Source organism: Oryzias latipes, chromosome 5 (genome assembly GCF_002234675.1).
Source record: "Oryzias latipes chromosome 5, ASM223467v1".
Taxonomy (NCBI): Eukaryota; Metazoa; Chordata; class Actinopteri; order Beloniformes; family Adrianichthyidae; genus Oryzias; species Oryzias latipes.
The window spans coordinates 3,970,861-4,092,756 of NC_019863.2; the positions used below are offsets into that span (position 1 = coordinate 3,970,861).

Below are 121,896 nucleotides of genomic sequence, written 5' to 3' on the forward strand. Positions count from 1 at the left end.
GAATATGAAAGATCATAAAATACTTTTTTCTTTTTGTTTATTTGATTCTATTAAAGACATTTTAATAAGAGTGACGGTACCGCGATTTAGCTCCAACTAAAGCTGTTTGCGGAAAAGTCCCGGCCCTTTAACTGTCTCCGCCAATTATTCATGAAGGCTTAATCACATGTCATCAGTCTGACCAATCAGAAGTGGTTAAAGTCTTAACTTCCTTGTTCAGATTCTGCTCATAAAGTCTCTCAGTTCCAACAAAAATACCAGCTAAAGCTCGTCTTTAGCGGTGTAGCTTTCCACAGAATCCGGTATCAGACCATGGAACAAGTGAACAAAACCATGAAGCTCAGAGACGCTAGTCTTTCTGCCGTTTTGTTGCAGTTTTCACCCTACATCTCCCAAAATGCATTGGGTTAAAGTGACACAATGAGTCTTCTTTGTTAAACGTCTTGAAACCACAACGAACACAAATCGTTTTTTAAATTTTCTAACTTAACTTTTATTTCAACTTTTAGAAAAAACAGCTGCAACTTCCTTCTTTTTCTGCCACAATTATCACAAAAATGCCCGTAAGATTGCGGGGGGCGGGGGGGGGGGGGGGGGCTGTAGATCAATACAGACTATGAGTTTCTGCTTTTATTTTCTTTTTTTCTTTTTGGATGTTCCAAATGTATGTGGTTGTTTTCAATGTTTTTTGCTGGCTGTAGTTACACAACGAGATTTTTTTTTTACAGTTTTGTTTATTCAGTTTATTAAGAGGCATTTATTGTTGCTACAGGAATTTTCAGTATGCAATGCAAAGCTCGTTTCTGCATCATAAAATGGTTAACGAGGGGTTGAGTGATTCGGACTTAGCACGACTGAAGGCCCAGGTGAGTAATGTACGGTCCGCCACTGTTAAGTGTTAATGTGAGACTGTGCTCCTGAAAAAACAGACTGGTGATCTGTTCAGGGTGTTCTACCCATTCGCCCAACTGGGATAGGCTCCAGCAACCCCATGACCCAGAAAGGGATTCAGCGGTTCTGAAGTGGTTGGATGGCATTAATTGTTGCTTAACTCTGCCCTCTTGTGGGGAAAGCTTTAAACACATACGTTATTATAAAGAGACTAACGTCTGTGTGGCTTTAACCCTTGTTTAACCCTTTAACCCTTGTGCATTGACGTGTTCTCCCTATCATGACAAAGGTGGATAAAGGTGGAAAGATTTCATGTAATCCATGGACACCAGTGAAGATCACAAATCATTGAAAAAAAAAGGTTCAGAGCATTGTCTAGTGGGTCTAGATGACCCAACTGCCAATGTTAAAGTGCCTAGGATAGCACAAGGGTTAAAGTCAGTAAGTAGCAGGTGGAAACAGATCCTACAGAAAATGAGTTTATTTGTAATACAGAGGGATTTTCTTGTTCATCTTACATCACATACAGATGTCTACATGCATTCCTCTTTTAAACACCGTCTTTTGACTGTTTATGTATCTGTTTGTGTCACTACAATGGTACAGAATGAATAAAAGTTTTTCATCCCCGCCTAAATGATTTTTTTAAAAATATTTCACAGATACAGACTACATTGAAGTTTCTTTAAACCAAAACCACCAGATATGGATTCCGATTACCATAAAAAGTCATCCAAAAACTTAAACCAAAGGTTTTCCCTTGTAGATGTGAGGAGTGATGTAAAACTTGCCTTTTGAAGGTGGTGAGTAAAAACCTGCACATTAATCTATACAAACATTGAGAGTGAAAACTCGAACCAAGCTGAATGACAGGAAAAGAGCAATAAATATAAGGCCACCATAGACCAAATGATCATGTTTATGAAAAAGTAAAGCTGGATAGTGAAGTTTGATGTATTCAGAGTGTTATATGGCACAAGAAAATCCTTTTTAGTGACATGAGTTGGCGGATGTTGCTGGTATCAGCCGTGAGGCGTGAGTGCTAGTGGCTTCCTGCAAACTACAACACCTCCATAGTGATCTGTCAACCCTGCTTACCATGTCATTACAATGGAGACAGGAAATGACTACGCGTCGAGCCACATGAACATAATCACTGGCATTTATAGATTCATCCACAACATTCACATTCATTAACAAAGAGTGCCAAGACACGGCAGGACAAACACAAGTGAGAGCAACCTGATGCACTTTGAGTGTAGATACGCAAAAAGCCAGAAAAACAGCAGCAGCTTCAGTCGTCTACTTTGATATGGGTTGACGTATGTCATTTAATTTTACAGCTAGAATGATTTTCCTCTGTTGTTTTAATGCACGGAGTGGAGCTTTGGTTAGTGTCTGCATCCCAATGTGAAGAAGATGATAAAAAATCCACAAACAGCACTCATGCATTTCTAATGAAGGAGGACTATAATGCCTTAGCATGCCAGGCAAACCAGGAAATACTGAGCTTTTGAAATATTTAGAGGGGCCTCTTCTGCTGTTCAGGGAGTCACAACGGGAGTAGAAACAGAACACAGATATCAGAAAAGTTCCAAAAGTTGGCAGTAAAAGAAGGTTTCGTTTTGCAGTTAGCGGTACGCAGGTTTGCTCATGAACAGTAAGCAGATTTAGAGGTGGCATGATTCTGTGTGATTGTTCTCTAACAAGATTCTGTTACCATGCAGGCAAATAAAAAATAAAAAAGTATAGGTGCAACTGACAAGGCTGAAGCTAACATGGAGACGTTTAAATAAAGAGCAATCAGTGGATTCATACACGACCGGGCACAGCACCTGGAAACTGACATACATTACACGGCACCGAAACACAAGAGGGGACAGAGGAAAAGGAATCACCGACTGATACTGGATGAGTGTCTGTATGCTGTCATTATAAACATGAAAATATGCTTTAACATCCACTGTCAGAAACAGAGCAAAAATAAAGGGTTTACTTTGTCCAAGATCTTGGTTGATGATGCATCTATCACTCAAAAACCCCTGAAATCAATCCGCCCCCTCCACCCCACAAACAAAGGAAAGAAGTTGAACTAGTTTGGCTGCTGGCATTTCTTTCCCCACCCCCACATTTCTTCTTATTTTTTGTTCTTGAGTTGATTGGCGAGCCAGTCGAGCCCCTCGTAGAGGCCATCGCCGCTGGTGGCACATGTTGCCTGGATGTACCAGTTGCGGTGACGCAGGGAGTGTAAGCCCAGCTTGTCTGTGATCTCAGCAGCATTCATGGCGTTTGGTAAGTCCTTTAAAAGAAATGTGAGGTTAGAACCTGGAGTCTGGCCTTACAGGTCAAATACACATGTGCTACAACGTCTAAGGGACGACTGACATCAACTGAGTTTCTAGCAAACAAGGCAGAGCGTCAAAAACTGCAAAAATAAAGACACTGCAGCTGAACTAAACTTTCTGTCAAGTGTGTGTCATAAAAAGCTCTTTCCATTCGACTCTGACAGTTACTCCAGTTTGTTCATCCGCTCCTAATGCATAACTGGAAAATGTAGGCTCTACAGAGTAGATTTTTATCCAGTTTGTTTTATGCTCCGTCAAAGTTAAAGGATTAACAACAGATCTGAGGAGTCATAAAGATCTGAAACCCAAATAAAACAATTCAAGCTGAAATATTGGTGTTAAGCTACAAAATAAGTTAAAGTGTCTGAACTAGCTCGGTGGCTTTGTGGAGGAGTGTCCGCCCTGTGACTGGAAGGTTGGGTGTTGATTCGATTTATCTGCGCTTATCCAGACGCTCAAAGCGCTTCCAATGTGTCCATTATTCATTCACTCCTCATTCATTTTTGGTGATGACAGAGGCGTGATTGCCAGTTCGCTCTGACCGTCACTGGGACCACAGTGGAGCCAGGAAGGGTGAAGTGTCTTGCCCAAGGACAATTGGTGATTGGGGGGAGTGGGGATTGAACCACCGAAGCTATTTGAGCAAACAGAAAGCAGTTTGTAAAGGTTGAAAGTGCTTGTTCCCAATGTTTGGAGATTGTTTGTTGTGTCCCTCAGGGGTCGGTTCTGGGACCAATATTATTAATTTAATATATAAATGATTTATTTAAGGTTTCTAATAAATTACAGTTAGTTTTATTTGCTGACAACACAAATGTTTTTTGTGATGGGGATGATTTGCAGCAACTCATACAAATTGTTAAGAAGGAGATGGAAAAACAGAAGATGTGGTTTGATGTAAATAAACTTTCACTAAATTGAAGTAAAACAAAATTGATGTTATTTGGTCACTATAATGGTAAAAATATTAACATTGACATACACATAAATGGGCTGAAACTTGAAAGAATTTATGAAAATACATTTTTTGAGGTCATAGTTGATGAAAAGCTAACCTGGAAAGCACATATTAGGTACTTACAAACTAAATTATCCAGAAGTATCTCAGTGTTGAATAAAGCAAAACTGGTTCTGGACCACAAATCACTCCACATGTCCTTCTCTACATTGGTCTAACCATATTTTTCTTATTGTGTAGAGGTTGGGGGAGCAACTATCAAACAATGTTACATTCCCCCTTAATACTTCAAAAGAGAGCAATTCGAATCATACACAAAGTCAGTTACCTTGAGCACACAAACAAATTATTCATACAATCAAAACTACTAAAATGTTGTGATCTAGTAGAGTTTTGTACCGCCCAAATAATATTAAAGGCAGAAAACAATTTATTACCGACGAACATCCAAAGGTTATTTATTAAAAGAGAGGAAAAATACAATTTTAGGGAAGAAAATAAATTTCTCATACATAAAGCACGAATAAATAAAAAACGATTTTGTGTTTCAGTTTGTGGAGTGAAGTTGTGGAACAGAACCAGTAAATGCTTGAAACAATGTCCAAACATAAAAGAATTAAAGTATAAATACAGAAATATGATCATTGATAAACATTTAAAAATACAGAACAATGCAAAACATCAGCATTCGTAAATCTGCATACTTAGAAAATAAGATTGTGTTATTCATTTGGGTGTTTTTGGAAATGAGAATTACATGTGCATGTGTAACCGAATATACACTTTGGTAGGGCACTGGACTACGATGGTGGGTGTACTGGGTAGTTAGCAGAGTAAGGACTTAAGGTAAAGAGGGAGAGAGTTTATAAGTGTTTTCTTCTTCTCACTCCCTTTTAGACTTTTGATGTTTATATAATTTTGTCTTGTCTCGTTTTATATAAATTTGTCTTATTTTTGTTATTCTACACTTCTTTTCACTTGTCCAAGATAAATATTTTTGAACTTTGAACTTGAACCGACTCTTCTATCATTGGACAACCTGCTCAACCGCCTGAGCCACTGCACCCCCCCCCCCCCTTCTAATATAAACATAATTGTTTTCAACTTCAAATTATCAGTTTTTAAGTTTCAAAACTCAACATTTCAGTTACAAGACCTTGTTTTTTTGCTTCCAACTCTTTTTTTCTTTGGTTTTGATCTGAAACTTTCAGGTTTGTATCATAAAGTATCAAAACGTCCATCTAGAATTTTACAAAAAAATTCATCTTAAAGTTTAAACTCCTCCTAGAGATTTCGATCTATCACCTCTTCACTGGGAAGCCTCTTAGGAAATCATGTTGGAATCAGAAGATTTTTAACAGCATTAGTATGGCGAGCTCACAAAAGTGGTGTTTCCCTGTTGCTGCAACACTTTTTTACTGGAATGTTGTAAAAAAAAGTGATGACATGAATATTTTTTTCAATGATATAACAGACGATATAAACATGTTAGGAATGTGGGCGTGGTTAACAAAAAAACGCAGTTGCCAAGGAAATCCAAAAGCTTACTTCAGTCAATTCTTCTTAAAATTACACAGACCCGTTCATTGCTCCCATGTGACAAAAAAAAACTAAAATGGTTGCTATGGAGATGAAACCGACAGAAAAGCAGCTATTCTGGGGAAAAAATGTTTTTTTCATTCATTCCTCACGCTCAGCTCTGAGCAGGGTGGCAGTGGCAGAGGGCGAGAGTGAGGGGCGTGTAGCGGCCGCTCAACCAGTAACACTAGAGGCAGAGGCAGGTAATGCCTTCGAGTCATACAACGCCCTTCGTGGCTTCATTTGAAAATAAATTGATTTCAATTTGGTCAACCTCTTTGCGAAAGATCGCAGGTTTGGTTTCTACCATGATGGCCCATGTGTCGAAGTGTCAATGGGTTAGATACTGAATCCTACGTTGCTCCTGGTGGTTATAGGTTGGTGTCGGTGCCCTATTCACTGCTTGTGTGAGTGAATAGGGGAATGGGACCCTGACTGTACAGCACTTTGGACTTTAAGAAGGCAGTAAAGCACTCTATAGGTATCCACCATTTCATTTCATTTTCATTTGTTTCTTGTTTAAGGTGTCTTTCAAAAAGGCTTAAAGTTTGACCCTCTCGTCTGTAGCTGCAGGTCTGCCTTATGTTCCTTCACAGCACCAACTATATGAGCGTCATCTTCCACACAAGGTCAGTTATTCTGCTGCTTCGGGTGAGAAAATGCAAATAAATGAGATTCCTTTTTTCTTGCCTGTTTATTGGCAAACACAAGGAGCACCGCATCTCTCAGTTCATCCTCAGCCAGCATCCTCATCAGCTCCTCTCGAGCTTCATTCACACGTTCTCTGTCGTTACTGTCCACCACAAAGATTAGACCTGAAACGACAAGAACGTGAAAGCTGTGAGCATTTTTAAAGAAGAAAACTGCATCTACTGTGCTGTTGGAGGCTAATTAGCTCTTCTCACCCTGTGTGTTTTGAAAGTAGTGCCTCCAGAGAGGACGGATCTTGTCTTGCCCACCCACATCCCACACAGTGAAGCTGATGTTCTTGTACTCCACCGTCTCCACATTAAACCCTGAAAGAAGAGAACATATAATACAGCACGCAGAGCAGGACACTGATGCTGTCTTTATGGCAAGACATTCTAAAATAACATACCAATAGTTGGAATTGTGGTGACTATTTCCCCCAGTTTGAGCTTATAAAGAATAGTGGTTTTTCCTGCAGCATCAAGCCCCACCATCAAGATCCTCATCTCTTTTTTTCCTATGAGGCTCTTCAACAAGTTTCCAAAGATATTCCCCATGATTTAGAGGAGCTTTGGACCCTTCAGTGTTATGACTGGCGTTGTGGTCCTGGGTTGTCCTTCAAAGATCAATGAGCTAAAAGAAACCAGAGAAATAAAACTAAGTAAATAAAGAAACCAAACATTTAAAATTGGTCAAATAATGATGTTAACATCACCAACAATCCAGTAGACTAACTTCTAGGGAGTCTTTCTCACTTTTGCAAAGGAGAAATGTAAAATTGTTGCCATTGTGCATGCACACAATTATGGCAGGTGCAGAGCTGTATTACCCGCCCACAGTCATTTTCAATGAAGATGATGGAGATGAGTGCCTCTGCCATGACTCCAGGCTACTGTGCAATCTGTTCAGGCCTTTTTGTTGTTTTTTCTCTTCTTCTAGAAATCAGAGCTTGGAAAAACACAAATCCCTCACAGCTAGGCCTAAATTAACAAGATGCTTCATACATTTTGCAAAATACTGTCACCTGACATAGATCAGATTCATTTCGAACACACACTGGATGTGTATTTGTGGTCAGTGGTATTCAGCAAAATGTGTTTGGGATTCATTGAATCTAAAAATACAAAAAAAACGCAAGGAAGCAAACAAATGATTATAAGAATTTCCTGGTCTCTCCTCATTTTAAAGTAACAAATATTTATAAAATCATGCCATTTGTTATATTAACATTAATTCAATACCACTTTATATTGTAACAGCTAATTTAATATGATTATGTAATGCAATTACAAAAAACTGTTTTATTTTAAGTTGAGGAATCGAAATGATTATCAATAAAGTATTGGTAGTTTTCTATATATTGATTTAAAGAGAGTCTTCAAAAGAATCTTTCTGCATAATAATGTCTAAATGTTAAGATCACATCAGTTACTGATAAAAACAACAAAAAGGTCATTTAAAGTTTTAAATCACGATGGTAAATGCTCCTGGTGTGAATTTCACAGGTTAGTCTGTGGCGTTCGCGGTGGCTCTGTCCATGGTGCTGAAGAGGAGGATCCTCCCGCCCGGAGTCCAGAGCCTCCCGTCCCGCTGCCGTGTCTGACCACAGCACCACAGCTGACTCCCCTGGACGGAGATGCTGTGTGGGAGGAGGCCCGAAGATGTTCTCCCAGCTCCTCAGGTTAGCTCGGGATGCTACGTTAGGTAACCTCACAGCCACCCGGACGATCATTCCGGGAACCCAAATCTAGACCCTTTAACGGAATGCACACCTGAGCACGTCCGCCTGTGACGCACACATTTCTTTTTACACTTCGAGTTGTGTTACCGGGACCGTGAGACGTGACTAGTGACCGTTTATGCTGTAGGATGATCTGGACCGTTCTGGTCTGCCTCATTCATCCTCTCGTGCTCTCGGAACAACAGCGGGCATCCCAGGAACGGGCGCGTTAGCCGAAACAATCCGGGACGTACGCAATGACAACCGACTAAAAAAATCCTTCCAAGATCATTCGATCATCTGCGACAACCTCCGTGATTCGGTGCTCACCGTGTTGATGGAGCAAGCGTCCTCACCTTCTCAGCAGTCGTCTACTAAATATCACGAGATCTTCCGGAAGCTTTCATTGGATCTGTGCTGGAGAAGTCTCGCGATAGTACAGGATATTGAAAATAGCAGTTGAGACATTTTCTTCTTAAACGTTTCTTTGTGCGTTTGTGGCTTTTTTAAAATAGTTCTCTTTTCCTCTCCCTTTCTTTGTGAAACTTTGTTTGTTTAAATGCTTTAAATGTGTTGAGTTCCAAGGTATTGCTTTTTCTGTTCAGAATTTCAATTAAACTCTTGGCCATTTTTTTAAATACATAATGGACTTTACTGCTGTCACGGTGAGGTGGCTCGAGAGCCGGTAGGACCCAGAATGCAGAGGCGGAGGCACACTGTTCAAGGGCAAGTGGTTTAATTACAAACAAAGGGCGCTGCCGAGCAGGATGACAAAACCAAAAAACAAAAACTCACTGTGACGTGGCATGAGACAAGGAACAAGGAACGAGGAACATGGCATGGCATGGCATGGCATGGCATGGCATGGCATGGCATGGCATGGCATGGCATGGCATGGCATGGCATGAACACCGGAACAGGAATAATGGACCAACACAGGAGGAAGGCAGAGACAAGACTTATATACAGACAGGGCAGACAAAACACAGGTGGACACGATCAGGGCAGATGGGGACCAAAGGAAGTAAAACTCAAGAAACCAGACAAGACAGGAGACTTTCAAAATAAAACAGGAAACAGAAACAAGACAGAACAAGGACCAAAAACAAGACAACAAGTTCAAATCATGACAACTGCTTTCCGTGCTGCATGTAAACAAACGTTTATTTTCTCAACTAAGATTCAAAATATGATTCAGTATGTGTTTCTTTTTATTTAATCTCTGATACTGTCAGTATTCTGTTACAGAAACCTCTGACATTTAATTACCATTTTTTAATTATTTTAATGTTATCTAAACCTACTTTACTTTCATTAAAACTACTTTATCCTCCTTAGCTCCCGTTTTTTACTCTTCTCTCAATAATGAAGGAGTCCTACCCCTCCCAAAATAGCTGCTGGAACTGCTATACTGAAAGAAGTCCAATCTTTACAGTTTCCTTCCCATCTAATCTGTTCCTCTTCTCCAATAAAAATAAAAATAATATGAAACCTTTGTTCTCAGCTTTGTGCCAGACTATTATTCAATAATCCTAATAGGAGGATCCTGGCTGGGTTTTGGCCTTAACATTCTACTAACTGCCTTGTGAAAAATTACCAATGATCCCATTCTAGCAGGGATTCTTGTCCCCTATCAGCTCTCAATCCTTCTTTATCTTAATATAACCTTCAATGGTATTTCACACTCCCTGCTCCTGGATAGACCACTAATCACCAGGATCACTGACACAAACTCCAACTCACTAAAAACTAGACACTGCTTTTCACTAACAAGGACAGTCCCAAACTCGCCCCTCATCCCTGGCTGATCTCCTCCCACTCGTCCATCTGCCCACACACTCAGATTCTGCTCATCTGCTCAGATCACCGTCCCGTCTGTTCGCCGCACTAATAACAGAGGAGAGCGATCAGATGCACTGCCTCCCCCAGGTTAAAATTCACTCCCCTCTGATGACAGCAATATCAGTTCATTTTCAGTAATTGATACAAAACTCTAAACTTGTTTTTTTAGGCTTTCCATCTCGTCATAAGTCATACATTTGTACATTCAGCACTGACTGTGAACAATTTGTCTGATAATGCTTTCTCAAAGCCTCTTGGATAAAGGCGAGACATCTTTTGTCCAGATGATCTTTGTCTGCCATCAAAATGATTTTTATTTTGTTATTATTTTAAAATAAAAACTCATGCAATGACCAATAGAGTTCAATGCGATTTTTTTTATTGCTATCCACTAAGATGAAAAAACAAGGTTTATATTTCTCTTCTCACTCTCCACGAGTAGTTTCTCAGTCCAAGCTCGGGTCTTCTACCAGAGGGAAATTGAGGGTCCTGCCTGTATCTTTGCTTTTCAGCACGGCACATTTCTGGACTGAGATGTCTTTCCAGTGATTGGCTATAGCCACTCCTCCAGTTCAGGGGTTTTTGGCCTGAGTGCTCCAATCTCTACGGGAAACACTAGCTGCGTTTCCATTGACAATGAAATTAAGGCAAATTGGATTTGTAATAAATTCGCCTCATGGAAAAACAACCATTTCAAAAGAACTAACATTTGACAAAAACAAAGTTTTGCACTTGGAGGAGGTGGTTTTTGAGGCTATTGAAATGCCATATTTCTCAAAACTGTAATGGAAACACGTTTTCCAAATTAAATGAGTCACGTGACCAACAACTGGATGGTAATGTGCTTCTTTGTAGGAACTGGCTGCCTTGAGCACTGCATAGTGGATGCCACAAGAGGTCCGACAGCATTACACAGCTCAACAGAAGTTGAACACGCCATGTCAAATTGTTGGATCCACAGCTCCTCTGTAAAATTACCAACAACGATTTTTTTTAAATGGCATGGCTACCTGTTCAAGAGAATGCCAAGAGTATACAAAGCAGGAATCAAAGCAAAAGGTGTCCACTATGAAGAACCTGCAATATGACATATTTTCAGTTGTTTCACATGTTTTTGTTATGTATATAATTCTACATGTGTTAATTCATAGTTTTGATGCCTTCAGGGTGAATCTATAATTTTCATAGTCATGATAATAAAGAAAGCTCACACACACACACATATATATATATATATATATATATATATATATATATATATATATATATATATATATATATATATATATATATATATATATATATATATATATATATATATATATATATATATATATATGTGTGTGTGTGTGTGTGTAAGGAAGTCTTAAGATTTCTTTTTTTTTCATGTTTTCCACACTTAAATGTTTCCTATCATCAAGCACATTTAAATATCAAAGACAACATAAGTAACAATAAAATGCTGTTTTCAAATGATTTTTTTTTATTATTGAGGGAGAAAAGAATTTAAACCTTGTTGCCTTGAGTGAAGAACTGATTCCCCTTTCTTCTAAAACAAACTTATCTGTGGTTTATCAAACCCAGAGTTCAGATTTTCTGGCCACACCAAGCCTGATGCTGCCACACCTGGCTCAATCCAGTTATTAGGAGGTGTATTATGGATGAATAGCAGATACAATGGGAAAGGGAGAGGAAAGGATGATATCTATTCAGTATAGAAGATAAGGTAAGGACAGGTATGCATCTTAGATTACCAGAGATCATCCTCATAATAGCACGATTGAGGATGTAACACAGCCTTAAACAATACATTAAATTTAATAGGTAAGCATCCAACTGGTATGTGTGGTTGCGGGAAAGGGTAAGAATCAGTGGAGCACATTTTGCGTACCTGTGAACTGTACGGGGAAGAAAGAAGACACCTGGAGGATATTCGGTTGCCAGAGGGAGAGTTGCTCAGTTTGAGGAGGCTTTTGGCAGGGCAGCAAAGTTTCAATTGTTATTGGTTTTTTGAAGAGAACTGGACTGTTGAGTAGAATATAGTTTTTTTTTAATTAGTTAGGTAGTCCCCCACTCTGACTCACACTCCAACACAGTAGGTGGCGGTAATGCACATCGGTGTTGGTGCCTCCCGCCATTTAAACAAAAAGAAATAGAAGTAAAGTAGACCAAAAGATCCTCTGAACCAGGGGTGTCAAACATCAAACATCTGGGTGCCCGCCAGATGGTTTAATCCGGCCTATTCACGAAGGGTAAGAATTATAAGGATGTTTAAAAAACAAGCACGTCTCTAGTCCATTCCTGTGGTGAGTTATGATTTTTTAAAGAAATAACCGAAATGCGCAAATCCACCACTAGAGGGAGCAAAGGTAAAACAAACTAGGTGAGACAGCATATCTCTGCACATATCAAAAGGGAAACCTAACAGCTCTGCTTCTGGGTAAGATGTAGTTTGGTTCCTTGTGAGCCTCACCACTGTTACATTGCTATAAGAATGATCAGTAGTGACACCCCAATGACCAAAATGTTGGCAAAAAGTAAAAAAGGTTGAAGTGAAGTGCTGAGCTTTCCAGAAAAAATGGAAAGAGTTTTATTTGTTCATGGAGCTGAATGCAAAACCTGCATGCTTGGTATGTCATCAACAGGTCACAGTGCTCAGTGAATATGGCTTTCAGCACCACTATGAGACTCGCCATAAAGAAAAGTTTCACCATTTGCAGTTAAGAAAAGAGAAGATTTACCAACTATTAGCTGGACTGAGAAAATGACCATCTGCATTTACTGCGGCAGTGATGTCAGTGATGGAGCAGTGACAGACACCTTAAGGCAGACAAGTTGGAGCAAACATCCAAACCATTTTTGGATGGTGAACTTACTGAAAAATGCTGAAGGCTGCCGAAGTCTTGTTCCCAAAAAAGCAGTCGATCTTTGCTAACATGAGTCTGTCAAGGATTATGATTACAGATACAACATCTCTGAGGAGACTTGGACGGCCAAATGAAGGAATACAGTCATTTATTGTATTTTCGGTCACTGTTGGTGACAGCACCAACATCACAGATGTATACAGCTGTGCATATTTATTAGAAGTGTTAAAGAGACCGTCACAGCGGAGTTTCTTGAGTTGATGGACACAACAACAGCTGATGACATAGTCAGCTCTCTAGTTACTGTGCTGGACAATGTTGGAGTGAACTGGTCACGTGATGTCAGTCTGGTCACTGATGGCGCTCCATCACAGGTCAGGAAGTAGGCAGGTGATGCCACAAAATTTAGACAGCCAACCAGGAAAAGACTCTTGGACATTTAATTGTGTTTTGCACACTTGAATGACAGTAAGTCTGTACAGGATCTGAATCCTGATATTGATGGACGGGTGAATTTTCAGGAAAGAAAGGGAGGTTAACTCCAAATTCTTATGTTCACAAATGTTTGCAAGTTTGATTTAGTTTAATTTTTCATTGATTTACACATTTACATTTTAGGAAGGGTGTTTCAGTTTTTTCCGTAGCCCCTCTTGAGTTTAGTATTGGGATTGCTTCAGTGTCAGATGTAAAATATTCAGTCTGTGTAAAATTGAACAAACCAATTTTTTTTAAAGTAAAAAGCATTTTATTTGAGATCCATTGGCCTCTGTGAATGAATGTGTATGAACAAGTGATTAGGCTACTATGTTGGTTGAGGCAGTTTTTCCAACCGAGTTAAAAAAAAACAAAGCTACTTTTTGCTTTTCTGTTAGTGGTCCGGCCCATTTTAGATCAGGCGGGTTGAATGTGGCCCCCGATCCAAAATGAGTTTGACACCCCTGCTCTAAACCTAGACATTATGCCAAGATCTAGAGACATTTAGGAACAAATGAGAAACAGTTTTAAAATAAAATGGAAAAGGTTATAACTTCATTTCAAAAGCTTTGGGACTCCAAGGAACCACATTGTGAGCCATTATACACAAATGGAGGAAGCATTGATCAGTGTTGAACTTTCCCAGGAGTGGGAAAAGTACCCCAAGAGTTTCTGCGAAGACTCATCCAAGAGGTCAAAAAAGATCCCAAAACAACATCCATAGAACTACGGGCCTCACTTAACTCAATCAAGGTCAGTGTTCATGACTCCACTGTCAGAAAGGCACTGGGCAAAAATGACCTGCAAGGTTGAATTCCAAGACAAAAACCACTGCTGAGCAAGAAGAACATTAAGGCTCCTCTCAACTTTGCCAAAAGACACCTTGATGATCCCCAAGACCTTTGGAATCATATTCTGTGGTCTGATAAAAGTTGAACTTTTTGGAAGGTCTGTATCCCATTACATCTGGCGTAAAAATAACACTGAATTTCAGAAAAGGAACATCATACCAACAGTAAAATATGGAGGTGGTAGTGTGATGGTCTGGGGCTTTTTTCTGCTTCAGGGCCTGGAAGACTTGCTGTGATAAATGTAACAATGAATGCAGCCGTCTACCCAAAAATCCTGTAGAAGAATGTCCGGCCATCTGTTTGTACCTCCAGCCTGAAATGAACTTGGGCTGTGCAGCAGGACAATGACCCAACACACATACCAGCAAATCCACCTAGGAATGGCTGTTGAAAAATAAAATGAAGACTTTGGAGAGGCCTGGTCAAAGTCCTGACCTGAATTGAAATGCTGTGGCGTGACCTTAAAAAGACAGTTCATGCTCGAAAACCCTCCAAAATTGCTGAATTACAACAATGCTGCAAGGATGCGTGGGCCAAAATCCCTCCACAGTGCTGTGAGAGACTCATCAAATATTGCAATCGTTTGATTGCAATATCTGCTGGTAAAGGTGCCCCAACTTAATATTAGGTTTACAGGGCTATTCGTTTTTCATACAGGGCAATAAAGGTTTAAATTTGCTTTCTCACTTAGTATTAAAAAATGTCATCTGAAAACTGCATTTTGTTTTTACTTGTGTTGTCTTGACTCATATTTAAATGTGTTTGATGATAGGAAACATTTAATCTTGAAGACTTGCTCACCTCGCTGTAGATGGTGATGATCCCTTTGAGGGATCCTTCTGGACCCGGATTTTTTACCCTTTGGTTGCCATTTGGGGTAATTCCCATATCCCAGCAGGTGGTTTATATGTACTACCAGGTGCTCTTGGAGCGCAGTGGTTTTTTTAGCCAATAGGCGTGTATCATGTCAGGCCCGGTACTGTCCAGGTTTTTCTATCTAAAGTTTTTCTTGGATGTCTGCCCCCCTGATGGCCACTGGATTCTGATTATTGCGGCTGATGTGTTCCTCCCTCAACAAAACACACACCCTAGCAACCTTTGTTCTGCAGTTTCCAGGGTTTTAGGTATAGGCACCTGGCTAGTCCTCTTTGGCACTAGTTTCAAAGTCCAAGTAAAGTCCATCCATTTGTTAAAAGTCTTTGTTTATTATAGACGTTAAGAGTCCACAAGAAACAGTCAAGTGGTTTACTTCACTCTTGTGCAAAAGTCTTGTTACATGAAAGAAAATAAACCACAAATACGTATTACATAATACATAATGAGTTTGTATGTGAAAAGGGCTGGGTGACTAGGCAGTTTAGCCCATATAAACCAGTTGAAACATTAAAACCTAAGAACATTTTTTTTGCTTTTACTCCTAAAAAGTTTTTGGCATGAAGTGTTTTAATTCAGATTGTTGAGACCAGGCGATAGAAGCAGAGGCATAAACTGATTGTCTTGTAACACTTAAGTAAAAATAGTGCCTCAGCAGAAAGTAAACATCTTTTTTTACCAGTAACAGAACTCATGAGTGCCACTATTAGATGTTCGGTGGTTGAATTCATTGCTCGTGTTGATATTTATGTGCAAAAAGCACTAAAACTAGAATGATTAACTCCTTCTAGTCACAAAAAGTGTTTTATCCAGCAATATAGTGTGAACTGCAGAAAGCATATCAATACATGTTTATCATCAAATCAAACTTTATTTATAAAAAGCACTTCTCGTACGTAGCGCAACTCGAAGCACTTTACATTTCAAAACAAATAACATACACAGTATTACATTAAAAACCCTTCACTGCAATAGTGTAATCCACCCCTCACCCTCCCTGCTCCTGTCACAAGAACAGGCAGACGGCTGGACCTTAATGCAACTGGTTTATTAGCTCAGCTAAAAGTCCACAAAGCTAAATCAGGGTCAGGCGGCAGGCAAACAGAGTCAGAAGATAGAAGAAAGAATACCGGGTCCAGATATAACGCTCGGTAATGACGGCAGAGTGGCACAAACCATACTTGGCACTGAGCTCAGTGCAGAGCGTAAGTGTGCTGTGGTTGGTTGAGTGAAATGAGAGTCAGGCGTGCAGCATCCAGGAAGTGTGGTTGGAACTCTGGAGATGGTTCCCGATGGTGACCAAAGGGGTAAACAGACTTCTGACAGCTCCCCTCCGTTAACGCATATGACACATGACCCCCCCACCCACCCACCCCCCCACACACACACAATAAATACTTTTATAAAAGTAACCTCTGAAAGAAACTTAAGGTTTGGCTCTGCTGTGAGGAAACAATATTTGGGAATTTATTTATACCCTGAGCCAGCTCCGCCACAGAAACATCACCACAGTGCCCACCCAGACCCGCCCAGCGACGGGGTCCACTCCACAGCCGTGAGGCTGCAACATTAGACTCCAGCCGCCCCAACACCAGCGACGAATGCAACAACAACCAACCACAAAGCCAGCAAGCCATGGTAGAAAAGATCCCTACAAGAAACATGGGGGCCAAAATCATAATAATATGCTACAATTAAATACATAAGATGTATTTAAAAACGTAATATTGAGAGTTAGACTAAATGCTTAAAAAATAAATACATAAAGTAATATAAATGAAAACTAATAGAATAAATAATCAGATAAGATCAAATAAAAGCAAAATAAAAAGGTAGGTCTTGAGCCGTTTCTTAAAAACCTCTACGTTAGTTAGTTAGTTAGTTAGTTAGTTAGTTAGTTAGTTAGTTAGTTAGTTAGTTAGTTAGTTAGTTAGTTAGTTAGTTAGTTAGTTAGCAACAGAACTTAGTGCTGTGCCTTCTTCTGTGCACGACAAACTCTCTCGTGAAATAGATGTGAATGCCCCCCAAATATACAGGCTATGTCTGTGTATTTGACAAGTTATCTCCCTGGGAAACAGGGTTTTAAGCACAGGTTTGTTTACTTTGGTCGGTCACGGCGATAAGATCCTCTGGCTAAAAGGAAGAACTAGGGAGAAAAACCCCATACTGCCAGGTGAAACAAATTCACTCTTTTGTCAAACACGCCAAAGTGAATCTTTGACAACGCCGTTTTGGAATCCTTGAAAATATTATTGAGCTGCTCAGAATGAATGAAAATTTAAAAAAAGTTTTAGATCCCTCTTTGAAAGGGATTACACCTGTAAATCCATCAGACAGACTGAGGAAATCCCAGGGTGGAAAACAGGTCTGGTCCTGTTGTCGTTCATTAAAACATATGAACCTAATGAATGGATCATGTTCACATTTAGTTTTTCCACTCTGTATAAGAATATTGAAGTGAACAGACATTTCGTTTGATTTTTTTATTTGAAATGGTTTATTTCAAGCAATCAAGTAAAAGTAATACACAAAACATTACAATCATCAGTTATACATTCATACAATGACGTATCAAACTTTGGATAATTAGACATAAAATTAAATATTGCTTGAAAGGGAGTGGAAGGAATCGAACTTATATAATCCCACCCCGTTCTACCGTAACCATTTTATTGCATACATACATACAGAATTAAGAATTAATTATCAATAAAGCACATGACAAAGATGAATAACTTAATTATTATGTAAAAATAACTATTTTAGAAATCAACATGGCGAATGCAGATCACTTATCTAAAATATATGTAGATTATATTCATAAGAAAAATCATTCACATAATTAGCAGACATTTCATAACTACAGAAACGTTATACTGCAACACAGGAAGAACATATTAAGGGTTTCTGTAATTGGTTACCTAACTAGCCGTCCATTTTCAGAACCTGCTATATCCCTTTCAGGGTCACGGCTGCTGAAGCCAAACCAGCGACAATAGAGTATTGAAAATGACAAAAATTGAAAGACCCAATCATCTTTTCATCTAGTGTAAAAGTGTTCCCAGTGGTCCTTTAATGATGATTATAGATTATATTTATAGGTCACCGTTTTCGCAGAGCAGCAACATAAATTCACCACTGAGTTGTGGAGTGAACCTGCCCTCTTTTCCTATCATCCCTTTGTCTACACACTCTCCTGCTAGTTTACTGCCCTTCACAACCCCAACTTTGCTGGTGCAACAAAAATGGTGACCAATATTTGAGATCCATCCAGCCGTTTTGAGCTGGATGCCAGCTTAGACAAGGAAAACAAGTGGACGCAACGGAATCGCTGATTGTAGCAGCTGTGTCACCGCTACAAGCTTTTTCAAAAAAACTTTTTTCATCTGCCTCTGATTCAAACCTGGTTTCAATAGAGAAACACTCAAGCTTGACTTTCTTCATACATGTCCTCCATCATGAGAAAAATGCCACAAGAACATGTTAAAAACATGAGAAACACCATTTTCATTGGAGTGGGTGTTTTTTCTTTTTTTTTTTTTCATTCCAAATTCTGATGGGGACATATATTTCATTGCCAAACATCAAGGGTCAATACAAAATTAAGCACTTAAATAAAAAAATACATATCTTTTGATAGTTTGTTTGACTTGGACTTAAGTTTAGGTTTATTTTGGGTTTATTTATAAGACCTTCACAGCCCCGATTTTTCCTCATGAAATTGTGACGTCTGTATTCATGTAAAAACCAGCCTTGTGTTGCGTTGCATTTGCCTTCCCACTGGTTGTTATTAACAGTAACTTTTTGGACAATTACATTCATTTTACGCAGCATTTCGTATTGAAATGGGATTTTCGACGGTGACCTGTGAGCACCGCAAACTGTCCTGCCGTCGTGAGAGAACGAGCGGCAACGTGGCAGCTGTGGAGTGGAGCACATGAGTGGGATCTGGAGTGTATGGAGTGCTATTTGTGCAACCACGTTGCACACAAAACTTTCTAAGTTGCAAATAAAAATATTTCAATTTCAATTTTTTTGTTTCCAAATTTTTATTTTTGATTTCAAAAAATATTTTTGTGTTAGCAAAACAAATGTTTCTGCATGCATTGTGTCTCATCATTTTTTCTACCTTTGATTTTGCTCACATAAGTTTCAGTTTGACGTGACAAAGCTGCAATCAAACAGCTGCTGATTGGTCCAGATTCTAACCAATCAGGTTTCTCCGTCTCATATTGACGGTGCTTGGAGGCAGACATGGACTTTGTGTCGGTTCTGTTCGAACGGGATTCTGCCGTTTTCAACCATTTCTCTTAGAGTAAAACCCAGAAAGAGCAGCGAAGCAGCTAAACTAAAACAGGATTTTGTATTTATTTATGTCAGTGTAGCAACCGGCGGGTTTAAAATGTCTGCGGCAGAAAAAAAACATCCGTGCTCCGACTCCGTCCAGCTGGAAGATACGTTTTATTACAATTAAGATTTGTGTCTGAACTATTGTTTTATTTTCATCAATAAATATTTAAATATGAAAAGAAAATAGCATTTTGTCACAAGTTTTACACACACGCAATATATATATATATATTTCATATATATATATATATTACATATATATATATATATATTGCATATATATATATATATATATATTACATATATATATATATATATATATATATATATATATATATATATATATATATATATATATATTACATGTTTATATATTACATATATATATATATATATATATATATATATATATATATATATATATATATATATATATATATATATATATATATATATATATATGCAAAGTTTTTCAAAGCAAAAATAAAAAATTTGAAACAAAAAATTGAAAGCCAAAAAAAACTGTTTAAAGCAAATCTTTAATATTTTCATTTTAAATTCAGAAAGTTTGGTGTGCAATGTGGTGGCACTAATATCACTCCATAGAAGCGCATGACTCCGGAGCGGCACACCGCCCCCCAGCGCCTCCGCTGCGCGCCGCTTCCGCTCCCCACCCGCCTCAGCGTGATGGGATGCTGCTGGCGGAATGCTCCAGGTGTTGGGACATCGTCCGCAGACCACACGTCCTTATCGCTGCAGTTTACAACACATCAGCGTTTCCTGCTGCTGAGCCATTTTGGGTGGTCAGGGCGCAGCGCGGTCGGCTCTCGGTGCAGAGGAACTGCTCGCGCGGAACGGAAGTTGTTGACTGGCAGCTCTTTCTCCCAACTTCACCATGAAGAATTTGGTCTTTTTGCTTCTGGTTGCAGCTTTTACCGGCGCAGCCGCAGAGGAGACAGCAGAGGAGCCCATTGTGGAGACGCTGGTGAGTGAAAGATGAACATTCCTGCGTATTACCGGCACGACGCAGACAGAAAAAGACCACCAAACCGAAATCACTTCTCCTATGAACTTTAGGAGAGGCCCGAAACTTGCTCCTTACTCTCCAGGATGGGAGACACCCTGCAGATCCACTACACGGTAACGTCTCCTCTCTCTTCTACACAGCAGCCTTCTGTTCTGTTTGATGGAATCAGTGCCAACAGGGCTCGGAGCTGCCCGGCCTGTTCTTGTCTATGTGGCAGCTGCTGCTGCATGAAGCATGTGCAGCCTGGTGTCTCCACACTGCGGCTGCAGGTCAGCAGTAAAGAGCCGCAGAGCACAGAAGGCCAGACTGACCGGGCCGGGTGAGGTTCCTTCTGTGAGGAAACGGGACAATAACGCGCGTTTTCCCGGGGTTTTCTCCACGCGTTCGCTCCAGAGATGGAGCAACACGTCAGCACTCACGGTTCAGTCTGTCAGGAAACCCGGGAGTGGGATGATGGTAAACATTGTTGGGAGGGTAAAAAAAAACCTAACCAAAGGGAAACGTTAAATGTATAAACAGGTGATAAATCAAATGTAAATGGTCATTTCAGGATCATTTCGACACATGTAAAAGCTACAGGTAACTTCTACACAATTTTCACAAACAATTTTTTTTCTCCTGTTCCCAGTAGCGGTTTTAGGCACGGGCCATACGGGCGATCGCCCGGGGCGGAAAAATGACGGAGGGGCGGCGCCAGCGGCTCAGCTCTTGTAAAATACTTTATGCACCACTATTGGTTTACTTATATCACAGAGTTTGTAACAGCCTGAAACCTGGCGGCGCCCCCGCCCCGCAGCTGCGCTCCCTCCTGTCTTTGAGAAGTAGACGCAAATGTGTGTGGGAAGGAGAAGGGAGGGGGCGCGGGGTGAAGAAGGAGAAGGGAGGGGGCGCGGGGTGAAGGGTGCAGCCTGAGAGGTGAGCACGGAGCGCAAAACGCATGCGCAAACCTGGCTGGATCTTCTTCCAGGGGGGCAACGGTCGCGGGCCGCGGCTCAGTGCTGGATGTAAAAATAAAAATTGCGCCGCCATGTAGCGAATTGGCGCCCCTGTGTGCAGCTGCACGCGCTCCTGCTGGAAATGTTTGACGAACGGGGGGGGGGGGGGGGGTGCTGCTGCGGGTATAAAAAGGTATAAAAAAATCATTCTTTTTTGGTTATTTTTGTGTGAAATGCCCAAATAAAAAATGGGAAAACAAAAAAAATTCTTCACTTAGATGACAGTTGGTTTAGTCGACAGACTTGATGCCTATGTCAGGACATTTATGCTAAATGCAAAAACATCTGAAATATGGAGAAAAAAGGTCAAAGCTGGTGCCCAATTTAGAAAGAAAAGAGAAGAAGAGGAGAAAAGAGACAAAGAAAAGGGTATTATCACATAGCTAGATGCACGTTTTTCTAAATTCGAATGCTACCTGCCCTACAACAACAACAACGTTGCAGAGGAAAAATCTCTTGTTTGGTCTATCATGACCAAAACTGAAGTAGGCCCAAATATTGTAAATAACGTCATTTTTAAGATTTTCTTCTTAAATGTTTGCTCTGTCTTAACTTGTAACATTAGTTATGATTCGTGTGTCTGTCTGCTCTGCTGTAACACAAAGTTTTTGTTGTGTTTCATTGTTGTATATTAGTTCATAATGTTAAATAAGCTGTGATGGTAGCATGCTGCTGCTGCTGCTGCTGTTAGCTTTTCAAAACTCCAGTTGATCAAGTCATACCTGAGATCACCAATGTCTCAGGAGCAACTCACTAACCTGCTGTTGTTAGTATCAATCATTCAGGGGGGGAGCAGATTTCATATGATGACGTTATTGACAAGCTTGCATCAGGAAGGCCACAAAGGTTAGGTTTTAGTTAGTGTTTTCTGTTCTTAGTGCTGCAGTTACATTTATTCTAGTGTGTTATTAGTGTGATTTGTAGTTTATAATATTTATTTCAGATTATTTGTGTTTGATTAAATATTTCCTAACTGTATTTTCAGTTACAATAAATGGACAAAGTGACTCTATTGGGGGGGGGGGGGGCGCCAGAGGAGGGTCTCGCCCGGGGAGTAATTCAGGGTAGAACCGCCACTGCCTGTTCCAAACTAAAGTTGTTGTTTTTTTCTAAATTTCTTAAATATCAAACCTACAACAGTGTACTTTCATTGCCATTTACTTAAATATTTCAGCTGATTTGGTTTATTTCAAAAAGTTTCAGCAATAAAGTCAAAGTAAAAACTACTAGATCTATTTGATATATTATTTCATAAATTCATTTAAAAAAAATAAAGAAATGATGCTGTCTTCTTGACTGTCTAATTGTTCCTAATCCGTATGTATTCTTACAGTACAGCCACATCAAATTCATTAAATAAAATAATTTCCTAATAGTTTGATTCATTGCTTGAGAGACGAGTGAATTCATATCCCACAGTTGTGATTTTGCTTTATTTTGATTATCATCAGAAGATATGATTACACGACTGCAGAAAATCATTATTACAAACCACACAATGCAAATTGAAGGCTTATTGATTATTTATTATCCATTGATTATTATCAAATGTGCAATTAAAGAGTAAATTATAAGTAAATAACACATAAATGGACGTGAAAGAATATCCTTTTTTTCATGTTAATAATTAACTTTATTGGTTGTCCCCCCCCCCCCCCCCCCCATTTTTTTATACTTCTGTTTTCTTTGCCTTTTTTCCCTTTACCCACCTGGTAATGCATGTGTTTTTTAATTAAATTTATAAATCAGTATCAAACATGGGTAGATGCACTCACCGGCCACTTATAACCTTGCTAGAACCGGGTTGGACCCCCTTTTGCCCTCAGAACTGCCTTACTCCTTGGTGGCATAGATTCAACAAGGTTCTGGAAACATTCCTCAGAGAGTTTGGTCCATGTTGACATGACAGCATCAGTTGCTGCAGATTTGTTGGCTGAACATCCATGATGCCGATGTCCTGTTCCACCACATCCCAAAAGTTCTCTATTGGGTTCTGGTGAGTGTGGAGGCCGTTTGAGTCCAGAGAACTCACTATCATGTTCAAGAAACCAGTCTGATGATTCCAGCTTTATGACATGTTGCCTTATCCTGTTGGAAGTAGCATCTGAAGATGGTCCACTGTGGTCAGAAAGGGATGGACATGGTCAGCAACAATAGTCAGGTAGGCTGTGGTGTTGGAACCATAGTTGGTACTGAGGGGTCCAAAGTGGTTTGAGCTGTTTGAGCTGCAGCAGATCGTCTTGACCATGTCTACATGTCTAAAAGCATTGAGTTGCTGCCATTTGATTGGCTGATTGTGCAATAATGAGCAGTTAAACTGGTGTGCCTAATAAAGTGGCCAGTGAGCAAGAACAAAAATAATAGCTCTGAAAATATCTGTGAATTGGTTATGAATTGATCGATTATAATGAAACGTATGCATTTCATTGAAAAAGACATACATATATATATAGATATAGATATATATAGATATAGATATATCTATATATATCTATATCTATATATATACAGATATATATTGATATATATAGATATATATCTATATATATCTATATATATATATAGATATATATATATATATATATATATATATCTATCTATCTATCTATCTATCTATCTATCTATCTATCTATCTATCTATCTATCTATCTATCTATCTATATATATATATATATATATATTCATGGTTATTGTGGTAGGCTACCTGGCAACACCTGTACAGCTCATTGATATTTTATGCCTCATTTGTTCACAAAAAAACCTAAAAAGCTTGTAAACATCTGTTCGTGCTTGTTTCAAAGTTATCTCACTGCAGAGAGGAGTGTTCATTTTTCAAGTTAATTGAAAAGGAAGTACATTGTTTTAAACCATAGAAGGAGCCTCTCTTTTCGTGTTTGAAAATCTGTACATTACCTTTAACTTGCCTGTTGGTCCAACATGATTAAAAAAACTGTATTAATCCATAAAAGTGCATAGCAAATATTCACTTGTAAAGGATCTTTTTTTTAACCCCCATTTCAAATTATTTCTCTGAACAGGGTAGACTTATGGATGGAAAGGTAATTGACACGTCACTGTCGCGGGATCCTCTTGTGATCGAACTGGGAAAGAGAACTGTTATCCCTGGTAAGTAAAATAATTTATTTTACTTATTTGGAACAGGTCAAAACACAAATGAGTTTATTTTTTATAACTGGGTCGTTTGATGAAAATCATCCTTATTCTTAAGTGCTGTCGTCCGTTTTCATAGCTTTTTGTTTTTTTAGGTCTGGAGCAAAGCTTGGTTGGCGTGTGTGAAGGGTAAGTGATCTGAGGAAAAGAAAAAGATTTTAGTTTGTAGTTCCATGCATGATGACCGTCCAGTGAGTTCGTGGCTTTGCTAGAACATGTAAGAAAATATTTCAAAAACAGTTTTCTAAGAACTTAAACCTGCTCTTTCTTGTTCAGGCAAAAAATCAAAGCTACTATTCCATCTCACCTTGCATATGGAAAAAAAGGTTATCCACCTACGATTCCAGGTACCTCCCACAAACCCTTTCCTCCACGGACACAGTTTTTGACATGACATTATCTGTAATCAGCTCTACAAAAATCCTATATGAAATGAGGCTATGGGATTTATTTCAGTAGCAAAGTTGCAGTGTATTCACTGCTGACAGGTTTAGCTTGTAAATGATAACGGTCAATAGAAAAACCATCCACAAAGAATGATGACATCAACAGGGTCAAACTTAGTGCTGTCATAACAAATGTGCCTAATGTAAACTATCTGTCTACCCCTAAAAAAGGATTTGTCTTTATAATGAGAATCGTCCAATCTCATCAACGATTTGGCATCACTTTGCTCCAGATCTGGATCTTTTTCCCGCTGTTTATCCTGGTTTAACCCCAGACTGCTTAAAGCTGAAGGGTCACTGCCTGAATGCTTCTGTAGAAAACTCTGATCACACATCTCATTACAAAGACCATACTAGTCAGGGCAAATGTACATATTACTCTGACTTATTTGAATAAGGGCTCTTCTACACACTCCTCAGAAACATTATACAACCTTTAGATTCACTTCCTCCACATGTATACACTACCGCTTTCTACAGTACTATCATTTCCCTTTAAAATCTACATCCTCCCCTCTAACACCAGCTACCTTCATGTCTTCCTACTCTGCATCCATAAACCTCCTCTTTGGTCCTCCTCCAAACCTCTTGCCTGGCAGCTCTAGACTCAGCATCCTTCTACCAATTCTGTCTCTCCTCTGGTCATGTCCAAACCATCTTAGTCTGATTTTATCTCCAAAACCTCTAACCTGTGTCCTCATTCCTGATCCATCCTGGTCACTCCCAAAGAGAAGCTCAGCATCTTCATCTCTGCTACCTCCAACTCCGTTTCCTGACTTTTTCTCACTGTCTATAGACCCAACAACATGGCTGCTCTCACCACAGTTTCCCACACCATTCCTTTCATTTGAGCTGAAACTCTTCTATCTCACCTGACACTTTCAAACCCTTAACTTGTCTTTGCTGTCTCTCTCAGCATTCACCACCTGCCTGCCAATCAGACCCCCATTTAACTGCTCTTGTCATAGCTGTCTCCTTCTCCTTGGTACCTCTTATAATCCACCCTTTTCTTATCCGTGATACGGTACCCAGACTGGGAGTAGTGGTTAGCACCCTCATCTCACAGCAAAAAGGTCCTGGTTCTGTGTGGAATTTACATGTTCTCTCTGGGCAATCCAGCTTCCGCCCACAGTCTAAAAATAAACATTGTTGGTCAGTTGGTGACTTTAAATTGTCCCTAGGTGTGAATGTGATTATGTGTTGTTGTGTGATCCTGCAATGGACTGGAAACCTGTCCAGAGTGTACCCTGCTTTTGGCCAACAGTGAATGGAGACCAGCTCCAGCAACCCCATGGCCCCACAAGAAAATGGATGGATGGATGGATGGATGGTTGGATGGATGGATGGATGGATGGATGGATGGATGGATGGATGGATGGATGGATGGATGGATGGATGGATGGATGGATGGATGGGTGATGCTGTACCCTCTACTCTTCAAACGGCACTTGTTCCTATTGGGGGCTGACGCTCATGACCTTAATCATTTTTCCACATTTACAACCCAGTTTTTTTTTCTACGATTCGTGAAAAAGCCATGGCCTCAGAGCTTCATGCACCTCTTTTTTATGCAGTTTAGCATAGTTTTTGCTCTTTTCACTGACATGGCTATAAAAATGACAGATGTCCTACTTTTAGCAGCTGATGGTGGCCTTCTGTCCGTGCTCATTCTGCTTTTTTGCTCACAGCTTTTAACTCTATTTCCTACTTTATCCTTGACTGTACAAAGACTCTTACTATTTATTACTTACATCCTCCCTCTTTATCAAACCTGTTCACAATGTTCATTTCCACTACTGTACAGTTGACACCCAGCTCTATATCTAATTTAAACCAACCTGATTTGCTAACAACCCAAAATAAAAAAGAACAATCAAACTAAAAGGCTGCTCGTTGATGCCAAATCTTTTCTAAATTTCCTAATTCACAGATTAGGAGTCGTGGTGTCATCTTTGTCGCCGCACTCCCTTTAACCCCCAACATTAATGCTTTGACTGAATCAGTCTACTGTCATTTTTGAAACATCTATATATGCCCATTTCTCTCACCCCTATTTTCACTGTATTCCTTTGAAAAAGGAGTGAATTTGATGAAAATGATTTGTATTTTCAGAGGAAATTGGTTCGGGATGCTGCGATGCAGAAGCACTGTGACTTCATGTAGAAGAGGGGCGCTGCAGCTCCCTAATGTTCTCAGACAAGACTGGAGATGGCCTTATCACAATCCAGGAATAGTGTTGAGCATAGATCCTAATATTCCTGCAGGAAGGAAATGAAAGCCAAAAGATGCAGTTTTAAAGGTTCAGGCAGCACTTGGACATTGAGAAGTCCACCATGGCCACAGTTGCTCTAGTTAAAAACATAATTGTAGAGAGCATTTGATTGTGAATGACATTTAAAAAGCAAGAAGAAGTTACAAGATGTACAAAAGCAGTTTCTCAGATGACTCAAGATCACTGGATGAGATGAGAAGGTATAGAAACCGTCTTATTTATGTATGTTTACTGACTGTTAGATTTATTCAATTTCTATAAAAGCAAGAGCTGAGCAACTGGATGGCTCTGTTGGCTGCGTTTAGGACTGGTACATGGCAAACCATTGTTCCTCTTCCAGAGGGGCACGACGAGCTTCATCCAGTGTGGGTCCTTGGGCAAGCCCCTTCTCGCTACTGTCTAACTATGAAGCCACAAGGGGGCCCAAGTCCGGTCCCCACCCTGAAAAACATACAGGGTTGTGTCAGGAAGGGACATCCGGCATAGAAATCTCTGCCAAAACTCCTGTGATAATCACTGAAACCTGATTTGCTGTGGCCACCGCTGACGGGGAATGCTGAAAGGTGAATAGTATCCCCTGCGATAAACAAGAGAACTCTGGATTAGTGCCTTTATTGGACTTGGTGGTTGGGACTTGAGTGTTAGGAGGAAGGTCTGCATGGTTGTTATATTCTGTGAAAATTGTTTAGAATGACTTCTTGCTAGTTGGTGTCTTCACTGGTGTGCTAAATCTGACGTTCACCCTTTTCTTTTTCTGTTTTCTAATTGCTGCTTTGGGTCATGACCAATAGAATAAGACCCTAGACACAAGTGGCTGTAATGAGTTTCCTCTGTAGGAGGATTGGTCCCTCCCTTAGCGATAAGGGGAAGTTCTCTGTCACCGGGGAGGAGCTCTGAGTAAAGCTGCTGCTCCACATTAAAACAGGCCAGTTGAAGAGGCTTGGATAGCTCCTTTCGATGCCTCCTGGACATCTTCCTGGTAGAAATGTCCCTAGGGGAGACGTCCAGGGCAGGGCACCTCAGGTTCTTCATTCACTCTCATTCTCCATCTCTCTTTCTTTATCACAAAAATTGTTACTTGTTTGCAGAGTCATTTCATGTTGGTGGCTAATCAGTAACCGATGTTTAGAGCTGGGACACACTGTTGAGCCTTCTGAATGTTGACAAAAGACCATTTGTTGAGAGGATGACCACCTGAAGCCCTCGGTGACCTGCTTGCACCCCTCACCCATGGCAGTAATGGGTTATCTTATAGTGTTGTGCATGAATTTTAGTCAGGATGTTAGATAGCAAATGTATGACGGTCTACCGTTGGGCCGGAATGTTATTTCAAGTGTCTGCTAGCCCTCTGTTTGTTTTTCATTCTTGGTCCATTCACTAGTGTATTTTTCAGTTTGACCAGACATCCTGTGGTGCATATATCCTATAAAAATTTTATTTATGAATATAGTGGTGTTCTTTGGTTCAATTCAAAAACAAACTGATCCGAAGAGCTGGCTCTGTAATTGGTTGCAAAATGGACACATTTGAATCTGTGATGGAGAGGAGGACTTTAAATAAGCTGGTATCCATCATGGATAATCCTGAGCATCCTCTACATCGTGTATTGGATGGTCAGCGGAGCTCCTTCTCCAACAGGCTAAGGCAGCTTCGCTGTCACACCAACCGCTTCAGGAGATCTTTCATACCTCACTCCATTGGACTCTATAACTTGTCATCCATGTGCAATAGATAAAGTCATTTATGGTCCGTCTATTTTCTCTCCTGATGTGGCATGCAATACGACTGTTCTAATTCACTGATGTTTCTTTCCGACTGATTGTTCTGGTTCTCTGTTGTCGTCTATTGTGTGTATGTTTGTATCTTGAGCCTAATGCTGACGCTACAACAACTGAATTTCCCAAGCTGGGATCAATAAAGTATCTTTATCTTTATCTTTAATTCAAGAATATCAGGAAATTTTCACATTATTTTGGGAAAGTTTATGTTTATGTATAAAAAACCTGGAGGTTTTTGGCACAGAGTTTTAATTTACTTCCTACTAAATAGCTTTTCTGCCATTTTTTTGGATATTAATTATCATAAATATGTCCATAAAACTAGAAACATTATAAGCCATGTGATGATCCCTCTGTCCACAGACTGCCATGGCACGCAGAAGCCTTTCCTTTTGTTTTGGCCCTAACTCTTGTCACTTTTCTCCTTCTCTGTCAGGTGATGCTGCCCTGCAGTTTGAAGTGGAGGTGATTTCTTTGTCGCAGCAGACGCCAATGCAGAAAATGATCAATGACGTCTTTCCTCTTGTGTGTTTGGCTCTGGTGCCCACTCTCCTCGGTTTAGTGGGACTTTACCTGTACAAAAAATCTATTGCCCAGAAGCCTAACAAAAAGAAGGCAAAAGACAAGAAGAGCAAGAAGAAATAAGAAAAAAAGCAAGATGCTATTTAAATAAAGTTTTTAAAAAATGATCATGTACTTTGTCTTTTGATCAAAAAGTTTTTATATGTGTTCACTAAGATAATTATTTGAGGATAAAGAAGATCTCAACATAGTCAACCCTATGCTGTTAACATCTGAAGTCATGTCATTACATTTTAAATTGAGATTTCTTCATCATGAGTGCTTGTGAGCAACTTTTAGAGCAAATGTACTCCCTAAACGTTTAAATTAATTTGCAATCACTAGTTTACCTGTACTTGAAAAGAAGAAAAAAGACAGACGTGTACAAATATATAAGCCACTGGCTACAGACTATAATTAGTTCTGCTTAGACTTGAGCTTCTAAAACTACAGTTGCATGAGCAAACCTTTAACATAACTCATGTTCATGACACAATGGTGTTAAACTCACACAATTCTGAGACATAAGCGTCAGTTGACAGATTGATAACATTCTTACCAAGCTAATGCAACAGCTTCTTCAGTCGTCTAGGCCTATCTGTTTAATTACAGTACCAAAGGTTAGACTGAAGCAACATCTGAGAACAATAAAACAATTGGTTAAACATTTTACCCCCATGCCTCACTATTTCCATTTAGAGTTGTTAGATCTGCCCTGGGTGTGACAAACATTTCCATTTCAGCTGGTTCACTAGATGGTTATGGTAGCCCATTGATTTTTCGAAATGGTGCCAAGACAGGGACCAATACATGACACTGCTAACCGTCTCTTGTCTGTGTGACAAAAAAATGCTTTACAGGCTGTCAAAATACATTTTGCCATGTGTGTTAATGTAGTACATGAAGTTACTGCAATGGCCACATTTTCTTATAAAGATGTAAATAAATCAGGACTTGAATTTTTTCGATGAACATCCATCAGTTTACAGTCTCTTCCACCAGCTTTCAGCCCCTCACCACACCTCCAACCTGACACACTAGCAGTGAAACAAAAACGTTTGGTCTTTTTTTTCCTACTCCTGATTTACAACGATTTGAATAAAGAAATACTCAGAAATGCAATTCTGAACTTAAATTTATTTACATATGTCCTCCATCATCAGTAAAATGCTACAAAAGCATGTTAAAAACACCCAAAACACAATTTTCAATGAAGGGGGTCTTTAATTTATCAAAAATATTCTTATATGCTAAAGAGCCTAACTACGACGGAGTATTAGGGCCACCAAAAAAAAAAAAAAATTAGAGCCACCAAAAAAAATAATAGTAAAATTACGAGATTTTATCTCGTAAATTTAGGAGATAAAAACTCGTAAATTTAGGAGATAAAAACTCGTAAATTTAGGAGAAAAAAAGTCGTAATTTTAGGAGATTACAGTGGAAGTGAGCATGCAGAGCAGCAGGTGAACGCCGTGCAGCAGCAGAGCAGACTGACTAAACTTTGTTGAACAGGTGAGCTGAATGTTTATTGATAACGTTCCAAATGTCTGGAAGGTCATTTGTTTGATTTACGATTCATTAAAGTTTTATTTATTGATGGTTGGTTTGCAGGATCTCTGCAGCCCGATGAAGCCGTCGTCGGTGTCCCTGCAGCTGTTCGCTTGAATCCTTTCTTCCTCCACCAAAGACAAGACTCTACGTCTGTGTGACGCTTCCGTCACACAAAAGGAGGAGCACTTTTTTTTGGCATTTTCAACGTTCCAAAGCTAATATAAAACACTATTTTCATTCCTCTTTATTGTTTTATGCTGAAACGGGACATTTCATCTGCAGGAGGGGGCGTTTGTAACACTGTTTACTTCCGCATTGGTGTTGGGATGACAGGTTCATGACGTAATGAGACAAATGAACTTCAGAAAATGTGAATGAAAAGGAGAATAAAGGCTGCAGCGATCCTCTACACCCAAACGTGTCTCTGAGCTCCTTATTTTACATATTAAACTCCGCTTTACTGACACTGAACCCCGGAAAGACTGCTACACGGAAAATGATCTGATTTTGAGTCGCCAAAAGGTTCAGAATCTCTTTGTTTTAAACCTATAATAATCCGGAAATGAAGCTTCACAAAAGGCTCCACATACTTCATCTTCAAGCTAGGTTCCGATAAACGGACAACTATAGTGTTTTTTCCTTAATCTACGACTTTTTTCTCGTAAATTTATGAGATTTTAAGTCGTAAATTTATGAGATAAAAAGTCGTAAATTTACGAGTTTTTATCTCCTAAATTTACGAGATAAAATCTCGTAATTTCACTTTTTTTTTTTTTTGGTGGCTCTAATTTTTTTTTTTTTGGTGGCCCTAATACTCCGTCGTACCTAACTAAGTTATGTTAATAAAGTTTAAAATCGAGAAATAATACGACATTTACTGTATTTTAAACCACCCGAAATGGCCATAAATTCACTTCTTTTGATAAAAAAAAGAAAAGAGAGAAATTTTCACGCGTGTTTATGAACACCGGAGATCCTCGGTGGGCGGGGCGAAGAGCGGGCCTTTTCAGGCGGTTCGTCCTCTTCCGGTCCTCTTTCCATCTTCCCGTTCAACATGGTGAGTCTCTGTCACTTCTGGCGAATTTATTCAACGAAGTATATCGATTTACCACTTCATTCCGATACAAATGTGTATTTTACTAGATATTATAAAAACAGGCGCGGTCTATTAACACTTGACTAAGTTGTAAATGAGCGAACGATGGGTAGAAATCCGTGTCGGGCCTAATGCTAGCTGTTAGCAGGCTAACCGTTTGGTGCATGTGTTCCGGAGAGCTAGCATAGCTGTTGCTAAGGTGTGCTCATTTAGGTCAGACTGCGAGCATTCAGATGTTATAAACGGTCAGTGTAATAGTGACGCAGTCGTCCAGCTTTTTCGTGTAAATGTGGAAACACCAAAACGCTCCTAAACATCGCCATCGCGGGTCTCCGCTTTACTCCGCAGAGACCCAGCGGTCCTTTCACCAAAGGCATTTATTAAGAAATATTTCCCATTTAGGTAAAGGTACTTTTGAATTGTATAGTATATGTGCTCGAGAAATCTATATTTCCATCATCTGGGACCATTTCAGTTTCTCACGGTAATCTAAACTATCCTTGACCACCCAAAAAGAACAGGAAGCAGATTGGAGTAAAAAATAATATTTTATTGCTGTTACTATTAGATTCAGTAGGGACCACAAGGCACACATTTCTAAGGTCCAGAGATAAATGTTGGTGGTGAAACAAAGGATAATTTCCAATTCTGAACAAAGAAATACACAAACTAGCCCAATAGACCTAAAATTGAGCAAGTTATTAATATTTTATGTCTAGCTGATCGCCTTTTGTTTTGTGGCTAGTAAACAATGGGAAAACTTGGTAATCACAGCTAGACGCATCAAGACTTTTTGGTGTTTTTTAATGCTACATCTCTCCTATCTGTGCTCTAAACCCCATCAATTTCTAATATGACATGGTAAAAGGGATGCTGAAGGTTTTAATATTTTTTTTAGAAAATTGTTCATGTAACGTTATAACATGCTCCTCTGGCTGCAGCTTATTATGCCGTATTAAGGGCTTGAACCCGTGACCGCTCCTTACTGCGCTTATTTACAATGTTCGTCATGATGTTATGTGTAAGACTTGGGTCTGCAACGACGAATGACGCACATTTCCTCAGTGTTTAGTGGTGGTTTTGGGGACCTTATTTATCGTGTACCTTTCATGAAGCTGTGAAATGGAACCAAAGTTGTGAAAAATTTGCAGTTGGCTCACAAATGTCCACTAAGTCCACTTTACCTTTTTTTTAAATTTGAAATCAAAATATAAATTATCCCAGTAAGCACCGCAGCGCATATTTTAACACCGTTTATTTTCCAATGTGAAAGCCAAGTTTTTCAATGGTGACACAAACGGCGTGCGCAGTGACACCCTTTGCGGTCCCTAGATTCAGCAGGACTTCCACACAATATTAACTCTCAAACGTTCAACTATTCTTTTAAACATTTACATTTGTTGTTTTATAACTTTCTTCTGTCGTTGTTTTATTCGTATGTTAGCCACTTTCTCTACTCCAGAATTGGTTTTAAACGTAGGAAACGACGAAGCTTAGCTTTTGCAGCTGTTAATAAAAAATAAAATAAAAATAGTCGATGATGACCTCTTTCTATTTGACAGACTAAGAAGAGAAGGAATAACGGACGTGCCAAGAAGGGCCGTGGGCATGTGCAGCCCATCCGCTGCACCAACTGCGCCCGCTGTGTTCCAAAGGACAAAGCCATCAAGAAGTTTGTCATCAGGAACATAGTGGAGGCAGCAGCTGTGAGGGACATCTCAGAGGCCAGCGTCTTTGACTGTAAGGAAGTGAAAGCAGCTTTTGTTGGGTTTTTAGGAAACTGTAGTGTTTACAACTTAACAAGAACTAGTTCTGTCTGGGCATCGACCTTTCTGTTTAGTAAGTTCGGTGTTATCATGACTGCATGCCAAACATTTGGCCACTGATGGCAGCTTATAGACTGGATGTACTGAAAGGGATGCTTAAGTTTAAATGGGATCGTTTCATGTCTCAGAAGTTTCTTTCTAGTTGGTTGTCATCTGAGGAATCTTTTTTTCCTGCAGCGTATGTCCTTCCCAAGCTCTATGTGAAGCTGCACTATTGTGTCAGCTGTGCCATCCACAGTAAAGTGGTGAGAAACCGCTCTCGTGAGGCCAGAAAAGACCGCACCCCGCCGCCCAGATTCAGGCCGGCTGTAAGTACGACCGAAGCAGCTTCACTGAAATTCAGCGCTGTTGCCATACAGCAAAACATGAACGCGTGACTGACGTTAGACGTCTAAGTTCACTTTTTGTCTTTCCAACAGGCCGGCGCACCAAGAGCTCCTCCAAAGCCCATGTGAAGCAGAGTTTTGAGATGCTGTCCATCTGACAAAGAAATAAACAGATCCTGACAAACATGTGGTCGCGGTCATTGATGTGGTTGTTTTGGGGGCCTAAGCTCACAGTTTTATTTAGAATAGTCGCACTAAACAAAGCATTCCATAGAATAGTAGATCAGATTAAAGAAGTGGACATTTGAACAATGCACTGAAAAGGAGAGGATGGGAGATAACGTGTTGAACAGAAGTTATTTTTTGCTTATTAGGACATATTTGCTGTTCAACACAAAAGTAACAAGTCAAACCAAACATCTGCAGATCCGTCCTTCAGTAGACCTGTGGAGGAAGTCTTCACTGCAGCTACATGTGTTCAGAGGATTTCATCTGAGCAGTGACCCAAATCTGTTTGAGATTCTCAATGTTTTATCTAATTGAGCTTAAGTTTAGGCATTTGATGGAGAACACCACAATCTGTGGCTTTTCTAAGGGAGAACTTAAATCAGTGTAATGCCAGTGTCTGCAACCTTAGGCTCTGCAGGCATGTATTCCCCTTTTTTTTAGCTCCACGTCTTAACAAACGAAACAAGTGTCATTTGTTCACCAATTTAATTTTAGTCAGGTTTGTGACCGAGGTGTTTCTGGATCAGTGAAATAAACAGGTTTACACATCACTGCTACTGCTGGCACTACCCCAAAAGGCTTTATATAAACCAGAGTACACAGATTTCAAAGCCTGGCTAAAGCTTTGGTAAAATATTGGATTTTCTGTAAACTGTTGAGTATGATTGGGGAAAGTTTCAAGCACATGTTCATGTTAACAGTAATAGAGGACAAAGCCACCGTAACCCTTGTTCTATCCTAGGCACTTTAACATTGGGAGTGGGGTCATCTAGACCCACTAGACAGTGCTCTGAAACTTTTTTATTCAATGATTTGTGATCTTCACTGGTGTCCATGGATTACATGAAATCTTTCCACCTTTGTCATGGTAGGGAGAACATGTCAATGTAGGGGTGGGGTCATCTAAGATAGCACAGGAGTTTAGACGCAACAAGAGAAAATGATACGTTTGACTTGCATTGGATGGGGTTTTTATTGGAGAACATTTGCTGCAGTGGGAAGACCGTATGTTTCACAGGGTGTCTTATGTTAAAAAGAATTAATGACCCTTTTCAAAAGTAAATTTCAAATTTATATAACAAATTAAAACCCCCACACCCCTTATATTTCTATGTTGATTCATGACAAAACCAAATATGCAGCATGAAAGTAACACAAATAAAAAGCAGTGTCATATTTTTAAGAGTAAAATGACTTTGCACCCAGGTTGTCCATGGGACAATTGGTACAAAGCCACAGAGAAGAAAAAACATGGCCTACTTCTGCAACCTACTGCCGACCTATCCAGGATGCCCCCCTGCGTTCCCCCACGTGTGGCCAGGATAGGCTCCAGCAGCCCCGTGACCCCAAAAGGGAGGAATGAAAAAGACTGCAGCTCCACCTGGGTTTTGGTCAGGGGGGAGATGGTCCTGATGGCTCCTTTTAGTGTTGAGGGTTGCAGACCCCCACTATAATGAATCATGGCTGTTACTGTACACATGGTATAAATGCAGCTAAGCAATGTAAAGTGTAAACATTTTTCTTGAAGATACATCTGTAATTCCTAATTTTCTTTATCCTGTAACGACTCAACCCCCCCCCCCCCAATCGTAGAGACTTGCAATGAATATTAGCTTTTTGTAAAAAGTAGAAATAATTTCCTCCGGTTAGACTTTCTTTTAAACTTAATTTGGAAAAAATCTTAGAAGTTGTACTTCTTTAGAAACAAAACATTTTCTTCTCCACAAACAAACTCAGTGGCTTTGAATCAACCAGTTGTCCAAACGTCTTCTGGAAAGTTTGACCTTATCTGAATTGAAGTGTCGTTGGCTGATGTTTCAGACAAGAAGGGCTGACACATGGACGCTCATTTAACATCAAACTCAACTCTGCACAAGTTGATGCATCACAATTAGCATTTACAACATGATTACGGCGGAAGAGTTCATTAGGTGTAAATCGTTTTTAATGGAACAACAGGACACTGTAAAACACTGCACTCTTCAGTGTAGCAGCAGGATTAGGATTGGTTGCATATTCAGCATTAAACTGCATTCGAATCAAATCTAGAAGCAAATCAGCTCCACTGTTGACCAACACCAGAATAGACTCAAGATCACGACAGCTGTCTGCCTGCAGTTGGTTCCAAGAGTCACACAGAGACACGCAGACATGTGAAGGTGGATGGTTTCATGTCAGCAGAACCAGGTGAAGGAAGGCACAGTACAATGAGGTCCAGTCTGTTCAACCCTTGTGCTATCGTAGGCCCTTTACCATTGGGAGTTGGGTCATCTAGACCCACTAGACAGTGCTCTGAACCTTTTTTCTTCAATGATTTGTGATCTTCACTGGTGTCCATGGATTACATGAAATCTTTCCACCTTTATCCATCTTTGTCATGGTAGGGAGAACACGTCAATGTAAGGGGGGGGTCATCTAAGATAGCACAAGGGTTAAAGGTACCACAAACACAGGCAAGATTGTACGTTTTGGTTAGAAATTTAATATATTTTAAAAACAGAAATATAAAAACCAGAATCTACCCTTTAGATAACCTTTCATTGTGGCAGTGATATCTGAGCCCCTCCCCCCCATCCAACAGTTTTCCATGTTTTCTTTAGAGAAATGTTCAACTCTTTCATGAATTCTATAAAACAGTTTAATATCATTAATTCTGGCATGGATCAGTGCAACACAAGCAAACAAGGAACAAAATAAAAACATGAATAATTACCACATCGTCCCATATGAGACCAACGGAAAAAGCCTTCATTTAAGAAAAACAAACACATTTTCCAGAACCTTTCTCACATGCACAGACACACACACCAACACACACATCTGTTTTCTCCAAAGTGCATTTTTGCATGTGCGACCCTCTGTCACAGGCATCTTCAGTCCAACCAACTGGACCTGGCTTTGAGTTTGGTCTGCAGTTTGTGAAGAACAAGTTGCTGTACAGGTTGACTGAGAGTTTCAACAATGTTGGTGTTTAGCTTTGTTGTTTGCCTCTTTTTTTTGTGAAAAAAAGTGTTCGTAGCATGTCATAAAAATATGTACACAAATTTAAATAAGCCAAAAAAAAAAGGCATTTGGCATTTTGATATCATCTGCTAAAGTGCATGAGAATATAGAACAGAACTCTGGCTTGACCGCCAGGAGTGCCTGTAGTTTGAATCCTGAACTTTAGAGCAAGGCACTGAGGATGAAAAGAGCAGCTGCTGGCATTTCATTCTATGTGTATCATAATTGGGGACACCTAAATACCACTGTCCCAGTTTAAATTAACCTCTTCTTTTACAGATACATTTTCTGTGTGCCTGTTTGAATTATTTATTTGAATCTTTGAAGGACTCCTTCTGATCATGTGTAGACCAAACCTAGCCAGGTCCTGGTATTAGTGTTTCCAAAACAAATCCCAACGAAGTTCTTGGAGAAGCAGACGGGGGTCCGTCTGGCCGTCATTCAAAGACGTGTTCTCCACGGACAATGTGTGATGAAAATTCATAGCGGTCCTGGCTACGATAGCCGCAGATATTACACTCAAAAGGTTGACGGAAACCATGACAGCCCATGTGAATAGTAAACATGACATGGTCCAGGAAAATCACACGGCAGTGGTCGCAGCGGAAAGAACGCACCACATGGCCCTCTCCATCGACGACTCGCAGAGCCTCGGTGGAGGTGGCGGAGTGTGCTGTCAGTGACACGGGAACTGCTGCGAGGGGTGGGGGTGCGAGAGCAGAATGCCTCCCCTCTTCATTTTTAACATCCCGCTCTTTGGCATTGCTCAGGCTGTGTCTGTCCCGACCTGTATGATGCGTAGTGGGAGGAAGTCTTGGGATGTGGTTGCTGGAGTGGAGGAGGTGATGTCCATTGTTACCGAGGAAGGTAGAAACTGGAGTGTTGCTGTTGCACAGCTCATCTGGCATGCTTTCTGTGTCTGTCGACTCCTGGCAACCGTTGCTAGGCGAGGGTACATGACTTGGGCCAGCTGAAACGTCTTCATGACCTTCAGCTGCCTCCCTCCCTCCTAAACCAACGACTCCTACCCCAGCTCCGGTCCCTGTGCAATCCAGCCTCGGACCAAGACTGACGGAAGGGTGATTGGAGTTGTGTGGAAGCCGGATGTCTGAGGGACATGCGTGGTGACTGGTGGGAAGGTGCGGGGGCCTCAGAGTCTCTGATGTCCCTCCTCCTACATTACCTGCTACGCCTGGGTATTCTCCTCCAAGGCCACCAACGTACAGGCTATCAAGGTCCCCTCTGTGCATTTCCCCATCTTTATCCAATTCAGCAGACAGCTCATAAGGTGCATCTGCAGGGTTAAGGCGGATGTGCTTTTGCCCTGAAACACAGAGAAAAACAGTCATGAGACATTAAGCAAACCCCCATTCAAGGTAAAAAAAAAAAAAGCTTCACAAAACCAAAACGTCAATTCTCTATTTGTTTGAACTTATAGTAAAACATAGATTTGGGTCTTCTTAGTCTTTATTATACTGTATGTATCATCTAATGCCAAAAAGAAAAGAAAAAAAACATTTAAAGACTGTATTTCTTCCCAAAGGGGAACTATAGGCAAAAACATTCTCCTAACAGCAGCGATGACGTGTGGACTCATGAGATACAATCCAAGCAGAGACCCATTTTGGACTTTTAAGAGGCCGTCAAGATGCAGGTTTCCAAGTAATGTCCCTCTCTGAATGGAATACGAGTGTCCCAGTATGGATTTTACTCAAATTAAATGTCACTTCCTGAAGCCACTTCTCACAAATAGGTCAAATTTAACTCAAATAATTCTAATAAAATCCAACCTATTTTCTTTCTGACAGGTATATTTTAAATCACACAGCTTGCATAATATCTATAGATATAAGTGTGTGTTTAACCGCAGAGGTTGGTGATTACACCTTGACAAAAATACTGTAATGCGAGAGAAGGACATAAAATAACAAAAGAAGCAATTAACATTGCTTTGAGATTCACCTAAAAGTGTCCACACTTAGACCACGTGCTCACCTACAAATTTTTGTGGTGTGGACCTCTTGCGTTTGGTGACGGCGTTGGCAAGCCGATCAATAAAAACCATCTTGTTTGAGGAGGACTGCAGTAAGGAGTCTGGTATAAACTCTAGCTCTCTCATCTCCTCTCCTGCACAGCACAGAGTACAAACAAACTGTAATATTTTAGAGGTTTCCTATTATCTCAAGATATAGTTTGTTATTCCAAGATATAGTTTACTTTGAAGCACAATGAGAGTCAGATCTGAAGCTTGGCCTCGTTTTAAAGTTGCCCCACATTTGAAATGAAGAAGAGAAAAAACTCCCAACTCCTGCATCTGTGCATGCACTCACCTCCACATACAGTCGTACCTTAGACTGAGCTAATGTGTCACAAATGTGACGGGCCAGTGTAGTTAGCTGAAATCATTTACACTTGAAAGCACCCAAGACAGCTTTGGGGGTTACTGCCCCGAGTGCTCCAATTACCAAAGGCACCACTGTCACCTTCACTTTCCAGGCTTTCTCCAGTTCTTCTCTGAGTCCCTGGTATTTCTCCAGTTTCTCATATTCCTTCTTCCTGATGTTCCCATCACTTGGCACTGCCACATCCACCACAACGGCTTTCCTCTGTTCTTTATCCACCACTACAATGTCTGGTTGGTTCTCCAGTACCATCCTATCAGTCTGGATCTGGAAGTCCCACAGGATCTTTGCCCTCTCATTCTCTACCACCTTCGGAGGTGTTTCCCATTTTGACCTTGGGGTTTCCAGTTCATATTTTGCACACATGTTCCTGTATATTATTCCAGCCACTTGATTGTGGCGCTCCATGTATGCTTTACCTGCCAGCATCCTACATCCTGCAGTTATGTGCTGGATTGTTTCAGGGGCCTCTTTGCACAGCCTACACCTTGGGTCTTGTCTGGTGTGGTAGATCTGAGCCTCTATCGCTCTGGTGCTCAGGGCTTGTTCCTGAGCTGCCAGGATGAGCGCTTCAGTGCTGTCCTGTAGGCCAGCCCTTTCTAGCCATCGGTAGGACTTCTTGATATCAGCCACTTCAGTTATGGTCCGGTGGTACATCCCATGCAGGGGTTTGTCCTCCCATGATGATCTGTCCTCCAGCACTGTATCCTCTGTTCTCCATTGCCTGAGACATTCACTGAGCACACTGTCAGTTGGGGCCTTGATATACTCGTGCATCTTGGATGTTTCATCCTGGATAGTGGCTTCTACGCTCACTAGTCCTCGGCCTCCTTCCTTGCGGCTAGCATACAGTCTCAGGGTGCTGGATTTGGGATGGAACCCTCCATGCATGGTGAGGAGCTTTCGTGTTTTAACATCCGTGGTCTGTATCTCTTCCTTTGGCCATCTTAGTATTCCTGCAGGGTATCTGATAACTGGCAGTGCGTAGCTGTTTATTGCCCAGGTCTTATTTTTGCCTTTGAGCTGGCTTCTCAGGACTTGCCTTACTCGTTGGAGGTATTTAGCTGTTGCAGCTTTCCTTGTTGCCTGCTCCAGGTTGCGGCTGCGGAATTCCAAGGTACTTGTAACTGTCCTCGATGTCTGCTATTGTTCCTTCTGGGAGTGAGACCCCTCTTGTGTGGACTACCTTGCCACTCTTTGTATATAAGTTAAGTTATATAAGTTAAAAGTTAAAAAGGTAGAACTAGAGTGCAGGATTTGTTTTGAAAACGTTGTAATCTCAAAAATGGACTAAATATTCACTTCTGTTGTATCTAAAACAAAGCATATTTAAATAAAACATATGTTAAATTATGGATGCAGATGCGCTTTTACAGTCTGCCTGCAGCCTCCGTAAACATTAGAACCCATTTTGTTTAATGAATAAACTTATAAAGGACTTCATCTGACATAAACTGTACAGGTTTTGGCCATCTGAACATTTCAAAGAAGGATTAAATGAGTAGGATTAGATTCCTATGGAGACACATCAGAATGTCAGACGACAGGTGACGTAGCACAATATAAGGAAGAACTTGACCATACCTGGAGTATATGCATTGTTTGGTAGTTGTGACTCTAGACTTTGCAAGTAGCTTTGGCAGCGCTCACGGTGCTCCTCCAGTGTACTGTGCTGCTTGTAACTGCGGCCACAATAACTGCACTTATATGGCTTTCCGACAGTTGGAGATGACACTGAAGACACAATGTTATTATTAGCAGTAGAACTTTTATTTGAAATCTATATCACTCAGGTGTGAAGTTGGACTTTATCCTACCTGCATGGGTGCGTAGGTGTCCAGTGAGAGCATCTCTTCTTCGGCAGGCATAGCTACAGAAGGGACATTTAAAAGGCTTCTCCCCAGAATGGAGCTTGATGTGGCGAAGTAGGTTGCCCTTTTGAGTGAATGAGGCGCCACATTGATTGCACTGAAAAGGCCGCTCACCTATGAAGAGGTTAAAGCCAACATGCTAATCTAAAAAACAAAATACTTGACATATTGGTCGATTATCATCATCAAAATGTCATAAATTCCAAATATAGAAATCACCCCCACACCCAAAAAAAGGGAAGTTTTTAAAACCTAAAAATTATAAACAAGATTGCAAAGCAGCCTTACATGCGATGCAATTTAAATCATAAAAGGGCCTATATCATGCTTTTCTAAAGCCTTTCAGAGTGGACTATATCCATCCATATATGAAGATATATTACCTTTGGCACTCTAAAAAATGATTTTTACTGAAATAGGAGTTATTTATGCAGCTCAGTAAGACGACTGGATCTCTGAGGCTCCGCCTTTCACTCCTTGTGGACGCCGCCCATTTCATGACATCAACCTACAGTGGGCCTCGGCAGCGTGTCAGCGTTTCGCCCATGAAACAAACAACATCCAAACTTTTGCAAAAATGGATGTGCATAAAAAAGGAAAAGCCGATCACTTCTGGCTCCACTGAGAAAGTGGGTGTGTCTGTTAGCCTGGGGGCGGGGCTGGCACTTCCTGGAAGGGGCTGTTCTCCACTTTGTGAGGCCACAATGTGGGAACCCGTTCGTTTTCGTGGATTGGCTGGAGCTCAGACCTTCGGTCTTCAGAGGAATGCTCAAAAATGCGTGAATGGATTAAAATACCACTTTGGGGTTGTTTTTTGTGAGGAATGAACATTATAAAATACTTAAAAGCTCAATAAAGTTGATGTTGCATGACATAGGCCCTTTAAAACACACTGGCAGGGTGTAAAAGTAAAAGTAACACAATCACCTGTGTGGCTGCGTTTGTGCACCATTAGAACATTAGGCCCAATGCAGATCATTCCACAGATATCACATTTTAGCTTTCCATTCGGCAGTCTGGCGGCTCCAGCTGGCATGGTTTCAGGATTGGCAAGTTCTCTAAAATTTTCCCCAGACTCAGATCTTTGCCTTGTACCTCTGTCTTCTAACCGTTCTCCTCGTTCAACCTCAGGATCGTCATCACTGTACAGCTCTATTTTGATGGAGTTGGCTACAAAAGTGCAGGAACCACGTGCAGCAAGTCAATTCATGAGTCAAGTCACCCACAACGCTTTTGTCTTGAATGTAATTCAGTGACTGCGCTCAAAAACAGGTTTGTCAATCATGTTAAACGCATAGCATTTGATACAACGTCTGAAAATGTGTTCATAATAAAGTATACCCAGAAATTAGTCAAATGCGATTAACTTGAAACTTACCACTGAGGGAACGAGTCGGAGAGTTATCTTTGCTATTTGGGGTGCTCACTGTTGGACCTCCTAGAGCCCCAGAAAACTCATTTTCCATGGAAGATTCTCCACTAGCTGGAATCACAAAAACATTTGTTCTAATAAACAATAATGTTCCAATCAGTTCCTCCTGCTTTTCAAATACAGGTGACGTCGCATCTCCCAGTTTGGTTGCATAACCTTCAGAAAATGAATGAAGGAAGACCTCATTTGAACCATGAGTGACATTTACGGCCCACTTCCTTGTTAAAGACCCACTTCAATGAGAATGATGCTTTTGGTGTTGTTCACATGTTCTTGCCGGATTTCTCTCATGATGGAGGACGTATAGAAAGGAGATTAAGATTTAAACTGTTTCTGAGGATTTCTGTATTCAAATTGTTGTAAATCAAGAGCTGACTAAAAAAATGCAGTTAGAAAAGCTTGTAGTTGTTAAGTTCAAACTAAAATGGGCAGACCACAAGCTCTCTGCGCCGCTCCATTCCGATGCATCAACTTGCAGACAAATAGATCCATGTACGACTTTGTTTTCCCCATCTAATCTGGAATCTGGATCTAAACTGTACGGCTGGACAGCTCTGATACTGCTCGCCATTTTTGTTACACCGCTAACGTTGGTTTGGGAGTGTGAGGAACTGTAAGCTAGCGGTGGATAAGTGTAAACATAGGGATGATGGGAAGTTTGGGAGGGGGCTTACACCGCCCCAACTGTCCCACCCACAACTTGGATGCAAATTCCTAATGGACTCTGCAGAAATTAGGTCCTTGAAAACGACACAGTTTTTCTTTCTTTTTTGTCTAAAAATGGCATAATCATAATTAAAAGACCATTGGGAACACTTTTACAATAGATCCAAGAATAATTGGAGTGGGACTTTACGCTATTAGAGTGGCATCCTGTTGACAACGGTTCATTGTCATTAATCTCTATACTTTGAAGGAGGAGATTCCAGCATTCCTTTTACAATCCTTCCTTTACCTGATGTGTAGGACGGGCCATTGCAGTCATCAACATCCATGCTAGTTTGAGCTGAAACCTGAATAAAAAGGACAAGCTAGTCAGAGGAGGCGTCTTTCCCTCACCCCCGCTGCTGCTTACATACAACACCATTGCTTATCTCAAAGCTATACATCTTCAAGTGGCAATGGTTTCCTTTCATTATGCAAATGACAATCTGGGATGTTTACTAGGTGAGGCTGAAATTTAAATTACATCTACTAGTAGCAATTCCCTAGGAACTTTGTTTATAAAAGAGAGTTAGGACCTAGCATGCATAACTGCATCTCCATCTATTAGTAACTTTCTTGGCCAGCACTAAAACTGATAATTTTTTATGCACCAAAAACAAGATGTTTATATTCAAAAAGGTATTTAAATATACAATGTAAATATATTTGAAAAGAAGCCAAGTTAACACTTCCATCTTTAAACATTTTTAAGGGAAAGAAGAATATTTTTTTCATTTTAATAAACGACGTTTACAAGCACATATCATTAGAATTTGGTGATGGCATCAAATACCAAGACAGCGATGCTAGCTTCAACACAAACGTGGCAATAAAGTCTGAAAAGTTTACGGCCTCTGTGGCTAATGTTAGCTTACAGCATAAGATGGAAATCACCGTTAGCTAGACTCAACACAAGAACTTCACATCATCGACAGTTTCCCACAAAAAGGCAGAGACGTCATATCAAAAATAGACTATTTAAACAATGACGCAAGAACATACGATTGGCTTGTGTGATTAACTCACTGACAACCCCCTATGCTCGATATTCAAATTACTTCGACGTCATGTTTAAGGCTAGCATAACAAACCATCGTAAGCTTTGACTGTGCTAGCCAATGTTTCCGTAACGGTTGCTATGGCAGCCACCGCCCCCTAAATGCCGCAGAGAGGAAGCTAGTGCTTTTATGCTAGCTCTCCCGCTTCGGATTTTGCTTCCAAAACTAAACGAAGGCAGATAACTCTAGAAAAACTTCAACACACCTTGCTCCTCTGTTACTACACAGCATTACCTGTTCCCGTCAGTGCGACTTTGGTGAAAAATGTTCCGAATTTTCAATTGTCCACTTCTGACGACATGATGATCTGCCGGTAGAAATAACCCCAACTCCTAATAATTTCCAGGTCAGCGTCATCTTCTTCTCAGATTTTGTACAGTGACCAACGTCACGAGTATCACACCACTGCCGTCTTCTGGCTTTTTTAAAATCTAAACCAAAAACTAGCATTATATTATTATTATTTTTCATTTTTTTATTTTATTTTGCCGCAGAAAAGCAGAATGAACATGTTCCGTTGAGTCTTTAATTCTTTACAGAATCAACAAAAATTGTTCCATTACAATCACTGGCAAATGGGAAGTTCCCAGGTAAGTTTGATAGATCAAGTTCAATTTGACGGCGTGACTGGGTAACATAACATAAAACACATTTAAATATTTTCATCCTATGTATTTTTTTAATCAAGAGAGTGGCCACTAGCGTCCAGTAAGTGGTACTGCAGCAATGGTTGAAAACACAAGAATGCGCGCTCCCGGTCCCCTCCCGACTTTTCATTATGATTAAAAAAAAGGATTAAAAAATAGTATATATAAGTTTTTTAGATAATTCGGTTTTTTGTTTGTCAATGTTGGGTATAAGCAAATAACAGTAATTGTTTTATTTATTTTAATTAATAAATAAATTTTAAGAAATAAGGTCACATTTGACCTGGTGGGTTCTCCAGGGTTGAGATTCACATCTCTGTGGAAATTAAGTTATAAATTGAATTGAAAATAAAGAGAAGAGAGGAAAAAGATGGGATTCTCTTCACATAATATTTACTCCTAATCACAAGGAGACGTGTTTTACTTGTACATACAGTATGTACACACAGGACACATTGAATGAATTAGGTGTAATGACCATCAAATAGAGTTTGCCTGATTGCTTAATAGGAATAAGCTAATTTTGGTTAAAACCCTTCATTAATTTTACTTGATTTTTTACATACTTGCCATAATCCAGTTCTTAACACATATTTAAAGATATTAATACTATATCAGTCTAAGTGCAGATTATTTATCAAGTAAAACAAAAATATTAAATGCACAAACAGGGTCAAACTGTACACCCTAAATCTTTTTTCCAAGTTGAGACCAGTGAATAAATTCATTTTGTGCTGTACAGTTGCTGTGAAGTTGTGCATAATCTGGGCAACTTCTGAGGAGTCCTCTTGGACTCATTGCTTTTTTCTCTCTCGCATGATGCTATTTACCGGTACTTCGATTAGGTTCCTTGGTCCATTGGATTAGTTTGAGTGTACTGTCGCCAAAAGGGATCAACAGTCATGTTTGTTGGGTTCTGAAAAAACTTGGAAGGGATTCCACCCTGATCAGGTTAATGACCTGCATGAGGAGGAGGCACTAGGCTGTTATGGTTGTGTGTGGTTTTTTCTACGACACTATTGTTTCTAATACTTGTAAATTATTCAAAGTTCAATCATACGCTTAATCAAACAAAAACAACAACAACAACAAAAAAGACAAAATAGGCTAATTGATGTTGGAAGAAAAGATTTGGCCATGGTTATAACCCACATCTTAAACCCTTCTACTCATCTCTCACATGCATGTTCCCTTGTGTCCACTTCCATTTCAAAGACAAATAAACAGGATTTCTAATATTAAAAGATTTATTGCCAAAAAAGACTGTTTTCACAAAGAATACCATGTAGAAAAATGAGTCATTGAATATTTATTAAAGACTCGCTCCACGAAAATTGTGTTTTTGGTGTTATGGCACTTTTCTCATGATGGAGGACATATATATTAAGAATATTAAGCTCAAAAATGCATTTCCAAATATTTCTTTATTCAAATTGTTGTAAATCAGAAGAAAAAAAAGAAATCATTTGAAAAAGATTGTATTTGTGACAGAAAATATTATGGGCAGTTCACAAGCTCCCTGCTCAGAGCTCTTAACAACGGGGACGGGAAGTGGGGCGGGGTTGCCATCTGCAAATTTCTATTAAACTACTGCTGCTCTGCAGATGTATGGAAGCATTTCTGTAGCATAATTAAAAATAAGAGTCAATCTCAGAAATGCTTTTTCATTTTCAAAATGAAGCTGCATTTGTTGACTCAAAATTAAAAAGAAAAATTCATCCTCCAAACTGGTTCTTCTTTTTCTTCTTCAGCACCGCTTATTCTGTCAATTAATTAAAATGATAAAGATAAAGAAAATGGTATTTGACATTTAATTTTCAAAAAGTTCTCTGGTAAATGTGTAGTAAAATTCAATTAAAAGTGTCTAATTTGACAATTAACATGGATTAACAGAAATGCTTTTTCATTTTCACAATGTAACTGCATCAAATCATTCAAAATAAAAATTAAATGTCAGTCCTTTAAAATGCTTTTTCGAATTCTACTTAAAAACCACTTATTTTACTACATAATTAAAGTGAAAATGCAAAGAGGGGATTGCAGTTGCGTTTCCACATCCACCCTGCGAAAGTATGGAAGCGATTGAAAATGAAAAAGCATTTTTGGTTTTGACTTTTATTTTTAATTATGCTACAGAATCGCTTCCATACAGAACTCTTTGAAAATAAAATGTCAAATACTATTTCCCTTATCATTTTAATTAAGTGACAGAATGAGCGGTGTTGACATAGGAAAAGAAGAACCAGTTTGGAGGATGAATTTTTCTTTTTAATTTTGAGTCAACAAATGCAGCTTCATTTTGAAAATGAAAAAGCATTTCTGATATTGACTCTTATTTTTAATTATGCTACAGAATCCCTTCCATACATCTGCAGAGCAGCAGTAGTTTAATAGAAATTTGCAGATGGCAACCCCGCCCCACTTCCCATCCCCGTTGTTAAGAGCTCTGAGCAGGGAGCTTGTGAACTGCCCATTATATTTTCTGTCACAAATACAATCTTTTTCAAATGGCTTCTTTTTTTTCTTCTGAATTTCTGGTATTGACTTTTATTTTTATCAATGCTACACAAATGCTTCCATTCAGATGTCATAGAAAACAACACAGGTTTTTTTAGATTTTGGATAGAATTTTTGTCATAATCATAGTTATAAAGAATAAATCAAAAGATGATTCAAGTGGGATTTTAACTCAACTCAAATAAACTAATTAAGTAAAAAGAGTATCAGATAGGACTATTTTATCTGATTAAATGTCATGAAATCAATAAAAGCCTCAATAGAAATTGAACATTCGTTTTTTCCCCCAACATATTAAAACTAAAATTAGAATTTTGTTAATTAAAAAAACATTAAATTGTTAACAGTCTTTTTAGAAAAAAACTGACACTTAAAATATCATCATGTCTTTCTAATAATTGAGCCAATAATTTTTTTTAATGAAAATTCTTATCTTCTGCCACTTATCGATGCTGCTGTACTAATTCCTCTAACATTAACTTTGTTTTTCAATACTTTTGCAGGGGCACTAATCTGTTTATTGTGGTTGTCTAACCAAAGGTGAGCTGTATCTGAAAGATTTATCGGCAAAAATAGATTTTCTGTTACAAACATGAAGTTAATTTACGAATCCTCCTAATTGTGGCCGAGTAGAAGCGCTGATTTAAAATAAAATCTACATTTTACTGTAAATATGCAGTAGTGGGTGTAAGTAAACAGGTGTAAAGTCAGTCTAGAAAAATCTGAAGAGAAAGGTGTTCAGATGGAGGAACAAAGAGTGACCTCTGGCGCGCGTTTGGGCCAGAACAGCCGTGCGCGTCCCTCCCGACGTGCGGTGACGACGGCCCGCTTACACAATGACCGTTTCCGTCACTTTGACTCGCTCATCGAGACCGCGTTGAACTCGCTCTGCCCGTCAGATTTGCAGCCGAGCTTCAGTCGACGGTTGTGTGTTCCGTTTGACGTGACCTGCAGGTGTGGAGGACCGCGCCGTCCACACAACGACCTTTACAGACGCACGCGGCTTCTGTTTGCTCGCGCTGAACTTTGGGATTCCTGCTCGAGGCCCAGCGGAGAGAGAGCTCAGCTCCCAAAAAGTTTGTTGTTATCACGTGACTCGACACGAATGTGGCGATAAAACTTTTTTTTTGTTTTGTTTTGTTTTTTTCTTGCTGTCGTAAAACTTGGTGGCGTTCTACGGTTAAATTTTTCTTCCCCCAGCGCCGTTTTCACCACAATGCCGCAGCCAAAATACAGGAAAATCGCCGTTCTGGGTTACCGGTCCGTAGGTAAGTACCCCACCGATGTCTAGCTAGCCTTCGTCGGCTAGCAGGCTAGCACGGTGTCGAGCGGGCTTTTGTTTGTCGAACTGTCGGGCATACATGGTGGTTTCACGGGTGCTCATGCGTTACTTGTGTTTACTCCACTCTTTCTTTCCCTTTGTTTGTTATCCTCGAAGCTCGAGTCCCGCTTTAGCCGCTAAGTTGTAGCCACATCATGTTACTGCATGTGTTCGCTGTTAGCACAGCTGGGAATATCCGGTTCAAGTCTCCCACCATTTTTTATTTCCCAATTTTTTATTAAGATCCACGGAGACAACGTAGTTTTTCCTTAATATAATGTATTCTAAACGTATTGTTTACAATAGAAGTTGTACAATCACACATTAGTTTATTTTTTTACACACATACACTATTTATCCTTTATGTTAGCAAAATTTAGTTAACTTGAAGTTTATTTAATTAAATATACTCAAGAATTACAATCATTCTGTAGTATAGACCATGTCTGTGTAGGAAGTCGGGGAGTATGAATTTAGCGATCAATTTATTCCTACCATCCAACAACAAGATCAATCTGTCTGAGGGAAGTTGTTCATGAATCAGCCTGTGTCTTAAAAAAAGGTTTCAAAATAAATAAATAAAAATTATAATATTAAAAAATTCCATTAGGATTGAGATATGGTAGGTTTATTTTACTAAAACATAAAGAAGACCAAGTCCATCACAGCGGAAAACACAATAAAACTACACCTGCACTTTTCAGTACCCAGGTATTTATCTCTGAGTCACACTGATTGATTTTAGATCAGTGATTGGGATCATTCAAAATTATGAAATTGGTGAAATGGTTGTTAAAATGAACAGTTACACCCCTAGGGCATTTCACCCTCCCTGCCTTCAGTCCACGGGCGGCCGTGGTGCAGTGGAAGGGCGGTCGACCTCCTATCGTAACAATGCGGGTTCGATTCCTGCATTGCCCGACCGTGTGTCGAAGTGTCCTTGGGCAAGACGCTGAACCCCACCTTGCCTCTGGTGGAAGATGTGGCGGCTCCGCTGCGAGTAAGCTTTGAGTAAGCTTTGAGCCTTCAAGGAAGGTAGAGAGTGCTACATAAGTATACGGCAGTGTGACTGTCCTGGTGATGGTCAGTAGGGCGGTAGGCGTGCAGTAGCAGGAAGGCCTCTGTCAGTTTGCCGCAGGGCAGCTACATCCACAGCTTCCCATCACTAAGTATGAATGAGGAGGGAACGAATAATGGACACATTGTAAACGCTTTGAGTGTCTGGAAAAGCGCAGAAAACCCATGTAGTAGGAAGGATAGTAATTTAAAAACGTCCTCAGACTACACTGGAACATTTTAAGTTTACAGTATAAAGATGGTATATAAAAAGTAATCAAGCATATTAACTCATTTATAGTATAGAGTGCGTGTACTTGTAGTGTTTTTGCCAGAAGACACTGACACTTAGAGTTCTCAAACACCTTTTTCTCATAATCTGTGTAAATACACACCAGAAATTATTTTCCTCCTGTTTTACCTTAATTTTGTTGTTTTCCACCTGAAAATGTGTGTTTAAAAATCACAGCAGATGATAGTCAGGCTGTGCATGCTAAACAAAAACCAAGAGGAAGTGGTTGCTAAAAGAAAGCCAATCATCAATTTTCTCCAGATTGTGTAAAAGACAGACTAAGAAAGCATGTCACTATAGAATCTGCAGGTCCCGCTGAGTTTTATTGTATGAGACTTGTTGTTAAACAACATAACGGAAGCTTTGAGTCCTGCGTCTGTCCAGACACACGTACTTTGATGGTAATCTGATTACTACTATAGCAGGGGTCTGCAACTTGAGGCTACAGAGCCACATCGCTGAAGAAAAATAAAATATTCGTCTTTTTTAGAAGGAAATGAGTACATTTAATCTAGACTGGTTAAGTTTATAAATTCATGGCTCAGGTGCACCTAGAAGTAGGATGTAACTGTAAAGATTTTTACATCCCTGCTGACATCAAGCAGCCTTGTTTCGCTCTACGCTTCCTCCAGAATGCACAGATTTCAAAGCTAAACTTTGATCAAAAAGTCTGACCTTGTAAGAGTTTAAAGCACATATAATCTCAACGCTGCACAAAATAGTTAGCAGCTGTCCAGAGGGGAAAATGCAGTTTTTTGTCTTTCGTAGAAGCACATGCTGTACTGGGATGACCTTGTCTGGCACAGGACATCTTTTATTTTGAAAGGAAGTCAAACAAGCTTCTATGAAAAGTAAAAAACAATTTCACATGTTGACAAAGTCCAGTTTTCCTTTATATTTCTGTTTTTATTTGTGCCAGACATAATTCATAATTAATATTTATTATGAAAGTAACCATGTAATGAATGCAAAGTCGTATCAAACTTTACTAAAGGGTTAAAGTAAGATTGTGGCTCCTACAAGGTTTTGATCAGTGAGAAAAGAGCCCACACGGGGGATTTAGTATTAAAGCTTGGCCCCTTTACATGTTTGACAGATTTTCAAGGGACATGTAAACGCATAAAGTTTAATTTTGTCAGCTGATAACTCCCAGGTTTCAGATTTTTATCATGTAACCAGATACATTGTTGATAATAGGATGGCAATATTTAACCATTATGCAATCACAGGTGAAAGTCTTTAACCTAAATAGTTGCCGTTACATTAACGCTTTGCTCAAAACGTCCTGGAATTTTTTAAAGAAACATGTCCTTTAAGTATAATTACAGTTTTTACATGGTTTCTTACGTTTCTTTGCACCATGTTTGATATTTTGTTGGTCGTAAGGATGACTGTAAAATCATACATTTCTACAAGTGATTCCATTCAAGTCTTTCTGAGTAGAATAGTCATCAGCTCAGTCTTTGTTTAAAAAAAAAAGCCTATTTACTACTAGAGTATTTTGAAAATATGCTAGATTGTCATCATCTTCGGCCTTACCTGGATGGTAACCATATTTTGTTTCAGTGTTTTGTTTTTATCTTACACACACAGCTAAACAAATGTCTGTCATCATGTACTTCATATCAGCAACTAAATACATACTAATTTAGTTTAGGTGATTATTACTATTTTCATATATATGTATATATATATATTATATATTCTTTATAATCCAGTTTTGGAGGTTTCAGTAGGCTAGCCTAGTAAACACCACGGTTTGCTCTCTCTGATCAAACTCCCGGGTTAAATACCCTGCATTCTGAATCACTAGCTGCGGTTACATGCACAAAATATCTCGATTGGATCAATGGTCGGATTAAAATTCAACCGTCTACATGGGCCGTGTCCGGCCCGCCAGATGGTTCAATTAGGCCCAGTCATTGTTTGTGTGCGCGCGGGGGGGGTTGTAGAAGGCTGGCCTCAACAGACAGGTCATTATCAGGTCATGAAGGGGAGGGGATAAAGTTCAACTTTCCAGTCACAGCAGTTCTTGCAGTGAGACAGTTTCAGCTGTGGACGAGCATAAGTTGTCCTGCTTTTCTTTTGGAAAAGAAAATCCTGATAAAAGCGTCTGAGATGTATAAAGCTGAAAAGTAATTTAAAAGTTAGGATAAATGAATGTCATGTTGGCGGATGACGATTGTGCATTTTCAAGCGTTTTGTTTGAATTTCCCTCCAACAGGAAAGTCTTCTCTCACGATACAGTTTGTGGAAGGGCAGTTCGTTGACTCCTATGACCCAACCATTGAGAACAGTAAGTCCATGTACTGATCAGCTGTGGGAAATGCAGCAGAAACATTCATAAATGAACAAGTTTATAAGAGTGAACCTAAGAAATAGCTGAACTTTCTTTTTTTCCAGCCTTTAACAAAATGGTGAACGTGAACGGTCAAGACTTCAACCTTCAGCTCGTTGATACAGCTGGACAAGTAAGCTGTTGCCCTCAAAAATGACCCAACATTACTCATTTCTAGTTTAATGACATGCAATGTTTCTTGTAAACAAACTTGTAAATTGACCCTGAAAGTTTGTAACACGCGTTCTGTGTTTGCAGGATGAGTACTCCATTTTTCCACAGTCCCACTCAATGGATATCCATGGTTATGTTCTCGTCTATTCAGTTACTTCAATGAAAAGGTTAGTGGTCTGGGGTCCTTGATCTGTTGTTACTAATAGAATTTACACGAAAGGATGTATTTTTTAAATCCTTAGCCTATAAACATTTTATCTTGTTTGTAGGCCTGAACAGCAGCTGTTTAGCGTGTTTAAGCGAGTTAAAGAGGCTAAATGGCTGAGATTTAAAGTGATCATTTGTAAAAATAATTAAAGTGCAGTTTTCCCTCGTTTATTGCTGGAGTTGCGTTCTAAAAATGACCCAGGGTAGGTGAAATCTACCAAGTAGTCAATTCTATTTTTTGCAATTATTACAGATGTGTCAAAGGCTGCAAAGCCCCGCGGCACATAATTTATACACTTTCTTCATTAAAGCTGCGTTCACATCGAATGCGATTCGCGCAGCAGGAGTGGTACGTTTCATTGTAAGGTCAGAGTACAGAAATGATCAGACGTCCTGCGGCGTGTTTTGACCGTCGTCTGGTGGCAGCGCGGCAAAAATTCGGGCGCCACTTGAAATATCTGAACTTTGCAGAAGAACTTGCATCATCCAATCAGTGACTCCGCTTTGCCCTGGGACGTGATCAGCTGGTGGGGTCTAAAACCAACACTGAAAATAATCTTTTTGTTCTACTTCGGAACTTTATAATGTTTTATTGTTTGCATGGAGACCATTGAAATGGATCCTCTAATTTTATTCTTATATTTTTCCTCCTTGGACTAATGCGGGACGGCGAGTCGTCAAACTGGGTCACAGAGAGCTGGAAGTAGCGCCGAAAGCGCCCGTTATTCAGACGCAGCTCCTGCAGTAGATGGTGAAGCCCACCGTACTGGGAGAGTCTCTGAATGACCTCATGAGCCTAGACATGATTAACTATGCTTTTGTGAAGCTCTAGATCAGTGTTTTTCAACCGTTTTTGAGCCACGGCACACTTTAACGTTGACAAAAATCCCGCGGCACACCAGCATCCAAAAAAGAAAAAGGAGAAACTCTATTAGGGCTGCAGCTATCGATTCTTTTTGTAATCGATTAATCTAGCACTTAATCGATCAATTAATCGAGTAATCGATTAAATTCAAAAGGTCCGTGTGAATAATAGTGCGCGTCATAGGAATTTAACGAGGCTTCGAGGCAGAGTTTTTGCCTCGAGGAATTTTTGTAATCGAGTAACTCGAGTAACTCGAGGAATCGTTTCAGCCCTAAACTCTATAGTCTGTATTGATCTTCAGCCCCTCTGCAATCTCACATACATTTTTGTGATCATTGTGGCAGAAAAAGCTGGAAGCTGCGGCTGTTCTAAAAGATGTAATAAAGGTTAAGTTAGAAGATTTAAAAACTGTTTGATGTGTGTTTGTTGTGGTTTCAAGATGTCAAAGGAAGACTAATTGTACACTGAGACGCTGTCACTTTAACCCAATGCATCATGGGAGATGTAGTGCAAACAGCTGCCGAACGCAGACAGACTAGCGTCTTGGAGCTTCATGGTTTTGTTCCCTTGTTCCACGGTCTGACACCGGATTCTGTGGAAAGCTACACCGCTAAAGACGAGCTTTAGCTGGTATTTTTGTTGGAACTGAGAGACTTTATGAGCAGAAATGGAACAAGGAAGTGAAGACTTTAACCACTTCTGATTGGTCAGACTAATGACATGTGATTAAGACTCCAAGAATGATTGGTGGAGACAGTTAAAGGGGCGGGACTTTTCCTAAAACAGCTGACGCTACGGCTAAATTGCGGTACCGTCATTCTTATCAAAATGTCTTCAATTTAATCAAATAAACACAAAAAAAAGGGTATTTTATGATCTTTCATATTCCTAACTACTCAGTGTTTTATCAGGGCCTGTTGGATGAACACAGAGCTGATATCCTGGAGATGGGAAATGTTTTTAGATCAGTTAATGAGGGCAATTTCCCACGGCACACTGGTTGAAAAACACTGCTTTAGATCTCATCCTTGTATTCCATGCATTGACTGTACATTACAGCTATACAGCCAATGCTCCCATGTAGCGATGAGGCTAAAAACTTTGAAAAGTAGCTCCTCCCTCACGCTGCAAGAGCATCAGGTTTATGAACACATTTTTGGACAGGCATCGAGCAGCAAATTTGCCTTGTGAATTGAACACAGCAAAACATTTTCACACTCTTCTCTCAGCGTTTAAACCTTCTTCGAAAAATAAGTCCAGGATTACAAAATGGAAACAAAGATCTGATTGCAATCAAAAGCCCACATAGCTGTGGCAAACTGTACAGGAGACGTGGTAAAGCCGAGATTGGACTAGGTCAACTGCCAGTCAGGACAGGGAACACAATGCAACGTAAAATAAAAATAAAAATTGATCTAAAAATAAGCAAAATGGCAGGATCTTGAAGGTGAATAGCGTTTTAGAGAAGCAACTCTGTACTCAACATAGGAAATAGTTTTTGATGCTCTCCAGTCCTTGCTATGTAATCTACAGCTGTTGTTTGATCACCTAGTTTAACACTCAAAGCACAGTTAGTCAAGTAAAACAACTATGTTATGCATGTATGAAATGCATGTGTGCTTGCTGTTCTCAGATTTGTGCCTGTAGCTTATTTGTCTCTGTTCAGTTTTGAAGTCGTGCAGGTTCTACACGACAAGTTACTAGACATGGTTGGGAAAATTCAGTGAGTACACTTCCTCTATTTATTTATTTAAACATTTCTCATCTTTGTTTGTTTCTGCTAACCGTGAAACTTTCTTTTTAGGGTTCCCACTGTTCTTGTAGGGAACAAAAAAGACCTCCACATGGAACGGTAAGAGCATCTGCTGGCATTATACAAAACTGTGCACTGATATTTTTTTTTCTGAGTTAATTTGGCAATACATTTATGTCATAAGAACATAAAGTTCAGTACTATGCAACACAATGGGCTCTGTATGGCAGACAAATCCAATCAAAACGACCTCATTGCCCAACTTCATTCATGCTTTGATTGGGAAAAAGAAAACAAACTTTCCAATCTTCATAAGTGGTTATAGTAGGTTGATTAATTTGGAGGGTAGCTAGAAACTGTGGGCTTGTTGTGCTGTAGGTTTGGAGCAGTTTCATCCCAATTTATGATTATCATTCCTAGAAGAGAGTTTGTCTTTGATTGTGAGACCCAGACTGTATTTCTATGAACCATTGAGACTACAGAGGATTTGTAAAAAAAAGAAAAACACAATAAAAACAATTTCAACACAATGAATTCATTCCTAATTTATCTTTGATGACCTTGTGGCAATATGCTCTACAGTGAAAACAGAATTATTACAAAGGAAAGGGGTATCTGTCTCTTTTTAAGTTGCTTTTCTCAAGCCTCCAATGATAAAGGGCAGACTTGACTGCTATGAGTATTTTTGTTAGTGTCCTCTTCAATCAAGATCACTCTGGTTTGCCAGGGGACTGTAGAGCAAGCAAGAACAGTGATCCCCCCCCAGGAATTCAAAAACACAAATGTCAGCCATACTTGACCTTTTGTTTATTGAACATTTTGATTCTGCATCATAAAAGTATTAATTGGGTCTTTTTATTCAAAGTGTGATCAAACCGGAGGAGGGTAAAAAGCTTGCTGATTCCTGGGGGGCTGCTTTTATGGAGTCTTCTGCAAAGGAGAATGAGGTAACGGATCACCCAGCATCGATTGCCTAATCATTTTACGTGGGGCCTAGTTAGCTTTGAACACAACAATACTTTCTCTTAACACAGACTGCCGTTGAGGTTTTCAAGCGGATCATTTTAGAGATGGAGAAAGCTGATGGAAATGCGCCCCCAGAGGAGAAAAAGTGCACCGTGATGTGACCGTGTCCAGAACGTCAGTAATGGAGTTTACTGAAGACAGGAGGCACAACTTCACCAGCTGGCCAATCGGGACTTCACCAATCCCAGGACGCTGCAGTGGAACATTCTTGCTCTGTTGCATTATCAGATTATTTCATGTTAGCACAAAGTGACTGTCCAGACAGTTTATATTTTGTAACCATAGGAGGAAGTTTTTTAAGCATCAAACTATTAAAAAGGAAGGTTTTGAAAGTAGACATCACCTAAAAATCCCCCAAAATAGACACATTTTTGTACAGAATTAAATGAATACAAATGTAAATCTTTTTCAAACAGAGACCTGGTTAGACTTTGTGTATCTTCAATAATTGTGTAAATTCAGATGTTTTGGACCGGAATGCACAGTTCACATTGCTTTAAATGGGACAAAGCGCCTCCATTTCTCAGGAATGGAGAATTTCCATAGACCCATTTTAATAAACGCATCTAAAAAAATCTGTTTTTACACTTCTTACAGTTTCTGTGAACTTAAGAAACAATTCACTAAAACTGTAGAGCTTTATGTCACAATGGAAGAGTTTAATACACATGTAACAACTCTTAAGACTCTTCTGCTAAGCAGATAGACTTGTTCTAGCTTAGTATCTCCTCATTACCTATAACATTGATTCTGTCTTTAGTTTAATTACCATAAGTCCTCATTAGTTGGCTTTTAGATATAAATAAAAACTGGTGTTACCAGTTGGATCTGCCCAATGCAGATTTGTGGTTCCGTTGTGATCCTGAGTACACTCATTTTTTTTTAATTTCAACTTTGAAATAGCATAGTGCAGGGCTAAAAGACCACAGGTTGTTTGGCATTTGAGTTGTTTATAAATGCTTGTCAAAAGCAGGGTTGCGTGCAGAGCAATTGGAAGTGGTCGTCAACACGAGAGTTTCAGCTTTTTTTCAAAAACCTGTAAACTCCATTGACTTGAGAGCCTTGCAGAATTCCCATGCTGTCCATGTGGTCATTTTTAACCTTAAGTGCTTGATGTAAATAGTTGACTGAAGGTTGATGCTTGCAGAAGCTGGTGTTGCTGTGTCTTTGTGCCTTACGGTCGCTCAAACTCCCATCTGCCTTTTTTTTTTTCGACTTAAGGTGCTCTAGAAGTTCCTCCCTCTGCTGACTTGACAGTACCAGTGCAGGTGTTGTACACCTACGCACCATTATCCCCTTGTGGGTCGATGTTCATTTTGAAATCTTGCTGTAAACAGTTTTGTAAATAAATCTGTTACTCATTTGTTTCCTCATTCTGCTGCATTCGATTTTTTTTTTACTTTGAAACCACGGTCATGTGAGAGGTAACAATTACAGCATTTTTTTAACTCATGGTGATGTCAGTGTAACAGAAAAAATATCAGAAATGTGTTCTGTAGTCCACCGGGTCTGTGGTGTGGCCCACATATCTGCCTTCAAGGAAAATTGGGCTGGTTTTCTATAATTTAATAAGTCATAACTTTTACATTAAAAATATATGCATATCTTTATATATATCTTTATATTTAGCAGGTGATCTCTACCAATTATAGGTTAGCCTTTTATTTCTGAAATTAAGATGTTATCAGATCGTATACATCAGAACAATTGGGATTACATGGAGGTGGATGATTCACTGTTATCCTTAACGAGAGGAGCAAGAAGACAAAGTTGACGCATTCGAATAATACAAGCAAAGAGGAAGGAATATAAAGAGCTTACTTCAGAGTAGTGCTGTGCAAAGTCAGAACAAGAAAATCTTTTCTCACAGTGTACCTGGTTTCCTGCCCAAGTGTGCCAAAGGGCCTTTGGGCAAGGCACTGGAGCCCTCCTTATCCCTAGGGCATAACAGCTCTGCAGCAGCTGGTTGGTATGAGAGTGTGTAGATGGGACTAAAACAGTAAAGTTAATAAGGTGGAAAAAGACATAAAACCTTATTCCATCAACACAAGAAAAGACAGGAAAAATGAACAAAGCTCTTAGTTAAAAAGGTTTAATGAATGAGCAGGTTTATTAATTATTATTATGTGGAAAGAAAAGGAAAGTGTTCAATGTCTGCAGTATGCTTAGCTTTGCAGCTTCAACAGAGATAAAGTCAAGAAAATGTGACAAGATGCAATAATGTTCTTTGGCCTCTTCCTGTAGTTAAATATGAAAAATTCGTAGTCCTCTCAACAAAACGATTGAAAACTGTTATTCTTTCGACTTTTCTTTTGAAACGATGTGATGATGTAACATGCGTCCCTGACTTCCAATCCTTCGCCTTCTTGGGATGAAGGTAAATTACATCACAATTGGATTATGGAGCCATTTGTAGACAAAATAGATCCATGAACGTTTTTGTTTTCCTCGTCTGTGCTGGAATTTGCTTCTAAACTGTACAACTGGAAAGCTTCAGTGTTACTCATTGTTTTTGTTGCACCGCTAATGTTAGCTCTGGCATTTGAAGGACTGTAAACTAGAGTGTAAACAGATGGATGATGGGAAGTGGAGGTAGACTTACTCCACGCCAATGGTCCCACCCACAACTCAGAAGCAACTTTCTAATGAATTCTTGCCACTCTGTAGAAACTATGTCCTAGAAAGTGCCAGGTTTGAGGTGGTGTGAGTGCAACAGCCAACATTAAATGAGTATGTGACGGACAGGGCTGTGGGTGGTAGTTTGTCCCTCATGGAGTACCATAGGCCAACATTCATGGCCACCACCTGTCTGTTGAGCTGTGATTGGCCCATGAGGCTGATAAATAGCAGCTGTGGGAGTTGTTTTTTTAACTCAACTTTATTGCACATTATGCCATTTTAAAAGAATGTACTTTTAGGTATGCAATAAAAAACACAACTGCAAATATCAAATACACATCTGTAACATACAGAAGAACAAGAATAGAAATAGAAATAAGCCAGGGGGTTAAACTCTACGAAAAATACTGAATCTATCACATACATACAATGTTCTGATTGCTTTTTGCTTCTCTGAATTTCGAATACTGTTGATATACTGATTTAACTCAGAAACGAATACAGTGAAACAGGGTTTTCTACCAGAAAATTTACATTTATGAACATGGAATTTGGCCAAAATGAGTAAAAGATTTAAAAGTAAACAAGAGTCCTTTTGCATATTTTTTGATATTAGACCCAACAAGACATCTTTCCAAAATAAGACAAAACAAGAATCAATTTTATCATTAATAAAATCACATATCTTCTGCCAAAACACCTTAACTTTGGGACAATACCAGAAAAGATGGATAACTGTTTCAGGGGAATTACAACCAAAACTACAAAGTGTCTCAATGTTTAATTTAAATCTGTTTTGTATAAACATTTTAGCTGGATAAATTTTATGGATAATCTTAAAAGAAACTTCTTTAACCTTATTAGTGATTAAAAATGTATTGGGTGTTTGCCAAACCTCCTTCCATGCAATGTCTTCAGCAAACATGTTCCTATAAGACATGCTACGAGGTAGTGAAACAATGTTCGTTTGAAATAATGTTCTTATTGCTTTGGTTTTTTTCCTGGGATAACCGGTCAGACATATTTTCCCCACAGGAGTATTTATGGGAGAGAGTAGAAAAGGCTCCTCAATATTAACTCTGTGTTGGAACTTAAACAGCATGCAGACACCAGAGGGAATAGCTCCAAACACTCTAGCATATTCTAAAGGTGGAACAGGGAAGTTAAATTTAGATAGAAATTCCTCACAAGTTAAAAGTAAGCCCTGATTGTTAAATAAGTGATACACAAAAATAGTCTTATTTCGAAACCAATGTTCTATGAAGAGTGATTGATGTTTATATAAAATGTTCTTGTTATTCCAGATAGAATATTTGTGAGGTGAAAAGTTGTGTTTGTATACAAGGGACCATGAAAGGAAGGCTTGGCGATAAAATGCAGATAACTTAAGTGGGATTTTATATACATCATAATTACACATGAGAAAGAAATCAGCGCCACCAATTTTAGATAAAAGATGAAGAGGTGTAGTGTTCCAAATGGAGCTGGGATTTCTAAAAAGTTGTTTTAGCCAATTCATTTTAAATGTGTTATTCAAGGTAGAAAAATCGAGAAAATTGAGGCCACCTTTGTCACAGGAGTTCATGAGAACATTTTTTTTAAGTAATGGGTTCTGTTTTTCCAGATGAAATTAAAAAGCATTTTGTCAATTTATTTGATAATTATATCATCCACATGTAAAGCCAAAGCTGCGTATGTTATTATGTTGCGTAATACCTTCTGCTTTGCTGAGTAAAATCCTACCTCTCAAGGATAGATCTCTGGAGAGCCACTGATTCAATTTCCTTTGCGTTTTTTCTATTAGTGGGTTACAATTTAGGGAGCTTCTTGCATGTTGGTCTTTTGGTATTAAAATGCTTAAATATTTCACTTCAGATTTAACTGGAAGATTATACAAAGTGGTAGCAACACATTCTTTAATTGCCATTAATTCGCATTTATTGACATTCAAACAAAGATCGGACGCCTTTGAAAATGTCCCAATGACGTCAAAAGCAACAGGAATTTGCTTTTCATTTTTTAGAAAAAGTGTAGTGTCATCTGCAAGTTGAGTAATAATTAGTTCTTTGTCAAAGAGATTGATGCCTTCTACTGCACTGGATTTAATGTGATCTGTTAACAGTTGAGAAACTAAAAGGAAAAGACATGGAGAAACAGGACAACCTTGCCTAATTCCTCTCTCTAGATTAAATCTGGGAGAGGTGCCACCTGCTAATTTAATAGAGCTGTTAAAAATTTGGTATAATGTAACAATAGCTGAACCAAAACCAATTTTTTTAAGACAATGCAAAATGAATTTATGTTCTACGGGCAGCTGTGGGAGTCCCAGCTAGACGCTGGTTTCCTGGTTTGGCCTTGGTGAGTGATCTTGACATGTGGACCTTTTTAGTAGGGATGGGAATAGAAGCCCCATTAAGCCTCATTGGGGTTCATGTAATTGTGCCAGAAAAATAAACCACCCAGTCAGGGCTTTGAAACCACACAGAGTGGTGTCCTGCTCCGGTGCTCCTCCTCTGTTTTGTGTTTTCTTTTAATCACTGTTGGGGTTGTGGTTTGTTTGTGTGTATTGCGGCCCTGAACAGGTACTCCTGATGAGGGTTTGGATTGGAGATCTCCCTTGGGGTTGTTGGTGGCTATCCACTGGTGCAGTGAGGCTGAGGAGTCCCTGGAGGCAGCCGCCCTCATGCAGTGTTGGAGCGCGGTCCAACTGTACGAGTATATTGTAACCTTCAATTTTATGGAACTTGTGTCAAGTTTTTAATCACATTGTATACTAACCACTACCAAATCCAGTCTCCATTTGGGGTGTAAATGTAAGGGCATTCGGTCACAAGTAACAAAAAAAAGAAAACAACCACTGCATGTTTTATTTTAAGATTGAGGACATAATTTATTCCAGAAATGTAAATGTGTTCTATAACCGGTCCTTGGGTCTTGGCGGGCCGCACAGAATAAATAACTGTCATCCGTTTGCTTTATTTCGGAATCTGAAAGATGTTTTATTTTGAAAAACTGCTCGATTCTGTTACACCGTCTATGTCACTTGGACGCAGGCCAAGGCGCTCTTCTCGGTCACGTGATGGGTTACCGCTAGAATAAAACCCAGGAGCTAACAAAAGGAGTAAAACAAACTCCTTTGGAAAGTTTATTTGCCAAGGGGAAAGGGGCCAGCCAGGAGGCAGAAGAGGAGCCTTCCACTTCCAAAAAAAAAGCTACATTTGATACAGTACTTCTCTTTTGCACCACGAGAGTGGGAAGGGGAGAGGATGAGACCTGTGCGGTGTACGACATGTCTGTCAAAATAAAAGCTTGGTGTTCGTAATGTTAATGTCTCCGTTCCTCCATAACTTGCCTACAAAAGTGGCCCGCCACATCTTAAAGACCGTGTAAGTTTTGAATGACGCCATACCGGTCCGCGGCGTTAAAAAGGTTGGGCTAGATTTGTTTGTGTACACTTCAGACACCGATTACAGCGACTTCGTTACTGCGCATGTCCAGCTCCTCTGGTCAGAGCGGAAATAGATTGGCGCGGCGTCCTGTCACCCCGGTCAAAAGGAGGCGAACGGGCAATGGAATATGGATTGTGTAAGTGATTGGCTCTGTTTATTTGGGCACATTTAAAAGCCTACTCACAATATGCTCCTAACTCATCATACAATCATTAAAGCCGACGTTGGAAACAGTGCTAGCGTTAGCTGCTAGCTACGAACTTATTTTTCACGTTTGTTTTCGATCTGTCGGTTGTGTGTTTAGAAATCTCCCTATCTGAGGATTCGGCCTCGGAAACGGTTTATTTACGGGTATTCAAACATGGATAAACGGGTTAAATTGTAGTAAGCATAATAAAGACATTCTTTAAAGTCTTTGAACCAATAATTAACTCGAGAGGGAAGGTAAATGACTGACACAGACAGACCGTTAGCTAACAAGCTAACACGTTAGTGTAGAGAAAACCAGTAACAAAGGCTCTTAAAGTACTTTCTGCATGTTTATAACCTGTAACCTCGTCTTAAAGTATATCTATTCATGAACATCTTCTCAGGAACTAGTTTGTTGTTTTGCGTGGCTTCTCCTGGTGGTTAAATGAACAACGTCGGACCAGTTTCGTCAACGGAAATTGTTTTTATTTTACAAACGGGTAAATTAACAAATGTAAGTATATATTTATTAAAAGAAACTTTGACATGGTGCAAAATACGCAGGTGTGTTTCAAATAATCATTAACATGTTCACTCCGGTTCTTTGGTTAATCCAGTTATTTGGTCAGCCATCCTAACCTATGATTTTGGTACAGTTGGTATATTTTAAACTGCTCTTTTTATTATTTTATGTAATTGTTTCCCCAGATTCCAGTAACTATTGATGATCTTGAGGGCAAGAAAGACCCCGTCATTGAAGGTAACAGACTTTTCTGTAGATCTTATGACTCTGACGTAGACTGACTGAGGTGTGTTTTCATTTTTGTTTTGATCAATTCTTCAGACTCCGAACACAATGCGTACACGAGGTTTATGAAGTCTCATCGCTGTTATGATCTTGTACCTACCAGCTCCAAGCTAGTTGTGTTTGACACATCACTTCAGGTAAGAGAAACCTTTTAATCCATCAGATGAACACTTGAACGTTGGTAACTGTCAATAATTGTGCAGGTGAAGAAGGCTTTCTTTGCTCTCGTGTCCAATGGGGTGAGAGCAGCACCTCTGTGGGACAGTAAGAAACAGTGCTTTGTCGGTAAGATTTGTTTTGTTTGTTGGATTTCAGTTCAGTGAATAAACATCTTTATAGCTCATGTTTTTTTTCCCCTACAGGAATGCTTACCATCACAGACTTTATCAACATTCTGCATCGCTACTACAAGTCACCATTGGTAAGATGGTTTAGTCCGCCAGTGGACGAAGCCTTCAAATGTCCAACTTCAGCTGCAAGACTTCTATGTTAGTTACAGTAGCTACTTTCTTTAATACTCTATTTACACTTTCAGGTTCAGATTTATGAACTAGAAGAACACAAGATTGAAACATGGAGAGGTAGGAATGGTTGGAACAAGTTTTGCTGCATAGTTATTCTTACGTTCACTGCAGTAAGATCTTTTATGTTTCCAATAGAACTGTACCTTCAAGACTCCTTCAAACCTCTGGTTAGCATTTCTCCCAATGCCAGGTGAGCAGCAGTAGCACTTTAAACCTTTGTGTTTTTTTTTTTTTTTTACTTTAAAGTCTTGATGAGTGGGCAAACAATGTCTTTTGTTTTTTTGCCTATATTATACTATCATCTTTTGATCTATTCTCAAAGCGTTCCCAGTGGTCTTTTAATTGTGACTATGCCATTTTTAGCCAAAGTCAACAAATCTTCTCTAGGACATAGTTTCTGTAGAGCGGCAGTAGTTCATTAGAAATTTGCCTATGATTTGTGGGTGGGACTGTTGGTGTGGAGCAACCCCGCCCCCCTTCCCCTCCTGGTCGCTGAGAGCTTGGAGCAGGGTGCTTGTGGCCGCCCGCCCAGGGTATTTTCAACGTCACACATACGATCTTTTCTATGCGTCGCTTTTTTTGTGTCTGCTCCTAATTCACAGCAAGTTGAATAAAGCAATACTCAGAATAGCAATTTTGAGCTTAAATTTGTCTTTATATGTGTCTTCAATCATGAGAAATGCCACAAGAACATGTTAAAAACATCAAAAACCCAATTTTCATTGGAGTGGGTCTTTAAGGTGGATCTACAGCTGAGGCGTTCTCATAGAAAATTGCTCATTTCTAAGCCTTTTCAGGGCCGGCATTGGGAATAGCACTGGTAATTGAATAGGTCATCTCCGGAACACTGATGGAATAGTTTGACATTATCTTACCCCAAAAGAGAAACTAGGAAATGGCTTGACATGTTTGTTCAGGGATTCCACTGTAATCTGCAAATGCCTGAAAGCAATAGGTTCTTGACTGGGCTCTGTACTGAACTATGTCAGAGTTTTTGAAAAGGTAATCTGGTAAATGGTAAATAGTGTATAATTGTATAGCGCCTTTCTTCCTACAAGGACAAAGCGCTTTACAGTCACAGACCCATTCATCCAGTCACACACACATTCACTCACACATTCACACACTGGTGGTGGATCTGTACCTTATTAACCCCCAAAAATGGAGCAATAATGACATGAAGCTATATTGGTGGCTGCTATTCCAAATTTCAGCTTACGGTGGGCTTGTTTTTCACACTTCAAAAGCTTTAGCTTTATACTTCTTTATGTTAGCATCTGTCATTTAAAAAAGTGCTGACCAAAAAGTCTACATAGAATCTCACAGGATTTTTTTCCATAGCTTGTATGATGCAGTGTCATCTCTACTGAGGAACAAGATTCACAGACTGCCAGTCATCGACCCCCTGACAGGGAACACCCTGTATATACTCACACACAAGAGGATTCTCAAGTTCTTGAAGCTGTTTGTGAGTTCCTCTGAGGTCGTCTTTACCCGAGTTTCACATTTTACAGCAGTAATCTACTGTGGGGCAACAACTCTTTTTGTTAGCCTGGCAGCATTTTTCCATTGTTTTCTTGGGATGGTTATAATCTGTTGTTTTCAGATATCAGAGATGCCCAGACCCTCATTCCTGAGTAAAACCGTGGAGGAGCTGAATATTGGAACATTTAAAAACATAGCCATGGTGCGTAAAGACACACCTGTGTACACAGCTCTGGGTATTTTTGTTGAACAGCGTGTGTCTGCACTCCCCGTTGTGGATGAAAAAGGTATGTGGGCTGCTTAAAGTCATTTCTCTGTTTTTGCAAGTTTTCTTTGTTCCGAGGTCTGATGGGATGTCTCTGCTTTGCAGGACGGGTGGTGGACATATACTCTAAATTTGACGTTATCGTAAGTTAAAACCTTTCCCCTCATGCAGCATGTTCTGTTTTGTCACAGCTGTGTGAGAACCATGTAACCACTCTGGTCCGTCTTGCTTCTAAGCGCTAACTTGCGGATATTGATCAGTGAGGAAAGTTAGGAAAATTGCCAAATCAAGGTGTCTCTGTGCAGAATCTGGCAGCAGAAAAGACGTACAACAACCTGGATGTGACTGTAACCAAAGCCCTGCAGCATCGCTCTCAGTACTTTGAGGGGGTTCTGACCTGCCACATACACGACACCCTTGAGGCCATCATCAACAGACTGGTGGAGGCGGAGGTAAGGCTCGCTTTCCACTTCCACCCAGTTCTGACTGGAAATGTAGAAAAGACGTTTTTGCTTTCCTGAAAGGAGTATTCCATAAAAATGGTCTTCCTCTTTTGTTCCAGGTGCACAGACTAGTTGTGGTGGATGAACAGGAAGTGGTCAAGGGAATCGTCTCCCTGTCAGATATCCTCCAAGCACTAGTTCTAACTAACAAAGAAGAGTGTAAGTACAGTTTTTATTAGAGGTGTAACCATTCGTTTTATCAATGATTGGATTCATATCATCATTTGTGGTTGACGATATGATTCGTAGTCCATATCGGTTCATTTTGAATGATCCAATTCTCTGACCTAAAGTGGATCCAGGACGTCTTTATCCAAACTTCCAGCAGTGAGACTCAGACAGAAATTCCTGCTACTGAACAGTGAAGTTTTCCAGATTCTTGGATTTCTTCCAGATCATCAAGTGGAAATTAAATATGTGTCCAATCAAACAAGTAAACTAGAATGAATGTCACATCCATTCACGTTTTAGTTTCCTGCCCACTGTTGTTTTTTCACGTCCAAAGAATCCATGTTATAATAAAATAAACCTACCTTACCTCAATCCAGATGCTATTTTCCAAAATTGATATAATTGATTTATTTGAATTAGAAATTATCTTATAATGGTATTAGTCAACTTGATGAACAATTTGCCCCAGACGGATGGATCTGGTTGGATCGTAGGACCACAAATTAATTCACTGAATAATTGATTAATCGTTACACCCCTTGGTTTTTGACTATCAATACAATGGAATGTTTTTTGTTTTGTTTATTGATGGATTTTTACTCCTGATCATTCCATCTACAGGTTCAACTTAACATCTGATCATGTTTTCAGAAGAGACCAGAGCAAAGGGAGAGAAAGGCCACGCATGTGAGAAGGCTCATTTGAAATGTCTAATGTTTGCAGCTCTGCTCTCTCTGCAAAAGTCTGAGGTTGATCATGTCTGATGATGTCACAATCATAATAATCATAGTAGTACTGACCTGCCTCTTGGGGGAGCCTAACTCCAAAGCTGTGTTCAAACTCTGCTGGTTTGGTTTGTTCCAAACCTGGAGTTTGTTCCTGCAGCACACACAACTGAACACTAAAAGAGCTGTCCTCCAACAGCCGTCAGATGGATATGCTAATGCTAACATCTGCCTCCCCTTCAAAGTTTCTTCTAAGCACAATAAACTTTTTTTCTTCTTCACTGAGCTGCATTATTTTAAAATTTGTAAACACTTTAACCACATTTTAAAGTCCTTCAGTTAAAACCACTTGAGAGTTGCCAACATGACAATGTAGCTCACATTAAAATGTGCACAAAAGAGCTGCAAGAATGGGAGCACTGTGGCTCTAAAAACACCCTTTAGACTTTTTTTAACCTGAATGATGTTAATTTAATCAATAATAATCTCTTTGTTAGATTTGAATATGTAACAATATTATTCCATTGTTAGCATAATGTAGTATAATCTACAAGTTTGCACACATTTGACTTTGAATATGACGTGACATTTACTCAGCCTACATGAGAAACAAACCTGCGCTCCTGCAGAACCCCAAGTACTGTGAACGTTCAGAATTAGGAAACGGCTCCGCATCAGATCAGAACTAAAGGCGGTGAGGGGCGGAGGGAGACGTGTTAACACACCTGAAGTCCACTTAAGGCAGGTGAGGATGTCAAAGCACAGTTAAACTCTGCCCTAAATGAATCCACCTGCTGCTGGGATGGGAATCAATGAACATATCCATGGATTTGTTTTTACCCAGCAATGTTTTTTTTTCTTCAATTGGCTCATTTTTAGAGAAGAGAAGGAATAGATTTATAATCTTAAAAGATGGGACTGTTGCAGCTTTAAAAAGCCCTTCCAGTCAGAGACGCTTCTTAACGTTTTTCTTTGAATGAATCTTATTTCATTCATGAATTTAGTTGTCAGTGTTGTCAACACGTCTGCCTTCAGAGTGACCTTGTAGGAAGTTCAAAGTTCTCCTCTATTTCATGTCTGTCATAATCTACAACAATGACCAGAACATGACGGGATTGCTAAAAAAATTACCCAGCCATTTAATTTGGGAGTTAGTATCTTTAAGAAAAAGATTTTGTCATCATCTTGTAAAGCTACATGTTTAATGGACTGTTTGTTTGTTGCTTTGACTGGTTTTTTTTTTTTTTTTTTTGACCCGCATTTGGGGTTTTGTATTTATATTGTCAACACTTTACATCGTTGCTTCAAAGTCTAATGTTTGTGCAAAACATCTTTTTGGTCAAATTAAGATTTTGTCGAATTATACAAATAGAGATTTTTTGTCAGTCAATAATCCATAAAAAGTCATAAGTTTAGATATTACAGGTTCTTTTATTTGTATTTTCTTTTCTGTACTCCAAAGTCACCACAAACCAACACGTCCTGTCATTTATTGTTGTCATGAATTGAAGACGGAATGCAAACCGCTCTGTAAATTCACAGGTTTTGTTCTTATCCATACTGAAGCTCCAATTTAACGACAAAGCAATAAAAAGTTATTCATTGGCATCTTTTAAATGCATAATATCCTTAAATCTTTGCCTCTTTATTTTCAAGTTTGCACTAACTCTTTCAGGAGTTTCTGTGAAAGCTGAGTTAATGCACACTATGACTGAATGATTTCCCTACACAGCCTGCATAGGATGTTCCATTCAGCACAGGCCTGCAAAATTAATCCCAGATTTATCGTTGTCGCGATTTCAAGCTGTGCAATGTCCAGATCGCAAAAGTCAGCGAAAATCACAATAAATGGTAAACCTTAAAGGTGCTAAAACAACTATTTAATGAATTGAATAATCCCTTTATGCATTTGACCAATCAGATGGAGCCCTTCACGTTGCTGACCAATGGGATGGAGCTTTTATGTTAGATGTTGCCTGAGGGTCATTTGGAGAATAATTTAAGGTATTTTGACTCTTAGTTAAATTAAACTTTTGCCGGGAAATGGAAACGTTTTTTCTATTTGTTCATTTATCGCAAGTTATATCGTCGTCGCAATGTTGATCACTAAAATCGCATATGGCGAGTTTTCCTCATATCGTGCAGCCCTATTCAGGAGTCAATTATGCAGAGATTAGATTCATAATTCATAACTGCAATAATTACACAAGGGCAACGTTGTTAATGCTCCTCAGTTCAAGTTTCAGAATGGCCACAGACCCTGATTATAGAGCAGTTCCTTAAATGACCACTAGAGGCAGCACTTTCACTTCACTCTTATGTTAAAAGGTAAAATATTACACACTTGTTTGCAAAAACTTGTTTCGATGTTTACATTTTGTTGATTAAAACCGAATCTGAAGCTGCTTTAAATTTTTATTAGAATTTGATTTGTGCACAATTAGACATGTTTTTGATTGATAGGTAAACAGAGTAAACTTTCATTTTACTCTGTTCCACCCCATCAAACTTTAGGAAATGTTCTGTAGTCCTTCAGTCCTCAGTTCTGCCAGAGAGGACAAAAAAGCATTTATAAAGAAACGATAGACAAGTTTCGAATCACTAAAGTGAAAGATTTCCCTCCATCATTGTCTTATCCTGAGACAAGCTGAGCACTGTCTGTGGTTAGATCCAACCTTTCTTTGTCTTCCTGCTTCAATCAACCATTTTGATTTTTTCAGACCATTAAACAGAATCTAACCAGGCGATCAAGTTCCCATATTTAGACCCACTCCAATGAAAATTGTTTTTTTTGTGGTGTTTTTAACATGTTACTGTTTCTGATAATAGAAAAAGAAATATGTAAAGAAAATTAAGCTCAAAATTGCATTTCTGAGGATGTCTTCATTCAAATCGTTGTAAAGCAGGAGTAGACACAAAAACATCTTATTTTGTGTAATAGAAAATAAAAAAGGCAGTTTGAAAAAGCTTGCAGCAATGATGTAGGTGCTCCAATCAGCGGACCACAAGCTTCCTGCTCCGCTCCATTCTGATCATCCACTTGGATGATCGTCTTTGTTTTCCTCACTACCTGCTTTCCTCGTCTGAGCTGGAATGTGGATCAAACCATGTCAGGTTAGGGATGTTAGGGACTGGAAGCCAGCAGCATGTTAGCATGGGGTTGCTCCGTGCCAACAGTCCCGCCCACATTTGTGATTTTTTTTTTATGAACTCCTGCCGCACTTCAGAAACTATGTTTTAGAAAATGACACAGCATTTGGGATTTTGGCTAGAAACAGCATAATCATAATTAAAGACCACTGGGGAAGCTTTGAAGATAGATGAAAAGATGATCTGAGTGGGTCTTTAATATTAGAATGACATTTTTAGATTCTAATTAGGGCCTAAATCATTAAAAAAAAAGACATTTGAATGTTTTCTTTTAGCTCTAACTACGATGGTCCTGAAGTTAAAATCAGATTTAAAAAAAATCAGCATTACATTTTAGAAAACAAATGTAAAAAAACTAAAGTAAATTCCAAAAAACAAAACAAAATGTTAGAAAAATGAACCCAATAAGAAACCGGAACAAGAAGGTACAACAGACATCTCTGACTGTATGACGATATATCGCTTCATGTCTAATTACTTTCCATTTGAAATGATGGACAGACATCATCCTACAATCAGCAATGTCCCATAGTACCTACCTTTGTGCTTGTTTTAAATGTTTCATTTTGTTTAATGGAAATTTCTTTTATTTTCTATAAATTTGTATCATATTTATGTTTTGGTTTCTGGAATTTTATTGAGTTTCTCAAATGTGATGCTGATTTTTTAAAATATTTGTTTGACTTTTTTTGTTTTAATCGCCGTTGTGGTCTTTAAAATGTTTTTGCGGCTAGCCCTTTTTTTGTAATGTTATTTGCACTTCAGGCCCAGCGTAGGTAACAATAATCCATGATCTGTGCATCATCTTTACGTTTGTAGCGCACAGGTATGAACAGGAACAGCAGCAACACTGAGCAGCTGAAGCAAAACTAAAGCCACTAATTTGAGTTCAATGAATTCAGTAAAACATTTTAACGTTTGGAGTTTACGACTAAATGATCAACAGTACTACAATCTACAGTCCTGATGCTTTGTTTGGTCTCAGACTGGTGAATTGAATCTAGCTGTGTCATGTTTTCTTTTTCTATGTGTTTATTTGGGACTTGAATCAGGATAAAACTTTGGACTCAACATTCACAAACAGAACACGTTTTAAGGGCACAGTATTGGCAGAATCAAATCACACTTTTTTACTTGCTTATACTGCATGAGGGTTACAGAATAAAGATCTAGTCTTTAGCCATGTAGCAAAAGGAGCTTCAATTATTCACTCTCCCTAAGGAAACATTATATATTTGTACAAAATGGCTAAACACAAATGGGTTCTTGGTCCATATTATGCAAGTGAATGTGGCATAGGCTTATGATTACATATCTTTTTGTCTGAATAGTCAAGCATGAATCTAATGTTTTTGCCATGATCATAAAAGTATCAACAAAATATATAAATTAAACTTTTTTTTCTCATAATAAACACGACGATAAATAAAAAAAGACTTGTTAGAAACCTATGCTTTGTTCTTCTTACAGTCTTTCTTTTTCTCTTCTTTTTCAGCTTTCTTCTTCTCCTTCTTTTTCTCGTCCTTCTGCTCCTTATATTTCCACTTGGGGGGTTCCAGATAGCCCTTTTCCTTCTTCTTCTTCTTCTTTTCCTTCTTTGGCGCTGCATCTGCAGGCGTGTCCACGCTGATTTTAGGAATACACCCAGAAGGAAACACGCTGTTCCTCCTCGCCATGCTGCGGGGAACAAATGCGGTAGCAACCTTGGTGGAGGCCAGAGAGAGGATGCTGCCCCGCCGCTCGGTGTCGGGGCAGCATGTGGCGGCCACGGTTTCTGCTGAGTGGATTGAGGGGAGGACGTGGGACGCTGAGCCAATGCTGTGGCACACGGAGCTTTCTTCCAGCTCCTTCAGAGAGTGTTTTTTCAGCAGCTCTGCTACAGCCAGTCGCCTCTTTCCCATCTCTGGAGGACTTGTGGGGCAGAGCGGCCGGCATCCCGTAGAAATCAGAGGACTGTGGACACTGGTGGTCATGCGCACCATGTGGTCCAAGACCCCATTGTCCTGGGGATCGCGTGGAAAGCTGAATCCAAACGTGTTTTTGATTCGTAATGTGATTTTCTCTGCTGGACTTTTCTGAGCTGCGGCTTTGGCCACTTTCTCCCTGAGCTCAGGCCACTCGACCACATAGTTCTCACAGAACTGCTCTGCTTTTGGCCTCGCCGCGAGGCGCCGGAGACGATGAAAGGTCTCATAGCGACCAGTTTTGAGGGCCCAGTCCCGGGCACATTTTCCACGGGTGGAGTCCACTGCATGTATGTCTGCTCCTGGATGATGAAAATCAAACAACTAAAGGTTTTTTTCTCAACTATGGGACATTTACGTTCAATGTGTACAGTAAAAAGGTTTTTCATAGATTTTTCGGTAACAAGTAAACTAAAAATAAGCAAGTGATTTAGCTACAACTAACCAGGATACTGGTAAGCTTGAGATTACTGGATGTATGTTAAGATGTGATAATTCCTTCTGAATGATCCCTTAAACTGATCTTGGGTCATTGGCTCCTGTACTCTGATCACCAGAGGCAAACATGGCCTACAATGAATCTTGTATCTTAAAAGTTGAACGTAAGAGTGACAGTTTGTGGGTGGGTTTCATGTTCTTACACACCAGCCATAACAAGTGCAGCCACAACATCATCGCGGCCCGTCATCGCCGCTTTGATGAGGGCTGTGAAGCCTCTGCAGTCCTTCACTTCAGTGTCTACTCCAGGAAAGTAGTTCAGGAGATACATGACTGTGCTAATGTGACCTGCAGCGGGACAGATGTTCAGCCTCACAGTTGGTAGATTGCACTTCTGATGATGGAGCAACTGTCACTGTTCACCTGCTTGAGACGCGATCATCAGTGCGGTGTTTCCCTCGTTGTCTTGGTGATTTATGTCTACAAATGGACAGTGGTGGAGTCCGTATACGATGTCGATGAAACCTTTGGAGCAGGCCACCATCAAACAGTTCTGCAAGTAAAACCATTGAAGGCCGGTCAGTGACTCTGTCAAAAGCAGAATGTCTCTCAGAGGATTAAGCTCTCACCCTGCCATTGTTGTCAAGCTTCATGACCGCCTCCTTGGAAACTCCTCCCCCCAGGATTTTCTGCAGAGAAATGGCATCGTTGCGCAGACAAGCCTCGTACAGGCTGGAAGCTGTTGGGTTATTTGGGATTTCTGGTGTGTAGTCTGGGAGCACAGAGTCATCAGAGAGGATGCTGTCGGCGTCCGTGTCTCGTCCTGATGCAGGAGAGTCGTCCTCATCAGGACCCGAGCCCAGATGTGGGTCGTCCGCTACAGAGGCCATCTTCCAAAAGAACACTGGCCTCTTCCTTTACATCTAAAAATATTTTACAAACAGAAACTGATGAGGCAAAAACCTCTCCACAAACCATCCATGACTTTTGCAAATCAGAGGTGTCAAACTTGTTGGTGTGTGTCACACCAAACAGTGCACCAGGCTTTAGATTTGGCACGTTGGCGAGTCACAGGTTGACTGCAAAGGGTGACTGGAGTCAGGGATTACGATTGTGTCTGACGTGTGGCATCATGAGCTCAAAAGGCCACTTAGGTGGATCAGCAGTAACTGTGCTGCTGCGTTTACGGCGCAGCTAAATGAAGAACAGCCACCTCAGATTTACCTCAGTCACATGGTGCTGCTGCTCCGTCTCTGCAACTGTTTCTGTTGGATGAAGGAATTTCTCCACTTTCTTTCACAGCGTCAAACCAACAGTCCAGCATGCACTTAAATCTGAAACCCAAACCCAATAACTTCAGACAAGAAAACTTCTACCGAATTCAAAGCAAGGAAATCATTGTTTTATTGACAGATTTGTTGAAAAATAATATTTTGATTTGTCATTGAGAAAGTCTTGGTTTTCGTCTTTCAAAGCCTCGGACTGATCTTTCTGCAAACTGTAAAGTGTTATTAGACCAGCATACAGACGACTGAGTTCAGTTTCTTACCGTGACGGTATCTGTGACCTTTCTGACTGCAGGTAGATTCCTCTCTCTTCCTCCAGAGTTCTCCTGATTTCCTCTAAAACAACAACAAAGTTGTTCCAGGACCTGCAAGCGGATAGCCTTTCTTCATTTTCATTCCCAGTAAATCACAAAGAGGAGGAGTCTCCCATGCCGAGACGCTGTCTGTTGATCTCTTGTGCTTAGCTCATCCCACTTACAACAGCTTTAGAGAAGATTACTCACTGCTGAGGTCATTTTACTCTCAACACAACTCTGACTTTCTGCTAACTACTTCTGAACTCGGTTTATGTTTAAAAATGTAAAAGATTTACCTGCCATTTCCTTACAAATGAAGCTGTAAATCGGGATATGAATGAGCTGTCTGCCTGGTGGTGGTTTGATTCCTGGTTTTTAGAGCCTTTATGTGTTCTCAGCAGAATACTTCACCTCACATTGCCTCAAATTCACTGAATGCTTTATAGGAGGGTTTGGATAAAAGTGCTAAATGACTCAATATTGACAAATAAATAACACATTTAAAAATTAAAACATTAGTGATGATTCATTTACTTCCAAACAAATACCTGGCATCTGAAATAAAATTGTTTCTGGAAAGAAATTGTACAGTCCCTGACAAAAGTCTTGTTGCTTATCTATTTTGTAGAAACAAAAGCGTATAACCTCACTGTTAATGAATCCATTGGTTTTAGAAATGTCTCATGAAAGCTAAAACGTTCCCAAATTATGTTCAATATACTAAAATAAAATTGCTTCACTGAAGAAAGATTGATCATTTAATGAACACAGAAAGGTCACATTTTGGCAAGACAAAAGTTTTGTCGCCTTGTCATATGATGCACCCAATCCTAGATGACAGCCTCAGCTGTGATCAATTACTGATCAATCAATTAGTGGGTGTGTATAAAAAGAACCCCAGCACACCAAGCCTTCACATCAACTGCAACTTGACCTCTGACAACATGCCTAAGATTCACCCTGAGACCAAAGCGTTGATTATCAAGAGGCTGAAGACCAGATCACTGCTGAGGTGGCTGACACCTTCAATGTGTCTCAGCGTCAAGTACAAAGAATAAGAAAAAGATTTGAAGAGACTGGAGATGTTTTTGACAAGCCCAGGTCCGGCAGACCCTGCAAGACAACTGCTCGGGAGGACCGTTTGTTGGTTCCAAAATCCAAGGCCAGCCTCTTTTCCACTGCAGCAGAGCTCCACCAGGCCTGGTCAACTCAAGTCCCTGTGTCAACCAGAACAGTTTGTAGAATTCTGTCTCAAAATGGCCTCCATGGTCGAATCAGTGCCCAGAAACCAGCACTAAACAAAAGGCAATTGAAAAAACGTGTGGCATTTGCCAAGGCCCACAGCTGCTAAAAGGATGGACGCTGGAAAAGTGGCAGAAGGTGGATTTCTCAGATGAGTCTTCAGTTGAATTACATCACAGGAGACCAACTGGAGGCCGCATGGACCCAAGACTCACCCAGAAAACCGTTAAGTTTGGTGGCGGAAAAATCATGGTCTGGGGTTACATCCAGTATGGGGGTGTGCGAAACATTTGCAGGGTGGAAGGCAATATCAATAGCCTAAAATATCAAGAAGTATTAGCTACCTCTTACATTCCCATCCATAAAAGGGATCAACTTCTGCAGCAGAATGGTGTTCCATCGCATACTTCCATCTCTACATCAAAGTTCCTCAAGGCGAAGAAGATCAAGGTGCTCCAGGACTGGCCAGCCCAGTCACACGACATGAACATCATTGAGCATGTCTGGGGTAGAATGAAAGAGGAAGCATGGAGGACGAAACCAAAGAATCTTGATGAACTCTGGGAGGCATGTAAGACTGCTTTCTTTGCTATTCCCGATGACTTCATCGATAAATTGTATGAATCATTGTCAAACCGCATGGATACTGTCCTTCAAGCTCATGGAAGTCATACAAGATATTAAATATGGATCTCACAGTAGCACTACTTAATTCACTGATGTTATGCAACATATTTTTGTTTTTGAAGTAAATTATTTGATAAATTTTCACATTACTCTCTGTAGGCGACAAAACTTTTGTCTTGCCAAAATGTGACCTTTCTGTGTTCATTAAATGATCCATCTTTCTTCAGTGAAGCAATTTTATTTTAGTATATCGAACATAATTTGGGAGGGTTTTAGCTTTCATATGAGACATTTCTAAAAGCAATGGATTCATTAAAAGTGAGGTTATACGCTTTCTACAAAATGGATAAGCGACAAGACTTTTGTCAGGGACTGTAGTTCAGTTCAATATGGGGATGACTTCAGGCCTGATATCTATCCCGAGGACTATCATGGACCCCCTCCATAGTCTGGGTAAGCCACAAAAGCCTCTAGCTAAGGAGGCCGGATGTTCACAGAGCGCTGTGTCCGAGCAGAACAACAGAAAGTCCAATGGAAGGACAACATGGGGCAGGAGAAGATGCTCCAGCAAAAGAGAAGACCAGGGTTTTCAGCGGATTATCCAAAGGACAAGATTTTAGAACCTGCAGAACTCCAGGAAAAAGTGGAATGAGGAGGAGGAACAGCTTCAAAAACCACCACGTTCAGACCCATTCGGGAGACGTGCTACAACTGTCGAATTCCTCGGGTCAAACCACTTCTGAACCTGGACCAACGGAGGAAACGTCTCAACCGGGCCAAGGAGAAGGACTGGACCATTGGCCAGTGGTCCAAGGTCCTGTTTTCTGATGAAAGGACATTGTGTCTTTCTTCTGGGAATCAAGGTCGTAGGGGTTTGGAGGAAGACTGGTGAGGAGCAGAACCCGAGCTGCTGGAGGTCCAGAGTGAGATCTCTCCAGTCAGTCAGGATTTGGGCTGTAATGTCCAGCGCTGGTGTTGGTGAACTCTGGTTTTATTCAATCCAGAATCACTGCAACAGTCTTGCAGAATGTTCTAGAAAACTTCTGCTGATGATCTGGATGGAGATGCAGATTCCATCTTCCAGCAGGACCTGGACCCTTCTGACCTGGAGTGACCTGTCCTGAAGTGTTGGAGATGGACAGAGTATTTGAAAATATTTAATTTTGATTGATTTGATGTGATCAGAATCTTATCTTTTTTTTTTGTCATTGAATCATTTATGAGGTTGAACCCCAATTTATGTAAAAATAAACAAATAAATCCTTGAAATCAATTACACAGTGGGTCCTAAATCTATATGAAAGTTACATTTTTTGATAGAAGTGTGGAAATGAAGACGCTTTTCCATGATAATCTCATTTTTTGGTGTGTTTCAGATGAACCACTGGATGGGGGTGTTTGACCAGTCAATGCTGTCTAGTTACAGACTTTCACCATCCTGAAAAGTTCTGTTGGACAGGAAACTGATGAGGATTGCATAATGCGTTTAAAAAACAAGGTTTAGACTAGAAGGATGTCAGAAACGGATCTGAGTGCTCTCCAGGACGTTTCTTCTTGCTATAGGAGTGAGCGCAGGCTGAGTATGTGATTTGCTGGGCATGGCTGAACCTGTCAGACAGATCAACATCATCTCTCCCAGAGGAGGGACGCCGCTGCTGTCTTTATGCTGCACAGCACAGACTGCCCTGCCGTTCTGTGAGTGACAATCGGGACGGAGAAGAAGTTACTCTGAGGTTCTTCTCCACATTTAATCGCATAAACAACAAAGCATTTGTGTATTCTGAGGAGAGAGGGATATGAAGCCAACGTGAAGACTCCGGTGACCCCAAGAGGAAGCTGAGAAGGATGTAAGACATAGAAGAAAACTTTGGCAAAAGTGCTGGGGAAGACGAGGAACTTATGGAGGACGCCGTTTATAGAGTGAGTGAGCTTATAGTTTGTGTAAAGAAAAGATCCCTTCAAAATAAAATGTTATTAGTATTTTATTAGTATTTTTATTGTATTAGCTCTGTTCTTATTAACTGTTTCTCATGTGTTGTAAAGCGTCTTTGTGTGCCATTTAAAGCGCTATATAAATAAATAAATACATTTTAAATATTTATAAATACATGTGTTTTGGATAATTCTAAGCAGACAAAAGAATTGGTTATGGGAACGATGTGACTGCATAAATAAAAGCGCTCAGTGTTCTTTGAATACATTTGGAAAATGAAGATTTGTGATATCCATTTTAAACAGAAAACTCCACAGGAAACCTTGTTAGAACAAGCATAAATTGTTAAAATATGCTCTTGGTTTTTTTTTTTTGTTTTTGTTTTTTACTTCTTTGTGCATGATGAATCAAAACAAGCTAAGATTCTTTAGCAAATGACTCCAGAAAGGCACACGACACTTTGATTTTTGCTTTTCTTTAACGGAAGTGATGGTCAGAATGTGTTTGGTGTTCATTAGATTCCCTTAAAGATCTCTTAGGCTCAAAGTTGGGATGCCGTCCAGTTTCCTGATCAGTCTGTGGCTTGAGGGAAATTCCACAGGCTGGACAAGAAACAGCTGAAGAGCAGATAAAAAAGGCAAAGGAGGAGAAAAATGACACCAGTGTTCAACCATCACCTTAACAAGTCTATTCTACCCTCATAACACTCACAAGCTATTGGTGTTTTTCGTGTCCTCCTCATCCATGCTCTCTCTGGCCTGTTAAGATTTCAGAGTCCTGCCAAGTGGGGCGTCGTTTGGATGACAGCCATCAGAATTTCAGGTCACAGTTCAAGTGGGCCAGGAAGTCCAGTGTGACTGCCGGATGCAAAGGTACAACAGAGAACGTGACTGCAGCTGGTGGCTTTCCCCACCACAGGACTCTTACAGAGTAGATTTCATAAAAAGACTTGACTCTCACATCATTCAGACTGCAGCACTGGAAGCACTCCTGACACCACGTTAAGTAACAAATGCCACAATAATAACATAATATACAAAAGCAAATATCATACCATGAGGAGATCAGTATTGTTGGGCTGTGGTGGATCATCACGTCAGCAGGGTTTTGAAAGGTTATGGCCAAAGACCGTGTCATACACCTACTGTGTACATTTTGTGCATTATGCACGGATGAAAATTGGTCACACATGAATATACGTTGAAAAAGTGAGAAAAATGTGGTCTTCACGTGAAATCTGCACAGATTTATTATGAATGAAGCACGTTAAAACCACGGAAGAAGTACGAATAAACCACGCAAAGAACACGTAAATCAACAGAGCACATGAACCGTGCGTGATCATATCACTGTTTCTGTAGAATTCATCCTGGGCCAATTATGTAATTTGAATGTGATGTGTGCACTGTCTACGCGATATAAGTTATACATCAGTGGAAACACGTATGAATTACAGATATCACGCGTGGATCATGAAAACCGAAATTTTATACTTGGGAAAATGCACAAAATCTACGTAGTGACTGTGTGACACGGCCTTAAAAGAGCATGTTCTGTTTTTGTGGCTGTAATCTGTCGTCTGTGGACTCGGATGACTCTGTTTTGTGTTTACTCAACTTCTTTGACACTATTGTAGAAGAAAACAACACGAACTGCAGAACAATCCTTTTTTCTACCCCTCTTTCCAGATGTTTTCCTTGCTTGGATTTACACCGTCTTTGCTCATATCTGTTAAAATATCAATCCTGACGGCATTTAACTGCAGAGCTGAGCTCAAAGGATCATGTTGGATTTGACATTAAATCTCTCTGCCAGTTTGCTCTATTAATGGGACATTTCCACATGTTTCCCTGTCCATAGCAAAGGAAATGCACTTTTGACTGCAGCAGTGGGATTCAATTCAATTGGGATTCAATTATTTATTACTAGTTATAACTAGTGTTAAAAATCAGGTTTGGATCATTAACAACTTTTTGAGTCCCTTTGGCATCTTTCATCTAGACTCAGAACGACAAAGTCTCTTTTAGACTTTGTCACCGTTTTTTCCGTCTCTTTTTTAGGCTTTTTTAACACAAGAAAACACAGACCTGTGTTCCAGCTGTTTTTGCACATCTGCAGCTGTGTAGCCCTGCAGGGTCTTACTGCCTTTGGGAACATGGCACTCTCTTGAAGGCCTGGTCTTGTAATTCAGTTTTCATTCGGTTCTGTGTGGTTCCAGAGGAAGTGGGTAAATCCTTCTTCTACAGATATCTGATGCCGTGCTGGTGATGTTCTTGAGCCTAATTTTGAGTATAATGATGGTGTCCGATGAAAATTGGTTGAAATGAAAATGAATCCTGCAGGATTCATGTTAACATGCATTTTTCTGTCTGCACTGAGGAAGTCCAACTCCTGGTTTTTGACTCGTCATCAGTTAATAAATTGCTTTAAAAGAGTTGTAGCACTGAGGAATTTCTTTGCATGAATTGTTATTTGACTGGAACAAAAAGACAGCCCAAACCTGGACAGACTGTAGAGACTTTCACTGAGGGGACAAAGTGTGCAGAACAAAGCATAACAAAGAAGAATTGTGGAAAAGAACAGTATTCATGCTGGTAATTATTTTTTAATCACTCCACCATAAATCCGTTAATTCAGTTCCCATTTCTCCGCGATACAGATGCCGACGTTTAGAGCCAGGTGAGATTAGTTTGCAGTGATTGGTCTGAGTCGGTCTGAGTGAGTGTTTCTATGGCAACTAATGTCGCCAATCAGGAGTAAGCTTATCGGAAGTCAACACCCCTTCCACTGAAAGGGGGCTCTGCATTTCTAACATTGGAGGAGGGGGGCCAGCGGGCGCCACATGCTTTTCCCGAGGCGTCTGATTGGTCAATTTATAACTTGAATAACTTGTGATAAACAAAAATATCATGAAAAATGCGGATTATCAAGAATTTGATGTGAGAAAAAAGGTGTCAGATGAAGAATGGTTATTCTGACCGATAGAATGACTGAGTGACATTTTGGCTTCTTGTACTTCCTGTTTGGAATGCCAGGGGGGAGAAGTTACTCAGTCCAGTTCTCATATACAGTCAATGGTTCAGAGGCAAGGTGGTTTTTTTGACACTAGATCCCCTTTCCCTGTTGTTTACATGTTTTTAAGGCTTATGATTGAAAGTGGGATGAAAAAGGGCTGTTTTGTTCAGCTCTGCTATGCATTTTCATGATCTCTGTTTGTTCTTCACTTCGTTGAATTTCCACGATTGTAATAGTTTTGCTTTTACTTGTTCTCACTTTTTCTGAGACCACAGGCAGAAATGTGCAAACTTTGCTATAATCTAGCACAACACGGCTTTCCACGTTTTACGTGATCAATGTGCTTTTGTGCTTTGTCCCTTGTTCCTAAAAAACAAAACAGAAAGAAAAAAAACTCCAAAACTCCTTGGTGCTTCGGAAAGTGACAGAATTTTTTGAAAAAGTTCAGCAAGTCTCTGTCTTGTCTTTAAAATGAGTTGGTATCTAATCACTGACAAACCCCAACCTCACAATGCCATTTTATAGGAAAGTCGTGACTTCTTCCTGTGCAGTTTTGTCCTCAGGTTTATCTGAAGCACATCTGAACGTGTGCAGAGGCAGACATCATCCTAAATCAAGTTGAGCCTGAAGGAATGTGGAACGGGTTTGTCTCATTTATCTAAAATGTGTTCATCGTTGCTCAAACAACTGTAAAAAAAAACACAGAAGCTGAGAAAAGGGCGTTTAGGGCGTCTGCTTATGTGAAAGGAGAGCAGAACGGGAGAGGAGAGGGACCAGCAAACAGATGCTGGCACAGCAGTACCGCGTGGTAGTTACCATCCCTCCCACATCATAGCCCCTCCTCCGCCCTGCCTCCCTGTCGCTCACTTAGTCCAGTTCCTCCTGATCTTTACCCACTATCTCACCACACAGAGAGGTTCAGAGCCATCGCTCTACTTTCACAGCTGCTTGCCATCAGATCATGGGATAAAATCGGGTCTCAGGGGTTTTTGCTCACATTTGGAAAATGACTGTGAAGGTTTCTGGAAGCGTTTGCTCTCGTCTCCCCGGTGGACTACTGCAGTGTGCTGGAGTCCAACGCTATGCCTGCTACTGACAGTGTCGAGTCTGGCAGCAGAAGTGGGTAACCATGAGAGGGGGTCACCACCAGCGAGGGTGTGGCTGTCAGCATCTGTTCAGGAAACTGCTCCGCCAGTGTGGTTGCTGCTTTGTCAGAGGTACAGGTACGTTCTCTGAAGATTTGTCCTTTTTGGAGCAAAGTACCCTCAATCAAACTGATGGTTGACTTTCAAAGTAAGCGCTAAACAATATTTTAAGTTTGTTTTTTATCTTTATATATATATATTATCAGTAGGTGTAGTGGTTGCATGTGCTTATCTGTGGTGTAGTGGTTAGCACTCTTGCCTTACAGCAAGAAGTCCCTGGTTGAAATCCCAGCTTGGACCTTTCTGTGTAGAATTTGCATGTTGTCTTTGTGCATTGCTTCATAGGTCAATTGTGACGCTAAATTGTCCTCAAGGGGTGAATTTGAGTGTCTACATGAGGTCCTGTGATGAACTAGCAAACTGTCAGAGTATGGATGATTGATTGACATCGGCTGGTCTGAAAGCACAAGAAGAGCAGCACATTGTAAGAAACTGAACTGAGTAAAAAGACTTTGGCTTTCTGGACTCTTCTCCTGTTCTTATATAAAATCCATCATTTCAGTTATAATTTATTATAAAACTTAGTCTGATCATTTATAGAGAGACCACATATACCGAAATTGTGCCGTCGTCCTTTTGATATTTTGGCTCAGTTGGAAGATATCTGATCTGTAAAAAAGAAAATAGAAGCAATATTTTTAATCTGAATCCATATTTTTGTTGTGTAAATGTTGAACATCTAATGCTTAGGCGATGTGCTTTAGTGAGTTTGGGCTCAAAATGTTGCTTCAAATAAAGGCTTTATGACTTTGCCCAAGTTTTAACCTTGAGTGACATCCAGCTGCAGGCTGGAAGGTCGCTGATTAAAGTCTTGGGAGAGTCAGGATTAAGCCGGGTGTGGGTGGGACAGATGTCCAGCCGTGTTAGTCCCACCCTCATCATCACACTGCAGTGACTTAATTGAGGAAGGCCCTCATCTTTAGCTGCTCCTGTGGAGATTTGGGGAGCTAGAAGTGGATTTGTGGTTGTAGATGGCGGCTCCCAAGTTTGAATGATGATCTGAATGAGCTCTCTCACGTACTTCCCTCTGAAGGAATGAAGGGTCAAAAATGGTCATTCGTTTCTTAGTATGGAGGTCAAAGACACCATCAACAGCCTTATAAGCTTTCTTTTTAACTAGTTTGGGAATTTTCTTAGGTTTTGGCTCAAATAAAATGCTGTTTAAAAACAAATAAAGCTCCTGAACTGATCAGAGAGTGAAATCTCTTTGCCTTTAAAGCAGTGGAGTTGCCTCTATGGGGCATTTCCTGTCACCCTCTGACACACAATCCAACCACCTTTCCTGTTTTTGAGTAAACTGGAGCAGACAGGACTTCCCTGAACATTTCAGGCCATATCTGTGTCTGCAGCACTCTGCCTCTTTGGGTTTCACAGATGAATTCATTTGTGAGACCCAAACCTAATTTACACCCCTGGCGAGTAGCATTTGTGCGCGGTCAATGAGGAGGCAGAACTCGCACCTCACTAGCAGCAGCACACTGGCCTCTGCGTAAAGGGGACCATACAACAGCATCACCCGAAGGTGAAGCCCTGCAAACACTTTACATTACACCTACCACGCTGATGACAATCATACGTTCCATCCTCATAACGGCCCTTAAGGCGGCCAAACGAGGGGACCTGCAAGACAAAACTGCACTCACCTTAACATGCAGCCGCTCCTCTCTACGACCTTCCACGGACCTTCCCGAAAATCCCAAAAACCCGCAGCACCCGTACGGGTACATGTGACCCCGGTACAACTCATTTCAGATGACGAAACCTTCTACTGACTTTTCCCCTCTGGTTTACAGATCCTGTTGAGTCTAAAGCTTACAATACACAAAAATGCTTTTCTAGTCATTTATTAAAAGGTTTTAAACTGACCCTTTAAATGTCAGGATCATGAAAGTATATTTTTTGTGTGTTTAGATTTGAAGCTTTCCCTTGCCGGATTTGAATGACTAAAGAGTCTCCACTCTAGTTTAGGGCTCCTCTGATGACTGCTAGTCCTCAGTATTGACCTACAGAATCCATCAGACACAAAAGCTTTGGCTCAGTTTAACGGCATCTCTAGGAAAAAAATAGTTTTTCTGCTTTAAATATCCTTCAAAGCACAGGTTAAGAGTCTCCTTCCAGCTAGAAAACCACTTGATCAATTTTAAAAGTTGCACTGATGGGTTTTGTTCTACAATTACAACAGAGCAAGATTTGACTGTATTTAGAAATCTGTAGAGCGGGTTAATCTATAAATAGACCTCTCCATCATGCTTCATGTGTTTGTGCACTGCCAGTAGAATGAAACAAAGGAGGAACATTCACATTCTCCTTTATCTTGATCTGCATTCAGCTTGAATTGAAATGGTTTCAAATATCCAAAGTAAACATCAGTGATTCAGTCACATCTGGATCACAGCATCTGTGGTTGTGCCAGTGATCGGTGAGCTGTGGAGGTGCAAGAATCAGTGAGTCATCGTCTCAACTTCTTTAAATAACGCAATCACACACTCCATTAGGTTTTAGTGTTTGTGTTTCCAGACCAGATGAAAAAAGATAAATGGTGCATTTAACTGGAAAATGAGATAAGACAAAAACTTAAAGACTCATTCCAATGAAAATTGTGTTTTTGGTGTTTTTAACATGTTCTTTTGGCATTTTTCTGATAATGGAGGACATTTATACAGAAAATTATACTAAAAACTGCATTTCTTTATATTGTGAAACAGGAGCAGGTGAAAAAAATACCATTTGGATCCATGAACGTCTTTGTTTTCCTCGTCTGAGCTGGAATCCAGATCCTTGATCCAGGCCGTACGGCTGGATAATTAGCTCCTATCTAGCCCCTATACTTGCTCTAAGCTAGCGGGAGAGGCTGTAAACAGATGAGTGTTGGGAAGTGAGAGCAGGCTTGCTCCACAGTCCTGCTCACAAGTCATTCATTTTTTCATTCATCTTCTTCCGTTTTGTCCCTTTCGGGGTCATAGAGCTGCTGGAGCCTATCCCGGCCACTTGTGGGCGAAGGCAGGGGACACCCTGGACAGGTCGCCAGTCTGTCGCCACATATCACACATCCATTCCCTCTCACGCTCACACCTATGGACAATTTAGAGTTGTCTATGAAGCATGTTTTTGGACTGTGGGAGGAAAACCCACGCATGCACGGGGAGAACATGCAAACTCCTCACAGAAAGGTTTCCAGTTGATGTTCTCTTTCAAGTCCCCCAGCCGGGACTTGAACCGGGGCGCTAACCACTGTGCCACCGTGCAGCTCCCAAGTCAGAGGTGAATTTCTAATGAGCTCCTGCTGTTCTGCAGAAACTAGGTCCTATTGAAAATGACACAAGTTTTTAGATTCAAGCTAAAAATGGCATAATCATAATGAAAAGACCACTGGGAACTCTGAAAATAGATCAAAAGATGATCAGACTGGGATTTTAAACATTTTAAAGTCATTTCTTGGTTGAAGCAAAGATGTGATGGCTCCTCCACCAGCTTCTGTAGATGTTTTAGTACTTACTACATTAGGTAGTTTACAACATCTGTACTAAAACGTGTTTCTGTTTCATTTTTTTGACTAGTGTAGTAAATGACTGATGAACAAATGAAACCTTGAGTTTGACTTGAACTAAAGGTTTTTTTGTGTGTGTTTTTTTTATAATAAATTTTGCTTTTCTATATTTCAGGCCATCCATGTGTAGATTGGATAAAAGTTACTTGCTTACAACGCTGGTCTTTTTTTCAGTACAGTTCTGGCTGAGAAGGTACATGCGTGAAACTCCCGCCCTGCACAACATTAAGTAAATAAATCACATCAGCAGAACAACAATGCTGTGTTGTTTAAGATTGAAAAATTCTCTCTTGTTGGGACAAAAAGTGAGACAATAAATCTTTTTTTGTTGCCCTCACTGGGAGTTGAGGGAAGCTCGTTTGCTCTTTGCCTGTTAGCTCTTCTCTGTTCTCCTTTTTTAGACTTTGCTGAGTGAAATATGATCTGCGGTATTTCTTTTAAGTAACTAGCAAGTCAAAGTTTTGGTGTTTTCCAGTTTGATGGTCCTACAAAGCTTCAAGACAGTAACAAACCACAACAAAACGGAATAAATGAGTAAAACAGACTCTTCTAACACAACTACATTTCCTCAGAAACAGTCGGAGTCACTGATGAGGGACTATGAAGGACCAGCTGCTGACATTAAAATCACTTTCAGGCAGTTTAATGAAGAGAAGCTGAAAAAGGAATTTAGCAGGTTCTGATTTTGAAATCAATTTTTTGACAAACTGTTTTAATTTAGCAAATAAAGTAAGATTAAGAAAGACAAACCTAAGGTAATAGCGTTTTTCTTTAAGTCCAGTGCAATCTCAAACTACAAGTTTGTTAAATTTAGGAAAAGTTTTTGTTAGATGTGACTGACAGACGTGGGTCAGAAATGATGGTGAACATGTTTTTATTATAGATGGTGATCCTCTCAGTTCCTATTCAACAAGTATGACCTGATATATGACTGCATCTAAGACCTGGACTGAGTGACTCCTCCCCCCTGGCTACAAGAGGCCAAAATCCCATTGACTTCTATAGAAAAATAAGCAGCTGTAACTCAATCATTTTATTGGTCAGAATAACCATTCTTAATCTGGTACCTGTTTTTAACATGTTCTTGATAATCCTTATTTTTTACATGATCTTTTTTTCTTTGTTGACAGTTATTCAAACTATAAACTGACCAATCAGATGTCAAACGTTCAAAACGTTTAACAGATCCTCCCGAGCCGGCTTTCCGTGAAAGGGGTGTGGGTTTCTAAAAAGCTCATTCCTGATTGACAAGACTGGTTGCCATAGAAGCGTTGTTTCAGACCGACTCAGACCTGTTACTGCTTAGGTTTGGTTCCAGCGTGGCTCTGTATTTTTCATGAAGTATTGAACATTAAAGAAGCATCTAGGATTGATTCATCTCAGCAGGTTTGCGTTGATGAGGAAGGTTCCACTCTCATCATAAATGATTCAATTCATCAGGAAATGATACAAACAAACGTCAAGAGTCATGTGTGTGCCAGCAAAAATATGTAGTTTTTACTTTGCATTTTAAACGTAGTCATTTTTAAATCAATGTCACTTTTTATTTAAGACTTCAGCTTTAGAGTGTTTTCTTTTGGACTGCATCATCGTGTTTTGCCTCCCTGAATGTGTTTGTGACTGAAAGTGATTTCCCAAATGCTGGGCCACAGCTTCCGAGCAGAGGCAGCTGTACACATGCACACAGCAGGGGGGGCGGGGGGCACATGCATAGACAATCATGTCCCTTTTACTGTCCTGACCCTTAAATCCTCTGTTGTTCCAGTTGTTTGGGGGGAGATTACAGTGCAGTGGCTCTCAGAGCTGCCTTGCCCCGACAAATCCTGCGAGCAGACATGTGAAATGTGAAAATGAAAGCTGCCTTGAATCTGCATGTGTCAACGTCACCATTTCAACGCATCACAGTTCTGGCACTTCCATAAACATGTACAGAATGCACTGGGTCCAACACCTTTTTCCTTCTCTATTTGGGTCTTTAAATAGCTTTTTAGGTTTGTTATATTTTTGTCTTTCACGTTTTATTTAATGTGTCCTATTTCTCCATCTGTGTAACTCTCCTTGTATTCTTTTTGGAATACTTGGGCATTAAAAAGCAGTTTTCTGACAAGAATGTGTTGCAGTCATGACTGAACGTCTGCCCAGAATCCAGAAATACCAAGGTTCAAAAACCTCCATGACTAAGTCATCTTTTAAAGCCTTACGAGAAGGAGTCGGGTCCTGAGAGCCCAAACTGTGTTCAGGTTCACACATCAACGACTTTTACCGGAACAGCTTGGAAGTTGTGTGTTTCTCTGTGAGGCAGAGCTGTGTTTTTCTGGAACATGGATAGCAATTGATTTACACGGAAACTGATGCACAGAACAACATGAAAACATCAGACTGACACGCTGCCTCTGACAGGAAATACTAGGGGTGTGTATTGGCAAGAGTCTGGCGATACGATACGAATCCCGATATTGTACTGGAACACATTTTCTTTTTTTTTTTTAAATATGAGAAAATATGAGAAAAAAACTCTACCTGAATTTCAAGACGTCTTTCATTGTAATAAAATGGTCAAATTCAATTTATTTAATGCTTACAGTGTTAAGCACTGCAACTGGATCTCATATATAAGTTGCTTTAACCCAGGCAAATTTGTAGTGCTTTTATTTTGGTAACTTAAAATATAAAAAAGGGAACAGTCAACATGGTCTGATTTCCACAACAAAATATATTTCAGTAAATGAAAAAAAGGAATGAATGTGGCTTGACCAATAAGATTCTAAAAGTATGATTAAGTTAGTAAAGTGCTGTTTATTTTAAATATATCTTAATGTAGTTTCTCCAGAACTTTGAAACGGTTCAGGAGTCTGAACGGTGCTTAAAAAATAAAGGGGGGAAATAAAACACTAATTCTTTGAGGAACAATAAAATGTTATGATGAGGGAGCGTGACAGGATGAAGGAAAGTTGCTTTAATGTGGAAAAGATGCTTTGTTTACATCACAGTCTGCAGCGCTGCAACATTTTAATTACATTAAACTAGTAACGCTCATCGCCACGGCGTTGGTCTTTTTTCAGAGCCTTATACACATCACTCTGATCCATCAGGTCGCTATACTAGAATCTATTGCTGGGAGGTTCTGCAGCACTTAGGCCCGCTTTGCCGATAGCATTTTGGCTGATGCTCCGTGCATTCGCTGCTGTGCAGCTTCACTCGTTCTTATCTGACACGCTACAAAGCACCGCAATCCATGTTTTTATATGTTACCGGCAGCAACATGGCACAGAGTTTCTGTTTGGTACCCAATCTAAGTATAAATGAAGTAGTGCATGTCTCATAACAACGAAAAAAGCAGCCTCTAGCTCAATTTAAACATAAAAAGCATTTTAAGGACACATTTGGCCGGCGTGAAGTGAACCAGAGTTAGTTTCCGTTGATAAGACAGAACCAATTTTCAGTCTGAATGCACCTCAGACCCATCTTTCGAGGTCGGCTTGGTTCGTTTCCAATTAGACTGAGCTTTGGTTTGCTCTGAGTTTCCTCAGTCTGAATAGGCTCGGTGCTTGGAGTGGAACAACTGGAACAAAACGGCCACCGTAGCTGGTCATTACGGGATGTAAACACAGTAACGAAGCAACGATGAGACACAGCAACTTATTCAAATGCGGTCAGATGAATGCAGGCTCATTAAAACAACTCCTAACATGATACACATTGCTTTTCACGGTTTCCCCGACAATCTATATTTCATAAACTTTTATCACAGTACCTTCTTAGCGGTCTCCTCAGTCTCCTTGCAGCATGCCTCCACTGTACCAAAGTACCAAGTAAAAAGTGTTGTACCTGACGTTGATACAGACATTTGAAATTGGTCAGCGAGATATAAAAATAATCCCGACAGGGATTCCAACGCCTGAATCAGAAGGTGCTCTGTTAACACAGACCAAACGCAAGGATTCAGGAAATTAAGTGGACTCTGTCCTTGTCCAGTCTAAATTCAACCTAAGATAAAGAGTGGAGTCTCTTCTAGTCTTTTGTTGTACCTGGCACTCTCTCCGTTCACACGCTGTGTTGCTGGACATGTAACGAGCTTTCGCCACCACTCCTCCCTTGTTCAGCACAAACACGTGTTGACCAAGTAAGAGCGGCTGAAGACTGAAAAAATCGGTTCCCAGGAAGAAGCCGGCTCTTTTCGTTCACTTTAAAGAGCCAACCGATCACATCAGTTCTATCTACAATTGTGCGTTTTATTCACACAAAAGTTTGGATTCGCCTGTCACTGTCCGCGGAAACTATGATGAACGTCTGAGCTGCGTTTATACTTTTAAAACAACGCGATTGTCTTCAACGTTTATTTATAACATGAGCGACATCCTGATCATTCACTTGCTTCGAACGCGCTACGGTAAAGGATGCTGTTGTGTTGGGAGGAAATGCAGAGGCGGAAAAAATAAGTGAATTGCATTCACTGGTCTAGTGCAAAATATGAGATATATTTATATGAGATAAGAGCCGTTTCGTTCACACATTGCAGTTTTTAGGTCTGCCTTTTTTTGTTCATAAAGCCTTAAATAAAAAGCGCTGTTTTTTTAAAAACCTCTTAAAGCAGGATTGTACCGGTACATATCCTCAAATTCAAAATGACTAATCTTTTCCTGAATTAAAAAAAATATACACGGCAAGCCTTAATTTAATCATCTCAGCATACACCTCCAACTCCGGTACTATTATTGCACCTGGAAACTTAAAATGCGATACAGCAATTGTGGTGACAAAGAGGAATCAGATACAGTGAGCCACACCCACTGGAGCCTGGGGTAGTTGAGCCAACCTGCAAAAAATGGGGAAAAAAACATAAATAAAAAACTAAAAAACATCAAAGGGGGCAACCATAACAGTGTGGGTTTCATTTGTAAAAGCAGATGTTCAAACAGTGAATTAAGCTGCAGACTTTTACTGTTCATGGCAGACATAAGTGGTGTAAAACATGTGGAGCTCATTCGGATTCGGAGGTGGGCTTTACATCAGAGCAAGTCTTCTGTTTTAAAGTCTGGATGCTGTTGTAATTAAATACTTTATATGTTATGTTTGCACTTTAAAGGCTGCTAGTGCAGCACAGTAATGCTCTGCTGTTATATTATCTTCTTATTCTAGGGTCACATCTTTCATGAAGCAGAGCCTCAGTGAGAGTCCACACTCTGAAGGCTTGAACAACTTCATGAACAAATACATGCAGCAACCTCCGTTTAAAAGTTTGTCCATTCTGTTAGTTTAGTGGTTGGAGTCCTCCACTATTTAACGATGTAAACAAATACTAAACAAATACAGTAACTCATATAAAGTAAAATGTGTGCTGAGATCAAAAAATCCGCTGGTGTAGCATCTTTGCACAGAGAGGAATATGTTACAGACTTGGATGTTGTCAGTCACAACTCTGTTTTTGGGAAATAACTGTTGCTTGACAAGACAGAATGCAAAGTGTCACAAGTGCAGGATCTTTAGTCAGAATTATTTCAGTCAGACAACTCATGCAGTAATACAATTAATTTTACATTTTAGTTTGGCATAAGGCTCCATTCAATTACATAAGACAAGATGTCCATAAAACTTTAGGGTAAAAAACATCCCCAAACACCAAAAGATCATCAAGGTTGAAGAGAATGTAAATGTAAAATCAGTGTGTAAAGTCGGATGAAGTGTGTTTCGTAGGCATTCCATATTCAGACTTACAAGTATGACTGCTTTGTGTGACCCGGCACCATCAACCGTAGGGCCGCTCCCGTGCGAGTACAGCGCCACGAAGGGAACACACTATAGTGCAGGGGTCGGGAACCTTTTTGGCCAAGAGAGCCATAAACGCCACATATTTTTGAGTGTAATTTCCAAAGAGCCATACAATAATGTAGTGTCCCTTTCCCACACTGAGGCACGGAGACTTAAGCTCTTTTAGGGTTCTTTATTCTGGTTACTGCAGACCGCAACAAACGCCGTACAATTAATTCAGCAACTCCTTATTCTCTCCCGCCGAGACGAGAGCGCTTCTCCCAACTTTATATTTCCCTGCTCCCGATCCAGTCCTCCCATTTCCCTTATTCAGCCCATAGCTGAACCCCGTTGGTCCAAACTCCCTAACAACAGGCTGAGCGACAGAACAGAGGGCCAATCAGATCTCTGCTTGATCGATGTGTTCCATGAACTCCAGAATTTATAACCTGGCCCAACAGCCACCCAGTCCAACTCAGACCGCGACAATATGTTTCAAAACTTAATATACAAGTGAATGTGTGCATTTGATGTGATTGCAATATTTTTAAAGAACAATAAGTCTGTGGATTCTTTTTAAATAACATCATTATGCTGTTGTTAATAAGTGATGAGTATTTCTCGTGGTGGTTTTGCTGATGGTCTTGTCTGGTTGATACGTGGTGAGTTTCTGCTTCGTTCATGCAGGCGTTGAGACTTTAAATGGGATCTTAGGTCTGAATGTTCTTTAGATGTGAGACAGACATGGAACCAAACACACACTCACACGCTGCAGTGAGTGACGGGCAGCGGGTTTATGTTTTTACCATCCCTGCGCGTTTCACCTGCTGCCCCCCCCCCCCCCCCCCCCCCCCCCCGCCCTGCTTTCTTACTCACACATCCCATCCCCGAAACTGCGCGCTCTTCCTCAGAGACGGGAGCGCAATTTTAGGCACGGCAATTCACAGGTTTCCGGGTGGTACAAACTCTGTGAAATAATAGATAATAGTAAACAGATAGTTTTCTCTCTAAGCACTGCTACTACTGGCGCGCCTCTGGCATCGCATCGCGCCCGAGAAGGACTGGTCTAATGAAAAAAAAAAGTATAATTAAGGATTTGTCTGCGAACCACATGTGACCATCAAAAGAGCCATATATGGCTCGCGAGCCATAGGTTCCCGGCCCCTGCTATAGTGGATCTGCTATGTGTGACCCGGCACCATTGAACGTAGATCCGCTCCTGTTCGAGTACAGCGCCACGAAGGGAACATACTATCTAGATAGAAGAGAAAAAGAGCCAGGCAAGTTGAACGTGTAGCCAATGTCCACAAAGACGCTGTAGGGCACCATAAATTGAAACCGCCATTACCCAACCTGATAGATGACACGAAGCTTAACATTCAAAATCCGACGCCGCTTCCACTGGCATACTATGACACAAGCTTACGTAACATACATTATTTTGACGCTTCCATCTGAAGTACTATGATACGAGCTTAACGGCCATAAATACGATGCTTCCATCTGCATACTAATAATAAGAGCTTAAGTAACATCCAAATTCTAGCTCCACTTGGCATTCTATAATACGAGCTTAAGAAATCCTAAATTTGAGGCTTCCACATGAGAAATATAGTATTCAACATCCACAATCCAAAATATTGTTTTCCATTCTACTGCTAACATATTGGTTGATTTAAGTCTGAAGTCTCTTTGGAATGCGGAGGTGGTCAACCGCCCCATCACAGCCTTTGTAATAATTTCCATGGCTGAATTCTCTCAGAACACCATGATCCATTCATGGACCATTAGAGCTGTGGATTTGGGTTCAACATCCTACATTTCCGGCGGTCGGACATTCATAAACCACTCTTCATAAAGTTCCCCCCAAAAGCAACGGAGGGCGCAGCCTCAGAAAACAAGTGTTTAGCTTGTTCATGTAGCATTTTTCTAAAGATGGAGGAAAAAAAGAAAAAAAGAAGCGTAAAACTGCGTTTCTGAGTATTTTTAACTCAAATAGTTGTGAATCATGAGCATAAAATGCAGTTTGAAAAAGCTTGTAACAGTGATATAGGAGCAACAACCAGCGGGTCACAAGTTCTGTGCTCCGCTCCATTCTGATGTATCCACTTGCAGGAAAATAGAGCCAGGGACATCTTTGTTTCCTTGTCTGAGCTGGTGCTAACAGTCCCGCTCACAACTCAGAGGTGAATTTCTGATGAACTCCTGCCTCTCGGCAGAAACTATGTCCTTGGAAGACGACACAGGCTTTTTGATTTTGGCTAAAAACAGCATAATTATAATTATCCCATAAAATTCAGACCCGTTTTTCCTGAAAAATGAAATAATGTAGAATAAACCACAATTCAAGTGGACCGCTAAACACATTTCTGATATTTTTCTGTTACACTGATGTCACCATAGGTTCTCACGGGTTAAAGGACCACTGGGAACACTTTGACAATTGCCAATAGATGGATGGATGAAATGTGACTTATGCCTTAGTTACTTAGTTATGTTCTTGTTCTGGGGTTGACCGGTGCTGTAGAGTTTTTAGGTTGTTTGGGTCTGTGGAGGGTTGTAGAGAGGCCCGTCTGCATCTTAAAGGGAGCGCAGGTGTGTCTTGCAGTTCCCTTGAGGCTCATGTGGCCTTAACAGATGTATTATCTGGATCTGTTGTGCAGGACTAGATGTTATTATCCCTCAATAAATACTAGGGCACTGATGAGAAATTGGCAGGCAAATAAATAGTGACATCTTTTGGGTTTTCAATTGGCTCACAAGCTCCTTTTTTAGTGTTTCACTGATAGGCCCAAAACACCTCCAGAGGGTTCAGCAGTGAATCCCAGCGTTCCAGGTTCACCCCATTAGCCACAAGACATTTGGAGGCCCCGGTCAGGTCTTTCCTCTTGATCCACAGCCACTGACTCCCCTTCTCAGCTACCCTGGAGAGGTCTTTAATTGTCTGCCTTTGAGCCTCCCTCGCAGTCCCATCTCCAATGTGGAAGCGATGGTCTGACAGCTTCTCCTTGACGATGGAGATACTTCTGGACTTGCTCGGCTTTCGAGCCAACTCGATGTTCTTCTGAAGCTGTCCTAACAGCCGTACTGTGCAAGCCTCTGTTGTTGTCAGTGTAGTGAAATCAGAGACCGGTGGAAGCCTCAGCCCAACCAACCATTGAGAAGCCCATATGATGACCTCTACAGCTGGGGTGAATGCCAGTGGAGAGAGCAGCCATGATTCTCACTTCCAGGTGTTGCTGTATAGTTTACTCTACTGTCGTTGCGCAGAGTTGGATATCCTGGAAGTAGGGCTTTACCAGGGTTGTAAGAGCTGGTGGGACTCTGAAATAGTCAAAGGCTGTCCACAGGAACTTGTGGGGGACTGAGCAAAATGTGTTTTCAAGATCCAGGAACAGCACATAGAGATCTGTTCTCTCTTTCTTGGCACGCTGAATCTGATGCCAGATGACACTTCTGAAAAGCTTGCTTTCTGGATTGATCTGCGGCAATCAAGTTGTTTCTGTGCAGGTAGCTTGATAGCCCATGAGCCACCACACTGAAGGAGATTTTCCCATCAATATTCAGGAGGCCAATCTGGTGGAACTAGATAATTTCTGACAAGGATGTTGGAACCTCCTTCTTTTCCCACTTGACCTTCATCAGTTTCCAGAGGAATTGCAGGACAGCTGGGGCATTTTTGTAGGGCCGGTATAGAACTTCATTGGGGCCAAGGGCCCTTGCCCTACGCAAATTTTGACCACTTCCCTCCACCTGGGTGGACTTGTGTCTAGCTTGTATTCTGGTGTGCTCCGTGATGGCATGTCAGGTGGGACTTAAACCTGTTCCTGGTTTCATCTGTGCAGGATCTTTTAAGATGCTCTTCCAGGACGCCCTTGAGTGCCGAGAGACTTCCAGTATTTTCTTTTGTAAAGAGACTCTTTGCAATTTAAAGGGGTCTTTGTAGAAGCGTGACCTTGTTTGCTCCTTTGTTCTATGTTTCTTCAGGAGGTTTTCCCCTTTTCTCAGTGTTGCAAGCCTACCCTTGATCTCTTCCTGCCACAGGTTTATTCCCTCCTTTTCCTCTTCTGTGGCCTTCCTCCACAGTTTCTTCAGCTGGTGCCTCTCCTTTATTAGCCAGTCTATTTCTTTTTGCCTTCTGGATTTGGTATGGATTGTCGGAGTAGATTGTTTGCCCTCGACTACTCCGAACCGTTCCATTCCATATGTGAAGATGACGTTGCCCATTCTCTCCAATTTTTCATGGTGGTGCATCTGATCCCTACAAGGATATTGCAGAGATTGTTATTCATCTCCTTTGACAGAGTCTTGTCGCAGGACCTCGGCCACCTGACCAATGGCCTTCGCCCCAAAATCTTATTTTCAATTGAGGGGTGGGACGTGTTGGCTTGTAGTTGTTCTCCTTTGCCTTGTGTGTTGATGTCCTGAAGACTGGTGTGGGTCCTGCTGCTGAACCTCAGTCGACTGATTCAGGCTACTTTTCAAGAAGTAGTTATCGTTGCGACTCCCCTGTTGTCCCTTCGTCAGGCACTTTTTCCTACCCTGGTGTATCTGCAGGCCATAATAAGCGGGAACTTTTGCCTAACCACATACAGACTTTTGGAGCTTGGGTCCTGCTATAACTATTGGCGCCTCCGGTATACTAATCATTAATCTGGTTGTCTGTTCCTATCCTATCTTCCTTACTGGATTTGCAGTCAGTGAGCCATCTTCCGCCTCCTGCTCTTGTAGGCTCTGGGGCATTTTCCTTGAATTCTTTGTAGCAAAATTTGGGTGGGACTCAGGCTGGATCCCACCACCATGGGAAGCTTGTCCATGGTGGCCCCGGTGGGGTTTTTTCTTATTTTATTAAGCAAATCACCTACATAGGTCAACTTTATGTATTGTTATGTAAAACCAATAAATGCATTTTGTTAGTAATTTTTTTTGCCTTAGTTTTTTGTACAGAAAAAATACCGAAAATAGATAGAGAAAAAGTTTATTTATCTCCCAAGGGAGAAATTGAGGTGTCCGGCATCAAAACCCACACAAACACACACAATAAATAATAAAATAATAGTTCATAAAATGGCAGTTCATATCAGGCATATATATATATATATATCCATTGTCATGGTAAGTGCCCCATTTTTCATTGCCATTAATTGTTCATTCCGCCCTGAGAATCGAACCCGGGTTTCCTGCATGACAGTCCTGCACCTTACCAACCGAGCTACCCAGCCAGTATATAGAGTCCAACATCAACAGAACTCTAAGAGCCTTCATAGGAAACTCGATGAAGCTGTGGAAAACCACCCTTGAAGCCAATGGGAAGCCACTTGCACAAGTGTCCATCAAATGTGGGATATACCAAGGTGATGCTCTGTCCCCACTGCTGTTCTGCATAGGTCTGAACCCCCTCAGCCAAATAATCAACAAGACTGGCTATGGATACCGACTCAGAAATGGGGCCAACATCAGTCACCTCCTCTACATGGATGACATCAAGCTATATGCTAAGAGCGAGCGTGACATTGACTCCCTGATCCACACCACCAGGATCTACAGTACTGACATTGGGATGTCATTCGGGCTCGAGAAATGCAGCCGGATGGTGACTAAGAGAGGCAAGGTAGTCCACACAGGAGGGGTCTCACTCCCAGAAGGAACAATCACAGACATCGAGGACAGTTACAAGTACCTTGGAATTCCCCAGGCAAATGGCAACCTGGAGCAGGCAACAAGGAAAGCTGCAACAGCTAAATACCTCCAACGAGTAAGGCAAGTCCTGAGAAGCCAGCTCAATGGCAAAAATAAGACCCGGGCAATAAACAGCTACGCACTGCCAGTTATCAGATACCCTGCAGGAATAATAAGATGGCCAAAGGAAGAGATACAGACCACGGATGTTAAAACACGAAAGCTCCTCACCATGCATGGAGGGTTCCATCCCAAATCCAGCACACTGAGACTGTATGCTAGCCGCAAGGAAGGAGGCAGAGGACTAGTGAGTGTAGAAGCCACTATCCAGGATGAAACATCCAAGATGCATGAGTACATCAAGCTCAAGGCCCCAACTGACAGTGTGCTCAGTGAATGTCTCAGGCAATGGAGAGCAGAGGACACAGTGCTGGAGGACAGATCCTCATGGGAGGACAAACCCCTGCATGGGATGTACCACCGGACCATAACTGAAGTGGCTGATATCAAGAAGTCCTACCAATGGCTAGAAAGGGCTGGCCTACAGGACAGTACTGAAGCGCTCATCCTGGCAGCTCAGGAACAAGCCCTGAGCACCAGAGCGATAGAGGCTCAGATCTACCACACCAGACAAGACCCAAGGTGTAGGCTGTGCAAAGAGGCCCCTGAAACAATCCAGCACATAACTGCAGGATGTAAGATGCTGGCAGGTAAAGCATACATGGAGCGCCACAATCAAGTGGCTGGAATAATATACAGGAACATGTGTGCAGAATATGAACTGGAAACCCCAAAGTCAAAATGGGAAACACCTCCGAAGGTGGTAGAGAATGAGAGGGCAAAGATCCTGTGGGACTTCCAGATCCAGACTGATAGGATGGTAATGGCAAACCAACCAGACATTGTAGTGGTGGATAAAGAACAGAGGAAAGCCGTTGTGGTGGATGTGGCAGTGCCAAGCGATGGTAACATCAGGAAGAAGGAACATGAGAAACTGGAGAAATACCAGGGACTCAGAGAAGAACTGGAGAAAGCCTGGAAAGTGAAGGTGACAGTGGTGCCTGTGGTAATTGGAGCACTCGGGGCAGTAACCCCCAAGCTGGAGGAGTGGCTACAACAGATACCTGGAAAGACCTCAGACCTCTCAGTCCAGAAAAGCGCAGTTCTAGGAACAGCTAAGATACTGCGCAGGACCCTCAAGCTCCCAGGCCTCAGTTAGAGGACCCGAGCTTGGAGGAGAAACCACCCGCGGAGGGTGAGAGGGGCGTTTTATATATATATATATATATACACACACTGAACAATCAGACCACGCCCCTAGCAACCGCAGTCTGTAGGCTGTGAAGCCCAAAGTTAAGGGTAGCAAACACCACAATACAAACGTAAATCCTCCATGTCTGCAACTTTATTTTCTGTGTGTGTGAAACATTCAAACGTCAGTTGCCGCATATTAGGCAGAGCAAGCAGCTTCTGGTACGAGTGAAAAACTGTAAATCCATATTTGGTGGAAAACTCCTAGTTTTGTCTGTAAAATAGCAGCTTTATGTTTATTTGAGTCGAAGACGCTTCTCCAGTGTTCTCACTGACTCTTTTCTCCCCGAAGAAACTTTCCAAATACATTTTATTTTTTGGTTTTCATTAGCTTTTACTTACAGCGTTACTTACAGCTGCTTACAGTCACGTAACATGTCAAGACAGACAGATTTGGTGAACTGAATCCGGCAGTTTTTCAAAGTAAATCTTCCTTTCGTATTAGAAAATAAACTATACGGAAATGATTGAGGTGATTGATTATGCATTTTTTTTAATCTCTGTGGCCCGATACAAAGTGGCCCACGGACCGGTTCTGGTCTGCAGCCCGGGTGTTTGGGACCACTGCTGTAGACTTTAAAGGTAATGTCCTGCATTACTTTATGCACGTGAAATGGCGTGACAGAAACGCCTCATGAAAATCAGATTCCTTCAAAAGCAAAGGCTAGGTTTTCTCATGATCACGGCTGTCACAGTGCTGCAAAAAACATTTAAAAGTACTCGTCAGTCTGTCGGCTGCGTTTTCTCCCAGCAATATTCACAAAGATTATGGTTTAAACAAACATACATCATGTACAGAAAAACAACCTTTACACAGGAGGACAATGTAAGGAAATGACTTCTTTTTCCAAGTGGAAAAAAACTGAAATTACAAAACAAGCCGGGAAGCTTTTTTTTTTTTCTGGTCTTTCAGACTGAGAGCTCAGACACATGACCAGCTTTGGTTTGTGCCGTGGTTCACACAAAGTGGCTTTAACTAAAGAACCACACACAATTATCTTCATTTCAGCCAGTTGTTTTTGTTGCTCTTGTGTTTCAAACTGTTGAACCACAGTGACGTGCAGCACTCGCAGCACTGACCTGAATTCCTGTCCTGCAAATCACTTTGAATGTTTTCTCCCGTGTGCTCTCCTCTCCTTTTGGCTCTCCGAAAACAAAGTCTTGTTCTGTCTTTCATAGTTAGCTTAAATGTCAAAGAGCTACCTTTATAGCATCTCCTGCATTGTTATTGTGCTCTTTATTCTAAATTAGAAATCAATAGTGCAGTACTGAAATCAAGTTTTCAGTCATATTTTATCCTCAGTTGGTCTTTTGTAACATATCAATGATCTCTTACATTAGGATAAGTACGTTTCTTTAGAGTGGATGGTCTGTAGAGAGGGGGCTCACAACAGGAAAAGCTTTGAACCATAAACTCTAGAACTGAGTCCCGTTCTTCACTGAAGAATTTTAGACTGTAAGCCTGAGATCTCTGCAAATGATCCCGATCTGTCTCTGATGTGCAGGAAAACATTTCAGGCATCAGTGGTTCCGTTTGAGAAAGAGGAACAGGAAGGGTTTATGTTTCAGCTTGCAGGAAATTTGTCAATACTTTTGATTTGACAATGAGAGACACTTCAAAATGTAATTCAAGATCAGATAAAGGGGTTTGTATGAATGTAAAACAATGGTGTTTTGATAAATGTCAGGAAATAAAAACCAGGTAGACACTTTGGATTGCAAGTAACTCCTTTTTGTTTCTTACGTTTGCTTGTTTTATATATGTTTAATGTATTTTTTAAACTAATCTTTTATGGTCATTTGCTTAGTAACTATTGGCTAAAACAAAACACACTTTTGGCTTTTGCAGGTATTGATGAATAAATCTATGAACAAATATGCTAAATATTAATAACTGACAGGAAGACATTTAATTCCCATTTAAATTACCTTAACTTACACACTTACCACACTAATAAATGTATTTTTTCTGTATTCAGTAAAGTATAAACCAATGCTTGGACAGGACTTAAACAAAAAAAAAACAATGTTTCTTTAAAAGACTTTTAGAAACAACTTAGTTTTTACTTTAAATATCAGTCAGGAAAGATTTTTGGCTGCTTATCAAGAACATTTAACAATGAAAAAAAATAAACGGAAAACTTTGTTTTAAATGAGAAGTTTGAGCTTTTAAAAGGAATATTCCTAGAAATGTACCTAAATTGCAATGTTCAGAAGTTTTTGGAGAAATGCAACAGTCCATGAGTACAGGCTTAATTGGGCTTCATTTAGCATGTTGTTGTTAAATTCATATTAGTGCAATCAGGGAAAAGACTCAGCTTGTTTTTGGACATCTGGGGAAAAATCAGTACAATCTGTGTTTTCGACACTTTAATTAAATTTTGCATGCTACAGACATTAAGGGTTTGCTTCATGTTGTTTCTAAATATCTCATAAAACAGTTAAAAAAAGCTGTTAAAAATTCCCACGACTCCAGAAAAGTATAAAGCAACTTGAATAAAAACTAAAGCATAAATAACTCTGGACTACTTTATTGTTTCTAGACAGGTTGGACGTCTTTTGCTTGCTGTGCAGTTCATCTGGAAGTCAAGTTGACTATTTATCTGCTCATCTCACCACTCAGAATAACTGAACACTCACACATAAATAATCCACATGTCCTCTCAGCTTCATGCACCCCATTATAGAAATGAGTTTGTGGTTTTACGACACACATCCACCTCTCAACATGTTAGGAAAATTGCAGTTGTAGCCCATATCAAATTTCTTGATTTCTCAATGATGTGAGGTCACATCAATTTAGTGGTCACTTCTTTATAAACACTCAAATTAAAATGTCCTCACATACTTTTAGTAAATGAAAATGTTTTTTTTTATTTTTTATTTAAGATATAGAACAGAACGAAAATCAAATCCATAACCTTGCCTTTTTCATCGTTTGGTACTGTGCCCTGGTTAGATCATGTCAGACAGCTTGGACAAATGGCTGACCCAGTTTGATGCTGGCTTCTTGAAAGCTTGTCATTAGGATTATAGCTTACATAAATGAGCTGACAGGGGAAAGTGGTCTCTGGGAAAGTCTGAAATTACCAAATAGGGCCCCACTTTGCTGTGGTCAGCAAGGCAGAGGGAAAAGTTGTGTTGGGGTCAACAGTGGGGCTGAGGTTCTGGTGGGATTCTGCACAGTTGCAAATGAAATCCAGCTTTGTGAAGTGATGTCCTCTGTGGTTCTGGTCCAGTTACATTGATGGAATTGGAGGTTAAATTGAACACTCAAAGTCTGATCCTCTTTTAGGCTGCAGGAAATGTGCAAACGAAAGCTGCTACACTTCATCACTCTAAATCTCAGAAATGTCAGCTCACATTCTTGTATTTGCTGTTTTCAGAGATTCAGGATGAGGATGTACAGTAGCTCCCGTCACCAGAGTTACAGTTGGGGCTTAAAGCAGGAAATTGAACATTTTTGTGCGGGACTCTGTCTGCAGCATCTGACCTCAGACCACATGCACCACAATACTTTATTCTTTCCCCCCTCTCCACCCTCCCTCTGCAGCAGAGTCGTACTCTGTGGCGGACAGTGACGGCAGCGTCAGCCCGTCTGTGGCATCTCTGCCTCAGCAAGCCTCAGGCAGCACCAGCCCCTGCTCACCCTCCTCCTTCAGCGGAACACGCCATCCTGTGAGCACCTTGAAGAAATGGCTTTCCAACCCGGTCCGTAAGCTGAGCTCTGGTGCCAGAACTGAAGCAGACAAAGTGGACAAGCAGATCTTCAGGTCAGAAGAGAAGCAGCCGCCGGTGCTTTTTTCCCACAGTGAGACCCGGCAAAGTTCTCTGAAGACGCACGATAATCAATCCTCACTGACTTCTGGAAACATGGTAAGATTTCAAGACGGGCAAAGGAGTTACATTTACATTCTTGGGTTTGCATTTCTGACATGCTTGTTCTTAATGACTGTTTATTTTTGTGTGCAGGAGTGGAAAAACGGTCTTCTGAACCCAGCGGCTCCGTCTCCATCCCCACTGTCCCATCAGAACTGCTTATGTGAACGCCAGCAAAGCAGAGACTCACAGAGTCTAGTAAATTCCTTCACTTTTTACATTTTATTGTTCTATTGTGTGCATGCAAAACATCCTGACTCTAGTCAAAGTCTATAGATCAGACTTTAGAACAGCAAAAGTCAGTTCAAGTTCACTATGAAGTGCTGTTTCATAGAAAGGAAAAAAAGAGACCATTTTAATTTAACTGTTGTGTTCTGTTGTCTCAACCAATTTAATGACATGTGGGGAACCTGTGCGGGTGCTTTGAGTTTAGTAGATGATCACTTTAAAACACATCCTGAAAAATGTGGGCAGATTTCTCCACAGTTTTTCTAATTGTCTGGAATCCCGTTTTAATGCCTTTCATAAGCCAGAACCACAGTTTATGCAAAAATCAATAAAAACTTGAAATCACGTAAACAGTGGCCCCTAAATCTATATTATGCAAGTTTAATTTTTTTTAATGGAATCATGGAAATTGATACACTTTCCTTGATATTCAAGTTTTTGGAAAGGTTCTGTAAAATTATTAATAAAAAATACAATTTGTTATAAAGATAAACACACATGTTAAAGCAGACAACAAATGAAAACCTAAAAACATATTTGGTGATCATTAAAATTCAGATATTAGGAAGTAGACTCTAATAAGGCACAATTCTAGATGCAAACATGTATTTCTGTCCAATAAAACTCCAATCTAATGCTTGGACAGTAATCTCTAAAAGTGTTGTGGGTCTTTGAGGAGCATCTGGAAGGAGTTAACTTTCAAAGCAGTCCTGGGCAGCTTGTTACGGGGGGGTGGGGGGGTCCGAAACAGAGGAAGAAGAGGCCTCAAGGCAAAAGTGACACAGATCTAAAGTGATGACAGGACCATGTTTCATTACCTTTACTGAAGAGATAAGAGCAGTTTTAAAAGGTTAAAGTGTTCAGAGTTCTGCTGATAAATGACAGACGTTTTCTGTCTCACGGCCCTTTAGGACAAACTTCCACTAGAACCTGCAACTTTACACTTGCAGAGTCAAACTTTGATTTTAAAACAGAACAGACAGTGTTTGACCTTTTTTAAACAAGTATTTCTGATAGAAGAATATTACCTTTAAAAGCCTCTTGTGTGTTTAAACGTATAAAGCTACGTTCACACCAGCCATGTGTGGCGCGTTGGAGGACGCCCCCAAACAGGCATTCTTTCATACATGGTGTTTTGTCGCTACCTGATACTAGCGCATGTACTCACAGTTGAAAAGAGGCAACTCTCGCCAATCTTACTCAGGCTTTTCCTTTCATAGCTTTATTCCGATGTATGAAAGATTTGGTGTCAAACCATCCAGCCGGATATAAACCGTTGTCATTAATTTCTCCTCCGTGATCGATTTTCCACCGGTTGGTGTCTCCGTGTTTTGAAAAGGACACTAGTCACACATCACTTCCAAATCCAAGCCCCTGATTGGTCAAAGTTCAGCTGTGTGATGTTCGAGCTGTCAAAAGTTCAGCTGGTTGAACATTCTGCGTGGGTTCACTGAACGCCCGGTTTGTAGATCCCACAGACTTAAAAACATGCGTAGCAATGCGTGACCGCGAGGATTATCAACGCAGAAGGGGTGTTTGCATTGACTTTACACTCAAAGTGGTTACTTGAATGCAAGTTGCTTTGACGCTGCAGATGTAGCTAGAGACATTTAGGCTGCGTTCACACTGCAGGGGTAAATGCTCAATTCCGATTTTTGGAAAAAAATCCTATTTTTTTGCAAGGCCGTTCACATTTCCAATTAAATGCGAATTTTTGTGATCTCCTGTGTGAATGTGGAATGACCCAGAAGTGACCCGCAGAAGAGTTCTCAACGGTGAACGACGTCACTCGTTTGCGAAAGTAGCTAACGTTAACAATGGATGTCAACAACAGTGTTATCAACAGCTGAGCTCTTTTTGCATCATTGCATTTATTTTCACAAAGGAGCCAGCACAATTACAATCTTCTCATTTTTGGAGCCAGGATCGTCTGTACCCACTGTTGTGGAATGGGAATGGGAAAGTGTTTGTGCTGGGGCCGTGTGTGTAAGAGAGAGGAGAAGAGTGCGTGCAGCGAGGTAGGGAATGGGGGGGAAGGAGAACGATAATAAAAGAAGGATTCCCCAGAATAAATGCTATTGAGTCTTTATTAACCTGCTCTGGAGAATCAAAGGGTCAGAACGGGGAAGTAAACCCTGGAGAAGGACGCTTCTGACCACAGTCGGAAAGGGAAAATAAAATGTCATCACGGGGAAGGTTCAACTCCACACTCGGCCATTTAGCTGGAAATATTTTCAAAAAACGCGCGGTTGCGATAAGAGCCCTTGAGTTTGGCCTGAATAGACCTGTCACTCAAATATGAATCCGATCGGTGACCTCGCTTCCCTTCCACTGACTGGTCTCAGCAGCATCGTCCGCCATGGTTAATGTTTATGATCTCGTTTCCGCCTACTTCAACGCAGAATGATGACATTTTTAGCGTATTAATGACGTACGGGTCGGGTACATGTGGCCTGGCCGGTCAGACGGAGGTCGCATTTCAAAAGATGGGATACGTATTGGATTCAGGACCACATACATAAGTGGCCTGGGTCGCATTTGAAAAGAACGGATCTGTGTCGTTCAGACTGTCATGAAAAGATCAGATACAGGTCGCATAGGGGCAAAAAAATCGGAATTGGGTCGTTTCAGATTGCAGTTTGAACGTAGCCTTAATTAGACTATTAAATTAAACTTTAGACTCTACAAAACCTCATAGACACTGGAAAATGAACATGATTGTTATTCTGTTTTTTTAACTGTATTTTAAGGGATATCCATGATCTATCAATAGAGCTATGGTAACAAGAGAATTTCCCCATTGTTGGATCTATTCTATTCTATTCTATTCTATTCTATTCTATTTACTCAGCAAACAACAGTACAGAGGTGAAAAACAGTACAAACTTTATTTAAAGTTCAAATCATCATTCCAAGAACATGTTTATAATTTCAATTGTATTTTAAAATGTGCAACGAAACTAACAAAAAAAAACATTTCAAGGATTTTAGACCACATTTGTCTTTTTGATGCCCTTTGACTACCGCAATTTCATCCTCCTGCTTCAACAGAGGAGGAGACTAAAATGGAGATTAGGTTCAAATGAGCTGCAAGTTGGATTTCTTCCATGTACATTTTGGAAGAACCAGCAAAGATAAACTGCAGATCATTGTAACCAAAGGACTGCAGTCAGATTCACCTGATGGTACGATAAGATGATATGTGTTATTCCTTAAATAACCTCCTTACCTGATAATGGACTTCAACGCTGGGATTTATTAGTTGTCCTGTTTGCACATCTGTCACACATGTTCCTAACTTTAACATTCCAGATGCTTGTTGAAGAATCCTTACAGACAGTTTCTGGGTTGGAGAATGGAAAACTGATGGATATAAACGTCTCTAGTTTAGGATTTTAATCTCAAATGTTACGGTTTTCAATATTCATTTAAAACTCGCTGATACACCTCTGGTTGGTCTGAAGATTCATAACCCCTATTGGTAACCCTTGTGCTATCCTTGGCACTTTAACGTTGGGAGTTGGGTCATTTAGACCCACTAGACAGTGCTCTGAATATTTTTTCTTCAATGATTTGTGATCTTCACTGGTGTCCACGGATTACATGAAATCTTTCCACCTTCATCCCCCTTTATCATGGTAGGGAGAACACGTCAAAGTAAGGGTGGGGTCATCTAAGATAGAACAAGGGTTTTCTTTTTTCTTTTCTTTTTTCTTTTCTTCCTGAGGCGAGGTTACCATGTCATCGGTGGCGTTTGTCTTGTGTTTTCAGAGTCAGAAGTCCAGCAGTAACACTCTCCCAGGAGACGACAGCGGGACAGCAGCTGACGACTCGGCGAGTCAGGGATCTGCTGCAGTGGACAGCGAAGAAGAAAGAAGTGTCGCTTTAGAGAAGAGCTTGTGAGCATTTATGTCAACACTGAAGACAGACACATTTCAACTCCCCACATTTCATTTGAAGAGAATAAACAAAAAAAGGACGAAATGACTAAATACCGATAATAATGATTAAATTAGAAAAGATTTCAGAGCTGGAAGTTTCTCCTTAAAACCCCAGGGGGTCTTGAAAGAACTGGTTCTGTGTTCTAAAAAGAATACATCAAAAATAGTCAATTAAAGACCCACTCCAATGAAAATGGGGTTTTTGGTCTTTTTAACATTTTCTTGTAGCATTTTTCTGATGATGGAGGACATTTATACAGAAAATTAAGATTAAAACTGGATTTCTATTACAGTAATTTCTTTTTTCAAATCGCTATGAATCAGGGGCAGATGAAAAGGTGCAGTTTGAAAAAGTGTGTCGTTTCCACAAATAAACTACTAGTAGTTTCACTCAAGTTTGGGTAGATTTTGGATAAATAGATTTAGGAAACTGTTTAAAGCCTTAACTACGGTGGCCCTAAAGTGGAAATCACACTAGAAAATCACTTGATTCAGAAACCAAAATGTAAAAAAAAAACATTTGGGAAAACAAAAGTGATTTCCAGAGAAAAAAATGAAATGTTAGAAAAACAAAACACAATGAAAAACTGGAAATGGTTTGGGAAGCCGCTGCTTGTCCATCATTTTAACCGAAAGTTCCTTGACATGAAGCGATACTGGATATCATCCTCCAATCAGCGACGTCCCGTTGTCTCTTTTCCGGTTTCTCATTGTGTTTTTTCTAAGATTTCATTTTACGTTTTTTTATGTTTCTTTTTTCTTCCAAAGGTTTTTTGTTTCTGAAATTTCGTTGTTTTTTTTCTAAAATGTAATGGTCTCTTTAATATTATTTTAATTTTTTATTTGTTGTTGTGATCTTTAAAATGTTTTTTTTTTTACTGAACCACACAAGTGACAAAAAAATTGCTTTTAATCTGATTCATTTTTTATTTTCAACTATGGTTTCCTGTTAGCTTCTCTTTCATATTTGCTTCATGTTTTTCATGCAGGTATGTTCTGACAGAGCTCGTTGAGACAGAGAGGTTGTATGTTGAAGATCTTGGATTAATCGTTCAGGTACGCTTTAGTCCAGATTGTTCCTAATGATATTATTCTTTGCTTTCAAACATCCATGTGCTGTTTTTGTGTTTCGGTAGGGCTACATGAGCATGATGTCCAGCCAGAGCGTCCCAGAGGATCTGAGAGGGAAGGACAGGATTGTGTTTGGAAACATCCAACAAATTTATGACTGGCACAAGGAGTGAGGCCAAAGTCCATTTAACTTGACGTTTCCTTTTTCTGAGCACGTGCGACTCCCGGCGCCTGATCTTGGCTTTGTGCTGCTGTACGCAGGTATTTCCTGGGAGAGTTGGAGAAATGTGTGGATAATCCAGACAGCCTGGCCAAACTCTTCATCAAACACGTGAGTGGGAAGATCACTGATGAAGTTCTTTTTTTGGTCTCTTCATGTTTTCCACTTGGATGATGGTTCAGATATTTCACACCTCACTTGTTTGGAACCAGCTGCCATACAGATGTGTTCCGTTTCCTCAGCTGGAGAGTAAAAATGATTTTGCAATCCCTCTGGATTGACTAAAGAGATCTCAAAGGCAAAGACTCTGCAAGGAAATCCGGTTGTGAGTGAAAATAACCCAAATTAGAAGTTTTAACATAAATCCAAGCTCTGCCACCTGAAAACAAAGAAACGAGATGGTAACCTTAAAGACCAACTCCGATGAAAGTAGTATTTTTAACATGTTCTTGTAACGTTTTTCACCTGATGAAGGATGTGGATCAAGAAAATCAAGCTTAGAATTGAGTTTCTTTATTCAAATTGTTTGGAATCTGAAGCAGATGAAAAGATTCTGTTTGTAAAAGCTTCTAGATTTTATGAAGAAAATACTGGGCGGGTCACAGGCTTCCTGCTCCGCTTCATTCGGATCATCCACTGTCAGACAAATAGATCCATGAACGTCTTTGTTTTCCCCGTCTGAGCTGAAACCTGGATCAGAACTCTCTGATAGTACTCAGTGGAGTGGGAATTTAAGGCTTTCAAGAATTATTCTTGTTTCATTTTTTTTACTGAAAAACAGATAATTGATAATTAAATCAGATCAGATAAAATCAAATCAAATTAAATCAAATGAAACTTTATTTATAAAGGCCTGTCATACATATCTAACACAATGTTTTACATTAAGAAACATTTAGCCAATACAAAGACTTTCTCACGCACTGGAAAATAAAACACACAACTGAGCACACAAAACATAAAAGGATGTTAAATAAGAGGAAAAGAAGAAATGTGGCCTAAAATGAAGTAGAGAAATGAAATGTTGGGGACCTGTCCACACCAGCTGGAATAAAATGGGATTGTATTGGAGTCCTGTTTGAGTCATTAATGAGGAACAGCTGCTTCTTTTTTAGCCAGCGGAACGATTTCATGGACCCGATTACCTCGTCTGCTTTTGAAAGAGTTCTGTTGTGAAACACAATTTGTCTTTTTACATTATCGGAACCAAATAGGTGCTGCAAAAACAAAACAGCGGCTTTGTCGTTGAGTCCCTCTCCGTTAGACTCACACTATCAGACAATGGTGTACAGCAAAGACACGGAGCTGTGTGTGTTCACCTGCAGGAGCGACGGCTTCACATGTATGTGGTCTACTGCCAGAACAAACCAAAGTCAGAGCACGTCGTCTCTGAATACATTGAGACCTACTTTGAGGTGAGGCCCCCAGCATTATGGCTGCTCTCCACGCCTCACTGAAAGGTCCTGCTGTCCTTCAAAGCTGGTGCATTGAAAGAGCCCTTTTCTTTGTATCTGTGAGCAGGATCTCCGGCAGCAGCTGGGTCACAGACTGCAGCTCAACGATCTCCTGATCAAGCCTGTTCAGAGGATCATGAAGTATCAGTTACTGTTGAAGGTTGGCCCCACAGAAACGTTTTTCGAAAACAAAGACCAAGATTTCTGATTCATGCCTCTCTCATTTTTCTCTCCGTTGCACTCAGGACTTTTTGAAATATTATAGCAAAGCTGGGCGGGACGTTGAGGAGCTTCAGGTAGAAACTCGCTGTGGACACACAAATATTTTTTTCTCTCCTTCCAAAAGTTCTTTTATTTTTTTACTGTTTGTCCTTCCAGAATGCAGTGGAGGTGATGTGTTTTGTGCCAAAGCGTTGTAATGACATGATGAATGTGGGAAGACTCCGAGGCTTTGAGGTACTGAATGTCCTAAAAGCGACTTTGCTGGTTGTTGTGAGTCAGACTCGGCAGTTTGACGGTGTGTGTGGTGTTTCAGGGGAAAATCACAGCTCAGGGGAAGCTGCTCCAGCAGGATACTTTCTCTGTCAGCGAGCAGGAAGCCGGCCTCCTGTCCAGAGCAAGGGAGAGGCGTGTCTTCCTGTTCGAGCAGCTGGTCATCTTCAGCGAGCCAACTGATAAGAAAAAGGGATTTTTGCTGCCAGGGTACATATTTAAAAACAGCATCAAGGTAATGGGGAGAATACATCGTAATGATCTCGGGCTTTAAGTTGTGCTTTGTTGTTTGACAGCGGCGTTTGTTGCTCGCAGGTCAGCTGTTTGGGTGTGGAGCAGCCCTCAGAGGAGGACCCCTGCTGTCTGGTCCTGACCTCGCGGGGAACCAACAGCAGTGTGACCCGGTTCATCATGCATGCTTCGTTTCCAGAGACACAGCAGGCTTGGTTCAATGATGTTGTCCAGATCTTAGAGACTCAAAGGAACTTTCTGAATGGTGGGATTCTTCAGCAAAATCAGAGATTTCAAGGGCCTATATCATGCTTTTCCGAAGCTTTTCAGCGTTAACTATATCCATAGATATGATCATATATTCCATGTGGCACACAAAAGAACCATTTTTTAATTCAATATTCTTACCTGGAAGTAAGACGACTCGATCTTTGAGGCTCCGCCTTTCTCTCCTTGTGGGTGCCGCCCATTTCATGACGTCGACCTAGAGTCGGCCTCAGCGTTTTACCCACAAAAACAAACAACATGCAAACTTTGGCAAAGATGGATGTGCATATTGTCCACAGAAAAAGAAAGCGTTTAGCCGATCACCGCTAGCTCCACGGGGAAAGTGGGTGTGTCTGTTAGCCTGGGGGCGGGGCTGGCAGTGCAGACTCTTCCTGGTAGGGGCGGTTCCTCACTTTGTGATGTCACAATGTGAGGACCCGCTCATTTCTGTGAACTGGGAGAGCTGGAGCTTGAAGAGCAGGTTTTTAGAGGAATACTCAGAAATGCGTGAATGGATCAGAATACCACTTTGGGATTTCTTTTTGTGCTATCCTATGGGGTCCAGATGACCCCACCCTAACATTGACCTGTTATCCCGACCATGACAAAGGTGGATAAAGGTAATCTATCTTACACTATCTTACATTAAAGGTAATGTAATCTATGGACACCAGTGAAGATCACAAATCATTGAAGAAAAAAGGTTCAACGCACTGTCTAGTGGGTCTAGATGACCCCACTCCCACTGCTAGGATAGCACAAGGGTCAAAGGCTTAAAAAAGTCGATTTTGCCTGATATAGGCCCTTTTAAGGTTTGGATGATTTAACGTCCTCCTGCTCCTTGCAGCCCTCCAGTCTCCGATAGAGTACCAGCGCAGGGAAAGCCTGTCCAACAGCTTAGGCAGGACCGTGAAGTCTCCAGCTGTGCCCCCGTCCGGCCAGCGGCTTCACTCCTCGGAGTCCATGGACAGGCCTCACCAGCCCTGCCTGCTGTCCTACAACAACTCGCTGCCCTCTCTTCACTCGCCACGACTGCAGCCAAGCTCCAAGGTGACATCATGTTTTCGTTTATGACCCATCTCTGTTTCCTGTCTTTACTTGACTTTCTCTTGTCTCTAGACCTCGAACCAGTGTGAGGGGACGTTCCGAGCAGCTCCATTTTCCTCATTTCAGCAGCTCAGTATGCGCTCAAAAGTGAAGCCTGACTGTGCTTCATGCACCAGCCTGTCACCCTGCAGCCATCACAGTCACAAGGTAACACCCTACTCTGTTGTGCTACAAAAACAAAAAAAAAACCTACGACTCTAAGAAAAGTGGAAAGTGTACTGGAGCTAAAACAACAAAAAAGTCAACAAACGTCAGTAATTTCTGTCTTGCAGCTGCACAACTGCAAGACGTATTCTGTGATTTCTGAAGAGCTTCGATGAAACTGGTGCAGCTTTTGTCACAGCAACCATTTATTATGATCAGCAATGCTGGGAGGAAATTACTCTTTGTCTGCCTTTGTCAAATATCCTGTTTTTGTTTCTGTGCTGGTTCTGACTGGACTGGACAGTCAGGTCAGTGGGTCAGGGAAACCCACTGACCTGCCGTTTTATCGTGTCCACTCACACTTCCACCAAGTGTTGGAAATGGTTAGATCGCATCGCCCGCATTTAAAAGACGTGCTGATCTGACCCGAATTCACACCGTGGTCCTCTCCTCTCGGTTCTTCAAAAACAGGCTCCCTTTAGTGAAAAATCTTTACCCCATTGAGAGATTGTCTGTAAATAAGCAAAAAAAAAAAAAAGATAAATGGGTAAGAACAATGGTATTACCATTAGGGAGAAGGAATATAGTCATTACAACATGTTTTCTCAAACTCAGATTCTTTTGCTTTTGAAAAACTTTCTTGATAAAATTACCGTAATTTCCGGACTATAAGCCGCTGCTTTTTTCCTGCGCTTACAGCCCTGCGGCTTATTCAGTGATGCGGCTAATTTATGAATTTAATTGGCAGCCACCGTGTACGTCCTTTCGGACTCAGTGAATGGTTTGATTCTCTATCTAACACCAAGCACGAGGCATTTGTTTTTCAACTCACTAAACAGCCAAACAGCATGGACCTCAGTTCAGGTCTTAGACACTTCAGTCATGGTTCAACAAAACGAAACACGCATGCCCGGCCGCATCCCAGAATCCTTTGGTGCCATTAGACCCAACGTGCACGTGATCGCCGCTACAATATGATGAAACTTTCAAGTTAGAAGCAATCGTTAAAAGCAGCGTAAAAAAGTCCACCGTCACCAACGGGTTTGGAAAAGCCGGTTTGCTGCGTGACGGAGAGAACAGCGCATGCTCAGGAGTGAATTTACCTCTGAGTCATAGTGACTCTGCTGGCTGCACGTAAATATGTGGGAATAACATCAGCCTTTATTTTGTCGGGACACGACTGGAAACACAAATCGACGTGATCGTTTTAACGGTTTCTAAGAACTGAGCGGAATTTTGCATTGAAAAGCTCACAGCCTCCGTGTGAGCTGGAGACATGTCCTGCTGCTCTTATAGAGCTGTGGGGCCGATGGCAGTCTGATGGCTCCCACACGTAACAACACATCCGCCCCTCATCCACAAAACTTACAGTATTAAGTCCGATTGCTCTGTACAGACACGATTTGCTCCTCCCTGGAGCCGCCCTGGCCAGAGGTGTCGGAGAAGATAGGAAGGGGGGCGAGCGCGGAGCGCAGAGGCGTCCGCGGAGCAACAGTGTTTGTTGTGTAAGGAAACTTCTGACGCACGCACCGCACTGAGGCGCTGGTATCACGCTGAGGCGCGCTTTCAGTCGTCGCTGCTTTATTTTACCGGTGTGTTTTTTTAACCAGCCCTGTTACTCCCATAATGCTACCGCGACACAAGCGGAAGGAGAGCTGTTCCCGTTCACCCCTCCATGCACTGCTGATACTTGCTCATTCTTAAACACGTACAACAGTGTGGCGAGCTGGGGGTTAGACCCGCCTTTAGCCCCTAAGACTCATGGGAAATGGGGAATCGCGAATGTAAATTTCCTCATCATAACTGAGGGATGTAATGTTGATTACATGGTTACTGTTTGTAATTTTATGTATGATAACTAGATTGTCAATAAGTAAAAAAAACAAAAAAAAAATAAATAAATAAAAAAACCATAACTGAGGAACTTGTGAACAGAATAGAGGTGCATGCTGTTTGGCAGATGTGGGTATAGTCACATGCATGAGCCTGAAGCAAGGCTGACTCCTCCCACAGTGTGCCAATGCAGAGTACTTACTCTGGGAGTCAGGATGTGACTTCTCAGATTCACTATGATGCCTACTATATGCGGCTTGTACTCTGACGCGGCTTGTATATGTGTAAAAATAGTTACACACGTGAAAATGGGTGGAAGCAGCTTGTAAATGGGTCTGGAATTTACAGTACTGTATTTTCACGACCACAGGGCGCACTGAGTTTTAGGGCGCGGTCTCATTTCTCATCGGTATTTGACCGGACATGTTAACACAACATACCGGTAAAACATGCATGCCAGTGTTGAACCTTTCCTGCCACAATGTTTCTGACCGCGGGGGAGACAGCGGATCTTCTTTCTGGGCTCACTTCCCGGTTCGGACCCTCAGAGGCTCCAGAGCGGGTTAGTAAAAGAACCAGTCTCAGTTCTTTTGGAGGAAAACTTTTTTTTTTTATTACTGCTCTCCCTAACGGAGTAACACAAACTGAATGCGCGCTCACACACACACAAACACACACACACACATGCACACACGCACGCACACACACACACACACACACACACACACACACACACACACACACACACACACACACACACCCACACTTAGCTGAGTGTCTGCCCCCTCCTTATGCAAACAGGGGAGCGCGGCACGCAGGAACTCAGCACACACACATACACACTCACTGTGGAAAAAAGCAGCGGGAGAAAAACTGAGTTGGTTCTCATGCCATCTTCTACTACTCCTCCTCAGTCCCACAGCTACACATTAGGTGCACCGCCTCGTAGGGCGCCCCCTACAGTTTGGGAAAATGTAAGACCTTTAAGCGCGCCTTATAGTCGTGAAAATACAGTATTTTTTCTTGAAGGACAGAAAATTAGCCCTTTTTATTTCTTGGAACAAAGGTCTGTTGTACGGAGCCCGTGTCCTGACATTAAGATATAAAAATATATCTTGTTCCCACAGATTAATATCTTGTTCCCACAGGTTATTATGTCGTTCGCACGAAATACTATTCCGTTCCCACAAGATACTATTCCGTTCCCACAAGATACTATTGCGTTCCCTCAAAATACTATTCCGTTCCCTCGAAATGATTAACTCGTGCGAACGCAATAATTATGTCGTTCGAACGCAATAATTAATCCGTTCGAACGCAATAATTATTCACGTCATAAGTCATTCACACGGATATGCTCTCTGTACGCCGGCAAAAGCCGCTTTCAGCGGTAACTTCCGTGTCTCTGTGACCCATATTCGTTCAAAAGAGGAACATGAAAAACAAAAATGATCACTTTATTACAGTCTCAATGAATATAAGAAAAATATCAAAAGATTTATGATAACTAGGCTGCTTTGTCATACGATAGCTCCTGCTAGGCTACTACTAGCTCCGCCGCAGAGCTCTCTGATCATATATGCCGGCATTTGGGCAACTGGCTGGTCTGTTGTCAGACAGCTGATATTGTAGTTTAGGGTCGAATAGGAATAATAATATTCAGGACTTGTCTTTTATTAACTTTAGCAGTCAGTATCTTTACATTCGAAGGCTATTAGGCTACATGCTAACTGACTAGCCGATCATTTCCTGTTATTAATTTACGTCATAGATTTACAGCAGATACCTTCACATTTCTGTCTGTGTGTGTCTCATTACATTGCATTGAAGACACGGAGGATGTTTAGAGAACAGATTTATTTATTTTAAAAAGCACAGAAGCATCCATCGTATTCACGTTCACATCATCATCTGGTACGCCTCAGTCATCTTGCTGCAAAAACCGCTTCCTGCCGCTACTTCCGTGTCTCTGTGAGCATTCAATAGGGGTAAAAATAAAAGCAAGAATAGTCGATCTGTTATTTTCTCGATGAAAATCTGAAAAATATCATATTAAGCTGGATGCTTCGCCTAAAGCACTTACCTTTAGCTTGTAGCATAACAACAATAGCAGTACGTCCCGTTTCCCAGAGTGCTTTGCTGCCAATCACTGGCCAATTATTGGTCTTGTTGTTAGACCTTGGTCACAGGGACACGGTGATTGGCTAGTGATTGGCAGCAAAGCACTCTGGGAAACGGGACGTACTGCTATTGTTGTTATGCTACAAGCTAAAGGTAAGTGCTTTAGGCGAAGCATCCAGCTTAATATGATATTTTTCAGATTTTCATCGAGAAAATAACAGATCGACCATTCTTGCTTTTATTTTTACCCCTATTGAATGCTCACAGAGACACGGAAGTAGCGGCAGGAAGCGGCTTTTGCAGCAAGATGACTGAGGGCGTACCAGATGATGTGAACGTGAATACGATGGATGCTTCTGTGCTTTTTAAAATAAATAAATCTGTTCTCTAAACATCCTCCGTGTCTTCAATGCAATGTAATGAGACACACACAGACAGGAATGTGAAGGTATCTGCTGTAAATCTATGACGTAAATTAATAACAGGAAATGATCGGCTAGTCAGTTAGCATGTAGCCTAATAGCCTTCGAATGTAAAGATACTGACTGCTAAAGTTAATAAAAGACAAGTCCTGAATATTATTATTCCTATTCGACCCTAAACTACAATATCAGCTGTCTGACAAGACCAGCCAGTTGCCCAAATGCCGGCATATATGATCAGAGAGCTCTGCGGCGGAGCTAGTAGTAGCCTAGCAGGAGCTATCGTATGACAAAGCAGCCTAGTTATCATAAATCTTTTGATATTTTTCTTATATTCATTGAGACGGTAATAAAGTGATCATTTTTGTTTTTCATGTTCCTTTTTTGAACGAATATGGGTCACAGAGACACGGAAGTTACCGCTGAAAGCGGCTTTTGCCGGCGTACAGAGAGCATATCCGCGTGAATGACTTATGACGTGAATAATTATTGCGTTCGAACGGATTAATTATTGCGTTTGAACGACATAATTATTGCGTTCGCACGAGTTAATCATTTCGAGGGAACGGAATAGTATTTTGAGGGAACGCAATAGTATCTTGTGGGAACGGAATAGTATCTTGTGGGAACGGAATAGTATTTCGTGCGAACGACATAATAACCTGTGGGAACAAGATATTAATCTGTGGGAACAAGATATATTTTTATATCTTAATGTCAGGACACGGGCTCCGTACTGTTGACCTTCTGAAGATTGACTTTTTGCTGTGTGAATCTGTGCTGTTTCCTTTTACTAGAGGGCTCTTCTTTGTGCCAAACAGTATTTTTATAATAAGATAATAAAGTACGGAGCCCGTGTCCTGACATTAAGATATAAAATGAATCTTGTTACCACAGATTAATATCTTGTTCGCACGAAATACTATTCCGTTCCCACAAGATACTATTGCGTTCCCTCAAAATACTATTCCGTTCCCTCGAAATGATTAACTCGTGCGAACGCAATAATTATGTCGTTCGAACGCAATAATTAATCCGTTCGAACGCAATAATTATTCACGTCATAAGTCATTCACGCGGATATGCTCTCTGTACGCCGGCAAAAGCCGCTTTCAGCGGTAACATCCGTGTCTCTGTGACCCATATTCGTTCAAAAAAGGAACATGAAAAACAAAAATGATCACTTTATTACCGTCTCAATGAATATAAGAAAAATATCAAAACATTTATGATAACTACTGCAATCATTGGCCAATCACCGTGTCCCTGTGACCAAGGTCTAACAACAAGACCAATGATTGGCCGCAAAGCATTCTGGGAAACTTGACGTACTGCTATTGTTGTTATGCTACAAGCTAAAGGTAAGTGCTTTAGGCGAAGCAGCCAGCCTAATATGATATTTATCAGATTTACATCGAGCCAATAACAGATCGACCATTCTTGCTTTTATTTTTACCCCTATTGAATGCTCACAGAGACACGGAAGTAGCGGCAGGAAGCGGCTTTTGCAGCAAGATGACTGAGGGCGTACCAGATGATGTGAACGTGAATACGATGGATGCTTTGTGCTTTTTAAAATAAATAAATCTGTTCTCTAAACATCCTCCGTGTCTTCAATGCAATGTAATGAGACACACACAGACAGAAATGTAAAGGTATCTGCTGTAAATCTATGACGTAAATGAATAACAGGATCAATGATCGGCTAGTCAGTTAGCATGTATCCTTATAGCCTTCGAATGTAAAGCGACTGACTGCTAAAGTTAATGAAAGACAAGTCCTGAATATTATTATTCCTGTTCGACCCTAAACTACAATATCAGCTGTCTGACAACAGACCAGCCAGTTGCCCAAATGCCGGCATACATCAAAGAGCTCTGCGGCGGAGCTAGTAGTAGCCTAGCAGGAGCTATCGTATGACAAAGCAGCCTAGTTATCATAAATCTATTGATATTTTTCTTATATTCATTGAGACGGTAATAAAGTGATCATTTTTGTTTTTCATGTTCCTTTTTTGAACGAATATGGGTCACAGAGACACGGAAGTTACCGCTGAAAGCGGCTTTTGCCGGCGTACAGAGAGCATATCCGCGTGAATGACTTATGACGTGAATAATTATTGCGTTCGAACGGATTAATTATTGCGTTCGAACGACATAATTATTGCGTTCGCACGAGTTAATCATTTCGAGGGAACGGAGTAGTATTTTGAGGGAACGCAATAGTATTTCGTGCGAACGACATAATAACCTGTGGGAACAAGATATTAATCTGTGGGAACAAGATATATTTTTATATCTTAATGTCAGGACACGGGCTCAGTAATAAAGAAATGAACACCTACTTTATAAATAAGACAGTTGTGTTTTTAAGTTATTTGAGTCTGTGTTGTGCTTCCCTCCTCTGATCAGACAAAATAAAAGCTGTTTTAATCTCTCTGCAGTTGGTTTTTCTGCCTAATTTGATTACTTCCATGTATTTTTAAACTGTTTACTGTTCTAGTGAAAAAAATACGATTTCTTCGCAGTCTGTTTTTCGTTCATGAAATACTTAGCTACACCTGTGTGGGCTGATTTTTGTGCCATTAATCCAAGCGCAAAGCAATTTTTACTCAAAAAAACATGGAGGTGAGGGTTGATGTCTGTGATTTGCAGGCTTCTGTGGCACGTTTGTGACGCGGTTTCTCGCTCTGTTTCGAGCGCAGAAGAGAGAATGTCTCTGGAGGGAAACATTTTTTTGTTTGGACGCATTTTTGAGTTTCAAGTCCAACTTTTTTTTTTTTTTAAGCACACAAAACTTTTAAAGGGTTGTGCTTGGAATAATGGCACAAAAATCAATCCCTCCATACACCTGAGGTGATCCATAACCTGGATGTGACCTCACAGAAAACAGGGATTGAATGGGATGTGTCTCTCCTCTCAGGGGGTGTCTGCCAGTTTCCAGACCATCACGTTCTGTGATGCTGCCTCTTATTCAGCGCATCGACCGCACAGCTTGGATCAGCTAAAGGAGACAGAACAGCCGTGACCCATCAATGAGGCACAAACTCTGTCCTCTCAATCCTGCACTGAAATCCACAGGGTCCCTGTTGAGTCTTTCCTTTGATACAGGCCTGTCTGGATTCTAGTGGCTTGATTTTGTTGTGTTATATACAGGATACGATGATTAGATAAGTACAGGTGAGATGAATATAGGGTGAAAATCTGCGTTTTAATGTGGCTTCATATTGCAAAGGTTTCCGTTTCTTGTTCTTTTCATTGAAAACTTCCTATTTGATATTTTTGCTACATTTTTACAAATTTAATTTAATTCCCTCTGTCCTGGAGCTCGCTGAACGTCTGCTTTGGCTCTGGAATCCATCCACGTGTTCCCTCAGATCTAGCATGTAGCTAAGGTTTCCACAAAGTGGACTCTTTTTCTTTTTAACCCTTGCATTGTGAGTGTTATCTGGGTTCAGCACATTTGTGAAATTACGCCAATGTATGTTTGATAAGGAAGCAGAGAGAGGAAAGATAAAACGGAGAAGCTAATCCATCACGCTCTAAAATCAATCATTTCTATGGGATTGTACTGTCATGAACGTGTACTATGAAAGAGAAGTTCACATACTTGTTTTTCTTTTTTTCTCATATGCTCTTGTTTGTTCAGGCATAAAATGCCGGTCACAAATCCACCGTGGAACAATCGTTCACTGTCAAGACTCTGTTTCTCTTTGTGGCTGTCTGGTCGACTTTCTACAGAAAAATGTTAGCCATCATTTAAAATGAGTGTTTGGACTTTCATGCACATAAAGCCTCCACCAAGTAAATGTTTTCTCTGTCATGTATTTATTTTTAAACCTGTGAGCGCATGTCCTAAAAGGAGATGAGTTTGAACAGACATCTTAATGTTCATATTCCAATTGTGTTCGTTTTTTTTCAGTTTGTGTTTCTTTAAGTTGTGGAACAACTGCAAAAAACCTCAGAGATCAATAATCTACTACTGTCTTTTTAATCAGAATGTGCAGATGCACTTATGTTTAATAGAGATTTGTTTTTAATAATGTATGCGCTTTATTCTGAGTGCAAAGTAAATTTTTGCTGTAAAGCTAAACGTGTGAAACAAATTGGAGAGTGGGTTTTCGGTGATTTAAATGATAACGTTAACTAGGGTATGGAAGAAAACGTTTTAAATTTGAAACAAAGCAATAAACATTGAGACCTATAGCATCAGAGAAGCTGGGTTTGAAGTGAACCTGCTGGTGTGAAGCGCCCCCTTGTGGAGAAGAATCCTCAGTGTTAAATTGAGGGGAAGTTCCTGCAGTGAATAGAGCTTTATGTTTTAATTTCTTTTGACTTTAAAATTTGACATTTTAAAAGGTAAGTTGACATAGAAATGCTGCAACATTATGTTATCACCACTACAAAGAGGTTTACGTTGGTTTGAAACTTTTTTCAAGCCAATTTCAATATTTTAGATCTTTTTCTACATCACTTTCCATAGTATTGGTGTGATATTTTCGTGAAAAATGATCCTTCAATAAAGACTAAGGACAAATGTGATGTTAGATCCTTCACAAAAATGTTCAAGCGACTCTGTCCTGCTGCTTCAGTATTCATCTTATCATTGCGAATGTTTTTGGTCTGTTTCCTCCCTTTCCTTTGCCTTTCTGAAAAGCTCTTGCCTTTTGCCAGGCCACAGTTGAAAATGAGAACATTGTACCTGGATGAGTAAAGGTCAAATATAATAAATAAACTCAAGCCAGTATTTTGGATTCGGGCAGGGGCGGACTTACAATTAAACAAAGGAGGCAATCGACCCAAGGTCTGGGGGGGGGGGGGGGGGGGGGGGGTCAAGGCGAGCTGAACACTTAAAAAAAATCACAAATAATTTTCATGGCCATCATTATTTTTAGCCCTTAAACAAAGAATAAAAAAGAAAAATC

At 40.5% G+C, this 121,896-nt stretch overlaps 8 protein-coding genes across 29 annotated transcripts; 5 read left to right on the plus strand and 3 right to left on the minus strand.

The window, feature by feature from the left end:
• Positions 1-1,354: 1,354 nt before the first annotated feature.
• Positions 1,355-8,616, minus strand: LOC101174416 (ADP-ribosylation factor 3). Of its 2 annotated transcripts, none has more exons than XM_004068485.4 (5): positions 8,513-8,616; positions 6,872-7,095; positions 6,678-6,788; positions 6,463-6,587; positions 1,355-3,190 (listed from the first exon to the last, which is right to left on the minus strand). In XM_004068485.4, exons 2-5 carry the CDS (start codon positions 7,017-7,019, stop codon positions 3,029-3,031), a joined length of 546 nt encoding a protein of 181 aa, XP_004068533.1. In that variant the 5' UTR covers positions 7,020-7,095; positions 8,513-8,616; the 3' UTR covers positions 1,355-3,028. The 2 variants fall into 2 exon arrangements, with proteins under 2 accessions (XP_004068533.1, XP_020558701.1); XM_020703042.1 differs by lacking the exon at positions 8,513-8,616 and adding an exon at positions 8,317-8,506.
• An 11,452-nt stretch (positions 8,617-20,068) lies between these two features.
• Positions 20,069-29,817, plus strand: fkbp11 (FK506 binding protein 11). The gene is made up of 6 exons (XM_023954734.1): positions 20,069-20,424; positions 20,517-20,579; positions 24,500-24,587; positions 24,728-24,761; positions 24,909-24,979; positions 29,565-29,817. The coding sequence occupies exons 1-6, from the start codon at positions 20,335-20,337 to the stop codon at positions 29,771-29,773; spliced, it is 555 nt and encodes a 184-aa protein (XP_023810502.1). The 5' UTR covers positions 20,069-20,334; the 3' UTR covers positions 29,774-29,817.
• A 2,379-nt stretch (positions 29,818-32,196) lies between these two features.
• rps26 (ribosomal protein S26) lies at positions 32,197-34,674 on the plus strand. The gene is made up of 4 exons (XM_004068503.4): positions 32,197-32,297; positions 33,899-34,076; positions 34,340-34,470; positions 34,582-34,674. Exons 1-4 carry the CDS (start codon positions 32,295-32,297, stop codon positions 34,615-34,617), a joined length of 348 nt encoding a protein of 115 aa, XP_004068551.3. The 5' UTR covers positions 32,197-32,294; the 3' UTR covers positions 34,618-34,674.
• Positions 34,675-36,643: 1,969 nt separating this feature from the next.
• Positions 36,644-45,598, minus strand: ikzf4 (IKAROS family zinc finger 4). 13 transcript variants are annotated; one of them, NM_001305412.1, is given in 10 exon segments: positions 38,157-38,506; positions 38,621-38,727; positions 38,729-38,847; positions 38,898-39,043; positions 39,715-39,846; positions 41,706-41,855; positions 41,939-42,106; positions 42,920-43,162; positions 43,371-43,475; positions 44,380-44,419. In NM_001305412.1, coding segments are annotated over 10 exon segments (1,560 nt in total).
• Positions 45,599-49,143: 3,545 nt separating this feature from the next.
• Positions 49,144-58,756, plus strand: LOC101156643 (GTP-binding protein Rheb). Of its 5 annotated transcripts, none has more exons than XM_020703047.2 (9): positions 49,144-49,427; positions 49,552-49,619; positions 53,245-53,316; positions 53,424-53,491; positions 53,617-53,699; positions 56,238-56,327; positions 56,409-56,456; positions 57,223-57,304; positions 57,392-58,756. In XM_020703047.2, the coding sequence occupies exons 2-9, from the start codon at positions 49,568-49,570 to the stop codon at positions 57,482-57,484; spliced, it is 588 nt and encodes a 195-aa protein (XP_020558706.1). In that variant the 5' UTR covers positions 49,144-49,427; positions 49,552-49,567; the 3' UTR covers positions 57,485-58,756. The 5 variants fall into 5 exon arrangements, with proteins under 5 accessions (XP_020558706.1, XP_020558705.1, XP_011472970.1 ...); XM_011474668.3 differs by having other exon boundaries at positions 49,149-49,427; positions 56,271-56,327; positions 57,392-57,711; XM_020703046.2 differs by having other exon boundaries at positions 49,145-49,619.
• A 4,702-nt stretch (positions 58,757-63,458) lies between these two features.
• On the plus strand, positions 63,459-73,849 carry prkag1 (protein kinase AMP-activated non-catalytic subunit gamma 1). Of its 3 annotated transcripts, XR_002290171.2 has the most exons (14): positions 63,675-64,154; positions 64,349-64,400; positions 64,485-64,585; positions 64,652-64,733; positions 64,811-64,869; positions 64,984-65,029; positions 65,108-65,162; positions 66,314-66,440; positions 66,579-66,744; positions 66,828-66,865; positions 67,028-67,174; positions 67,285-67,384; positions 68,018-68,083; positions 72,767-73,849. XR_002290171.2 is itself a non-coding variant. In XM_004068494.4 (13 exons), exons 1-13 carry the CDS (start codon positions 63,579-63,581, stop codon positions 68,026-68,028), a joined length of 993 nt encoding a protein of 330 aa, XP_004068542.1. In that variant the 5' UTR covers positions 63,459-63,578; the 3' UTR covers positions 68,029-69,755. The 3 variants fall into 3 exon arrangements, 2 of the variants coding, with proteins under 2 accessions (XP_004068542.1, XP_020558704.1); XM_004068494.4 differs by lacking the exons at positions 63,675-64,154; positions 72,767-73,849 and adding an exon at positions 63,459-63,587 and having other exon boundaries at positions 68,018-69,755; XM_020703045.2 differs by lacking the exon at positions 72,767-73,849 and having other exon boundaries at positions 63,677-64,154; positions 68,018-69,755.
• LOC101173138 (photoreceptor ankyrin repeat protein-like) lies at positions 70,661-75,362 on the minus strand. Its single transcript, XM_011474673.2, has 7 exons — positions 75,223-75,362; positions 74,898-75,007; positions 74,303-74,596; positions 74,097-74,226; positions 73,881-74,021; positions 72,768-73,537; positions 70,661-70,666 (listed from the first exon to the last, which is right to left on the minus strand). The coding sequence occupies exons 3-7, from the start codon at positions 74,561-74,563 to the stop codon at positions 70,661-70,663; spliced, it is 1,308 nt and encodes a 435-aa protein (XP_011472975.2). The 5' UTR covers positions 74,564-74,596; positions 74,898-75,007; positions 75,223-75,362.
• A 3,568-nt stretch (positions 75,363-78,930) lies between these two features.
• Positions 78,931-121,537, plus strand: arhgef25 (Rho guanine nucleotide exchange factor 25). 3 transcript variants are annotated; one of them, XM_011474675.3, is made up of 17 exons: positions 78,931-79,044; positions 79,824-79,929; positions 103,116-103,438; positions 103,535-103,639; positions 107,441-107,568; positions 108,600-108,666; positions 108,747-108,850; positions 108,943-109,012; positions 110,227-110,316; positions 110,423-110,515; positions 110,601-110,651; positions 110,734-110,811; positions 110,891-111,082; positions 111,163-111,343; positions 112,193-112,395; positions 112,465-112,599; positions 119,895-121,537. In XM_011474675.3, the coding sequence occupies exons 1-17, from the start codon at positions 79,024-79,026 to the stop codon at positions 119,997-119,999; spliced, it is 2,052 nt and encodes a 683-aa protein (XP_011472977.1). In that variant the 5' UTR covers positions 78,931-79,023; the 3' UTR covers positions 120,000-121,537. The 3 variants fall into 3 exon arrangements, with proteins under 3 accessions (XP_011472977.1, XP_004068611.1, XP_020558703.1); XM_004068563.4 differs by lacking the exons at positions 78,931-79,044; positions 79,824-79,929 and adding an exon at positions 82,962-83,295; XM_020703044.2 differs by lacking the exons at positions 78,931-79,044; positions 79,824-79,929 and adding an exon at positions 82,962-83,289.
• Positions 121,538-121,896: the final 359 nt, after the last annotated feature.

Coding starts and splice junctions, on each gene's coding strand:
- prkag1 (XM_020703045.2), top strand. CDS start 64,086: ATGAACAACGTCGGACCAGTTTCGTCAACGGAAATTGTTTTTATTTTA. Junction 64,401..64,484: donor GAAAGACCCCGTCATTGAAG/GTAACAGACTTT, acceptor TCAATTCTTCAG/ACTCCGAACACAATGCGTAC. Junction 66,866..67,027: donor ACTCTAAATTTGACGTTATC/GTAAGTTAAAAC, acceptor GTCTCTGTGCAG/AATCTGGCAGCAGAAAAGAC.
- fkbp11 (XM_023954734.1), top strand. CDS start 20,335: ATGAAGAATTTGGTCTTTTTGCTTCTGGTTGCAGCTTTTACCGGCGCA. Junction 20,580..24,499: donor CCCTGCAGATCCACTACACG/GTAACGTCTCCT, acceptor TTCTCTGAACAG/GGTAGACTTATGGATGGAAA. Junction 24,980..29,564: donor TTATCCACCTACGATTCCAG/GTACCTCCCACA, acceptor CTTCTCTGTCAG/GTGATGCTGCCCTGCAGTTT.
- LOC101174416 (XM_004068485.4), bottom strand. CDS start 7,019: ATGGGGAATATCTTTGGAAACTTGTTGAAGAGCCTCATAGGAAAAAAA. Junction 6,789..6,871: donor CACCACAATTCCAACTATTG/GTATGTTATTTT, acceptor CTCTTCTTTCAG/GGTTTAATGTGGAGACGGTG. Junction 3,191..6,462: donor TTGTGTTTGCCAATAAACAG/GCAAGAAAAAAG, acceptor TTTCTTTTAAAG/GACTTACCAAACGCCATGAA.
- LOC101173138 (XM_011474673.2), bottom strand. CDS start 74,563: ATGGCCTCTGTAGCGGACGACCCACATCTGGGCTCGGGTCCTGATGAG. Junction 74,227..74,302: donor AGCTTGACAACAATGGCAGG/GTGAGAGCTTAA, acceptor TTTTACTTGCAG/AACTGTTTGATGGTGGCCTG. Junction 73,538..73,880: donor GGCTGCACTTGTTATGGCTG/GTGTGTAAGAAC, acceptor TTCATCATCCAG/GAGCAGACATACATGCAGTG.
- rps26 (XM_004068503.4), top strand. Junction 34,077..34,339: donor AGAGGCCAGCGTCTTTGACT/GTAAGGAAGTGA, acceptor TTTTTCCTGCAG/CGTATGTCCTTCCCAAGCTC. Junction 34,471..34,581: donor CGCCCAGATTCAGGCCGGCT/GTAAGTACGACC, acceptor TCTTTCCAACAG/GCCGGCGCACCAAGAGCTCC.
- LOC101156643 (XM_020703047.2), top strand. CDS start 49,568: ATGCCGCAGCCAAAATACAGGAAAATCGCCGTTCTGGGTTACCGGTCC. Junction 49,620..53,244: donor TCTGGGTTACCGGTCCGTAG/GTAAGTACCCCA, acceptor TCCCTCCAACAG/GAAAGTCTTCTCTCACGATA. Junction 57,305..57,391: donor CTTCTGCAAAGGAGAATGAG/GTAACGGATCAC, acceptor CTCTTAACACAG/ACTGCCGTTGAGGTTTTCAA.
- arhgef25 (XM_011474675.3), top strand. CDS start 79,024: ATGGAGGACGCCGTTTATAGA. Junction 108,667..108,746: donor ATCTTGGATTAATCGTTCAG/GTACGCTTTAGT, acceptor GTGTTTCGGTAG/GGCTACATGAGCATGATGTC. Junction 110,317..110,422: donor ACATTGAGACCTACTTTGAG/GTGAGGCCCCCA, acceptor ATCTGTGAGCAG/GATCTCCGGCAGCAGCTGGG.
- ikzf4 (XM_020702953.2), bottom strand. Junction 43,163..43,370: donor TCCGACTCGTTCCCTCAGTG/GTAAGTTTCAAG, acceptor GCACTTTTGTAG/CCAACTCCATCAAAATAGAG. Junction 41,856..41,938: donor ACACCTACGCACCCATGCAG/GTAGGATAAAGT, acceptor TTGTGTCTTCAG/TGTCATCTCCAACTGTCGGA.